Here is a 126,882-nt window from a genome sequence, read left to right as displayed (position 1 = left end):
GCCCAGAGACAATCAGAGACCCCCCAGAGACCCTGCAGAGACCCCCAGAGACCCTGCAGAGACTCCCAGAGACCCTGCGCAGAGACAGTCAGAGACCCCCCAGAGACCCTGCAGAGACCCCCAGAGACCCTGCAGAGACTCCCAGAGACCCCCGCCCAGAGACAATCAGAGACCCCCCAGACACCCTGCAGAGACTCCCAGAGACCCTGCGCAGAGACAGTCAGAGACCCCCAGAGACCCTGCAGAGACCTCCAGAGACCCTGCGCAGAGACAGTCAGAGACCCCCAGAGACCCTGCAGAGACAGTCAGAGACCCCCAGAGACCCTGCAGAGACTCCCAGAGACCCCCGCCCAGAGACAATCAGAGACCCCCCAGAGACCCTGCAGAGACCCCCGCCCAGAGACAATCAGAGACCCCCCAGAGACCCTGCAGAGACCCCCAGACACCCTGCAGAGACTCCCAGAGACCCCCGCCCAGAGACAATCAGAGACCCCCCAGACACCCTGCAGAGACTCCCAGAGACCCTGCGCAGAGACAGTCAGAGACCCCCAGAGACCCTGCAGAGACCCCCAGAGACCCTGCGCAGAGACAGTCAGAGACCCCCAGAGACCCTGCAGAGACAGTCAGAGACCCCCAGAGACCCTGCAGAGACTCCCAGAGACCCCCGCCCAGAGACAATCAGACACCCCCCAGACACCCTGCAGAGACTCCCAGAGACCCTGCGCAGAGACAGTCAGAGACCCCCAGAGACCCTGCAGAGACCTCCAGAGACCCTGCGCAGAGACAGTCAGAGACCCCCAGAGACCCTGCAGAGACAGTCAGAGACCCCCAGAGACCCTGCAGAGACTCCCAGAGACCCCCGCCCAGAGACAATCAGAGACCCCCCAGAGACCCTGCAGAGACCCCCGCCCAGAGACAATCAGAGACCCCCCAGAGACCCTGCAGAGACCCCCAGACACCCTGCAGAGACTCCCAGAGACCCCCGCCCAGAGACAATCAGAGACCCCCCAGACACCCTGCAGAGACTCCCAGAGACCCTGCGCAGAGACAGTCAGAGACCCCCAGAGACCCTGCAGAGACCCCCAGAGACCCTGCGCAGAGACAGTCAGAGACCCCCAGAGACCCTGCAGAGACAGTCAGAGACCCCCAGAGACCCTGCAGAGACTCCCAGAGACCCCCGCCCAGAGACAATCAGACACCCCCCAGACACCCTGCAGAGACTCCCAGAGACCCTGCGCAGAGACAGTCAGAGACCCCCAGAGACCCTGCAGAGACCCCCAGAGACCCTGCGCAGAGACAGTCAGAGACCCCCAGAGACCCTGCAGAGACTCCCAGAGACCCTGCGCAGAGACAGTCAGAGACCCCCAGAGACCCTGCGCAGAGACAGTCAGAGACCCCCAGAGACCCTGCAGAGACAGTCAGAGACCCCCAGAGACCCTGCAGAGACTCCCAGAGACCCCCGCCCAGAGACAATCAGAGACCCCCCAGACACCCTGCAGAGACTCCCAGAGACCCTGCGCAGAGACCCTGCAGAGACCCCCAGACACCCTGCAGAGACTCCCAGAGACCGTGCAGAGACCCCCAGAGACCCTGCAGAGACCCCCAGAGACCCTGCAGAGACTCCCAGAGACCCTGCGCAGAGACAGTCAAAGACCCCCAGAGACCCTGCAGAGACTCCCAGAGACACTGCGCAGAGACAGTCAGAGACCCCCAGAGACCCTGCAGAGACTCCCAGAGACCCTGCGCAGAGACAGTCAGAGACCCCCAGAGACCCTGCGCAGAGACAGTCAGAGACCCCCAGAGACCCTGCAGAGACAGTCAGAGACCCCCAGAGACCCTGCAGAGACTCCCAGAGACCCCCGCCCAGAGACAATCAGAGACCCCCCAGACACCCTGCAGAGACTCCCAGAGACCCTGCGCAGAGACCCTGCAGAGACCCCCAGACACCCTGCAGAGACTCCCAGAGACCGTGCAGAGACCCCCAGAGACCCTGCAGAGACCCCCAGAGACCCTGCAGAGACTCCCAGAGACCCTGCGCAGAGACAGTCAAAGACCCCCAGAGACCCTGCAGAGACTCCCAGAGACACTGCGCAGAGACAGTCAGAGACCCCCAGAGACCCTGCAGAGACTCCCAGAGACCCTGCGCAGAGACAGTCAGAGACCCCCAGAGACCCTGCAGAGACCCCCAGAGACCCTGCGCAGAGACAGTCAGAGACCCCCAGAGACCCTGCAGAGACTCCCAGAGACCCCCGCCCAGAGACAATCAGAGACCCCCCAGACACCCTGCAGAGACTCCCAGAGACCCTGCGCAGAGACAGTCAGAGACCCCCAGAGACCCTGCAGAGACCCCCAGAGACCCTGCGCAGAGACAGTCAGAGACCCCCAGAGACCCTGCAGAGACTCCCAGAGACCCTGCGCAGAGACAGTCAGAGACCCCCAGAGACCCTGCAGAGACAGTCAGAGACCCCCAGAGACCCTGCAGAGACTCCCAGAGACCCCCGCCCAGAGACAATCAGAGACCCCCCAGACACCCTGCAGAGACTCCCAGAGACCCTGCGCAGAGACCCTGCAGAGACCCCCAGACACCCTGCAGAGACTCCCAGAGACCGTGCAGAGACCCCCAGAGACCCTGCAGAGACCCCCAGAGACCCTGCAGAGACTCCCAGAGACCCTGCGCAGAGACAGTCAAAGACCCCCAGAGACCCTGCAGAGACTCCCAGAGACACTGCGCAGAGACAGTCAGAGACCCCCAGAGACCCTGCAGAGACTCCCAGAGACCCTGCGCAGAGACAGTCAGAGACCCCCAGAGACCCTGCAGAGACCCCCAGAGACCCTGCGCAGAGACAGTCAGAGACCCCCAGAGACCCTGCAGAGACTCCCAGAGACCCCCGCCCAGAGACAATCAGAGACCCCCCAGACACCCTGCAGAGACTCCCAGAGACCCTGCGCAGAGACAGTCAGAGACCCCCAGAGACCCTGCAGAGACCCCCAGAGACCCTGCGCAGAGACAGTCAGAGACCCCCAGAGACCCTGCAGAGACTCCCAGAGACCCCCGCCCAGAGACAATCAGAGACCCCCCAGACACCCTGCAGAGACTCCCAGAGACCCTGCGCAGAGACCCTGCAGAGACCCCCAGACACCCTGCAGAGACTCCCAGAGACAGTGCAGAGACCCCCAGAGACCCTGCAGAGACCCCCAGAGACCCTGCAGAGACTCCCAGAGACCCTGCGCAGAGACAGTCAAAGACCCCCAGAGACCCTGCAGAGACTCCCAGAGACACTGCGCAGAGACAGTCAGAGACCCCCAGAGACCCTGCAGAGACTCCCAGAGACCCTGCGCAGAGACAGTCAGAGACCCCCCAGAGACCCTGCAGAGACTCGCAGAGACCCCCGCCCAGAGACAATCAGAGACCCCCAGACACCCTGCAGAGACTCCCAGAGACCCTGCGCAGAGACAGTCAGAGACCCCCCAGAGACCCTGCAGAGACTCCCAGAGACCCTGCGCAGAGACAGTCAGAGACCCCCAGAGACCCTGCAGAGACCCCTGCCCAGAGACAATCAGAGACCCCCCAGACACCCTGCAGAGACTCCCAGAGACCCTGCGCAGAGACAGTCAGAGACCCCCAGACACCCTGCAGAGACTCGCAGAGACCCCTGCCCAGAGACAATCAGAGACCCCCCAGACACCCTGCAGAGACTTGCAGAGACCCCTGCCCAGAGACAATCAGAGACCCCCCAGACACCCTGCAGAGACTCCCAGAGACCCTGCGCAGAGACAGAGACCCCCAGAGACCCTGCAGACCACTATCCAGAGTACCCAGAGATAGCCAAAGACCCTGCCCAGAGGCCCTCCAGGGCTATTTCCCCAACTCCCACCTGAAGAGGCAAATTGGGACCAGAGGTGGTAGAGGTGTTACCCTAGAAGGGGTGACTCTTCCTCTCCTGGAGATTCTGTGGGGAGGCCTCAGAGACCCTCACCAGCCTTCTGCTCCTCTGCTCCTCTCCTCTCTAGGTTTTCAGGACCCTTCCTCCTCCTGGCTCTCCTACTCCCTCTCCGTGGGCTCCTCTTCTGTGTCCTAAGCTGGAGCCTCCTCCAGGCCACACCCTCTAACCACAGGGTCCCTCATGGCTCTGTCCTGGGCCCTCTTCTCCCTCCATTATACTTCCCTTGGTGACTTCACTGACTCACATGGATTTAACGACCATCTCTATGCTGAGGATTTTCAAGTCTACCTTTCTTGCCCCAGTCTCTGCGGACCTCTCATCTGACCTCTCTAACGGTCCTTCAGACATCTCTGTTCAGTTGTTGTTCAGTCCTGTCTGATTCTCCATGACCCCATCTGGGGTTTCCTTTTCAGAGGGGTTGGAGTGGTTTGTCATTTCCTTCTCCAACTCATTTGACAGATGAGGAAACTGAGGCAAAGAGGGTCATATTTCTAGTAAGTATCTAAGGCTGGATTGGAATTCAGGGGCATGAATCTTCCTGACTCCAGTGCTCCATCAACTGCCTCATCCAGGGGCCCCATGTCCTTTAGACATCTTAAATAGGTACAAAAGAGAACTCCTTACCTTGCCCCCTGAGCCCCACCCATCACAGCAGAGGGCAGCTCCATCCTCCCAGGCCCTCCAGCTCCCAGCCAACATGGCAGCAAAGCTTGTCAATTTCACCTGTGCGCCATCTCTCTGATACGCCCCCTTCTCTCCTCTGATACTGCCACCTCTCTGGTACAGACCCTGGATCCCTCACACCTGGATTACTACAATCGCCCATGGGGAAGGGTGGTTTGGGGAGGGTCTGCCTGCTTCAAGTCTCTCCCCCTCCACTCCTTCCTCCATTCAGTCACCAAAGGGAGTTTTCTAAGGCCAGATCGAACCACATTACACCCCTCCCTCACACCCCTACTCATAACCTCCATTGACTCCCTTTCACCTCCAAGATCAAATACCAAATGCTCCCTCATTCAAAGCCCTTCAGACCTGGCTGCTCCTCCCATCCCACTCTGTACCACGTACCCTTCCCTCCAGTGACCATGGCCTCTTGGCTACTCCACCCACAAGACCCTCCACCATTGGGCTCCTCCTCTCCACCTCCCAGCCTTCCTGCTTCCTTCGAGGCCCATCTAACATCCCACCTTCTACAGAACCTCTTTTCCTGCCTCATTTCTCTGACTTATCCCCTCTAAAGCTAGTCTGTACAAAGATGTTTGCACGCTGCCTTCCCCATTCGACAGGGAGCTCCTGAATGGGCAGGAATTGTCTTTTGTTTTTCTTTGTCCTCCCAGTGCTTAGCACAGCGAGCTGGACACATAGTTGGTGCTTACTGACTGGGCACTGTCTGGGCATACCCAATGGCCATGCAGAAACTCTCATATGTGAAGCTTCCATATGGACATGCACAGTTCTGCTGGCTGACGCAGCCATGCTCAGTGGGTTGGCCACGCAGTCAGCCCTCTGCACACATCCTGGGCTGTGCTTAGAAATGTCACAAGACCAATGAGAGGGCTCTGCCTGGGCATCTACCTCCTGTCCTCAATCCATAGGCCAGGACAGTTCACTCAGCGTACCTGCCACAATGTCCCAATCTGGACGTTCTATAGGAAAACTTGAGCTCTACCAACGAACACTGTCGTAGTGAAGGGCAAAGTCTAGGGGCCTGGAGAAATTCTTCAGTATGGCACACCAGTTATACAATGGCATGTTTGCCCAGGTTCTGGATAGTGGACAATGTTTTCATGCCTTCCCAGTCACCAGTGGAGTGAAACAGGGCTGTGTGCTTGCTCCCAGGCTTTTTAGCATGTTTTTAGCCATGTTGACAAATGCTTTCAATAAGGATGAACATGCATCAAGGTCACCTACCGTACTGATGGTAAGTTCTTCAACTTGAAAAGGCTACAAGCCAAGACCAAAGTGGAGGGAGTGTTAGTGCATGATTTTCTGTTTGCAGATGATTGTGCACTCAATGCAACCTCTGAAGCTGAGATGCAGCAAAGTATGGATCAATTCTCTGCTTCCTGTGCTAATTTTGGCCTAATAATTAACAGGTGCTCCATCAGGCACCACCACACCATCCGTACATGGAGCCATCGGTTACAACAAATGGAGAAGTTTTGAATGCTGTGGATAAGTTCACTTATCTTAGCAGCGTACTTTCCAGGGATGTACACATTGACAATGAGGTTGAGGGATGCATTGCCAGAGCTAGGTCAGTGTTTGAGAGGCTCTGAAGAAAAGTTTGGGAGAGAAGAGGTATTAGACTGACTACCAGACTGAAAGTCTGCAGAGCCATTGTGCTTCATTGTTGCATGCCTCTGGAAACCTGGACAGCCTACCTGTGCCATGCCAGGAAATGGAATCATTTCCATTTGAATGGTCTTGGGAAGATTCTGAAGATCACCTGGCAGGATAAGATAGCAGATACTTTAGCAAACTAAACTGCCAAGCATTCAAACTCTACTACAGAGGGAACAGCTCTGATGGACTGGTCACGTTGTTCAAATGCCAAATAAATGCTTGCCAAAAAGACTATTTTATGGAGAACTTGCATGGGGCAGGGGAGCACATGGGGGTCAGAAGAGGCGATACAAGGACACTCTCAAGGTCTCTTTTAAGAACTTTGGAATTGGTTCTGTGACATGAGAGACACTGGAACAGGACTGCTCAGCATGGCATGCCCTCATCAGAGAAAGTGCTGTGCTCTATGAGCAAAGCAGAATGGAAATAGCTCAAAAAGAAACATGAGATGCACAAATTTAGAAACATCTCCATTCCAAATGTTCACACAGACTATTTGTGCCTGACCTGTGGTAGAGCATTCCGAGCTCCCATTGGTCTGATCAGCCACAGTTAGACGCACTGAAACTTGACTCCAACATAGCAATGTCATTCTGGTCCAACAATCAACCAGGCAGTGCAGGGCATGGCACCTGACCATAACCAATTAACGTTTATATTGAGCTTACTGTGTGCCAGGTACTGTACCGAGCATCTCATTAATTGTGATCTCACTTGGTTCTCACAACAACCCTGAGAGGTAGGTCCTGTTATTATTTCCACTTCACAGATGAGGAAATTGAAGGAAACAGAGGTTAAGTGACTTGCCCAGGGTCACATATCTAGGACATGGAGGAGGTTGAATTTGAATTCAGGTCTTCCTGAATTGATCCACTGTGTCACCTATCTGCAACAGTCAATAAACCTTTATTAAGAGCCTATTGTGTGCCAAGCATTGAGCTAAGGGTTTTATACTTCCAGTGTTGGAAAACTAGCCAAGACTGAGTGACTTCAGTTTTTCACTGGTACACATGGCATTTGTCTGTTGTGATGACTCCAATACCAGGTCACTAAGAAGTGTGACAATTCACAGAAGCTTTTTACATCCTGTTTTCTCAATCACCTGTGGTATGTGCCACCCCTACATGTATACATGTGGCAGTGGGACTCTTCTGGTTGTATTTGTATATCATGCCACTCACACGTAAGGGCTGTGACGATTTTGTGGAATTAAAGGGTATGAGGTCATTCTCTAAAAGTTGAAACTCATGACTATTGAGAGGAGCAGGTGCAGCAGGGGAATGTCCTGATGCTCATGGCCAGGATGAGATTCCTGGCCTCAGGAGACTGGGCATAAATGCATCATGGACTTGGACCGGCTGACCTCACTTTATGGTGCTTTCTGTTTCTTACAGATTAAAGGTTTGCTGCAACCCCACATGGAGAAAGACTGTTGGTGCCATTTTTCCAACAGTGTAGGCTCACGATATTTCCAGCTTTTTCATTACTGTTACATCTGCTTTGTAGATCTTTGATGATACTTTGGTCATTACTTTGGGCCCATATAAGGCAGTAAACATAATCAAGAAATGTGGGTGTGTTCTGCCTCTTCTGGGGCCCACTCTGATCCCTGGGACCCAACAATATTGGAATTGGGTCAGTTAACAACCTACAATGGCCCCTGAGTGTTGAAATGAAAGGAAGAGTCGATTGATGTAGCAAGCATCAAAGTCATCTTATTTTAGGAAGTGGCCCTAGTCCCCCCACGCTGGTCATTCAGCAGCCGTCCACCTGGAGGCAAGGCCTTCCTCCAGCAACAAGATGAAGACTTTCTGAAGGCTCACAGGAGGGGTAGCCTTCTTTTTTTTTTTTATCAATAAAGCATTTTAAACTAAGGTGTGTACATTCTTTTATAGATATAATAATAGTATTGTACACCAAATAAACTGTGGTGTCGTGTAGACATGAATTCATGTGACTCTCTTGATTGCAATATTTGCTTTATTGAAGGGGTCTGGAACAGAATCCTCATTATCACTGAGGCAGGCCCACACAGGAAACAGGCAGAGGGAGCTTGAGACATCCTGTCCCCCAAAATTTGGTGGGAGGTGCTGATGAAGGCATGTGGTACACTGCCTGGGCCCTGAGGAAAGAAGGGGGTGAACCAAAGGGATTCCCCTGGAGCCAAGGCCAAAGACCTTCTGGGTAATCCACTATGAAAGGCCTGGTGAAAGACTAGGGGGCCAGGGCATAGACAGAATGAGGTTCTACCTGGCCTGGAGGTGCTGAAGTAGACTACCATCATCGACAGAGCTGGGATGCTTTGGAGAGTAGGGACAGCTGTGCAGAGTATCAATGAGGGGAAGGCCTATCGGCAGACCTCATCCAGAACAGTGCTGTGAGTCACTGGTGCTGTATAGGTCCCTGAAGGAAGGAGGGAGGGACGGAAGTAGGGAAGGAAAGAAGGAGGGAGGGAGGAATGGAAGGAAGGAGGAAGGAAGGAGGGAATGGGAAAGAATGGAAGGAGGGAAGGAAGAAGGAGAGGAGGGAAGAAGTGAAGGAGGAAAACCTCAGTTTTCTTCTACATTCAAGTCAGACTCCCCCTTCTTCATGATACCTCTCCAATCATCCCTCACAAATTACATTTATTTTGTACATGCCTATGTGGCGAGACTTGAACCTTGGTCTCCCAAGCCGAGTGTGCTGTAGAAGACAGACCCTGAGGGTGACTGGCTGGATCTCCCCAATATCAATTTGACCCTGTGCTTTCTTCTCAGTGTCTTTAACAAAGGATATAGACCAGAGTACAAGGCTGCCCCCACTCAAGGCTCCACAGACCCTGGACAGCAACTCACACGCCCAGGTCACCATCCCCCGCTCACTTGGGGTATGGCTTTGCCAATGAACAGCTAGCTCCTTCTCTGGCCTCAGGACTGAGGGTCTCTGGGGGTTGATCCCCTGCTGGTCCTAATTTCCCCAGGCTCCACAGCCAACAAACTGATGAGAGAGTGACCTCGGGAGCTGCCAGGGTCAGCTCAGTCTATTCTGTCTCCAACCTAAGCACAGAAAAAACAAACCCAGAGCAGACTCAAGTTAACAGGCATCTCCTCAAGGCCAGAAAAGAGCCAAGGCCTTTTCTCCAGAAATATTTCCTGTGCACTAGCTTCCCTGGACTGCCACCAGGGAAAGAGGGTCCTGTGTCTGGAACGCGCACCAGCTTGGTAGCAATTACAATTTTTTTTTTCTTCACCAGGAAGCAAGAAGAGAGGAAAAAATCAAAGTGAATGCAGGTGTGTGCCGTGAAGTGGCAGGCAGAGTGTCCTCCACGTGTGCCTGGAAACAGGTCCCCAAGTACCCAGTGGCTTGGCACTGGACAGAGCAGAGTGGGCATCCTTGAAGGAATAGGCCCTCCTCTGCCTAGCCTCCCTCCCTACTGTGTGCACGTTGCCTCCCCGGCAGAAAAGAAGCCTGGGGAAAGCGGCAGTTTACTTTCCTCTGTTTTTGTCTCTGGCACCTGACGCATGGTAGGTGCTTAATAAATGCACACTGACCTATGCAGTGACTATATGCAGGTCTCTTTTATTGTGTAAGTAAATTATCTAGATTTTGAAGCTTTGGACCAAGTAAAATATGGTAGAAGTTAATAGATACAGATTTCAAACTTTTTCGTCAGCATCGAAGAAATCAGCTTCCTAAGTCCAAGAAGGGGGAAGGCTGGTTGTACAGCAGCTCCCCTGGAAGGTTAGGGAGCAGGAGCTTCCTATGTCAACAGCGTGTGAAATAGGGGCTGAATGGGGAGGCAGGGGTCTAGAAAGATCTGGGACCTAAGGCCCAATATTCACATTTAGGCCAGGGTGTCTAAAGGAAGGCAATTGTTAAACTTTCAGCAGGGAGCTACTACACCTTGGAAATCTGCAAATCAGGACATCCTTTATTGCTCTGTTGATGGTCCAGACTTAAGAACATGCTGATAATGGGAATTAAACTTTAAAATGTGTCCTGCACACAACTGGGAAGTGGATGGTGGATATTTATTTAACATTTGCCAGCACTCAGCTGGATTTATGAAATCTGGTACTACAGAGACAAGAGATAGCCATAAAGTGGACCGCTCTGGCCAAATGAGAGCATGTATAGTGTGCTAATAACAGATTGGACAGAGGTCTCCAGGGACACAGAAGTCACAGCCTGGTAGGAGAACTAGATAGTTGGAGCTATAGAAAGAGAAGGAAAAAGCAACAGAGACAGAGAGAAGTAGGATTTTTAAAACATATCCGGAGGACTTTCCCTGGATGTGTCTCATTCCTCCTAGAGCTAGAGGACAGCTTCCTCTTAGTTCTGCTGGTACTAAAAATTTCAGCTATTGAGAGACCTTAAGTCTTCATCTTGTCCGGGATGAGAAAGAGGGATGCACTGGGAGAAAGGGGAAGGGAGAGGTAGCATGAGGTAAATTATCTCACATGAAAAAAGCATGAAAGAACTATTATAGTAGAGGAGAAATGGGTGGTGGTGGCAGACAATGCTTATTCCTTATTCTCATCAGAGTTGGCTCAAAGAGGAAATAACATACATACTCATAGATAGGTACAGAAATCTATCATATCCTACAGGGAAGGAGGATGGGAAAGGGATAATGGAAAAGAGGGTGGATTGGGGGAGGCAGTGGACAGAACTAAAACACTTTTGAAGAGGAACAGGGTAAAAGGAGAAAGAGAAGAAGAAAGAGGAAAAACAAGATAGATAAATACAGTTAGTAATCATAACTGCAAAAAAAACCCTTTTACAGCAAGTTTCTCCGATAAACACCTCATTTCTCAAATATAAGGAGAACTGAGTTAAATTTATAAGAGTACAAGTCATTCCTCGACTAATAAATGGTCAAAGGATATGAACAGGCAATTTTCAGAAGAAATTAAAGCTATCTATAGTCATATAAAATGCTCTAAATCACTATTGATTAGAGAAATGAGAATTAAAACAGCACTGAGGTATCACTTTACACCTATCAGACTGGTTAATATGGCAGAAAGGAAAATGACAAATGTTGGGGGGAATGTGGGGAAATTGAGACACCAGTGCATTATTGATGTAGTTGTAAACTGATTCAACCATTCTAGAGGGCAGTTTGTAACTATGCTCAAAGGGCAATCAAACCGCACATACCTTTTAACCCAACAATACCACTTCGAGTTCGGTATCCCAAAGAGATCTCTATTTATTTATTTATTTAGTTTTGCCTTAAAAATTTTTTGATGTATTTTATTTTTACATCACCCACATTTCCCATTGGATCCTTTTCCTTCCCCTTCCAGGAGGTTGCCATATAATGTAGAGTAACAAAAGGGAGTGGGAAATAGTTAACTAAAGTGAACCAGTGTATCAAAAAAGTCTGACATAGGTACTGCTTTATTTCTTTCTTATCTCCTACTGATGGTATTATCAAATCTAAGGGCACTTGCAGTTAATGGTTTTTAAAAATAGAATTTCAAATGGTTTTTCCAAAATGGCTGGACCAATTCATAGCCCTGCTAATCATGTGTTAATGTACTTATCTTCCTAAAGCCTTTCAGACATCTACTATTTTTTTCTTTTGTCACCTTTGTTAGTTTTAAAGGTAAGAGATGAAATCATAATTATTTTCTTGCGTTTCTCTTATTATTAGTGATCTGAAACATTCCTTCACATGACTGTTGCAGATTGCAAATCTTTTACAAATTCTTTGTTCACATTCTTTAATCATTGTAAAAAGGAAATAGAATTTACTTTTATGTATCAATTTCCTATAAATCTTTTATATCAGATCTTTACCAGAGACATTCATTTATAAGATTTCCTACAATCTTCACATCCAAAAAGTTTCTATGCCTTATGAATTCTCTTATGTCTAGAAAAGGATACAGTCTTTCTAAAGGTTTTCCCACATTCATTGTATTCAAAAAGTTTGTCTCCGCTGTGTATTCTCTAATGTCCATCAAGGTCTTCACAATGGTGAAAATATTTCTCACATTTGCTACATTTAAATGATTTCTCTTCAGTACGAAATCTCTTATGTTTAGTAAGGTCTCCACACTGACGAAAAGATTTTCCACATTCACTACGTTCAAAGGGCTTCTCTCCACCAGTAATTCTTTTACGGCTGCTAAGGTTTCCATGTTGTTTAAAGCATTTTCCACATTGATTACATTTAAGAGATTTCTATCCAGTATGAATTCTCTTATGTGTAGTAAGAAAGTCACTCCTAAAATATTTCCCATGGTCATCACATTTAAAAGGTTTCTCTCGAGTGTGAATTCTCTTGTATTTAGTAAGCAATTCACTTCTTCTGAAGTATCTTCCACATTCTTTACATTTAAAGGGTTTCTCTCCAGTATGAATTCTATTATGTTTTGTAAGGTATTCATTCCTTCTCAAAAAATTCTCCACATTCATTATATTTAAAGGGTTTTTCTCCAGTCTGAATTCCCAAAGAGATTTTTTTAAAAAGGGAAAGGACCACATGTTCAAAAAGATTTACAGCAGCTTTTTTCATGGTGGCAAAGAATTAGAAATCGAGGGGATGCCCATCAATTAGGGAATGGCTGAACAAGTTGTGGTATATGATTGTAATGGAATATTATTGTGTCATAAGAAATGATAAGCAGAATGATTTCAGAAAAACCTGGAAAGACTCACACGAACTGATGTAAAGTGAAATCAGCTGAACCAGTAGAACACCATACACAGACAACAATATTGTATGATGATCAATTGTGAATGACTTAGCTATTTCAGCAACACAATAATCCAAGACAATTCCAAAGGACTTATGAGGACTCTCTACCTCCAGAGAAAAGAATGATGGAGTTTGAATTCAGATTGAAGCATACTTTTTCTTTATTTTTCTTAGGAGTTTTTTGGTCTGTGCTTTCTTTCACAACATGACTAACATGGAGATATATTCTGTATGACTGTGCGTGCATAACCTACATTAAATTGCTTGCCTTCTCAATGAGGAGGGAGGAGAGGGAAGGAGGGAGAGCATTTGGAATGTAATTTTTTAAAAATGAATGTTAAAAATGTTTTAAATATAATTGGGAAAATAGTTTTAAAAATCCAATCCCTATGAAGTGGAGGCACAGAGGGACCTTTTTCAACATTATAAAAAGTATTTCTCTTAAACCAATATCCAGCATTATATGCAATGAGGATACACTAGAATCTTTTCCAATAAATACAAGAGTAAAAAAGGATGCCCAGTCTTTCCATTATTATTTGATATAGTTCTAGAAATGTTAAAAATAACAAGACAAGAGAAAGAAATTAAAGGCATAAAGATAAGGAAAGATGAGATAAAATTCTTCTCATTTGCTGATGATAGATTTCTTTGAAAAATCCTAGAGAATCAACGAAGATACCAATTGAGACAATTTTTAGCTTCAGCAAAGTTGCATACCTCAAAATAAACTCTCAAAAATCAGCTCTACTTCTACAAAGTAATAACAAATTCAAAATAATAGAAAAATCCTATTCTCAATAACCATGAAATATATAGAGTTATTGGGGGATCAGTTCACCAAATCACACAAAAGACCGGCATAGACTCAATTTTAAAGGACTCCTTAAAGAAATAAAGAACAATTTAAAAAGCTAGTTGAATCTCCAGTGCTCATGGCTAGGTCATGCCAATGAAAAAAAAAAGACAATACTACAAAATTTAATTTACACTTTGATGCTACAAAAATATTTTCTAGAACTTAATGAAATAATAAAATCTATTTGGAAAAACAAAAGACCCAGACTATCAAGGCAAATTATGAAAAGAAGTAGGGGTAAAGGGAGAAGACCACTTCTAGACCTCAAATTATATTATAAAATAGGAGTTATAAAGCCATCCGGTATGAGTTTAAAAAAAAACAGAAAGAGAAATCAATAGAACAGACTAATTGAGGGAAAATGTAAAACAACGAAACTTAATAAGCCACCATTCTATAAGACAGAAAGCACAAAGAAAGAATTCTTTATTTAGGGAAACTGAAAAGGGTTCTGGCAAGAATTAGATTTACCTTAGACTACTTTTCACAGTACATTCTAAATGGATACATGACCTTAATATTAAAGACCATACTACAAAAAAATTAGAAAAGAAAGACCACGTACCTGTCACAGTTATGAGTAAGAGACGTTTTCTTAACAAGCAAGAGAAAAAGGAAATTACAAAAGATAAAGTATTCAGCTTTCATTACCTGAAACTGCATAGACAACATTAATGCACCTAAGATAAGAAGAGATATGGTTGAATGGGAAAAAATCATATTAAATTTCTCTAATAAGGATTTCGTAACAAAGATATAAAAACAATTAATATATACACACACATATATGTACGTAATATGTGTGACAAATAGTCATTCCCCAATAAGTAAATAATCAAAAGATATGGAAAAATAATTCTTTAAAAAGAATTGCAAAAGTAGTGTCTGTGATAAAAGCCTCATTTCTAAAATATATAGAGAACTGAGTCAAATTTACAGGAATACAAATTATTTCCCAATTGATAAATGGTCAAAGGATATCAACAGCCAGTTTTCAGAGGAAGAAATTAAATCTATCTATAGTCATAGGAAAAAAAGCTCTAAATCACTGTTGATTAGGAAGATGCAAATCAAAACAACTCTGAGGTACCACATCACACCTATCAGATTGGCAAACATGACAGAACAAGAAAATGATAAATGTTGGAGAGGATGTGGGAGAGTTGGAACGCTAATTTACTGTTGGTGGAGGTGTGAGCTGATCCCACCATTCTGGAGAGGAACTATGCCCAAAGGGTTACAAAAATGTGCATATACTTTGACCCAGCAATATCTCTTCTAGGATTATATCCTAAAGAGATCATAAAAATTCAAAAAGATCCCACGTTCAAAAATATTTATAGCAGGTCTCTTTGTGGAGGCCAAGAACTGGCAATCGAGGGGATGCTCATCAACTGGGGAATGGCTGAACAAGTTGTGGTATATGAATATAATGGAATGCTATTGTGCTGTAAGAAATGATGAACAGGAGGACTTCAGAGAGGCCTGGAAGAACTTATAAGAACTGATGCTGGGTGAAATGAGCAGAACCAGGAGAACATTGTACACAGTAACAGTGTGCAAGGATTGTTTTCGATAGAATTAGCCCTTTGCAGCAATGCTAGGACCTAAAATATTCCCAAAGGACTGTTGAGGCAAAATGTCATCCACATTCAGAGAGAGAACTATGGAATTAGAACACAGAATGAAGCAGACTATTTTCTCTTGTATTATGTTTCATTTTGGTTTGGTTTTTCTCATGGTTTCTCCTACTCATTTTAATTCTTCTATGAAACATGACTAATGTGAAAATGTGGTTAATAAGAATGTATGCGTAGAATCCATTTAAGACTGCATGCTGTCTCAGGGAGGGAGGAGAGAGGGAAGGGGAGAAAATTTAAGACTTATGGAAGTGATTGTAGAAAACTTAAAACAAATAAATTAATTTTAGAAAAATAAAAAATAATAATGTCAATCTTGAATTGTTCTCAAATATATTAAAATAATAAATTATATTATTTACCAATGCCAAAAGAAAAAGAATTGCAAAGTATTAACAATCACATGAGAAGAAATGCTCTAAATCACTAATTATAAGAGACACACAAACCAAAATAATCCTGAGGCTTTACTTCGCACTTTGAAGACTGGCAAAAATAACCTAAAAAAAATGACAACAATGTTGAAAGGTTGTGGGGAGTTAGGCAGATTAGTCTATTGTTAGGAGCTGTGAATCACTACATCCAATTTGGAAACAAGTTGGAATTATGCAAATAAAATGACCGTAACCTTTGACAGAGATTTCATTATTCCAAGAAAGCCATAAAAAACAAAGGACAAAAACAAAGAAAGTCCTCCCCTAGACAAAGGTATTTATAGCAGCAGTTTTTGTGATAGCAAAGAATTGTAAACAAAGTAGATGAAAATAGATTGGGGAATAGTAACACACATTGTGATACCTGTGAATAAATAGAATATTGCCATGCTGTAACTGATAAAAACAGAGAAGCATGGAAAGATCATATGAACTGATACAGAGTGAAGTAAGCAGAACCAAGTAAACAATAAACAACAGTGATAACAACAACGTAAATGGAAAGAACATGGACACATCGAAACATCAACAGTAAAGGTAACAAAATTATCAAGATCAAACAGCCCTCAAACAGAGAAATATGGGATGTGAGAGATACTCCCAACCCACCTCTTCAGGGAGCTGGGAGATCCATAGGGCTTGCACACTGGAATATGGTTTCAGACTTTTTTCAATATATTCATGAGTTGAGTTATGCTGGGGGGGTTTTCTCTTCCTTTTTATTGTCTTTTTAAAAAATACTATTTGTTACATGAGATGATTCTCTGCAGGGAGTGTGGGAGAAATACTGAGGAAAACTATGATGATATAAAAAACAAAAGACACCAATTAAAAGAAAAAGAAGAAACTGCACCTGCTGTTAGACCTCAGTGTCTCCCCTCTTGCAGTATCTAGATTGGTAGGCACCAAAAAGAGATGGAAATTCAGAGATGAAATAGCTGGGGTGAGAAGGTTCTGATAAGTCAATGCCCAATATAAGCAAAGTCAACAATTTTTGCTAGAGAGGGCAGCTTGGGGGAGAGAATCAAGTCTACAATAAAGCCCTTCAGGTAAGCCTTGAAGGAAACGGGAATCTCTAAGAAAGAGGCGATGGCTCTCGTTGTCAACAAGAATTTTGAGAGCATCTGTTCCCCTTGAAAGAAGGGAACAGAATGCAGAAGGAAGGGTGGAGGACTCTACCAGAGCTGCTCACAATAACGGTAATAATAACAACAGCTAACATTTCTCCAGCTCTGGAAGGTTTGCAAAGCCCATCTCATGGGATCTGCATGACAGCATTAGGAAGTGCTGGCTATGATTATGGACCATTTTACAGATGAAAGAACTGAAACGACTTGACCAGGGTCACACAGCTAATGTCTAATACTCAAGTTGACTCAGGTCTTCCTGACCGCAGGCACAGCATTCTACCCACTGGACTACTCAGCTGCCTTAGTCTGTTTAAGCCAATTTGGATTTTTAATACTGTTAACACTTTACTTTCAAGTTCCTTTTGGTGAGCTCCATTTACTCCAAATACTAGTGAACAAATCTTTTGCAGCTCTTATGAGAAGGGAAATAAAGGTCAGGAACTCAAGTGAGAATGGGAGCTGAAGTGTTTGACAGGTTATAATTCAGAGAGCAATCATTCCTCCTCCTTCACCCCCACCCTACTTTGGGGACTATAAGTCCTCCTCTTTGGGAGTGAACACCAGCTGAGCCGCTAAGTGCTGTTTGTTGAGCTGGTGGAACTCTACCTTCCACTGCCACCTGGTGGCTTGTAGAGTTATAATACAATACTCCAAGACACTTCTCTAGGAATATGCTTCCGTGGGCATCAAACAAACCAAGTGTTTCACTTATGAAGATCATTTTGGAAGCCATATGCAGGATGGAATGGAGAGGGGGAGACGTAGGAAGCCAAGAGTCCAATTGCAAATAGTCCAGATGAGAGGACACAAGAACTTGAACTATGGCAATGATCATGTTAGGGAAGGGTAGTGTGGCAGGTGCAAGAGATATTATGAAGATAGATTCAATGAGACTTAGCAACAGATTGGAACGAGGAAGAGGGAAGGCTCAGAGATGAGATTGGGAACCTGGATAATTGGAAGGATGATTGTGCCTTCAATAGAAATAGAGAAGTATGGAGAGGAATGTTTTCAAAGGATTTGTTGATTTTGAAATATCCAGGGGGAGATGTCTAGCAGTCAGTTAAATTTAGGAGAGAGGTTGAGGCTATGTGTATAGAGTCATTTGAATAAAGATTGAATCCATAGGGGCTGAGGAAGTCACCAAGTCTAGTGAGGGCAGAGAAAGGAACAGCCTCGGGACAGAGCCATACTCAGTGGCTCATAGGATCATAGATGTAGAAAGGACCTCAAACACTAACCCCCTCATTTGATCTTATTTTTCCAATTAACAAATGTTTATTTTCTCTCTCTCCTCCCCTCCCCTACCCCAACACCAACTGAACAAAAGAGAAAGAAACCACATAAATATGTCAAGTGAAAAAAATTCCTTCTTTGGTCACATCCAAAAATATCTCTTGGATTCTGCGTCAAGTCCATCACCTCCCTGGTTGGAGGTGCGTGTACCTGCTTCATCTCCTTTGGTTTTTCAGATGAGAAAATTGAGGTGTAGGGAGGGGAGGTGATTTGCCCAAGGTTGTGAGAGAATGATCTGTCAAAGGAGGCTGAGATGGAGGAGTCAGAAGGGGAGAAAAAGTGTGAGCAGAGGGCTGCGGGAGGGCGAGGGGAGAAGGAAGCTGTACTGCCACCGAGAGGTTGACGAGCTGCAATTGTTTCATTTTGTCTTTCTATCCCCAGAATCTAGTATGGCACCTGGCGCATGGTAGGCCCTTAATCAATGGTTGTTCATTGATTGGATGAATCAAAGGGCATCTACCGGGCACCTGTTATGTGCGAAGCGCTGCACTGACGAACTCAAAAGCAGAACAGCTGTTTCACTTTCACACGGGAGATCCAAGCCATGAGCAAGATGCAAAGGGCTTGAGGAAGAAGAAAGTGGGCAAGCATCTTCTTTAGAGCTGCTTTTGAGGCTAAGATTCTGTCTGTTTCTGAGGCTGAATCATTTGACAATGCCAGGGATCTCCTGAGAGAGAACTTGCCAGACCTTCAGTAGCTAGGACTACATTGAGCAGGTACAGAGGAATCTGTTTTGCTTGACTTTCATATTTGTTCCAAGGATTCTCTGTCTCTGCTTCTCTCCCTCTCCTCCCCTCCCCTCTCCTCCCTCTCCTGTCCTCTCCCCCCCTCCCTCTCCTCCCCTCCCCTCTCCTCCCTCTCCTGTCCTCTCCCCCCCTCCCTCTCCTGTCCTCTCCTCTCCTCTCCTCTCCTTTTCTCTCTTTCTCTCTGTCTTCCTCCCTCCCTCTCTCTCTTTCCTCAATGGAAGCTGATTGAAAGAGAAAGAAAATTAATGTTTGTTAGTTGAAAAAAACTAAATAAAAAAGCAGAGTCAATGAGGATAGGCCATGGCATTTAGCGATGAGGAGTCTGCTGGTGACTTTAGAGAGTGGGTTTCACATGGTAGTGAGTAAGGTCAGCTCCAGGAGGAGGTGAGGAAAAGGAGGCAAGAGGCTACCAGGATGGGCAGCTGAGGAGTTGGCTATGAAGGGAAGAGAGTCAGAAGTTGAAAGTCTAAACTAATCACAGGATGAGGAGAGCTAAGTCTATGTGTAGACAACAACAAGGTACTTGGAGCCAGGGAGAGAGATGAGGAAGAAAAGAGCCCATGGCCTCCGAAGTTCAAGAGCCCACTAGAGGGGTGGCCTGAGCCAAGGGAACAGAGCCTGGGGCCAAGGACGAAAGAGGAGTGGAAAGCGGGGAGAGAAGGGATGTGGAGGACTTGTCAGGTGTGCCAGGAACAATAGTCTGGCTCAGGTACGGCCTGGGCTAGCTGGTCCCTCAGGTTCTTCTGCTTGAGAGACTGGAATTCCTATGACTCTGGGACTCCAATATGGTCCCCACCTTCCTCCAGCCTGGCCAGTAGCCCTGGCCAGACCCTTTCCAACATTGGGGCCCCTTCTAGGGTGCTTCTGTTCTCTTAGAAGGAACACGAGGTTAATTATTCACTGGGACATAGAGTAGGAACAGGACTGGGATGGGGAGGAGGAAAAGGGAGAGAAGGCTAGGGCTCTGGAAATTCCACAGGGTCTGGGGCTTAGAAACCGCTGAGGTCAACCCTTGTTTTATATTTGAAGAAACTGAGGCATAGAGAGGGAAAGAGACTTGTCCAATATTATATCCAGTATCCTAGAATAAAGGACTTAAGAGGTCCGTGGCTCATCCCAGTTCTTTGCACAAGAGTAAACTGAGGCAGGACCATAAAACAATGTCCCCAGCACGCTCCAATGCCAGCTCTTTCTAGCAGAATACAATAAATGTAGACTTGGGAGGGAGAGTGGAGGCACCAGGTTTTTTGGGAGGGGAGGAAACAAGCAGTCACTAAGACCCTTCAGAGCAAGGAGAGGGGGGAGGAACAGGAACAGGAAAGTGGTATTCCTCTGTGACCAAGTGCTCTCCTGACAAAGAGGAGTTTGTTCTAGAGGACTTTGAAGGGCCCTTTCTGTCCTGAGCATGGCCACTCAGCCCTTCTGGCTTCCTGGAGGGTGTGGCAGGGTGGGGTCGGGACTCCAAGGAAAGATCTCCACAATCTCTCCTGGGTGCCCCTCATACCTGCTCCAGGATGTACCTGTGTCAGGAGCTGCTTTTGCTGGTGCTTCGGAGCTCCATGGTGGCTTCCCTCATCAGGTAGTGAGGGCCCCCTCACCCCCAGAATCCTCCCTCCTCTCCTTTCCTCCCCCACCCCCAGCACCTTTCTCTCTGACCTGGACACAAATTTCCTTCCAACCTTTTCCCCAGTTTTCCCCAACATGTCTTTCAATTGCCACAGGACATCCTCCTCATCCCTTTCAGGGGGGAAGGCTCCCCCTCCCCACCATTATTCATGCTCTCCAGGGATGGGGGCTAGGGAACAGAGGACGGTCTTGGGAGGATATGGAGAAGGGAGGGGAGAGAATGAGTAATCCTCTGGTGCCCACCACCTGCCAGCCACGACGTTAAGTGCTTTACAATTATGATCTTCTTTTATTTAATCTCCACAATCCTAGGAGCTTGGGGCTAGTATTTTTCCATTTTCCAGGTGAGGAATTGAGGCAGAGTCATACCACGAGTAAAGTGTCAGAGGCTAGATTTGAACTCAGGGACTCTATCAGCTGAGACACCTCGATGCCTCTATGACTGCCGCTTATGGGTCTTAAATGTTTGAATCCGATGTAATGCCTACCTACTGAGTGCAGGGTATTATGCTGGGGATACAAATCAATTAGTCAATCCGTCAGCAATCATTATTAATCCCCTTTGCTGTACCTGATAAAGTATAGGACAAATGCCCAAAGGGCCCCAAACAAAGCCTGCCCTGGGGAGCTTATATTCCAGTTGGAGGGGTGTCCCACCTGCATAGAGAAGTCACTACCAGGAGTTCTGAGGAGAAAACCAAAAGAAACAACGGAGAAATCCAGGAGGGCTTCCTGGAGGCCAAGGCTGAGAAAACTTCACCCCTGGGGTCTTCAAGTGTTTGCCAGGGCAGGGGCTGGGAGTGGGTCCCCACGAGGTCCCCAGCAGCAGCCTCTCCTTCTCCACAGGGTCCCCCTGCACAGGGTTCCAGACTCCCCTGGTGCCCTCCATGCACTGAGGGGCTGGAGGACCCCCCAGGACCCTATGCTGGAGGACAGGCCCATTGTTGAGCTGCTTTCCAACTACTTGGACGTAAGTATTCTGACCCCCTACCCTCAAGGCCCATCCCTCAATGCCCCCATGAAGGCCTCTTCTCAGCTTCTTCTCTGTCTCCCTCTCCAAGCAGGCTCAGTATTACGGGGAGATAGGGCTGGGGACTCCGCCCCAAAACTTCTCCGTCATCTTTGACACTGGCTCCTCCAACTTCTGGGTCCCGTCTCGACGCTGCAACTTTTTCAGCCTGGGCTGCTGTGAGAAGTCGGGCAATGGGAGGGTGTGGGGGAGAGGGGTGGTCAGGAGGCCAGCCCTGCCTCCCTCTGTGCTGCCAGGCATAGCCCTTCCCTTTTCTGAGTCTGTTTCCTCCTTCATCAGATAAGAGGCTCAGCCTGGACACTAGATGATCTCTGCACGTGCTGGCTGACCTTGGAAAAGTCCCCTTCCTGGGCCTGGGCCTGAATCTCCTCCCCTGTCAGACCAGGGAGGTGGTAGATCCCAAGGCAGTTGATTGACCTCTCTTCTCTGGATCTCAGTTTCACTAAACCATAGCTTCTCCAGCCAAGAGAACCTGAGCCCAAATGGAATGGGGGTATTTCCTTCCATTTACTCTGTGCAAGGCCATTTCATGGAGGGCAGCTCTGACTGTTGGGCAGTTCTTCCCAGTGTCTTATCTCTGGGGCCTAGCAGAACAGGTCTGTTGCCTCTTCCTGAGACAGCTGGTTTTTCAGAGAAGCCATCATGCCTCTGGGATCTTCTTCTGACCATTGACCAATGTCCCTGGCCAAGCCTCTTGTGTCAGATGGGAGGTCTAGATGGGCCCTTCTGGCTCTGGTGGCCTAATGCCAGGACCAGGGTCAAGGGGATGGGATGAGGGACATCACAGTGACTCCCCGTAATGCCTCCACATCCCTTCATGGTCTAGGGTTCCACCATCGATATGACCCCAAGGCTTCCAGTTCTTTCCGACCTAATGGGACCCAATTCTCTATCCGCTATGGGACAGGGCGGCTGGATGGCATTCTGAGTGAGGATGTGCTGACTGTGAGTCAACCCAGCCATCACTTGTTGGCTTTGGGGCTGGGTTCAAACCACGAATGTCCTTCATGGCTAAAAGGCCCTGGCCTCTGCCTCAGTCTCCTCATTTGTAAAATGGGGTAATAACTACAGATGCTCCCTCTTAGAGCTGAGGTGTGGCTTGAAGGATGACAGACAAAACCCTGGGAACAGGGCCCTGTGAAATGAACGATCAGGGAGGCCAGCAGGCTGCCTGGAGGGGGATGACTTCCTAGGGAAAGGGCTGTGATTGTTTTCAAGGGGAGGGACTTTCTATGTGAACCTTGGGGTTTGCAGCTTGCCCCCTCCTGTCCCCCCAGATTGGAGGTGTTGGGGGGGCCCCTCTAGTTTTTGGGGAGGCCTTATGGGAGCCAAGCCTGGCCTTTGCGCTTGCCCACTTCGATGGGATCCTCGGCTTGGGCTTTCCAGCTCTGGCCGTGGCCGGAGTGCAGCCTCCGCTGGACACGCTGATGGAGCTGGGGCTGCTGGACCAGCCTGTCTTCTCCTTCTACCTCAACAGGTGCTGACCTGGGATAGGAAGCCCCTCCCCTCCCCTCTAGGCTGGGAAGCCCCGCCCCTCCCCTCTAGGCTGGGAAGCCCCACCCCTTCCTTCTAGGCAGAGCGCACCTTCTGAGTCAAACAGCCCTCTCCCCCTTTCCGAGTCCCAGTTTGCTTTTCTGTAAAGTGGGGCTGGATGAGATGTTTCCCAAGGTCCTTTCTGGCAATTTATCACAGGTTGTCAGAGTCCTCATAGACATAGGCAGTTTAACACCCTTACTGAGAAATCCTACCCATCCCTTCTCGAGTCTCCACCCCTGCGCCTGCCCCTGGGGACCTGATCATTCTCTCAACTGTGCACAGAGCCATGGTTGAGAGGCAGGAGATCTGGATTCAAATCCTGGTTTCCAGATTTATTAGCTGGGTTACCAAAGGCAGGTCACTTTCCCTTTCAGTTCCCCATCTGTGAGTGAGGGGGTGAGACTAATCTGTCAGGTCCCTCGGGCTCTAGAGATTCCGTTCTTGCCATGCAGGGACCCTGAAGCAGCCCTGGGTGGAGAAGTGATTCTAGGAGGCTCAGATCCAGCTCTCTACATCCCCCCCCTTACCTTCCTACCCGTCACCCGGCCAGTCTACTGGCAGATCCAAATGGACAGGTGAGGGATTTAAATGCTTTGCTCCCTAAGGGAGACGAGACTGGGGGTGGGAACAGGGCCAAAGGCCTGGAAAGGGCTGGGATTCGATTGCCTGCATGTCTGACTCCCCTGGAGTCTCTAAAGAAGGCTGCCTGGGTCAGTGCTGAATGGGAGGCAGGGGCTGGAGGGGCAGGTGCCTGGGTAAGGAGTTCATGCCCTCTCTTCCTCCTCAGGGTGACTGTGGGCCACTCCCTGACTCTGTGCCCTAACGGCTGTGCCGCTATTCTGGACACGGGCACTTCGCTCATCACGGGGCCCTCCAAGGAGATCGGGGCGCTGCACAAACTCATTGGCGGCTTCCCGTTGCTAGCTGGGGAGGTGAGAGAAGGTGGGGTGGGGAGAAGCTAGGGAACCAGACCTCTGGGGCTCAGGGTGAAGGGTGAGGTGTTAGGGCCAGGATCGTTTGTCCAACGGACATTTGCTCCTCTTGATCTCTATAAGAAGGGAGCTAATCACATGCGGTCAGGGATGATCCTCACATCCGCAGGGGTTGGAGCGCTGCACTGAGCCCTGAGAAGGCACAGAGAAGAAAGTCAGGCTCTCTGCTGGAAGCTGAGATAGGGTTGGGAGGAAGGAGAGATCCACTCTGTGTAGCATTGAGGAGGAAGACAGGCAGAAGCCTGTGCTGTGCCGGCCGCTGAGCGGAGACCGAAGGAAGGGCAGGGTGGGCACCCGGCCCAGGGCCGTCCAAAGTGATGACAGGAGTCCTGGAGATGAGCCTAAACAGGTGTATGGGGGTGGGAGGAGGGGAAATGCCCTCAGGCATTTGCTGTGAGCTCCAGTGGAAACTTGTATCTAAAGGACTTTGCAAAGGAGAGCCATAGATGGATGTCAGCTTTAAGTAGCAGGCTCTGCAGAGCTGGGGGAGGGGGGGGGGTGCCTTGGGATGCCAGGAACTAGCTGCTAGGAGCGGGTGGCAGAGCAGCCTTTCCCGCAGAGGCCCCGTAGGGCCTGCTGTAAACCGTCGTTATAGAGAGCCTAGGGCAGACTCAGAGACGGGAGGGCGAGAGGAGGCTGGAGAAGGACCAGCTGGGGGCGGGAGGTGGGGGGGAAGGGTGTGCTCAGCCTGGAACCCAGGATGGGGGGCCGGAGAAGGGGAGCGGAGGATTCTGGTGGGATCAATGGAGCAGTGAATGAGAAAGGACAAAAATGAGTGTGACACAGCAAAATAGACTTTCACCTTCCCCTTCTCCCCCTAACCCCCAGTATCTGATCCCCTGTGAACGACTCCCTGACCTCCCATCCATCTCCTTCCTGCTCGGTGGTGTCTGGTTCAACCTGACCGCCCAAGATTATGTCCTTCAGGTAGGGGGCTCACGTGACTCCATCAAGTCACAGAAAAAAGGGGGAATGTGTGGGTAGGCCCTCTAAGCTTCTTTCACTAGGGGCCTGATCTTGGGAGACTGCATACAGAAGGTGAGGCTGAGCTCCCATCACCCTCCCGCCCCTACTGACCAAAGCAGAAAAATACTCCTCCTCCCCCAGCCCTGTGACGTCATAGAAAATTCAAGGAATAGGAGCTGCGTTCCCTGGGAAAAGAAATCTAGAATTTGCTGGGGGAATTTTTTGGAAGGCTGGGGTAGACACATAGACCTGGGGAAGGGGCTCTATCCTAAGGATGCGGCAGGGGTCCTCTGGGTGAGGAATAGGGTAGTACTCTTTGGAGAAGGGGGGAGGGAAAGGAGATAGGACCAGTGGACTGGGAGCTTCTGTTGACGTCACAGCCCTTCCAACAAGTCCGCCACCCCCCACCCCGCAGTGACGTCACCAATCAACTGGGTCCGAGGAGTAGTCCAGTTATGAGGGAGGAGGTGGAGAAAATGGGTGAGGACACTCCAGGGGCCCCAGGGCACGGGGCCAGGGACCTTAGGGGGCGGGGCGCGATGACCTGCCGCAGTCCCACCAGCTCCGCAGCCGCCTCCGGGGATGCTCGTGGGATGCGGCCGGGGTGACCGCTGGGGGGGGCGGGCCTGCCCAGACGCTCCTGCCCTCGCCCCGCAGCTGGCCAGCGGCCGCACCCGCTTCTGTCTGTCTGGCTTCTTGGCGCTGGACGTGCCACCGCCCGCGGGCCCGTTCTGGATCCTCGGCGACGTCTTCTTAGGGCCGCATGTGGCTGTGTTCGACCGGGGGGCAGCCCGCGTGGGGCTTGCGCGGGCACGAGGGGCCCCCCGAGACCCTTGAGCTGGGAGTTCCCCTTCCCCCCACAAGTCCCCCAAATCCCCCAGTCCCCGCCGGGACCCTTGAGCCGGGCACCGCATCGCTCCTACCGGGACCTCGCACCCCTCCTCCTAGAGATCCCACGGGGGCCGTCTTGGGGCTCCTCTTTGGATCGGCGCTCGGGGATCCTCTTCGGCTCAGCGCTTGGAGATCTCCGGAGTAGAGGCGGGGGTGGGGGACGGGGCAGGGGGGAGTTTGCAGGCCGGGGCCAGGCCGCGCCTCGTCTCGGCATCAACTTGCCCCCTCTTCTGCCTCCCCTCAACTGCCGAATAAAAAGCTGCGATGTGCCTTTTCCTCTGCGTCCTTCCCTTGGTCCCTCGCGCGCGCCCGCCCCGCGTGGGCGCCTGGCGCCTGCCCGCAACCCGACAGGGGTGGGGAAAGGGAGTGGCCGCTGAGAGCCAGAGAACTACACTTCCCGGCGTGCCCCGCGGCCGAGCCGCGGCCAGACTGCAGGCCAGCTCTGCCCGAAGCATGCCGGGAACTGTAGTCCCTCAGCCCAGAGCTCCTGAGCCTCCCTCTCCCGCCCTGGTTGATGTAGGGCGGGCTCCCAGCTGACAGGTGGCTGGGCCGCCTCGCCCCTCCCCTGCTCTTCTAGCCAGGGATGCCAGGGTCCGCCGCAGGGGTGGGGCCAGCAGTCTCCGGAGGTCCAGGGGTGGGATGGGGGTGGGTGGGCTAGGGTGGTTCCCCCCCCCACGGGTAGTGATGTCAGACCCTCCCCCTAACTCCGACCCCCTCCCCCCTCCCCCCTGAGCAGCAGCCACCGCCCGGATCCCGGAGCCGCCGGGCCGGGTCCGAGCCCCGCAGCCTGAGCCCCCACCTCTCCCCCTGCTCTCTCCTCCTGTTCCAGGGGCCAAGGCCTGGAGCCACCCCGCCTCCCCTGGAAACCACAACCCCGCCCGCACCGTGAGTACGGGAGGAGGTTGGTGCGGGAGAGGGGGGACGGAAGTAGAATCTGGCCAGGTAGCGGTGGAGAGAAAAAGACACCCCAGACTAAGGAAGGGGACATGGAGTTGGGGGAGGGGGACCATGGGGTTAGGGACAAGGCCCAGGGAGACTGGGCAGGAAATTGGAGCAAGCCCGTACTAAGGGGGTAAGAGGAACGGCGTGATGGAGATACAGGGCGAGCAGAACGGTGGGGAGTGGGGGGGACGGAGACTGGGGCTTGAGGAAAGGCTGGAGACGAGACAGAAACTGCGTGGGCTGGACAGGGAGAGCGGCCTGGGAGAGATGGGGGACAAAAGGAAGTTGGGGAGGGAGTCGATGACTGGGGTGAGGTGGTTCAATGAATGGGGACGAGGAGGGGGAAGGGTCTGACGGAGAGGGGGAGAGAGAGAGCTAGGGAAGGGGATTGTGAAGGCAGCAGACCCCAGGGAGGGGCCAGGGGAAAGGAGCACTTGATGAGAGGAGAGAGAGGACTGAGCGAGCTCTGGATTCGTTGCCAGAGGAGCTGGGTTCCAATCTCGATTCTGCTATCAAAGCCTGGATGACCCAGGGCAAGTCACTTGTCAGGTTTCGGATTTCCCGTTTGTAAAATGAAGGGGTTGACTTCAGGAGATGATCCTTTCTGGGTCTCAAATTTGGTGAAGTTAGGAAGGTGGGAGGGGAAGGAATTAATGAGACATTGCGGATTGATGTCAGAAGGGAGAGATAGGGCTACTGTGGCAAGAGAGAATGGCCAGATGGAAGAGGGGATGAGGGAGGGGGAGGGGGGAAGGGAGAGATAGATGGAGCTGGGGGTGGGGTGGGAAGGAAGGACAAAGGGAGATGGAGAGAAACCACACTGAGAGGGGAGGAAAAAGAGGCAGACCAAGGAGAATGAATTGGAATCGAGGCAGAGAGAGAGAAAGGGAGAGCGGAGTGAGGAGCCATGAGGTAGTGCCAGGACTAGGGGAGAATGAAGGAGAAGGTGGAAGAGAACAGCCTGAGGGCTCAGAGCCACAGGTGGAGAGATGGGAGCAGGAAAGAAGGAATCAAGGATGGAGAGGAACCTTCAGATTAGGGCTGGGAACAGAGGGGGCTGACTGGGGAGTGAGGAAGTCTGAAGGACCCAGGAGGGGAAGGGGGACTAGAGGAACAGGGGAGGAGAAAGGAGCAGAGGTGGGCTGAAGGACCTTGGAACCTGGGAGGGAGAGTGGGGGGAGGGAATAGGTGTCCAGGCTATCAGAGACCAAGAATAAATGAGGGACTGGGTAGGGGACTCCAAGGAAGACATGGGACTAAAAGAGGAGAGAGAGACAGGAGGAGGGAGTGCAGATGATGGTGGAATGAGGCTGGGGGGTCCAAGAATGAGGGACAGAGATGGAAGAAGGAGGAAGAAGGGATTGAGATCAGGGAATTAACTGGAAGGAAAGAGAGGAGAAGGGGAACAAAAGAGGAAGATGAGAGGAGACTGGGGGTTGTCTCATTAGGAGAGAGACTAGTTTAAGAAGAGACTGAAAGAAGATCTCCAGATATTTGGGGGAGGGGGGAGTAGATGTAGGGTGGAGATGCTTATTTCCCCTTCACCATCTGGATTCCAAATAGTTCAAATCTCCAACAATCTCCGAGATTTCATCTCTTTCATCTATTCCATCTATCTTGGAAGGGCTGAGGAGGGGGACCCCAGAGTCAAGAATCAATCCATTGATATCCCCGTGCCCATATCCCATGACCCATTCTCCAGAATCCAGCCTTCCAGGAGCCCCTAGTCTAAAGCATCCATTTCATTTCCTCTCAGCCCAGTCGCCTGGCCCTTCAGACCCTGCTCCCCTTCTCTCAGCTCTGTCCACCATTAGCCATGCCATATCCACTTCAGCACCACAGTAGGTCCACTCACTTCTCCATCCCAGACGCCAGACCTTTATCTCTCTCCCTATCCTCTTCTCCTAATTCTCATCCCCTTTCCCCAACACCTTCTTCCTCTTCCCCTCCTGTTCTTCACCCCTCACTTTCCATTCCCATCCTCTTTCTCTCTTCTCCTTCCCCAACCCACCTCTCCTCTTTTTCATTCTGCCTTCTCCCCATTTGCCCCCATTTCCTCCCCCTCCCCCTCCCCCTCTCACCGGAGGACATGACTTTGTTCAGTCCTGTAGTGTCGGCGTTGGCTGTGTTCCTTCGTTCTGGGGAGAGGGGAGCCAAGGACGCCTGGGTCCTGGGGGTGGTGGTGGTGTCAGCTCTTTCCAGTCCCCCAAGCAGACAGTGGGGAGAATGAGAGTCAGACCCCAGAGGCACTAGGGGCCAATAAGGATGGCGAGGGGAATCAGTGACAGGACAAGGTCCAGCTAGAAGGGGGAGGTCTGGATGCACGGGAAGAGGATGGCGGGGCGGGGGGGGGGGGGGGGGGAGTCCGGCAGGGCAGGGTTGGCTGGGGCCCTGCAGGGAGGCCACCCCCCCAGCTCTGCGGTCTGGTAATGAGCCAGAGTCCTCAGTGCGGACGAGAGGGGGGGAGGGGGGAAAGAGGAGTAAAAGACGCAGAGACAGAGAGAGAGAGAAAGAGAGCCCCAGAAGGAGATATAGGGAGACTCAGAGATGGAGATGGAGGGAAAGAGGGTAGAAACAGAGCCAGAGAGGAAACATACATGAGTAAAGAGAGACGTGGAGACACGAAGATTCCGAAGGAGGCAGGGAGAGAGAGGTACAGAAAGACAGACTACGAGACATCTACAGCGAGACTGACAGAGAGATAAGCATAGAGATTCTCAGAAATCAACACCTCAAAAGAGACAAATGTCAGGAGTGAGGAATCTGGTAGGAAAATAAGGCCGGCCGAAAGGGAGTGTGTGTGGGGGCAGTCCTGACGCCCCCCCTTTCTCTATTTCTCCCCCCGCCCTTCCCCAGGTCCGCCTTCCACGGGTGCCTCCGCCCCCTTTCCCTCCTCCCACCCTCTCAGCTCCGCCTTCGGGGATGCGCAGCCTGCGGGCCGTCCCACCGACCCCCTAGAGCGACCTCATCAGCTCCCCCCTCGATCTGATAAAGGGCGGAGCCAAAAGCATGAGCCCCGCCCTCTAGTGAAAGCCCCGCCCCTCATCGCACCTGGCTCTACCGCCCCTCTCTCTCGCCCCTATCCTCCCAGATCCACCCCGCCCCCGGGGGGCCCTGGCCCCGCCCCCCGTCTGGGCCCCGCCCCCCGGCCCTGGGTGCCCCCGCCCCCTCCAATGCTGAGCTCAGTCTGTGTCTCCTCCTTCCGCGGGCGCACGGCGGCCAAACCGCCGCAGCAGCCGCCGGCGCAGCCTCCTCCTGCTCCTCCTCCTCCTCCGCCTCCGCCTCCTCCTCCCGGCCCCTGTCCCTGTCCCTGTCCCGGTTCCGGCCCCCGTCCCTGTTCCTGTCCGGGCTCCGGCCCCGGGCCCGTTCCCTCCTCCCCCGACGCCGGCCCCGGGCCCGGGTCCGCCTCGGCCCCGGGCCCCGGCCCGGCTCCTCCTGGGTCGCCCGCCGGGGGCGCGCCATGCCCCGGGGGCCCGGCCATGGGGCGACACGGCGGCGGCGACAGCGACAAGATCGTGATCAACGTGGGCGGCGTGCGCCATGAGACGTACCGCTCGACGCTGCGCACCCTACCCGGGACGCGGCTGGCCACCCTCACGGAGCCGGGGGCGGCAGCCAACTTCGACTACGACCCTCGCAGCGACGAGTTCTTCTTCGACCGGCACCCGGGCGTCTTCGCCTACGTGCTCAACTACTACCGTACCGGCAAGCTGCACTGCCCGGCCGACGTGTGCGGACCCCTGTTCGAGGAGGAGCTCGCCTTCTGGGGCATCGACGAGACCGACGTGGAGGCTTGCTGCTGGATGACCTATCGGCAACATCGCGACGCCGAGGAGGCGCTGGACTCCTTCGAGACTCCCGAGCCAGCTGCCGCCGCCGGAGGGCCCGGGGGCCCTGGGGCCGGTCCCGGAGGGCTGGGAGATGACGAGGCGGGTGGCTTGGACGCTGCCGGGGCCGGAGGGGAGCTCAAGAGACTCTGCTTCCAGGATGCGGCCGGCGGGGCCGCCGCTGGGCCCGGGGGGGCCGCGGGGGCGACGTGGTGGCGCCGCTGGCAGCCCAAAGTGTGGGCGCTCTTCGAAGATCCCTACTCGTCCCGGGCGGCCAGGGTAAGGAGGCTCCCTCCCCCTCAACCCTGGGAGATTCCGTGGGGGTTGCCTCTCACCACACCTCATGGAGCTGAGCTTCTCTGATCCTGGGGATGCACCCCCTCCAAAGTTCGCAGACCCGACCCCCAGCCTCCTAGCGAGGGTCCCGCGAACAGAACGTTCCTCCCTCTCCCCCTCAGCCCTAGAGATCCTTCCCTGCCCTAAAGTCCCTGGACAGAGGCAACTCCTAGCCTTGGGAAAGTCCAGCTATAGCCCGCGGCCGCGATCGGCTGCAGCCCAGCCAATCTCCAGCCGCTGGAAACCTCTGTCGGTTCCCAAGCCCCAGAGACTTCAGCTGCGGGACTCCCTTTCTCCACCAAGACCCGCCCCCTCCTGCATCCTGAATCCCTTGCCCCTTTGAAAAACTTTAGATGACTTTTCGCCCCCCTCCCCTCCCCGTCGTCCGGAGAACCCCGGACTGTTCCCTTCCCCGTACTACTGAGATCCCATCCCAAGTCGCATTGGAGGGAGGGAAGGATATGGTAGTCTCTTTGAGAAGGGGATGAGGAAAAGGGAAAAGGGGAGGATAGTCAGGGATTCTCTTGGGGAGATGTCACCCCCTCCAGGACCAGGAGATTCGGAGGGTCAGGAGCCCGGTGACTGCTGTCCGTTCCCCTCCCCCCAAGGGCTGGCTGCGTCCCGGTCCAGGAAAGGACAGGAAGCCACCGCAGTGCCGCATCCCTCTTCCCCCTCCCTCTTTCTCCTCCTCCCCCGGGGGGCTGCGTGGAGGAGGCGGCTTGTATTCCCGGGGAAGTTAGGTCCCAGAGAAACGCTGAGTATGCAGGATTGGGGGAGGGGGGAGGAAGATAAGGGGCACGTGGCTCTTAGATATTCCCCCCCTCCAGTGGCCTCTTTTCGGGAGAACTGTTGGGGGTGGGGCCTCCCCCCGCCTCGACCCTCACCCTCGTTGGGGGTGCGGAACCACTCCTGAGGCTGCCAACTGCGCGGAGTGCCCCTTCCTCTCCTTCTACCCCCGCGGGGTTGGGAAGGAGTTAAGATGGGAGGGGGGAGCGTTCGGAGGCTCCGCAGCTGCGCAGTGCGGCTCCGGGGGGGATGGAGTTAAGGCCAAACTAACGTTGCGGCTGCGCAGTGCGGCGGGAGCTGTCCGCTGTGCTGGCCGCTCCCCGCCCCCACTGCAGTGCCGCAGCCTCCGCCGTGGGGGGGGTGGGGGAGAGGGAGCCCTGAGCATGCGCACTGCGGCGCCCCATCACCCAGCTCACTGCAGAGAAGGCTGGGGGGAAGGGAAAGGGGGGCGGGGTGGGAAAGGAAGCACTACGAGGTAGTGGAGATATGCCCTAGCCCTTTACCCAGATAGAGGAAGGGACTGGCCCAAGGTCACACAACAAGTCAGAGCCTAGGCTCAGACTGATTTTTCCACGCTGCCTACAGAAAGCCAGACAGCACACAGAGCTTGGTCCACAGAACTGAGCCCCCGCAATCCCCAGACCCCTTCTGGTTCAGATGCTAGGAGCCGCTATCCCACCAATTCCATGAACAAGGCATGTGAGGAGGTGGGGGTAAGACAGCAAGGCTGTTCACAGCCTGTAGACCAAGGATCCCTGACCCTCTCCTTGTCCTAAAGCAAACTCTGGGATCTCGCAGCAGCTGGAGGGAGCCACAAATGTGAACTTCTGAGGAGATCCAGGGAACCTGGACCCTTAGATCTCCAGGGGGGCAGAAGGTTGTAGGAGTCTGGAAACTGAGACCCATGAGAGACTGCAGGCTGCACATTTGAGTCTGAGGGGAGGCTGGGCCTGAATGTCCAGGTTCTTGAGGGGAGTTAGAGGGGGGTGTCTTGATATCTAAAGAGCTTGAGGGAGGTCTGGATGGTTGGTTCCCTGAGTGGGAGTTGGCATGAGAGTGGGTGGAGGGGACAGCTCAGGATCCTGGGTCACTCTCTTCTTTTTCCTTCCCCCTCCTGCAGTATGTTGCCTTTGCCTCCCTCTTCTTCATTCTCATCTCCATCACCACCTTCTGCCTGGAGACCCATGAGGGCTTCATTCACATCCACAACAAGACGGTGACCCAGGCATCCTCAGTGCCAGGTGAGCCTCCAGAGAATGTGACCAATGTGGAAGTGGAGACGGAACCCTTCCTGACCTATGTGGAGGGAGTATGCGTGGTGTGGTTCACCTTTGAATTCCTCATGAGAGTCACCTTCTGCCCTGACAAGGTTGAATTCCTTAAGAGTAGCCTGAACATTATTGACTGTGTGGCCATCCTCCCCTTCTACCTGGAGGTAGGCTTGTCAGGGCTGAGCTCCAAGGCCGCCAAGGATGTACTGGGCTTCCTGCGGGTGGTGCGCTTTGTGCGGATTCTCCGAATCTTCAAGCTGACTCGACACTTTGTGGGGCTTCGAGTGCTGGGACATACACTTCGAGCCAGCACCAATGAATTCCTCCTGCTCATCATCTTCTTGGCTTTGGGAGTACTCATCTTTGCCACCATGATCTACTACGCAGAGCGAATTGGGGCCGACCCGGATGACATCCTGGGTTCCAATCACACATACTTCAAAAACATCCCCATTGGCTTCTGGTGGGCCGTGGTTACCATGACAACCCTGGGGTACGGAGACATGTACCCCAAGACTTGGTCAGGGATGCTGGTGGGGGCACTGTGTGCCCTGGCGGGGGTGCTTACCATCGCCATGCCTGTTCCTGTCATTGTCAACAATTTCGGCATGTATTACTCACTGGCTATGGCCAAGCAGAAGCTGCCGAAGAAAAAAAATAAGCATATTCCCCGCCCCCCCCAGCCAGGCTCACCCAATTATTGCAAGCCTGAGCCCCCTCCCCCTCCACCCCCAGCCCCCGGGCTCCCCCACCATCACAGCGGCCTCAGTCCTCCCCCACCGGGATCCTACCCAACGGGCCTGCCTGGGCCCCATGGCCATGTGCATCCAGGGCTCTTGAGGGGTGGGGCAGGGGGGCTCGCAGGAATGGGCCTGCCCCCTCTGCCTGCCCCTGGAGAGCCTTGTCCGCTGGCTCAGGAGGAGGTGATCGACATCAACAGGGCAGGTGAGGAAGGGGGTGACTAGAGGCTGAGGGGAGGAGGGAGAGGGGAGGAAATAGACAGAAAAGAGTGAGGGAGGGGAGAGGGCCATGGCAAGAAAAAGAAAAAAGGAGTCATGGAAGGGTGGGCACTGAGATTGATAGAGGGCACCAGAGATGGAGGGAGACAGAAGGATGGTCACAGAGATGGAGGGAGATGGAGGGGTGGTCATTGAGAGAAAAGGCACAAAGGGGTCATCCCAGAGACAGAGACACAGAGATGGAGGGAGATACAGGCTTGGTCACAGAGACTCAGAGAGGGAGGGAGACAAAGGGGTGGTTACTATATGATAGACCCCCACAAAGATAGAAGCAGAGGGATGAGTACTATGACCATCACAGAGGAGAGACACAGGAGGATGGTCAGAGACAGGGACTGTCACAGAGACAGACATAGAAATGATTAGCGACAGAGTAGCACAAAGAGACAGGGAAATAGTTTGTTCAAAAAGAGGCAGAGGCTGTCACAGAGATAGAGATGCAGAGGGATGGTCGGAGACAAGGACTGATGGAAAGAAAGAAGGGTGGTCAGAGGAGAGAGACACTGAGAGGTAATCAGAGACAAATTACCATCACAGAGAAGAGAGATGCTGAGAAGCAGAATATTACAGAGATGGAGAAACAGAAATGCAACAGGTTGTATCCACCCCAGCAAGCACTTATGAAGCATCTTTGGTTGCAAAGCATTCTTCAAGTTGCTGGGGACACATGGACAAAAGTGAACTAATTCCTGCCTTCAGAGAGTTTACATCTGGGGAAGGTGGGTAGGAAACAGCTCATCCCCAGATAGGGATATACATGATCATTTGAAGAGAAAGGAAAGAGAGCAGGTTGAGGAGGTTTCGTTTCCCAGTTGGTAAACTGAGTCTTGAGGGAATCTAGGGATTCTGAGAGGTGGGAGAAAAGGGGATGTGCACAGAAACAGAACTACCCCTGGCATGGCTACGGAGACAGTCAGAGACAGGAGTCATAGGGACAGCAGGGAAAGCTACTGAGATACAGAGAAATTGTCCCTAGTAATAGAGACACACAGAGATGGTCAGGGAAGAGAGACACCCACACACATTCTGAGAGACATATTGTCACTGAGAGATAGGAAAAGGCATACAGATTGTCAGTGAGCCAAGACAGTGAGACATTGAAAGATGGTCGTGGAGACAAAGAGGTGATCTACCACCAAGGCAGAGAAACAGGCCAGAAAAAGAAATGGTCATGGTGACTTCAGCGATGGTTATGAGGACAGACACCAAGAAAGAGAAGCAGGCATTAAGACAGAGGCACAGGTTCTGGAGAAGGTGGCAAGGAAGGAGACACAGGGATGGTGACTGACAAAAGGCAGGGGTAGTCATGAGAATGATCATGGATAAAGGGACAAACTGTCAGCTTCAGAGAAAGAAGAGATGAGGGCAGCAAGAAAGAGAGGGAGAGGCACCGTGGCAGGGGTCTCTGGGAGGTCTTGGCTTCTGTGGAGACCAGAAAGGAGAAGGAAGGAGGCTAGGTAGTCTAATCAGAGCAATGAAAATGAGGGGGCCTCCATCCTTTCCCCTCCTCTGCTTAAAGTAGGGCAGTCGTGGTGGTTGGGGGTGGGGGGAGAGAAAAGACTGAACAGCCCAGTCCCTGCTCCCTTAGCAGCTGACCCACATTCACACCAATTAAAAATAACTCGAGTCCCCCTCCCTGTTCCCCTCCCCCAAACCCTTACCTCTTTCTTCAGGTCTGTACACCTTCATTGCCCTTCCTGTCTTCATGATTCTCCCCCTCCCAATCCCTATTATGCCTGATCATCTTATTAGCTGTGTCCTTCCCCATCACCTCCGCTGCCCCCATCTGCACTCCCTCCCCCATCACCTCCCCTGCCCCCATCTGCACTCCCTCCCCCATCACCTCCCCTGCCCCCATCTGCACTCCCTCCCCCATAACACCCCCCCACCTCCATCTGCACTCCCTCATACCTAGAGGATTGCCAAATGTTCCTGTTGGGAGGCACATTCGAGGCCATCTGGCCCAATGCATACCTGGGCCCAAATCCTTGCAATACCATGGTCAGGAGGGGCTTGCCTGCCCTTGGCAAGAGGAGCTCCAGTGAATGTGAAGCTAGTGCTCTGGTCAGCCCAGGCTACTTTGTGGCGGGTCCAAGTGGCCACTCAGGACATTTTCCTTCTATCAAGACTTAATAGGCTTCTTTGCCCCCACTTACTCCTGTCTATCCTTTGGGACCAAACAGCCCAAGTCAACTCTGTTTTCCACAAGACAGCCCTTCAAATATATGAAGGCAGCTGACATGTCTGTCTCCCCTCTCCATCAGCCCTTCCCCCAGCCTTCTCTTTTTCAAGCTAAACGGTCCTGGTTCTTTCCATTGATTCTCCTAGGGATAGCATAGACTTACCGACCTCCTTCTCCATTCCTGGGGCTCTCTGCGCACCTTTCAACTTATCTAAGTCCTTCTCCAAAGGTGGCAACCCAAACTGATCATAAAGGTGGAGAATAGCCAGACTGGCATCTGGTGCCCAGCTCCTATCCCCAAGAACCATTCACACTCTGGACAGTCATACTGCCTCATTGACTCATATTTTCCTTTTAGCCCACCGGAAGCAAATTTATCCCTGGGAGGGAAGTGTTACTATGGTCCCCATTTTACAGGTGATAAAACTGAGGCAGAGGTGAAGGGACTTGCCCAAGGTCACAAAGCTAGGAAGTGTCTGAGGTTGAATTTGAACTCAGGTCTTTTCTGACTCCAGGGCCAGTACTGTGTGCACTCTGGTGCCCCTAGCTGAACTAGGATCCCCCTTTTTTATTCATATGAGCTTCCCTGCAGCCATAACTCCCCACTTTTAGCTTGGAGACTTGACCTTTTGAAATGTTAACAGTTTCTAATTCTCCCTATTGAATTTCCTTCTCAGCCCAATGCTTCAGCCTAGTTATTTTCAAATTCTGGTCTCAAAACCCCTTTACATTCTTAGAAATTATTGAAGACACCCCCCTACTCCATCCTTGATCATTTTGTTTACGTGGGTTATATCTATCTATGTTTACCACAGTTTGGTAGAAATGTAAAAGTCTTGGTGCAATTGTGAAAATAGCTTGGACCTCTCAGACTCAAGAACTTAGCCTTAGCCTTCTAGTGGAGTCTTGGATCCTGTCTCTTTCATCTGCAAATTCAGTGAGCTTGCCTTCATCTCAGTCACTGATGGAAGATACCTTGGGCACTCCACTGGACACTGCCTGCCTCAGTGACAGTGAACCATTCATGGCTGACTGCTACCCAGGTCTGGCCAGCTAACCAGTCCCACGTCTATGTTTAACTCGAAATTCTATCTTTTCCACAGCAGTATTAAGACTTTGTCAAGTGTTTTGCTCAAATCTAGGTAAACGGCACCTCCTGCATTCACCTGATCTGCTAGTCTTGTAACTTGTCAAAACAGGAAATAACGTTCTTCTAGCCTGACCTGTGATTCTGACAGCAGCCAGGCTGGCTCCTCCCTTACTCCATCCCTCCTCTTAGCAGCCTCACACCCGATCCCTACTCACACCCTCACAAAATTGCCACACCTCTTAAAGTAGCCCAGGCTACTTTTGGACAGTTCCGGATCCCTCCAGCCTAAACGGACCTCTTTGGTGCTGCCTTCTCTGGTCCTGGTCCTGCCAAATGGAACCCCCCTTCCACAGGGCGGCCTTTGTGTTGCCAAGAGAGAAGCTCTCATGGCACCGAATCTCAGACTTTGAGAGTTAGAAGGGATCTCAGTGACTTTGAGCCCACCACCCATCTGACAGTTCCAGAGAGCCACACAGGAAGTGTGTCACCTCTGGTGAAATTTGAACTTGGGTCATTCGGCTCCAGAGCTGGTGCTCTTCCCCCTTTCAGCTGCTACTCCTGCCGTTGCCTGTCAAAGGAGAAGTCTAACCAATTCCACCTGGGCTGATGACTCATAGTGAGACCTGGACAAAGCCCTTCACTGCAGGCCTGGTTCCAGGTCCCTTTGAGGTCCCTACCCCCTCCAGATCTACGGTACCGAGGTCCTACACCCTCTTTTCTGGGTCCATCCCTTAGATTCTTGAAGATAAGAATCTAAATTTCCTCAGCCCTCTCTTCACCAGGCTAGACTTGCCCAGTTCCTACAACAGAATCTCTTCATGTTGTAAGCTAGAGGCCCTTCACCATCCTGGTGATGACACTGGGGATGCCTTTGCCACCTGGCTGTGCCTTGTACATATCCAGTCCTGCCACCCTACCTCCATCCCTCTCCACTCACTATGCCCTATGCCCCTTCATGCCTCATTCCCACCATCACAACCTCCCTCCCTTAGACTTCCTTCTACCTTCCCACCCTCTCATACCCTATCGCCTCACACATCACACCCCCTCTTAATACTCACACCCAACCCCCTTCAGACCTTTCCCTGCCCTTCTTCCCCTTCTCCTGGCTTCCAGAGCCATCTCTTCCCTTAAAGTCCTGCTGTTTTGATCTCTGTCTTTATCTTTCCCTCTAGCATGATCTGTGATTCTGACAGCAGCCTCCCTTCTCTCTCTCTCTGTCTCTCTCCTCCCCTTTCCCCTTCTCCGCCCCCCCCCCCCCACTCACTGAATGACTTTGGCCAAGTCACTTTACATCTCTGGGCCTCCGTTTTATCATTTGAAGGAAGGTTGTATTATTCTGTGATTCCTACCTACTCTTGCTCGTAGACATAGAGCCTGCAGATCCATTGAGTACACTCACGCCATTTTACAGATGAGGAAACTGAGGCCTGGGGAGTTACAGTCACTGGTCCCAGGTCACCCAGGTCCTCTGACCCCATCTGCCTCTTCCTCTCAAGTTTCTTCTTCCACAAAACCCAGGACTCAGACCAGGTAACCTCTGAAGTTCCTTGCTGCTCGATGCTCAAGGATTCTATTAATTCTGTCTCTTTCTTCCTTTCATCTCTCTGTCTGCTCTGTCCACCCTCCCCACCTTTCCTCTGGGGAACCAGACCCCCGCCCCAATGGGGACCCGGCAGCTGCTGCCCTAGCTCATGAGGACTGCCCTGCAATTGACCAGGCAGCCCTGTCCCCAGAAGACAAGAGTCCCATCACCCCCGGGAGCAGGGGCCGCTATGGACGAGACCGGGCGTGCTTTTTGCTGGCTGACTACACAGCTTCCCCAGATGGCTCCATCCGAAAAGGTGAGACCCCTCCCCCTGCCTAGGACCCCTTTCCCCATCCCAAGGTGTCCCTAGCCCCCAACAGGTCCCCAGGGGAGGGGGTAGAGATTGGGGACAAGGAAGAAACTTTGCTGCAGGGGTGTTCAAGCCGCCATCCTTCCCCCCCGCCCACCCCAGTGGGGCCCCGCTCCTGCTGCCACCTTCTGGTATCCCTGCCCCCTCTTCCCCTCCCAGGCCGCCTCACCACTCCCCCCTCATCAATTGTTTTGTTCCATCTCCATCCCCTCCCCCCTTGACTCCCTGGCCCCTTTCCGCTACTTCCCCCCAAAAACTCAGCCACCAGTGCCCCCCCGCCGCCCCCCCCGGACTGGCGGAAGCCTGGCCCACCCGGCTTTCTAGCCGACCTCAACGCCAACGCTGCGGCCTGGATCCCCCCCTAGCTGGACGCTCCCCCAGCCCCCCGGTAAGTGATCCCTGGCTGGCTGTCAGGGCTCCTCTCTCACCCCTGGGACCAGCTTCTCCCTAACTAACACCCAACGTCTCCTGACTGACCAGCTGCCAGGCCTTTGGCCATCACCTGCTTCTGTCACCTAATTCATGCCCTGGGCCTTCACCACAGGCCCAGTCACACAACTCATCCCCTAGACTCACAGAGCCCAGAACTAACGAGTCCCACCTCCACTAGCTGCACCCCAAGGACCTACCAACTGACTGCACTGTCCTCCAGCCTTTCCTGCTAACCACTCCCCCAGAGTCCTTCTCTTTCCCTCCCTCCATGGAGTGATCCCCCCATTGAGTCCTCAGCCTCCTGATGCCATCTTCCTGACTTCCTCTTCATGTCCATCTCCATCCCTGCCCTTCACACCCCTCCCTGCCTCCCTTTACCTTCTTCCCGAAAATCCTGACCCTGCTCTCTTTCCTTTGTGTGGCCTCTGGCTCACCCTCCAGGGAGGGGGGTGGGATGCAGAAAGTTGGGGTGGGGTCTGGGTGGGGCTTGGGTAGGGGGAGGTCTTCAGGGGCTCACCTTCCCTTCCTTCTGATGCCAAGATCCATTCACTGAGCACAAATATTGGCCGGAGCAGATGGGGCCCACTGGATCCTCTGCCTAGTTCCTCCCTGTCCCTTCCTCCCCATGTTTGACCAGCCCTGTGCCTCCCAACCTCAGTCCTTGTCTATCTCCCTTCCCCCTCTCCCCACTACCTCCCCCAGTTGCCCCAGATGCTCCCCCTATATTTGGTGTCTCTGGCCACCCCCATTTTGCTGCTGTTCCTCTACTCCCCGGAAACCACCACAGAGGAGGAGGATGGAGCCCCAGGGGTTTCTCCCCCACCCCCAACAGCAAGGCAGTGTTGGGGGGCCCCCCTCCACCCCCCTGTGACTCTGTGTTTCTGTCCCCAGCTCTTGTCACCGCCTGAGACCTCTCGAGATTCGTGGGCCCCCCCCTGCCCCTCTCCCCCAGGTCAGCAGCTGGGATTGGCTGGGAGGGGGCCCCCACTGTAACACAGCCTTAGAGCCTTCTAGACAACCCTCCTACTGCTAAGAAAATTCCAGGTACCCCTTGAGCACTCTCAGGTTACACCCTTTAGAGGCCATAACAGTCTTAGAACCTTCAAAATATCCTCCGCAAATGCCCTTAGAAACTCCCAAAACTCCAGGCCCCCAAGATGCTCTCAGACTCTCCAAGTGCCATCCTTAGAAGTGCCCTCCACCTAGGTTCTTGGTCACAGCTCTAGAGCCAAAAGGACCTCAGGCAGTAAATGAGGGACAGGTCCCGCAAATAGCCGATCCTAGTGGGAAGTCGGTCCCCTGCTGCCCTGACTTAGGGTTCGAGGAGTTCTCAGAGCCTTCAAACATTCTGCTGAGATGCCTCATGTTACTGTGGGCTCCTGGGAGCCTGCCACCTTTGGCCCCCTTTCCATCCATTTCCTGGCCATCACCTTCTGCTGCGCCCAGGACCTTGCCGGCCCTTCCTTGATCTTCAGGCCCCAACTCCTTTGACAGCTTAGCTGGCCTTCCCTAGGGGATGTTTCCCCTATCCCTCGCCATGACTTCCTGCCTCCATGCCCTCTCCACCCCTCAGTCCTCCAGCATGTGTCCTGACCCAAGGGGAGGGAGAGACTGCCCCACTTGCCCACACCTGCAGCTTCATTCCCATGTCACCTCATCATTCACCTTCTGCCCCCTCCCCCCATCTTAGGCAATGGAACCTGGGATAGGGAATAGGCAGGGAGAGGGTTGGAGGGGGGAGTGGGGGGGCCACGAGCTCCAGTTTGCCTCCTAACCCTGCATCTCTTCCCCCACCCCAATGTCTCTGTCCCCCCTTTCTGGCATTGACCGTTTCTCTCTCTTTCTCTCTCCTCCCCTCCTTGTCTCTCTCTCTCTCTCTCTCTCTCTCTCTCTCTCTCTCTCTCTCTCTCTCTCTCAATCTCTGTCTCTCTCTCTGTCTCTCCTCCCCTCCTTCTCTCTCTGTCTCTTTTCTCCTTTATTTTGTCCTGCTTCTCATCTCTTGGGACTCTCTGTCTATCTCTCTGTCTCTGTCTCTTGGCCTCCATCTCTCTTTATTCATGTCTGAATGTCCATATATCTCCATTTCTGCGTCTGTCTCTTCGTCTCTCCATCTGTTCTCATCCATCTCTTGAACCCCATCTCTCTCTCTCTCTGTGTGTGTCTATTTTGTCTCTTTCTTTGGCTTTGTCTCTTGGTCCTGATATATCTGGGCCCCTGGTCATTTCTTGGTCCGTGCCCCTCCCCCATTTCCCTCTTCCTTTGTCTGATTCCTCCGTTCTCCCCCCCAGGTTATGAGAAGTCCCGCAGTTTGAGCAGCATCGCGGGGCTCAGTGGGGTGTCCCTGCGTCTTGCCCCCCTTGCCACTCCCCCTGGCTCCCCAAGGGCTGCCCGCCGTGCCCCTCCTGCCCTGCCCTCCATTCTTTAACCCCCCCCTTTCCCCTCTTTGGGGGGACTCAGGGGTGGTGGGGGATGGTTCCAGGTGTAGGGGTGGGGGTGGTATTTTTTAAGGGGTCACAAACAATATGCAATTGATATGACCGCCAGCAAACCCCCAGACCCTCTCCCCACTTCCTCTAGGCCCCCAAGAAGGAGGGGGCAGAGCCTCAGTACCCCCCAAAGCCTTCTCAGGTCTCCATGAGCCATATCGCCCCCTCCCAAATCCACACGCTCATTGACATGTGTAAATAAGTGAGAACTGCACTGGTTAACTTTGGGACTTTTGGCTGCCCCACATTTTCAGAGGCAGCCTCTGCCCTCTTCCATCTTTGTGCATGTCTCCCCTAGAAACCCAGTTCTCTGCAAGTGCAATAAGCTGCCTCTGGCCGCATGCTATGTCCCACCTGAGACCACCTGGGCAACAGGGAGTGGGGGGGCTTCATCCATCCCTGGGCCTTCCTTGGCCACCTTATCCCCAGCCTGGAGTAGAAGGAGCTGTGGCTTTTATTGCAAATCAAAGACAGAAGGTCTCTGGGGGAGGGGGCGGGGTGCCAAGACCCTGAGAGGGATTGGAAATGGGTCTGGGGAAACGCGGGGGTTTTACCTTTTAAAGGTAGTCTTAGTGGCTGTTGGGGTGAAATGTGGCATGTGTCCATGCTGCTAGCCCATGGTGATGAGCCATGCACAGGGTGTGGTGGAATAGTGCTGGATAGATGTGTGTGTGAGTGTGTGTGTGAGTGCATGCCTGTGTATGTGGATCATGATAGTAGGCATGAGACTTTCCAGGACTGGATCACTCCATCTCCCTGACCCACCTCCCTCTGGAAGGGGATTGGCTGCCCCTCCCCTCCCCGCCAGCGTCTTGCTGTTCTCAATCGCTGCCCCACCCCCCACATTCTAACTCTGGAGTTGCTAAACTGAATTCGTGGACTGGGGCAACTCCCCCCCATATGTACTCCCATGCCCAAGCTTGGGGAGTGTCTCCCTGGGCCCTCTAGTCTTTCTCATCTAGTCTCCTCACCTGGAGCAGATTGTGAGGATTGGGTCTGCATGTGCATGAGCTCCCATGAAATCCTCTGTTCTGTGTCTTCTCCACCCTCTGAAACCCCACATCGCAGTGGGGGCAGGGGAATGGAACTTGTGGGATACAAGGCCCTGCCTGAGACCAGACTCCTCAGCTGCTTCATCAGAGACCCCCAGGTACTCCAGGCCATCATCATCACATTCCATGCTCACTACTAAATTTCACAGTGTGCATCATACTCTCCTCCTAGCCCGTGGTCTCACACACGCACACAGACACGCACACAGACACACACACACACATGCGCACACACACACACATGTTGGGTGCCTGATGGTCTTTTCCTAGAGCCCTTCCTCCACTTCCATCCTCCAGGAGTTTGGGCTATCACTGGTGGCAGAGTTTCTCCCTTCATAATCTCATGACCCCCAATCCTTCATGTGCCCGCCCACCTCCCCAGCCAGCCTGGCCACAGTATCTCAGAGATAGCTGCGCTCAAACACTATTTTGCACATTGGGATTTCCAGGTCTTGCCAGAAATCTTCTGGGTTCTCTGATCTCCTCTTGGACAATTTATCTCCCTCAAGTTCTCCCAGGACACCCTCGCCTCACCCCCAGCCCAGCATTGCATTGTCTGGCCATGGTCTTAGTGCTAACTGTGCTCACAAATGGTCCCAGACCTCCCATCACTAGCCTTCCAACTCATCACCACCACCACCACGCAGACATCATATATCACCCTCCACCCTCAAAGGGTTGTGGAATGCATAGTACCACCTCCCTGGCGACCCAGGACAAAGTGCAGTTCCCTAAGTCACTAAGTTGATGAGCCAATTGCTCTCCCTGCCCCCCAATCCCTGCACGGACATAAGCATCTTCCCCAAGCCCAGGACTGGCCTATACCCCTCTTCTATTGCTCCTAGACCCGCAGAATTTGCCCCGTACTCCTCTTTCCTCTGGAGGAGGGGCAGGGAGTTCCTCCTTATGCAATGTTTCCTATGCAAGGGGCTCCTGGGACATCCCCACTCTCCTCTGCTCCTCTGTCCTTGCTACCAAGCCTGGAGGATCAGGGTTGGGGGCAACAAGCCAGGATTCTCTGATGATTAATGTTGCCATGGATGCCAAATCCCTGGCTGGGCACCAAGATGGATCTGGAAGTGGCTGGGAGGAGGGGTTGCCTGGGTCCCGGGTGGGGAAGGAAGAGAAGTAGGGACAATCGTGCCAAAGGGTTAAACATTCTCCAGCACCACCCCCACACACATACACATACACACCCTCCCTCTCCCAGGTTTTGAGACACGGAGAGTTTGGAGGTCCCATCCCCACCCCCAACAAAGCTTTCAGTTAGCTTTTTACAAAAATAAACTTCGATACAACTTTATTTGGGGAGTGTGGGATTTGGGGAAGGAGGACTTCCCCTCCCCCTAAATGCTCCCAGGTCTCCCTCTGGCCGCCACGCACACGCAACTACACGCATGATCTGCATGTCTGCGGATGCCTCCCCCTCCCCACGCATGACAAGGGGCAGGGGGTACGGTTAGGAGGGGAATCCCTTTCGTGCCCCCCTTTTTTGCTAGGGGAGAGAAGAGTAGGGGTGGGTCCATGTGCCACTGACCCCCATCTGAGAGCTCCTGGGGATTGGAGGGGTGGGGGCAGGTCACGGGGAGGGGGTCCTGTGCCCCCACTCCACCCCACACATATAGCAATAAAGATTCCCCCCAACCCGGTCCCAGGGAGTCCCACAGAAAGAGGGGGAGGGTGTGCGGGGGTGGGTTGGAGGCTCTCAGGGATGGAGGCGGATCTGAATCGGCTGGGGGGGAAGGTCTGCAAACTTCCAACTCTGGTGCTAATGGGGGTGTCTCCCCCCCACCCCCAGGACAGGGGAAGGGGGGAGCCCTGCCCTCCCCCACGTCTCCCCCACTCCCCGCCCAGGGGTGCATGACCCGCGAACCAGCAGAGCCGCCCGCTGCAGACGCCGCATGTCACTCCCTCCCCCAAACAAATAAAACAATCCCTTTTCATTTACGTGGCCCCTACTCCCCTTACTGGGAGGGAAGGACGTTCTTTATGTGGCAGGGGCAGAGGGTGGCGTGCGAGGGGAGTAACAGTAGTGAGATATCTGGGTTCCTGATGAATGGGGGCACTGGCCCCCACATTGCAAGGGCAGGCCGTGGCCCTGTCTCACACAGCTGATGGTGGTCTGTTATGAGTTGTTGCCGACAAGACACATTGGACTCCCCAGCTCTTCCTCTCACCCCTCTTGACATCTGGATTCTGTTGGGTACAAGGGACTGGTCTACCAGGGTGTGCGTTTTTACGAGGGAAGCAGGACCCTGTGCTAGAGTGAGAGACTGACTGACTCGTCAGCTGGGGTTTGGGGGTGAGGCAGACACTCTCTCGATCTCAATCACACACATCCTAAGACTTCAGCCCCCTCCCCACCTCTTCATTTTCCAGAAGAAATGAGCCCTGAGTGGTGGGGCATGGCTTTCATCATTGCGGTGACTTCAAAGCCAGCTTTAGTTCTACAGTTTCTCCAGGTTTGGAAAACATTCTTTGGGGCCACTGGTTGGCTGGATCCTTAATGAGCAGGGCCTTCCCCCTTCACCCAATCCCTAACCTCTGATGCCAGGCTTACAGATACTGGGGCACCTGGAAAGTGTGACCCTCCCACTCCATTCTCGGTGGTTCCACACTAACAACAACATGACTGGATCTGATGGCAGAGGACCTCAGCTCGAATCTCACCAGACTCAGAGATTTTCCTTGATCCTCAGCAGGGTCCTGTCCTCCTACATTAGGGCACATGGTGCCCAGGGCTGCAAAATCAGGTGGCAGCTCCCCATTCAATGGGGCCGCAGGGGTTAGCCCCTAATTATGAACCTTGATGGCCTCATCACCACTTTCCAGACCTAGTGGATTCCCCATGGCCCATCCCTAACTCTCAGAGGCTGCTTAGTGGGTAGGAGGCAGTAGAATCTGAGGCTGATTGCACTACCCCCGGCACCCCAAGAAGGCAGTACTCAGGGGCCAGGTGAGGCTTTGAAATTTATTTCCATTGGAGTGGGAAGGGCAGGGGGTGGGGAGAACAGAACACGTGCTACTGTTATCCCTGACCCTGAGAGGTCAACCTAAATCACACAGAAGCCATCAGAGCATTGGGTGGGGAAGTGGGAAGGAGAGGCTGATGAAGGGAAAAGGAGATGAGAGAGACAAATGGAGTAAGAAAGAGGTGAGAGGAAGAGAATGGAGAGTGGGGAAAGGAGGCAAAAGAGAATGAGACTGGATGGGTAGAGGGGAGATGACTGGAAAGAGGGGGATGACATGAAGAGGGGAGAGGGGAATGGGCAAGGAGGAGAGGAGAGGAGAAAAAGGAGGTGGGAGATGATAGATGAGTATGGAAAAGAGGGAGAGGAGGGAAAGGGAGATGGAAGAGAGGGAAATGAGAGGAGAGGGGAGGGGAATAGGCAAGGACAAGAGGAGCGTAAGGGTGATGAGATGATGAGCTGAGATGAGAAAGATCAATCCATAAACATTTATTAAGCATCCATGTACCAGGCACTGTGCTAAGGGCTGATGATACAAAGGGAGGCAAAATGAGGAGGGAGGCAAGATGAAGAGGAGAGATGAAATGACAGTGGAGGTGAGAATATGGAGGTGAGGTGAGGATGGAAGAGAGGCAGATGAAAATGATGAAAGGAGAAGGGGAAAGAGAGGACAGGAGGGAGACCCAAATGAGGAGAGAAGGCAAGGAGAAAGGGAGAGGGGGCTGAAAGAGAGGAGGAGAGGAAGGTGAGGAAAAGAGAGGGTTGGGGTGGGAAGAAAGAAGACAGAAATGCGGGGATGGAGAGCCAAAATGGGAGGGGGAAAGCTGGGGCCTCTTCCCCTTTGCTGTTGTACAAAGACCTGGGAGCTGGGAGGAAGGCAGGCCTGAGCCTATCCCCAAGCCTGACCCCAGCTAGGTACCAGATCCACTACTTGATTTGGGGCTCAGGGGGCTTTGATGGCTTAAAGTGCCTGGTTAGGCACTGGGGTCTCCAAAGTGCAAGAAGGCAGGAGGGGAAGGGAACAGGGAGCAGAGGTTCAACAAGGGGGTCACTGTGGCTGGGACTGGGGAGGGACATCAGGTTCAGGAGGTGGGGGCCCAGCCTCTCCTGCTTCTTCTCCTTCCTCCTCGTCGGAGCCCACCCCCTCCTCCAGGCGGAAGACCTGACGAACTGTCCTGGTAGTGAAGGTGAGGGGCCCTCGCCTGGACGGAGAGAGGGAGACAAAAGGTGGAGTTTGGCCCCCTCCCCTCTCCCAGCTCCAACCCCGTCTGCCCAGGGGGCCCTCCAGGCCTCACCGGAGACGGTTCCTAAGCGTGGTGACCTCCCGGTTCATGGATTCCGCCGACTCAGTGACGTCATCCAGCTCTCGCTGCAGCCGCCGGCGTCCAGCTTGGGCCCTGGAGGCCTCTTCCTCAGCCTCCTCCAGCTGCCGCTTCAGCTGCTTCAGTCTCAGGTTTCCCTTCTCCAGCTGCCGGGGAGGAAGGAAGGCCAAGCAGGTCGGTTCGGTCCTTCCCACTTCTTTCTCCACTGCCACCATGTCCCCCTTCTCTCTCAGGGGTCCCATCTCTGTCTCCTCTGTCGGCTCTACCTGTGTCCACCCTGGCCTCTCTTCCCCATCTCTGGGTTGCCTCGTTTGCCTGCGAAGCCCTTCCACGCCCAGCTTCCCACTGCCGCCGCCGGTCCTCTGCTTTCCCCTTGGGCCTCAGCTTCAGAGAATACCAGCCCAAGCACCTGACTTCCCAGGAAGGGCAGCTGAGGTCCCTGTGCGGGCTGGCTCCTCACCTGGTCTCGGAGATGGTCAGACGCTCTCCTCTCCTCATCAACCTGGAGGACAACCTCTTTTAGGCGCTTCTCTGCTCTTCGGACAAGCTTCCCGGAGAGAATGCGCTCCCTGGAGTAGGGAGATGGGGTTTCCCCTTCAGAGGCGATGGTAGCCCCCCACTTTTTTACACCATCCCCCCAAGTTACTACCCATCCGCTCCCTCACCAGCGCAGTTTCTCATTCATTTCTCTCTCCCCCACCCACCCGCCTTCCCCCTTAACTGGGACAACGCTGTCCAGGCTAGACTGTACCCAGAGATGCTCCCCACAGTGCCAGCTCCTCGCTGGGGCCCCACCTGCTCTCCTGCTCCAGCTGCTCCTCAGCTTGGGCCAGCCTGGACTCCAGGGCAGCGATAAGCATCTTGTGGCGGGCCCTGACCCCGGCATCCTCCTCTCCCAGGCGGCCCCGCAGTTCCTGCAGTTGACGCTCCAGCTGCTGCCTCCCGCTCTCTGCCTTGGCTGAGAAACTCCGCTCAGCCGATAGTTCCGTGGTCAAAGTCTCCACCTGGCCACAGGAAGGGGGAGGGTGGCTGTTAAAGGCTAGGGGGAAGGGCCTCCAGAGGGAGGAGGCTGGAGCAGGGGGGGAGGCAGAGCCCTGGGGGAGGTGGGGACCCCAGGGAAGAGAGGCGCAGGAGCATGGGGGAGAGGCAGGTACTGTGAGCACATGGGGGTGGGGGCGGGGAGAAAGGCGACAGAAGTATGGGGGGAGGTAGGGATCATGGAGCTGGGGGGCTGAAGGTCAGGCAGACCCAGGCCCAGAATGCCAGAACTTGAGAACTGGAAGGAAGCTCCTGCCCCTTCCCCAAGGCTCTGAAGTGACTGTCACCCCCTGGTCAGTCTCTTCTTGACGCCTGAGGATTGGGGAGGCCCAGCAGCCTCAGCACATCTTGGGGTTCTGAGAAAGGGAGAGGACCAGTGTCCCTGCCCTGTGCCCTGGCCAGGCCATATCACTGTGACTGCATCTGGACTTGGCACAGAATTTTGCCAGGACTTCCATTAGGAAGGTCACGGAGGAGTCAGTCAGAGGAGGGTCTCTAGGATGGGGGTGGGAGGTGACCTGCTTCTTAAGATGCTTCCAGCTCTCAGAGTCTGGGAGCTGTTCCATGTGTTGGGTTTGGGTCTGGCCTATGGTTCTATCAGGATAAGAAACTCCCTTGGCATTTGACCTAGCACCAGCTGGAGCCACCAGGAAATCAAGTCACTTCACCTGTCAGTACCCCACCCGACTCTCTCTACCAGTACCTGGCAGAGAAGGTGTCAACCTGTCCTGTCTTTGGTAGAGGGAGTCTCCTCCCCTGGCGTTTCCATAGTGAAACACCAGGCCTGCTCCCCCATTCCCCACCCCCCAGGAGGCAGCAAGGCCTAATGTCAGGTCCTGGGCGGGGAGGGGGCTCTGGCTTCCAAACCTACCCCAGATGTAGACTAGCTATCCTAGATAACTCTGGGCCTCAGTTTCTCCCTTTACAAAAATGAGGAGGTGGGACACAATGACTTCCAAATTCCCTTCAAGTTCTCCATCAATGATCCTGATGAAGAGGAAGACCCTCTCTCCACCTAAGTGGGCGGGGTTCGTTCCTCCCCCTAGGGGCCCCTCTTCTCCCCATAGGTGGGAGAGGCTGATCCTTCCCTCCCCAGGTGCGCGTGCCCCTTCCTCCCTCCTCCCCCGCGGGGGGGGAGGGGATTGGGGGGGCTCATTCCTGAGGTGGGGCGGGGCTGCGGGGGCGAGGGCCCAGAGGAGCGGGTCAGGTCGCCTGGGAGGCCCAGCATGGCCCACCTGCAGCAGCAGCTTGCGGTAGCGGTCATTCAGCATCTCCAGGTTGCTATGCTCCTCCTCCAGCTCCTCTTCCAGTTGGTTCAGGCGCCCCTCGAGGTTACGCTTCTCCTCCACTAGGGCCACCCTGGAGAGCAGAGAGGGACGTTAGTGCCCGGGCGGCCCCGCTAAGCCCTACCTCGGGATAGAGGGAGGCACGACACCAGCAGAAGACTGAGGGGTGGGAGAGGGGCGGGGCAGATGCACCTGGCCAGGTTCCCGTTGGCTGCCTCGTCAGCCATGTCGTCCCGATCCTGCTGCGCCTGGCGCCGGGCCCGGTCCGAGGCTGCGAGCTCCTGAGGGCAAGGGGAGAAGGACCGCGGCCACGTCAGCCAGCACGGGAGGACGCGGCCGGCCATCTTCACGGGTCTTCTCTCGCCTGCGGGTCTGCGGTCCCCCAGGGGCCAGACTCACGCTGAGCCCTGCTCTGGTGCCTCGGCTCACCAAACAGCATGCACTTCGAGGGTCTCAGTGACTCCCAGCTGGTGATGGGGAGTCTCGCCCCACTGGCTTCATCTTCCTCCACCCAGGTCATATGCGCCCCCGCCCCCCATCCCTTCAGTGCTAAACCAGAGCCCATTTTCTTAGCACCATCCCCCCTCCCCCCGACCCTCCGCCTTCTGACGCTCTGCGTCACCTCGATCCTGTCGGACCAGTTTTGGGGACAGCTCTCTCCTCGTTCACCTTCCATTCCCGGGGCCGGCCGCTCCCCGGGCACCGACCCCTTTCCCTTCCCCTCACACCCGGACTGCTCCCCCTCCCCAGGAGGCAGCCTGAAGTCCCCTCAGGCCCTCGGAGCTCCGCGAGCTTCTCCTCGGCCTCTGTGCACTCTTCAGCCCCCCAGGAATGCACTGCAAGTCAGCTTATCTCAGCTGCTCCCTCTCGGGTCCGACTCCTCCCTAGCGCCCCACGCCAGCGTCCGGCCTCAATGATGCCCCTCTCCCCGGGGACAGGGGGCCTCCCCCACGTTCGAGGCTCCCGGGCAGCCCCCTGACCTCCTGCAGTCTCAGCAGCTCAGCCTCTAGGCTCTTGAGTCTTTTCTCACTCTCCCGGTTCTGGGCAAAGATTTCCTCCCTCGAAGTCCGAGACTCCTCCACTTCTCGCCACAGCTCCTTCATCTGGGCCTGGAAGAACGGCCTTCAACTCACCGGGAGCGCCCCCCCCCCCTCGCCTCTCCTTCACTTTTTGGGTCTAGAGCAGTCCAACCTCCTCATTTTGCAGATGAGGAAACTGAGGCCGAGAGAGGGGGGCAATTGTTGATGTCAGGTGGCATTTGAACTCAAGTCCTATTGACTATATAACAGCCCTCTTAGCATGAGGTACAGTAACGGTCACACACTGACATGGGGGTTTTGGATAAAAAAAGAAAAGAGAAAAGCAGACCTTTGCATTCAGAAGGAACTAATTGAATGCAGGGAGCCCTCAAAGGGTCCAAGTCCTCTTCTCTCCAGCCATGACCAGCATCATCAACCTACCCAGCGTGCTCAGCCTCAGTTTCCTCATCTGTACAATGAGGATCCTGAAAAGCCCCCCCACCCAAGTCCGTCTGAGGATCCAATGAGGTCCTCTCTGTGAGAGCTTGGCCAGTGGGAAAGCTGTCTAGACAGGGGAGGTGGGACTGCTGTCCTAGACAAGCAGTAGGGGAGTGGGGTTCAGAGCTGTCCTTCCCCTCCTCCTGGCAGTGAGGTACCTTTCAAATGAAGAGGGGCCTGGACCCCCTAGGGGAACCCTAGGGCAGGGAAAGGACTTGTCTGAGGTCACACAGCCCCTTACAGAGCCAAGACTGACATGTGGGCTGCATACAAGGTAGGGAGTTTTCAGGGCAGATGTGTTTCTGAGGCAGCTGATGGCTCCGTGGAGAAAGCATCCGATCTGGGGTGGGGAAGACCCCAGTTCAAATTTGACCATTAGCATTTACTAGCTGGATGACCCTGTATAAGTCGTTGCAGTTGCCTGCCTCAGTTTCCCCATCTGTAAATGGGCATCATACTAGCACTTGCCTCCCAGGGCTGGTGGGAAGAACAAATGAGATTGTATTGGTAAAGGGCTTTGCCTCTCTTTATCATGATCATTATTAAAGAGGAAATGGGCAGCCTCGGGGTAGGGTGATACAGCACCATCACCTCAGTACCACCTCTGTACAAATACAGGCAAACTCTTCCCCGGGTACATTCAGTGCCTCAGGAGAGCGTAAGTTACTGAAGGGCCTGGAAAACATTGCTGTTGTATCTGTGTCTCCAGAGTCTAGCATGGCACCTAGCACATAGCAGAGTCTGCTAACCTGGAGGTCCCTTTGAGTCAGTCAGTGAATTCGTCAACAATCATTTGTTAAACACTGACGGGTCCCCCTGCTATGTCCTGGGGACATCCCTGCACCGCCAATGGGCCTGGTCAGGCTGTCTACCAGCCCCAGTCTGGCTAAGTGGGACAGCAACCAGAGGATGGGACATCAGGTGGAGCTTGTGGAGGGGTCTCTGTGCAGCCCCAAAGGGCTCATTTGGGCTTAGAGTCAGGGACTGTTCCTAGGAGTGAGGGCAGCCCCTGGAGCAGAGGTCTGATGACTGATCTTTGGGGATCACTTAGAGGGGCTCCCCTTCAGCCAGGCCCCCAGACGCAAAGTGGGGTGGGGGGCGGCCTGACACAGATGTCAAGGACTCCTCCAGGCCCAGCCAGGGGAAGCCGGGTAGGTACCTGGGGGGAGGCTGAGCTCAAGAGTCCCACAATCTCCCACCAGCCCCAGGCAAGATCTCTTAGGAGGCTAATGATGCAAGGGTCAGCACACCCATCCTAGAAGAGGCCCAGAAGCTCCACCCCTCCATGCACCTGGTTAAGCCCATTAGCTGGCAGCTCCTGGGTTGGGGCTGCCCCACCTGGGGCATCGCCCTCCCTGGCATGTAACAGATGCATAATAAACACATCTGCTGGAATGACTGATTCAGGGCCACACAGCAGGCCAGTGGCAAAGAGGGATCCAGGAGTTTGGTCCTGGCCTCCCAGTCTGGGACTCTTTCCAGATGGTTCCAGAAAGAGATGGCTTCTATCCACAAATCTGAAACCCTAGGCCCAGAACAGAGACACAGGCCAACAACTCTAGGGACACAAGCCCCCTTGGTCTAACCTTAGTTACAGAATCTGAGCATCTCAGAACTGGAAGGAACTTCAGAGGCATTTAGGGCCACCCTTGGCCCCCAAAGAAAGCATTCTATGCTATGCCAAGGAGGGAAAGGAAGGATGGGAGCATGGGAGCAGAAGAAAGTTTTAAAGGGGGAGGACAGAAATTTCTTTTTTTGAGTCAATGGTGACTCTTCCTCTCCCATTATAATGTAAGCTGGGATGGCATCCCTCTCATTTAGTGGCGCCTGGTAAACAGCAGGTGCTTAATAAATGCCTATGAGCTACATGCAGTATTCCCATTTGCTCTCTTTCTGTTTTACTTTGAGTATGCAATGAGGAAGGGGGGTGTCATTAAATTCAGGAAAGAGAAAGTAAAATAAATCAATACTTGTCTACCAATTAGATGCCCCCTCCTCCACAGCCCACCACAGCCCTGTGCCCACCTGTGTTTTCCGTAGCTGCTTCATGGCCTCCTCCTTCCCCTGGCCTGCAGAGCCCACCTGGGCCTTCAGCTCCTCCAGCTCCAGCTCGGCCTTCTTCCGGGCGGCCAAAGCCAGGGCCCTCTGTTTCCGCTCCTCATCCCGCTCCACCTCTGCATCTCGTAACTAAGGGAAAGGGGAGCGGCAAGGGGCAGGTTAGCCCCCTGGGGCCAGTCAGCCTGGATCCCTCCTCCCACCCGTGGCCTCCCCTCCCAGGCCTGGACCCACCTGTTTGGCCAGCAGCCTCCTCTTCTCCTCGCCAGCCTCATCTCGGCCCTGCAGCTCCCGCTCATGCTGAGCCTTCAGCGCCTGGGCCGTCACCTCCAGGCGCAGCTTGGCGTCCTCGGCGGCCATCAGCTCATCCTCCAGCTCCGTCACCTGAGTTCGAAGGTCGGCAGCCGCCTGCTCTGCTGCGCGACGGGCTCTTTCCATTTCGTGCACCTGGGGAGATGGGCGAGTGGGCGCCAGGCCAGGGGAGACAGAGAGGGAGCTCAGGGCCCTGGGGCAGAGGGAAGAATCTACGAGGGGGGGCAGGGCCTTACACTCTTGCCCACGTCGTCCTTCCTGCTCAGCAGCTCCTCCAGCTCTGCCCGCAGGGCCCGGTTCTGCCGCTCTAGCTCCTCTCGAGCCTCCCGCTCCTCTTCCAGGGCCCGGGTCAGTGCCAGGGCCCGGGCCTCGCGCTCCCTGCCCTCAGCCTCTGCCCGCTCCCGCTCTTCCACTGCCCGCTGAGACACTGCCTTCTCCTCTGCCAGGAGCTGATCAGAAAGAGAGGCAAGCCCCCACAGGGATGAAGAGGAGGAAAGCCCTATGGTGCAGTAGGACAAGGGGCAGCCGCAGGAGCCCAGGGAGCCCGGAGCTTGGGCCTGGTTGGGTGACCACTCTGGGCCACATGGTGCCCAAGGCCAATGAACAGAATGTCTATGCTCATGAAAACCCTGGTCAGGACCGAAAACCACACCTAGGGCCTGGCCCCTACTGGACGCTCACCGAGAGTCTGTGCCCTATGACTAAGGGGCCTTCTGGCTCCGATCCCCCCTGTCTCCTTCTCTCGACAGGACCCCCAGTATCTCCTGCCCGCAGCTCCTTTGTTCATCATTACTGGCAGTGCTGGGACTGAGCTTTTGCCTTTCCTTCTATCCCCAGCACATAGTAGGTGCTGCAAGAATGTTTGTTCACCTGACTTGAGGCACAAGTGCTCTGGCGCCAGTGGATGGCCCAGAAGGCAGAGAAACCAGGCTGGGCAGGACCTGGCAGGGATTCCTGCGAGGCAGTGGGGCTGGTAAGGAGGACACCCCATGGTGTCAGGGGCCTCCTGAGGTGATAAGCCTCCTGGCACTGAAGGTCTCCAAGCCGGGGTACCTGTCACTTCGAGGTCTGAGGTGCCTCACCCCGCTCCCCAAGTACCTGATCGAATTTCTTCTGTTTCTTCTCGAGGCTGCAGACGAGGTGCCGCTGCTGTTCCAGGTCCATGGAGACATCATCCAGTTCCTGCTGCAGCTGCCGCCGGCCCCTCTCCAGCCGCTCAGCCACTTCCGTCTTCTCGGCCAGCCTCTGGGCCAAGGCCTCGGCCTCTCGGGCTGCCCGGCGGCGGGCCTCTTCTCCAGCCTCAAGGGCCCCTGCCTCCTCCTCCTGCCGCCTTCGCCACTCTGCCAGCTTGGGGAGGGGGTCACCTTGAGCCCTCAGCACTCAGTCCCAGAAGCCTGACACCTACACTCCATGGTGCATAACCAGTCCTCCCAGCCTCAGCCTCTGTCCCAGCCCCTCTCATTTCTCCTGCTCCTCATTTTGGGGGGCTCTCCAGGTCTCCTTCCTTCTCTCTGCACTCATGGCCATGGGGCTATCAGCTGGGGATCCCCTCCTCCCCCGCTCCAGACCCTCTGACCATCTCATCAATCTGCCCCTGAGCTCCAAGACTCTCTCCTCCCCTCCTCCCATTCCAGCTCTGGTCCTCCCTTACCCAGGGCTGGCTCTAGTCTGGCCCTGGCCTCCAGGCTAGATGACCACTTCATACGTGGGTGGGATGAGGTTTCTCCTACCATACCTTCCCTGTCTCCTCCCATCCCAACCTGCTCAGGGGGCCCATCAGCCAAGACTGGCTCCTTCACTCTTCCTCCCTTCAGTTTAGAGGATGGCTGCCCTCTGCCTCTTCACCCTCCTCCCACTGGGCCAACATGGATGGTCTTGGTCTTCTATCAGCCTTCTCTGGACCTTCCCATCCACTCCTGGGGCTGTGACCTGAGCTGCCTGTTTCTCAGCTCTCCCATTCAGCCCTGACCTCTTCCTTAGGCCTAGAGTCACAATCCAGGTGGCTGTCTGCTCCCTCCAGGTCCACACCAACCCTAGTATCTTTCCTCAAACGAGGCCCTCCTTCTTTGGACCCCATTGTCCCTCTCTAGAACCCCCAAGGTGACCACTGACAGGTGCAACCTCCAGATGGCCCTGCCCAGGGCATTTCCCAGTCTGCCCTGCCTTCCCAGCTCACCTGGGCCTGGGCTGTCTGTAGCTCCCGCCCCACTCGCTCCCTGGCCACAGCTTCCTCCTCCAGCTGCTCTCGCAGCCCAGCAGCTTCACTCTCCAGCCCCCGGACCCGGGACCCCAGGGCCAGCTTGGCCCGTGTCTCCTCCTGTAGGACCTCCTGCAGACGGGACAGATGCATGGCAAGTGAGGGAGAAGGAAGAAGGAGCGATGAGGATGCACACTGGGGGAGGACTGGATGGCCAAATGGGTAGAGGGAGGGAATGAGATAAGGGGTCACAGGAGTTCTAAGCTGGCCTAGCCCAAGTCCCTCCTTATTTTAGAGAGGAAGGGTCCCAGGCTGATGCAGAACCAGGGGGAGGGGACCCAGAAACAAAGCCCAGATAAGGAAGGGGTCTTGACAGAGGTGACCTGGCTCCAACATGGCAGGGCCAGGTTCCCGGGCTGTGACCCAGAGGGCAGGTGGCTGGTGGTGAGCAGGTGCCCGTGGCCATCCCCCTTCCTTTACCTGGGCATCATGGAGCTGGACCTCAGCGCTGCTCAGCTCCTTGCTTAGGCGGATCACTTTGGACTCAGCCTCACTCAGGGCCCCGGAGACACTGTCCAGCTCCGCCTGAGAGGGGGCACAGAGACTCCCCATCAGCGCCCTCTGGCTGCCCTCCCTACTCATCCAGAAGGGTGGGGGGAGGAGGGCTTGGAACAGTCTGATTCCACAGTTGGGGAAACTGAGGCCCAGAGAGGCCAAAAGAGGAGGTACCGAAGTCGGGGGGGGGGGTGCCTGCACAATGTGTCTAGTGCTTTCTAAAGACAGAGGAAAGGGAACCAGGATGGTGCATAGGAGTGGCCTAAACACCTGAGCACCTTGAACTTCCCAGACCCTGCCCCTGTCAGGCCCCCTGGGTCCCCTGTGCACTGACCGTTCCCACGGAAGGCACTCAGCTTGGCACTGGAGGCCTGAAGGCCAGGCTCACCTGGGCTCTCTGCAGCTTGTCGGCCACTTCGGCCCGGGAGCGCTCGCCATCCCCAGCCCGGGCCTGCAGCTCCTGCAACTGGCCCTCCAGACGCCTGCGCCGCTGGTCACCCTCCTGCCGAGAGGCCTGCAGGCTGCTCAGCTCGGCCCGAAGCTCAGACACCTCAGCTTCCAGGGCCAGGCGAGTCTTCTCCCAGGCGCCTTTGCCCTGGAGGGAGGTGTCAGAGCGTCAGATCCTGGGCCCCATCCTCAAAGGGCTGCAGGATGCCTCCAGCACAGCCCATTGTACAGATAAAATGCCTGAGACAGGTGGCAGGATTTACCGGACCACACAGATAGGGAGTACCCAAAGCAGGACTCAAACCCGGCTCACTCTCACTTTGTCTCTGAATTGCAGCACCTGGTTCAAGTCCTGCTTCTGCCATTTACCAGCTGTTTGGTCTGGAGCAAAGCTAGAATCTCAAGGGGAGAGATCAGAGCTGTCCAGTGAGGGTGGCCCCAACCACAGTTAAATGTCACTCCTCTGATTTTAATGTGCTGATGTGTTAATAAAAAAGACATTCCTAGACCCTTGTGGTTTCTAAGCTGCAGGTGGCCTGCAGGAATCCTGAGGTATGGTTTAGTGACCCCTGTTTTGACTGAGTTTGACTCCATGACCTAGAGGACCACTGAGCTCTCCCATTCATACACATCACTCCATCTCCCATCCCCAGGCCTTTGCCCAGGCTGTGCCTCACGTCTGGAAGACTCTCTCCTCATCTTTGCCTCTTAGAATCAATTCCAGATTTCTTTCCAAGCTTTCCAGGATGAATCTCCCCCCCCCATTTCCACTGTATGTGTTTTGCATCTGTTTTGATGTGCATGACCAATGTAAGGTGCATGAGGACAGGGCTCTGTTCTGTATGCTAGTGCCCAGTGTACAGCTGGGCACGCTGCAGACATGGAATAAATGGACGAGTTGGCGGATTGTTTAAGTGCCTTGGAGTCCAGTGACTTGGGTTCATATCCCAGCTGTGTGACAAGCTGCTTTCTCCTCTAAGCCTCTTTCCTTGCCTGAAACGTGGCACTAATAATGCCTGCCCTCTCTGCTTCTCAGGGTCAGTGGGGAAAAGCACTTTGCAACCCCTGGAGTCAGCTCACTGCAGAGGAAATTGATGTGTCTCAGTAGAGGGGTTTCCTCCACAGGGAAGGCCCTGCCCTGATGGAATCAGAGATCTGGGCACAGAAAGTAGTTCCTACATTCAGGGCCCAGCCCTGGCCAGGAGTCCCTGCCTGGGGGGCTCAGGTTTAAGTGAGCAGGCTGGAGGCAGAAGGGACTTTCAGGCATGCTCCTGCATCCAGCTGGCCTGGCAGGTCTCACACATTTGTCAGAGCAGTGAGGAGAGAGCCAATGCTTATCTGTGGCCTGGGATGACCTTGAGAACATCCCCCACCTCCTACAAGGCCAGGTTCTGACCCTTCACATTCAGAAAGGCCCAAACATGGCTTGGTTCAGAGCCAGAGGGAGGAGGGGAGGGGGAAGAGAAAAAAGGAGGGAAAGAGGGATGGGGAAAGAGAGAGGAAGGGAAAGAGAGAGAAATCACAGGGTCATAGATTTAGAGCTGGAAGTGATCTCAGAGACCACTGGGTCCAACCCCCTTATTTTACAGGAGAGGAAACTGAGGCAGAGAGGTGAAGTGACTTGCCAAGGATCACACAATCACCAGGCTGCGGCAGGGTTTGAACTCAGGTCTTCCTGAGCCCAAATGCAGCGCTGTGCCCTAAGAAAGGCTGTGTCCCAGACAATGGTCATTTGAACCTCAGACCTATCGCTCAGGACCAGTATTCCTCCATTAAGGCCCAGGTCTTTTCCAGAGATGTGGCTGGAGGAGTCTCAGAAGCCTGTCCCTCTGAGGCAGGAGAGGAAGGTCACCCCATCTCTTGGGGCTGGCTCCTTAGGCCAGCCAGCCTTTCAGACCCTCATCTTACCCAGAGGAGGATTGGAGGCCTCTGGGGGTCTGAGGCCAGGAACTTCACCTCTTTCCACATTTCCCTCTGCCCTGGAGTCTTCTTGCAGCCTTGGGCCAGACCAGGAGAACTGCCCACTACCCACCAGGGAGGACAGACTCAGACAAAAGAGACAGAGAATCTAATGGCTCAAAATGACCATGAGGTCCTCAGACCACTTCTCACACCCTCTTTTCCAGACCAGGAGAACCAAAGGCCATTCCTAGGGACCTCGATGGGGAATCAACTCTCCAGAGGCAGGGGAGAGGGGGGCCCAGCCAAGTGACAAATGTCCAACCCAGCAGAGGCTTGAAGGAACTCCAGAAGGGCGGCCATCACTGGTGAGTCAGAACAGAACTGGAATGGAGCACTGAGGCTGGGGGGGAGAGGCGGAGGTCGGGCATGCACCAGCGCCAGCCTAGCTCTTACCCGCCTCGCCTGTTCCAGCTGTTCACCCAGTTCACCCAGGGCCTGGCCGTGGCGCTGCCGCAGCTCCTGGACAACAGCTTCGTGACTTCGAGTCTCCTCCTCCAGGGCCTGCTTCAGCTCTGACACCTCTTGCTCCCGCTTGGTCCTGGCCAAGAAAAGAAGGACCTATTTGTGCAGGGCTGAATCAGCCTGCCTGGGGCCAAGGGATCAAAGGCTTGTTTTATGCTGGGGTTCAAGAAATCAATTTCAAACACGGGATCAATGTCAGGTTTTCTATTTGGGCTCATCTCCTGGAGTAGGGAGGAAGGCCTCATAGCAGCTGCTCTGAGAGGGAGCCACAGAGCTCCCCTCATCACCCTGCCCCCTCCCCCAGGCCCTGGGGGCACCAGCCTCCTGCACAGGCTGCTCATGTGATTCCCTGTCACCCACAGAGTAGCACCAGGTTCCCTTGGCTTGGTGTTCAGATCTTCGCTCTCCTTTCCAGCCTTCATACAATGTCCCCCAAACCCTCTCAGCTCTGAGCGCTTGCCTCTGCCCTAACCCATGCCAAGATCATTCTTGCTCTGTTACTGCCCATAGCAGCTCAGCTCAAATACAGCCTCCTCCAGAAAACCTCTCTAGAGGCTCCTGATCCATAAGGACCCCCCAGTCCCCATCAATGGGTAGCAGCATCAGCCTGTCCTCTACACGAGCTCCCCAGGGCAGGCACAACAAGAACGACCTTGTTCTTATCAATGTCTGTTGGCTGGACAAGCGGGGGTGCGTCACGACTGGAGGCTCAGAGAGGGGAAGGAACTCGCCCAAGGTCCCACAGCCAGGATATATTGGTCAGGACTCAAACCCAGGCCTCTCCATTTATGCCCCTTGAACCTATTTTACAAAGGATGGAGGGGCTGCCCAAGGTCCCAGAAAGGGCCCAAATGCGTGCTCTCACCGGAGCTCCTGCTGGGCATTGGTGGAGTCCAGAGTATCTTCCAGTTCTCCCCGAAGGGCCTCCAGCTCTTCTCCAAGGTCACGACGCTGCTTCTCGGCCTTGGTCCTCGCCGCCCGCTCAGCCTCCAGGTCCTCCTGGGCTTCGGCCAACCCGGCCTGGGCCTCTCTGAGGGACTTGAGCAACGTGGCTCTGGCGCCGCCCTCCTCCTCAGCCCTGGGAGGAGACGGGAGGGCATTGAATGGCTAGAGGGGAAGGGCTCCTCAACTTAGACTGTGGAATCCCTGTGCCAGGGGTTCTGGGAGTGGAATCTTCAGTGGTGGGGGATTCCTGCCTCAGGCAGGGGTACCACTGAAGGCCCTCTAGACAGGTTATGAAAGGACCTGCAGAGACTGGGGTAGGGGAGATGGTTGGTGAAGGTGAGGGGAGAGGGAACCAAGGTACACCAAGGATGGCTGGAGAGGGTCTAGGGTCCTGGTGGGGTCTGGCTGCCCACCTGGCCAGGGCAGCCTGCAGTTCCTCCTCCTTACGGCCCAACTGGGCCCGGAGCTCTTCAGCCCGGTGCTGCTGTTCCAGCATCTGCTCCTGCAACTCAGAGCTCTCCCCGTCCAGGCGCCGCTTGGTCTTCTCCAACTCCTGTCGGCTTTTCTCCTCCAATTTGAGCCTCTCTGAGGTTGGGGGGGGGGGGGACAGGGGGTGGCAGTGAGGGTATGGAAGAGCTTCTCCACACCAGAATGGTGGGGATCCACAAGAACACGGACTGGCCGTGTGAACTGAAGTGGAGCCCACAAAGTAGGGTCCCAGCAGGAGCTGCCCAAACACAGGCGCGACCAGGACCAGGCTGACCACTGCCATGACACAGGGGATAGAGGAGGGGGGCATGGCCCCATTAGGTCCTCGGAGTGAGGAGAGGGCATTCCAGGGTGGGGGTGGGGGGGAAGATTAGGTGGAAAATGATGGGAGTGTCAGAGCTGGGGGAGGGTGTAACAGCAGCAAAATAGGATCATTTGCTATTTGAGTTTTAGCCAATCAAGGGCTTTTGACTGAGTCTTGCCTTTGATTGAATCCGTCAAGAGTCTTTGATTAGAAACAGTATATGTTATATATATAGATATAGATATAGATATAGATATAGATATAGATATAGATATAGATATAGATTTTAGAGAGAGCAGTCAGAAGCAGAGCTGAGAGAGAGAACTGTAAGCGGGCTAGGGGAACTGGCTTGTGGGGAGGCCTAACAGAAAGAATGTGACGTCAGTGCTGTCTGTAGCTCTGTGTGAATATTTCTCAGACAGAAGCCCTGTCTGTTTGTCTTTACGAGTGAATTGAGATGATGGTGCTGGTAATGTGCCCCTGTTAAGTTTTGCTTTCCTAAGCAGAAACAGAAGCTGCGGGCAGGAGCCTGGGGAGCCTGCTGTCAGGCAGAAGCAGGAAGAGTCTGGGGTGGAAACAGTTCCCAAGAGCTGAGACAAGGAGCAGGAGCAGAAAGCTGCCTGCAAGCGAACCCAGGCAAGAGCTGGGAATGGCCGACCCATGGAGGAGAAGCCACAGGGTTCGGAAGTCAGCCTCGAGTCAAGATGAGAAGGGATTTTGTTTGTACCCTGTGCACTGATTCAGAGGATTGCTCTTACTGTGACCTAGGGCGGGATGGTGTGGTATTTTGAAAAAGGACTTTACTTGGACACTTGGTTATTGATTAAGGATGCTGCTATTAATATACATACACACACACACACACATAGTGGTATGTTTTACGTAAGGAGGCTGCTATGAATCTTACGCCTTACTTTACTGAGCACTGCTTAGTTTGTTGCTGAATAGAGAGTTCATTATACTATGCGATTAGACCCTTGAAATCGTTCACAGCAGCAGTTCTCAGGTGTGCTGCCACGATTAGCTTTACAGGACACAGAACACGGAATGTCAGAGCTGGTGGGGGGAACCTCAGGGCATGGAAGGTGGAATGTCAGAGCTGGTGGGGGGAACCTCAGGGCATGGAAGGTGGAATGTCAGAGCTGGTGGGGGGAACCTCAGGGCATGGAAGGTGGAATGTCAGAGCTGGTGGGGGGGAACCTCAGGGCATGGAAGGTGGAATGTCAGAGCTGGTGGGGGGAACCTCAGGGCATGGAAGGTGGAATGTCAGAGCTGGTGGGGGGAACCTCAGGGCATGGAAGGTGGAATGTCAGAGCTGGTGGGGGGAACCTCAGGGCATGGAAGGTGGAACGTTAGAGCTGGGGGAGATCTCAGGACACAGAACATGGCATGTCAGGGGGAGGCATATTTGTGTATGACGGGCAGGCCTCACCTTCCATATCTGCCATCATGGCCTCATATTTGTGCCTGAGTTTGTTAAGACTTTTCACCTTTTCTTCCTCTTCAGCAGCCTGGGAGGAGAACTCTGCCAGACGCTCCTCCAGCAGCCGCCGCTCCTGAGGATGCAGGGAGAAGTGTGTGTCAGAGGGGCTCCCCTGCCTGGGCTGGGCCTCCAGTGACAGGGAGCTCACTACCTTTCAAGGGCATTATTCCCTGGTCGGTGCCCAGGAGCATGTGCTGCTTCCTGAGCTCCTCAGTGACAACCTCTTCTAACCCTTCATCTTATAAAAGAGTAAGTGGAGGCCCAGCGAAGGAAAGGGCACGTGGCCTACCTCCTCCTCTCCCTCCCTCACTCAGGGCCCACCTTGCCCAGCTTGGCATTCTGGTCCTCCAGGAGGAGCAGGTCCTCCTCCATCTTCTTCATCCGGGCCTCAGTTGTCACCTTCTCCAGCTGCAGCTTCTGCCGGGCCCCTTCCTCTGCCTCGAGGTGCTGCTCCAGCTCCTGCAGTACAGGGAGTGAGAGGAGTCACCTCAGGTACACGGGCTGCCTGCCACCTGCCTCTCCAATGCCCCCCACTTTATGCATGGATTGACTGTGACTGCGGATCTCCATACACAACAGGGGCCTAATGTAGGCTTTCTAAATGGAATTACACTCTCAATTCTCCTGGGCTAAGGTTAGCCCAATCACACACAAGCCATATACATCATGTACAGGTTGTATTGGCCATACCCCTCCCATATGGACCATACCCATCAAATGTGGGTTGTACCAATCATGCCCATCAAACAACAGGGAAGACAAGGAGAGGGACTGAAGGGAGCTCCCAGGTGAGGAAACTCCCTTCACCAATGCAGGTAGAGACCTTCTTCCAAAGCAGTGAGTGGCCAAGTGACCAAGCAAGGATTACACAGCACGTTGAGCTGGTCACCTGCACATGCTGCTGCAGTCGCTTCTTTTCTGTCTCCAGCTGTACACTACGCTCTTCTTCCTCACCCACACGGGCCTCTAGCATGCCCACCACAGTCTCCAACTCCTGTTTCCGGGCTGCCAGGCGGCCCCGGGTCTCCTCAGCCTCAGCACACAGCTCAGCCTCTGCCCGCAGCTGCTCCGAGAGCCGGGCTCTCTCTTCCTCCAGCTGAAAGAGGGGGCAGGGAAGCAAAGATCAAGGAACTGGTGAGGCCACTAGCCCTGGAGGCACAACCCTCTGATCCTGGCATTTGAGGCTCTCAACAAGGGAGTCCCAGCTTCTCTGGTCTCATTGACCATCCTTTTCTATACATGCACTGAGTCCAGCCTCTCCCCTGGCCTTTAGTCTGGCTTTGGAAACCCTCTGAAGCCTTCCCTGGAGACCCTTCCTTCCCACCCCTTCAATCTCCCCCTTCATTGCTGAATCCTCCCCATGCCTATGTACATGCAGGGTCACACCCACCCATGGACATGCCACCACATGTGCATGGTCACACCCTGACAAACTCAGGGTACAACAATATCTCCTTCCTATTCAAGAGCCTCCCATGGCTCCCTATGGCCTGCAAGGTCTCCAGCCTTCCCCAGCCTTCCTCTGTCTCTGTCCAGCGATTCCCACCCAATAACCTCTCTGCTATTCTCTCTCCATCTGTTAGATGGGGCTGCAAGCCCCACCCTTCCCCTGCCTTCTTTGCCTGCTGTGGTCCTTCTATTCTAGACCAAGATGAGGGGCCCAGGCTCATCCCTCCATAGACAAGGAGGTCACTACCTCTCTTGGTCACTCTGATGATAAGAGGGAGAGGGCCCAGGCTGACACCTGTAGCTCACCTGGACCAGTCGGCCTTGGAGTTGGTCCAGCTCACGGGCACTCTGCTGCTGCAGCTCTTGCACCTTCTGGAGCTCCTGGGCCCGTGCCTGGAGTACCTCGTCTTGGCGGGTCACCTGAAGGAGAGGCTTCACCTGGGGAGAAAAGAGAGAGGAAGGTCAGAGGAGCCAGGTGGGATAGCAGAGAGGAGGGACCCTGGTGTGGGAGAAAGACCAGGCAGGATAGGGTGTGAGAGCCCACACTCCCCATGGAGCGATACTTTGGAAAAGGAAAAAACAAGTACTAGGGAGGCTAAAGGCTCTGAGAGCCTTCCTGTCTCTGGGCCTAAACTTTCTCATCTGTAAAATGATGGTGAGAAGGGAAGGGATTCTAAGGGCCCCCAAACTCTCATCAGCGAACCAACACTCATTAATGAAGCACTAGGTGCTGGGCTAACCTAGTCTGGCCCTGCAGGGGTTATACTACACATGGGTAGAACTGGGTACATGCAAGATACATACAGGGGAGATGCCAGGCCACCTCAGGAGGAGTCAGGGGGCAGAGGGCAGGAGGGACAGTGGTGAGCACCCTCTCCTAGCTAAGAACAGAAATGCAAAGGCGGGGGGCAGTGGACACACACAAATTCTCAGCTTCTTCCTCTGTGCAATGAGGGTGATCCCTAGGCCCCCACTTCCCCATAGGGTGGTAGGATAGAGTGGCCCCTCACCTTGGTAAAAAGGCGCCACCACTGCCAATGACGCAGCTTGAGGTAGGCCGCACAGTTCCGCTGCATCACGCGTAGGGCACTCTGCTGCTGCTGCCGCCTGTGGAAAGCCCTGTGGGCCCAGGAGAGTTGGCTCAGCCCAGCTGCCCACAGAGGCCCTGGAAGGGCACCAGTGGCAGGGGAGGGTACCTGGTGACACAGAAGTGCACCTGGTGCTAAGGGCAACTAGTGGCATAGAAGGCCATCTCATCTAATGCACAACTTTGAAAACAGATGAAGGTTGTTCAAGGCCAGAGGAGGTGGTGAGCTGCTGGTTCATTACCTGTGGTCATTTGGAGACCCCAGCTCAAGTGTCCTAGGCTCCTCATCATACAGCGCTGGCCTCCCTCCTTCCCCTCCCCCCTGGGACCCTGGCTTAGAACTTGGGAGGCCCCTGGGGGGGTCAGCTGCCTTGGAGGAGCCCTTCATGGTCAGAAAAGGGCCCAGGTCAGGGCATCCCCAACAAAGCTGGCCTTCCTTGCCCACCTTCGGGCCAAGTATCCTCGGGCAGCAGCCTGGAAGGACACGATGATGTCTGTGATCTTGAGATCCCTCTCTTCTTCCAACTGGGCCAGGACACCAGCCCGGAAAAAGATCTTGCTTTGGCCAACGCGGTACAGGTTGGGATCGAGCTCCAGGGCCTGGATCTGGGGTGGGGAGCATAGGGAGAGTCAGTGGGGAAAGCAGGGGAGGTAGGGAGACCCCAGTACTGCTCTGCAGGCCCCACTCCAGCCCCGCCCCCCCATGCTCAGGCCCCACCCCAGCCCCTTACCATTTTCTCACAGGCTTGTTTCCCATCCATGAAGCCTTTGGGGATGGCATTGGGAGTCAGGATCTCATATCTGCCCGGTGAGTGAGAGAGTGTGGGAAGGACAGACAGTAAGATGGTGTGGAGGAGGGAGGATGGGGCACCTGTGTCCCCTCCCCTCCCCCATGGCTCCCCTGGTCTTCAGCCCCATCTAATACACCCACCCTGCATGGGCCTTCCCTCAAGGACAGTCCGTTCTGCCCTGTGGAGCCATATTTAGAAAGCTTTGAATCTAGAGTAAGGACTTGGGGTCTCAGGCAGAGGGGAATAGGGAGGAAGATGGGCAGCCAGCCCAGCCCAGCTGGCAGTTTCCTCTCTGGACCAACTCTGTCTTTTGAGGCTAGGGGGAGAGTCCTTTTTCCCCACCTGCTTATGTCTCCCAAGGATGACAAACAGCCACAAGGCTGCTTGAGGAAGGCTGGCTGTCAAGGGCCAAGGGCATTACAACAAGCTTGGGGGGTGGGGAGGGGCAGACCTGGATCTGCCCATTAACCCCCCATGCTGGCACCCCAAGCTGGCTAGATCAGCTCCCCCTCTCTCCCTAGCCATCCTCGGGAGAGCCACAAGTAGCTTGCTGATCCTCCCATCCAGACTCTAGTCAGCCTCCCACCAGCCCCCCTTCCCTCTGCTCACCTCTGCCGAAATTCCTGAAACAGGATGCGGTTGGGGAAACCCTGGCGACAGATGCGGATTCCCTCCAGGACCCCATTACAGCGCAGCTGGTCCAACACCAGCCGGGGCTCCAGCTTCCCAGCCTGGGAGAGGAGAACAAGTCAGGCTGGAGAGGAGGGAGGGGCAGACAGCCCCTGGCAAAACTCTGCTTTTTGGGGGTCAGCCTGGCCAGGTGCAACCTTGGACAGCTCCCTCCTCTTTCTCCCTCGTCCTTTCCCTCTTCCTCCTTCCCTCCCTGTCTTCCTCCTCCTGGCCCCAATGCCTTGGTCACCCTTTCCTCCCGTGGTGGTCAGGATCCTCAGTCCCTCCTCATACAGATGGTCTAGTCCACAATGTATTTGTGGCTCATAGGTTGCAGCCAGGAACAAAAAGCCCACGTCTGGGTGGGAGGGCTCAGGTGCTCACCCTCTTCTCATGATTAGGGATGATGCAGCGCACGAAGCTGGGGTTGGTGTTGCTCAGCGTGGCCATGAGTCGGCTCAGGGACTCTTTGTACAGCTGACCCACTGTCCGGAACATGCCTCGGCGTGGGCGTCCTCCGGGTGTGCCCCCATCCCCAAGGCTGCTCACCTGCTCCAGGCCCACAATGCCCTCCACTGCAAGGTTGGGCCAGAGAGAGATGAGGCTCAGGGAGGCCCGGGGGCACAGGGGTCACCCCCGAGGGCAGGGCAGGGCAGGGGCCAGGGAGGCACCCAGGGGAAAATGACTTCAGTCACAGGATAACCCTGAGGCAGGCTACTGGAGATGGGGGAGTAAGAGGGAGGTAGCTGTCAAGGGGGAGGGGAGGGGGAGGTAGCTGTCAAGAGGAGTGGTGTTGGGGGGGGGGTCAGTCCCAGAGATGGAGGAAGGAGGGAGGGAGAAATGGACAGGCAGAAAAACAGAGACAGGGAGACACAAAGAGAGACAGAGAAGGGCAGGGAGGGAGAGACAGGTAAAATAGACAGACTCAGAGAGACAGAGATACACCAAAGAGACAGGGAGAGAAAGACAGAAAGAGACAGATAGGGAGGGAGACAGACAAAGAAGGAGAGAGACAGAGACAGACAGACAGAAAGTTGGGGAGAGAACAGGAATATTGGGGGCAGAGATAGTCAGTCGGCCCCCAGTAGCAGAGGGCAGACTGTCACACACAGGGCTGCAGATGGCTGGAGCCTGCTTCAGAGGGTTCTTACTAGAGGCTCAGCCTCTCTTGAGGCCAGCAGGTCAGTGTGTTCAGGATCTACAGGTTGGTATGGGGCACCCTTCCCCCCCACCCCCACCCACCATCCTTCCAGATCTCCGCTGTGAGCTTGTCAGTGCTCTGGTGCAGGAGGGCGGCCACGCTGTCATTCAGCGGGTCCATGTTTTTCATCAGCCACTCGTTGGCTTTGTAGTCCACCTGTGCGGAGGGGGCAGGTAGGAGAAGGGGCAGGGATCGCCCTCCCTCTCTCCAAGAAGCCAGCAGGCTCCTGCCTCTCAGGCCCAGTCTGCTTGGGATGGAACCCCTCTCCCCAATAGCCAGGCAGTATAAGGTCTCGCTTTCATCCACCATCACTGCTCTCTCCTTCCTTTGCAAATGCTCCCCCACACACATACGCCCCTTCCAACTTGCTGGGCCTCGGCCTGGCTCCCCATTGCCCATACACACACGCACACACACACGCACGCACCTTCCCGGCATAGTGCAGCACGCTGAAGTCCGCCTGGTCTCGCAGCTGCCGCGGACGCTGGAACTTAGGGTGGCTGCCCTGCTCCTGGGCCACCTTCTCCACAAAGGACTTGTCGGTGGCCTTGGGGAACCAGCACTCCTCGTCCAGCAGCGCCAGGAGCCCCGGGGGGTTGGCCTGCGGGGAGCCCGGCGCGGGGGTCAGCGAGTGGGGAGCGCTCCCTTACGCTCCGCCCGCCCCCCCAGCAGCGGTGCGGCGCTCACCGGCCTCTCGATGAGGTCGATGCAGGGCTGCAGGTCGAGGCCGAAGTCCAGGAAGGTCCAAGGGATGCCCTCCCGCTGGTACTCCTCCTGCTCCAGCACGAACATGGTGTGGTTGAAGAGCTGCTGCAGCTTCTCGTTGGTGTAGTTGATACACAGCTGCTCGAACGAGTTCAGCTGCACAGAGAAGCGGCCAGGTGAGTGGGCGGGGCTACAGAGTGGGTGTGGCTGGCCTGGTGGGCGGGGCTACATAGCAGGTCAGGCCAGGCCCCGCCTCCCTTCAGTTTCCCAGCCCCAGGACTGCTACAGGTTAAACGTTACAGGAGTGCCAGAGGGAGGAGCCGAAGCCAGGCCGGCCACCTGGCCCAGCGGGTGTCCCGTGGGGCTGCTGGGGAAGCCAGTGAGTGGGGAAAGAGACCCGGGTGGAGAGGATGGTGATGATAATGAGGAGAACCAGCTTCATGGCACTTTCAGCTTTGCAAAACATGTTGCAAATATTGTCTCATTCGATGCGGTAACTCTGGGAGGTAAGGGCTACTGTCATGCCCGTTTCATAGATGAGGAAACTGAGGCTTTCAGAGAAGCCAAGTCCTTTGCCCAGGACCACACAGCTGGTAAGTGGCAAGACTGGAATTTAGGCCACCCTGATTCCACACTTGGTGCCCTAACCTACCGCACCATCTAGCAGCCTTCCTTTTAAGAGGAGAGGTGAGAGGGGTAGGATGAGGGGCAATGGAAGGTCAAAGTCTCACTTGGAAGATCTCGAAGCCAGCGATGTCCAAGATGCCCAGGAAAGAGGCCCCCTGGCGAGGACTTCGGTCCAGAGCACGGTTGAGTCGGAGCACAAGCCAGCGAAACAGGCGCTCGTAGGTGGCTTTGGCCAGGGCTTCCAAGGCAAAGTCAGCCTGTGTGCAACAGAGGGCCCAGAAGGGTTGGAGGCAGGATGGAATCAGGGGCCATAACCGGGCTGTGACCACAGGCAAGGAGCTATCAGAGGGACCCTGAGCCACACGGGTCCTGAGAGACCTTTTGGGCCACCCCCAACCCCAACCTGGAGAGGACCCCTCAGTCACAGGCAGTGAGGGGGACCAAGACAGATTGCTGAGAGAGGGACAGAGAGGGGGAGAGATGGGACAGAGACCGAGTGGAGGACAATGAGGGGTTAGAGAGAAGAAAGACATTCTCAGAGGGCATTTGTTAGACCCCTAGCTGAACAGGAATCTCCTCCCACAACACCCCTCACAAGGGCTCAGTCTCTGGGCAGCCCATTCCATGATGGGACGGCTCTTACTAGGGAGGAAATTCTTCCTCACCCTGAACAGAAATCAGCTCTTGTCCCCTACACACTGCCTCCCTCCAGTTCCCCCAGACAGCCCTTCTCCAGCCTTCCCCCTCTGCACACCCAGGTCAGTACCTGCTCCTTGGTCTGAGCCTTCTGCACATAGTCACGACCAACCTTGATGCGGGGGGAGAGCAGAGCTCGGGAAAAATCGGTCACCCCCAAACCCAGCAGACGGCAGAGTTTCTGGGCCGCTATTAGGGAGGAAGAAAGGAGTGGGTTAAGGTCTTGATGCTTCTTGGAAGAAAATGGATGGAGAGAAACCTTTCATGACTATGCCTAAGAGTAGAATTTCCTCTTTTTTTTTTGCCTAGAATTTTTTTTAATGTATCTTTTTAAAAAATAGAGCCCCTTGGTTTATCCGTAACCTCCCCCACCGCCACAAGGATTTTGAAAAGAGAGAGTGAGCCGTTCAGCCAAGCAAGCAGCTACCACACCAAAGGACGGGGACGTTATCTCCTTTACTACGACCTTCTCTGTGCTCATCATGCAGCATTTCAGCAAATACGTTCTTTCCACTGACACTATCACCGCCATCACTTTCTAGTTTCTCACACTTCCCTCTTCACTGGTTCTCAGATGCCTTCCTATGCTTTTCCAATTTTCTCCTACCTGTAATTTCTTGTGGTGCTATTATTATTGAACCACACTCATGTGCCCCAATGAGGTTAGCCAGTTTAGGGGAAGAATCATTAACCAAAGGACAGAGGAGATTGCAAGGGATGAGGGATCATCTCAATCACAGGAAATTAAAAAAGCTTTTGGACAAACAAAATCAATGCAACCAGGATACGGGCCACTCTAGTGTGGAAAAAAATTGCATAAAATCTCTCTGATAAAGGCCTCAGACAGAGAATTTATAAACCATAGAAGACCAAGAGTCATTCCCCAACAGGTCCAAGAATATGAACAGTTTCTCAAAAGAAGAATTGCTATTATCAACCACAGGAAAGAGATTGCCCCCAAATCACTGGTAATGACAGAAGTCCATCTCAAAATAATTGTGAGGTTTCATTTCACACTCAGCGAACTGGCAAAGGGGACAAAAGATGGGAAATAGGCAAAGTTGGAAGGGTTGAAGAAAGACAGGGATGCAAGTACATAGTTGGTGGACCTGTAGATTGGTCCAATCATTCTGCCCAAAGCGCCCTACCTTCTGCTCTTCCCTGGGTACTCCCCAGGTCAGCCATACTGAGGCTCCGTGAACATGACTGGCACTCTGTCCCCAGCTGGAGGCCTCTGCACTAGCTTTTCCTCTGGCCTGGAGCTCTCACCTCCCAGCCTCCAACTTTGAGTATCCCTGGCTTCCCTCAAGTCTAGAAGGCTTTCATGGTCTTTGAAATTGCTTGTGATGTCTCCTTTATGCAACCTTCCACCTACTCTATATTATAATTTTTGTCTCTCTTGATAAAAGGAAAGCTTCCCAAAACTGGGCACAGAGACGGGGCACTTGTTGGTTGGCTAAAGCATCTCTACTCTTTGACACTCAAACTCTCAAGGCAGCCAACGACAAAATGAAAAGTGCCATAAATACCAAAAGATTCCCAGCAGCACTTCTGGTAGTAGCCAAGGAATCAAAGAGAAGTCTAATTCTGACTCTGACCCTAATGGGGAAAGGCTAAACAAAAGGGCACATGATTGAGTGTTACCTAGTTGTACCCAAAGGATGACAAACATGAGGAATTCAGGGAAACATGGGAAAATGCTTAGGAGCTGATATAGTCTGTACAAGTATGCAGGACTAGATAAACACTCTAGATGAGGAAAGTAGTGCAAAGAAAACAGAAAGCACACCAAACGCCAGCACCCAAGCTTTGCCCCGAGGAGCTGAGCAAATTCAGGAAATGCAGCTCCCTCTTCCACTGGAGAAGTGGGGCCAGCGGATGTTGTGCCCATCTCTGGGGTCAAGGCATCTCTTGGCTTTGCCCCAACCATTTTTGGGGTTCAAAGGAAGTGGGAGGGGTCTGTTCAAACACTGATGCACTGTGTGAGTCAAAGGACTGAAAAACCTGTCCAAAGGGACTGAGCATCTTGGTTTTTTGAAATGCATAGGGTTGTCATGGGGAAAGCCTTTTGGGCATTTTGTAAACGCTGAGACGAGGGAAGCTGTCATGCTGCTCGCTACTCTTATTATCCCACATTTTTATCAAGGACTTGGATAAAGTTGTAGTTGGCCAGATTGCCAGATGTGTGGATCTCTCTCTCACACACACACACACACACACACACACACGCACAAACACACCTGTGCAAGCATTCGAACTGGCAGCTGGGAGGTGGCCCAGGGGCTACCTAGGTATAGCTAAATGTACCAAATTAGAGATTATCTCTTAAAAATTTCAAGTGACAGGATGCTCACCACCCCCAAAGGCATCTACTTTGGGACGTCAGAGTCCAAGTGATCTCATAAACCAGCCCCTAGACCCTCATCCCAGTCACTGTTCCCTGGCAGCTTCCTGGGTTAGGCACAGCAGAGGGAGGCCTGGAAACTCTTGCTCTGGGGCTACCTGTGTTGTCCGGCATTGTGGCCTGGTCTGAATGTCGCTCTTTCTTCAGGGAGATGTTTCCAAACTGGAGAACAGCAGACACCACTCGTAACATGGCTGTGGGAGTTGGGAGAGAGAGGAGCTGAGCAGCGTGTCTCCTGGTCAGGTCCTCTCCAGTTCTGCCCTGCCTGAAAGGACATCTCTCTGCCCAGTAAGTTGACTCCTCACACCTTCCTGAAGGAGTCTTTGGTGGGGACTCCTCACCATCCCCTTACCCCAAGTGCAGGTGCCCTCCTAGACCCTGTCCTGAGTCCTTGCCTTTGGTGAGCAGGGGCTAACTCTTCCTTGTGCACATCAAATGTATGAGGATAAATCAGGCTCTGGAGTCCTGTGGGCTGTCACTGGCCTCTGCCTCTCTCTCTAGCTTCATGCCAGGCCCAGCAGCCCTTAGGCACCACTGCCTCCCAGGTCTGACCCCAGGCCCCCTCATTCCTTCTGACTACCACAGGGTGGCCCAAGCCCTGGCCCAAGCTGTTGGTCCCCATCCTCCCCCGCTCCCCATAGGCTGAGTCAGGTCTTGAGGAGCTCAGACTGGAATGCCAAGTGTCTTTCCTCAGGTAGTGAAGAGCCCTCTGGACCGGAGGGGGGGGGAGCATTCCAAAGCCTTGTTCTTTGGCTGGCCACACCCTGACCTCCTGGGGTGGGGGACAGGCAGGCACCAGCCCCATTGGCCTGTCGCCACCAGCATTCAGCCCCCACCACCATCCTCCGGGTTCTGCCTGAAGCCTGCCTCCCAAGGCAGCCCAAGTACTTGGGCTCAGCAGCCATCTAGGTTTATTCTGAGCCTCTGCAGGGGGGTATCGTTTCACCTAGCTAACATCCAGTTAGCCAAGCTTCAGCCTGTGCAGCCTCCTCACCCCCAGACATTAGGACCCACCCCTTGCCCTCCTCACCCTGTGGCAGCCTCCTCTTTGCTGATTCCCCCAGGAGTTAGTGTGTCCCCCAGCCCCCTGCCGTCTGGGTCTTGGGCACATCTATGTGGGATGTGGGCTCCTGGAGGGCAAGGCTGCCTCACTTTTAGATGTGTCCCCTCTGCCTGGCATGCAGTAGGGACTTACTAAATGTTCCTTGGCTGCTGCTGGTGCTGCCCCCCCTACCCCTAGTCTAACAAAAGAAGCCTACTTCTCCCACACAGTCCAGATCATCCCCTCTCCCTGCCCTGAGCCATTCAAATGAAATGGCCCTGCTCCCCTGAGTCCCCCTGAAGTTGTAGTGCTAAGGACTGAGCCACCCTGGGGCTGCAGATGTGGTCCAGCCCTGGCACAGGGAGCTCACCCTCCAGTTTCTGTCTGACCCTCCTCCATTAAGGCAGCTTTACAATCAGGGTGGCTATTTTGGAGCCACTGACACATAATTGAGTTTATGGTCCACTAAGACCTCCAGAGTTCTCCACATGACTAGCAGTCTAGCTGAGCCTCCTCCATTTCCAGGCTCCTTAGCAGCCTTTTTGTAAAAGCCACTTTTGATCCCATCTGTCAGCTTGCTTGGTTAATAGTCATAATTGTTTTTATAGGAACATCACCCCAGGCTCTGCATGTGGAAACCAGTCTGTCTGTAGGTGGACTTCTGAGACTTTGGAGGCCCATGAGGCTGAAGGGCAGGAGACCTGGGCCAGCTTCTAAAGCCAGAGGAAGAGCTAGAGGCATGGGCCAAGGGCCCGCTCTGGACTCCCAAGGAAAGAGTGCTGCATCTGGGAGGTGACAGAGGAAGACGTCCTCATCAAGGTCCTAGGGCAGGGCCCAGCTAGCGACACTGTGACCAGAAATGAGCCAGTAACATCTGGGCCTCTGCTCACTTACGAAAACAGCCCTATCGGCCTCACAGAAAGACCAAGAAAGTCAATTTTAGAAATGGATGGAAGAGCTCAGGCCTGGGAGAGCCAAAGAAGCCTGAGCTGCTGTGATGGAGTCTCTCTTTGCCTCAGTTTACCCATTGGTAAGATGAGGGCCCAGACAAGTTCCTCTAAGAGCTGGCCTTTCCAGTTCTAACAGCTGCTCTACACCCCCCAAGATCTGCCATGGAGTCGACTGAATTTGTGTTTGTTGATTAACTAATGGCTCCAAGCCCAGCTTGGTTCAGGGGAGCCCTGCAGGTCACTGGCCAGTGTGGGCCTTGAACTGGGTCCCTGGCTGGGGTCCTCTCCCTGCGTGTTTCACCCTTCTTTCCAAGGGCAGGTCAGGGCACTGTGGGAAATGTGACTAATTTGAAGCTACCAGACAGGTGGGAAACCCTGGGTCAGACCTCACTCCCTTCCTGCTTCCAGTCGCCCCACCTGGGGACATGCCCGGGAGATGGTCTGGAAGCCAGCACCCAGCTCAGGCCCCAGGCCTACTCACAGACAATCTCATCATGGGTGAAACCCAGGACACGCAGGGATTCCAGGGTCTCATGGAAGAGTTCACGCTCCTGGCCTGGGGACGATGCTGGGCCATTGGTGAGGAAGCGGTACTCGGAGCATGGCTGGAGGAGGAGGTCCTCTATGGTAGAAGGGAGAGGAACTTGGGAGGGGGCCCCAGGAAAGAGCTTTTGGCCTCTCCCATCCCACCCGCTCTGGGGTCCTGGAAGACTGGAGAGGGGGAAGAAAGAGAATCATGGGATCAGAGGACAGAGAAGGTGGGAGGCATGGAGGGAGGGAGGGAGGGGCCTTAGGGTGGAGAATGATCCTATGGCCACTAGCCCTTTGATTTTATGGGGGCCACCTGATGCCTCCAGAGTGGTGGGGAGGGGGAGCCCACAGACCTTTCAGCTGCTCTCCAGCTCCCCCAAGGAGCTGGTAGAAGATGTGAAAGCTACACTCATCCTTGGCCTGCCGAATGGCCCGGGATTTCTCCAGCAAATCTGTGGTGAGGGCAGTCAAGGAGCCAGGCCACAATGCCCTTGCCCAAGCAATGCCCTGGAGCAGCCCTTCTCCAGTCCCCTCCAGATGCCCTCCCACCATTGCCTCTACCGCTGCCTCCCCAGCCAACCCCTACTGCCCCCCAGTCCCTTCCAAATGCCCCCCCACCATTTCCCCCAGCCCCACTCTCTGCTGCTCCTTCCCTGTTCTCTCCCACAGTCCCCAGCCCCAAGGATACAGGTCTCAATGTTGGCCCCCACAATGTAACCGGCCACATCAAAGTTGATCCTGATGAATTTGCCCTAGGGCAGGAGAGAAGAGGAGACCATCCAGGCTTCTCTGACTGCCTCCCTTCTCTGGCTTCAGGAGACTCTTAGTGAGCCCCTAGGGCCTGCTGCCTCCTTTCCCAGGGACCCCCCCATGACTCCCAGGGACATCAGCTCCCAATTTGCCTGGTCTTGCATCCCCAGGGGCCCAGAAATCTGGAGCCTCCCACCCCCCAGGACCCCAGGGACAGTAGCCTCTGGCCTTCCTGGCCCTGGATCCCCAGGGGTCTCGGAGCCTCCCATCCCCCAGGTCCCCAGGCTTACGAAGCGAGATGAGTTGTCATTCTTGACTGTCTTGGCATTCCCAAAGGCCTCCAAGATGGGGTTGGCCTGAAGCAGCTGCCGTTCCAGCTCCCCCTGAAGAGCCAGGGACAGGGCTCAGCTGGCAGCATGAGCTGGGAGGGGGGAGGCTGCTGGGCCAGGGCCCAGTGCACTGTGGGAAGGGGCATGGGCAGAGGGAGGCCACTACTCACATAGGCCACCATGCTGGTAGGGATCTGGGGAATTCACAGGAAGGCAGGACACAGACCCAGCACACAGGAACACAGGACACGGCACATGGAACACGGGACAGACACATGGAGGGCCCCCAGAGTTAGTCACTGGTGCCTTAGGTCTCAGGAGCAGATCCCCCTCCTCATCCTGGCATTCAAGGCCTCCACTGGCTGTGGGGGTGCCTTTGGTTCATGTTCCCTCACTCAGGCCACTGGCCTGTCCACAGGCATCTTTGTTAGCCCCACTCACTGTGCCTCTTCCCAGAAGCCCCCAGGCTCCCGCTGCCTGGGGCTCTTCCTCTCCCCCAGTTCCAGACCCACTCAGCTTCAGGGCAGGGGGCAGAGATGTTGCCTTCCGGGGCCCCCTGAGTCCCAGCTCTCACTCAACCCCCAGAGGTGCTGCCTTCATGGCCTCCCTAGGGTCCCAGCCCTCAGTCATCTCCCAGAGGTGCTGCCTTTAGGGCACCCAGGGTCCCAGACTCTCACTTCCTACTCTTGGGGACCACAGGCCTATTCTTACAGCTCTCTGTGTGCTGAAAAGCTCCCTCTCCCCCGCCCATTTAAACAAATGAGGAAATCCAGGGAGGTCCAGAACTTTTTAGGGGCCCCACAGCTCCCTTCCCAGGGGCCCGGGAATGACAGACTGAGCAAGTGAAGAGGAAGAGTCCCTAGCTGAGGAGGCAGATCCCAGCAGCTCTGGGCCTCAGACACCCCTTCGGTTCTCACTGTTTTGGGGGCCTCTCCAAGGGGAAAACCCAGGGGGGCACTAACAAGTGGCTTTAAGGCCAAGCCCAGGGCTCCCTGTGGAGGCCCTCACTTACCCCATGTGAACCTCAGGGGATGGCAGGCAGAGGGCAGTGCAGGAACAGGCCCCAGGGAAGGCCCAAGCAGGACCTTGAGGTGGGGCGGAGCCAGCCGGAGGAGAGGAAAGGCTAAGGACCCTGGGCCTGAATGCACAGGCCGTGGGGAGGGGGTGGGGCTGGAGAAGAAGTAGCCTGGGCCAGGAGGGTGAGCCCAGAGAGACTTACCGGGGCGCCCTGCTCCCGCCGGCCCTTTGGGGATGAGGCCACGTGGGCCAGGTACTGAATGACTTTCTTCGTGTTTTCTGTCTTGCCAGCTCCAGACTCGCCCCTTGGGGAGAGGCAGCAAAGAAGGTCAGCTGGCCCCATGCCCCCTTCCCAAGCCATCCTGCCTCCCTTAGAGTCCAGAGGTGGGAGGGGAGTCACTCACGTGCAGAGGATGGATTGATCCTCCCGATCTGTAGGGGACAGAGACAGATGTCACTGAGATGCTGCTGCCCACAGGCCAGGCAGCTGAACCCCCTCCCCCAACACCTGGAGGCCAATCTCTGCCCTGCCTCAGTTATCCCTCTGTGAAACAGGGGCGCAGTAGAGAGCCTCTGGAGTCTTCTGTCCACATGGGGCACTATGGCTTCTAATGGGCCATAGTGTGGAAGACTCCCCTGTGTGGCCTGGTCAAGCTGCCCCTGAGGAAGGAGCCCCTGTACTGGAAAGGTTCCTGGTCGGGCAGTCTCCTCTGCTCTGCACTCACACATGCACGCATGCCACACTTAATACAGTACTCACACAAGCGTGTGTGCACACATGCATGCATATACACATACATGCATGCTCACACAGGAACACATCAGCTCAGGGACTCCTTGAAGCCAAGGGGCAGAGCTGGGATCTGAAGCCCTGAGCGAGTTTTTTCCTATGGCCCATTGTGGCCTCATGTAGTCCAGGTGGCCTGAGCCCAGCAGGGCAGAGTGGGCCAGGGCCTGTTCAAGCTCATACGGACTTTTCTGACATCATTTTTCTCCCATCTGGGAAGTGGCCTATCTTGGGGTCAGGATGACCCCAAGAGTGCTCACCATGACCCGAAGGTCAAAAGCTCAGCATGGGAAGGGACCATGGCCATGATGGTCTCCCCAAGGCCAGCTCTTCCTGTCTGACGGCCAGGCTCCCTGGGCAGTTTCTAGGCCCCCTCTCCCACCCCATCCTGGGGCAGACACCCAAGGAAGGCGAGGCCTCGCCCCAGATGATTCCCTGGGCCTGGGGACATGCAGTCTGGGAGCCGGCTGAGGCTCCCTTTGGGGGTGCCCCTCCAGCCACCTGACCTTGCAGCATGCTGCGGTAGGCTGCCTCGGTGACCGCGTACACATGAGGTGGGACCTCGTGGCGCTTCTTGCCCCGGTACATCTCCACAATGGCTTCTGTGTAGATGGGCAGTTGCTTGTAAGGGTTGATGACCACACAGAAGAGGCCTGAATATGTCTGCAGGGAGGGGACGAGTCACAGGGGGTCCTGCTCCCCAGGCTCCAGCCCCATGCCCCCCCCAGGCAGAACTGGGCTGTGGGTGGGAGGGAAGGGGCTGGGGGCACACAGCAGGAGGTTGATAATGCTTATGGAATGTACAAATGGGGACACATCCGGGCCTCGATCGTGGCTGGTGTTCATTAATGACAAACTGAGATTGGCCTGATCACACCCCCCAGACCCTGGAGACCAGTGTGGAGGGGGGAGGGGGAGGGGAGGAGCAGAGGAGAGGGGAGGAGGAGAAAGGGAGGGAGAAGGGGGTGATGGAGAGGGAGAAGTGGAGGAGAAGGGGGCAGGGGGAGGGGGCTGAGGGGCAGTGGTCATGGCAGCAGTGGCAGGCCTGGAGGGGAGAGCTGGAGGGAGGCTGATGCTCCTGCCAGAGCCAGAGCAACCGGTCGGGTGGGTGAGAGGGCCCCACCCTAAGCCTGGCACCCAGACCAATCTCACCATCCTCTCTTTTTGCTGCTCCCCCCCACCTCTCAATGCTTCTGGAGGGCGGGCCCGCCCACCCACATTCCCAGGCCAGGTAGCTCATGCTTAGTGGCGCCTCGGTGAGAGTGCCCCCCAAGCGCCAAGCCTGGTTAGCACTGGGCAGGGGGATTGGGAGGCCTGGAGCCACTGTGTCCCCATAAAGTCATTGCCAGATGGGCCCCAGGATGAGGAGCTGGGCAGCGAAGGTGGTTCTGTCTGCTGCCTCCTACACCATCCCCCCACTTGACAGAGCGAGAAACTGAGGCTGGTGTTGGGTGGGCTCCTTGGCCAAGGTCTCTCAGTGAGGCCCCACCTGCTCCTGGGCCAACACCCAAGGAAGCAGCCGGAATGTGAGCCTGGCAGGGACCAAAGGGCAAGCAGAGATGGCCACACCCAGGATCAAGGGATGGGAAGGGGGAGGGAAGCATGCCAGCCGGGGCCTCTGCCCCTCCTTCCCCAGAGGCTGTCCACAGACTCCTGGTAAAGGGATCCGTGGAGGGGAAGCTAAACATTTGAGGAGCTGGTCACTCAAGGCGTCATCTTGGCCACCTCTCTCTGGCCTCAGTTTTCCCATCTCCAAACCGAAGGGGCTGACTGGCAGAGATGTTGCTACTCTTTTTCCTGCCTGCTTTGAATCTCTCTTGGGCAAGGGCAGGTGAGGGAAGGGCCAGTGTTCTGACAGCTCCAAAGTGGCCCACTGAGGCAGGCCCTGAGAGGAAGATCACTCCCCCACTTTATGCAGGCACCAAATGAGGCCTTGAGATATGGGAGGCATCTTGGGAAGGGGCAGGGCTCAGGCACCCACCCTGGGAGCACAGAGGAGAGAGGGAGACTGAAGCCAGAAAGGATGTGCCTAGGGCACAAGAGGGAGCTGAGGATCAGGGAGGGACAGATTCTCCTGCTGGTCCTACAGAAAGCCAGCAGCAGAGTCCAGGATGGGTCAGCGCCTAGGTCAGAAGGGATGCCCATTTCTCTCAGAGGTCACTCTGCTCAACCCCCTCATTTGATGGGTGGGGAAACTGAGACCCAGAGCAGGGAATTCTGGGAGTTGACCCTGAATCCAGAGTCCCCAGTGAGAGGGATGGGGAGGAGACAGGAGGTCTACCACCCAAGGTCCCAATCCAGCAATCCCCTACGGGCTTGGCCTGGGGATGGCAGGCTGCCGAGGAGGCCACTTGGGGGGATAGCGTCCAGGGAAAGCTGAGAAGGCAGGAGTCTCACTCACATAGATGAGGCTGGAGTAGTATCTCTCCCGGAGGTTGTGCAGGACGGATGCTTCATTGAGGCAGGTGAGGTCAGCCATGTCTTCGGCCTTGCTGAACTTGGGGGGGTTCATGCGCTGCACCTGGTCCCTGGGTAGTCGTAGTCGGCGCCCACTCTCTGCCAGTTCCACCTCCACCTCCTCGGGGCCCTCATCTCGTAGGGCGGCCGCCTCAAAACCATGTAGCTCAGACGGCACCCACACCAGGCGCCGGGCAGCCCACTCCACCTGGGGGGCACCCATGCTGCTCACCAGCCCGGGGCCTGAGCGAGGGGTGAAGAGGAAAGGCTGGGCCGCCTCAGGCACTGTGCCTGCTGCCTTCCTCACCATACTGGCCGCAGCCATGGCCTGTGGGGGAGAGGGAGTAGTAAGGAGCCGAGCTTTGCTACCCCCTGACAATTTAGGAGCCTCCTGACCCTACCAAGGGGATGCCAAGGCCCAGAGCAGGCACTGGGGTCAGGGGGCAGGCGTCTGAACCAAAAGGACCCTCAGACAGAATGAGACTGCCAAGTGCCCTCTGTCACCTTCCCAAAGGGGGTACCAGGTCCAGAGAGACAGCTAGGACAGCACCAAGGGAAGCACCGGCCAGCCATGCCCATGGCACCAGTGCCGCCAGCCTCAGGACCTCCTGGGACCAGGACATCCTCCTTTTGGAGATGATGGCCCCCCATCAGCAACCTCCATCTCTGCACACATGTTCACTGATCTCCCACTGCCATCCTCCTCCCTGGCAGACACTGCCCACATTCCCAGCTCCAGTACCCAAACAGCCTCTATCCCCTTCCTGTGACTGGGATGCCCACCCTCCAGGAGCCATGGCCCCCCACCAGCAACCTCCATCTCTGCACACCTGCTCACTGGCCCCCCACTGCCACCCTCCTCCCCAGCAGATGCGGCTCACACGTTCCCAGCCCTAGGATCCTCTCGCCCCCCCAAGTTTGGGTGCCACTTCCAGTCCCAGCCCCATTAGGATCTCACGCCCCTAACTCTGCCGCTCCAAAGTTCCAGCCTGTGGCCCTCACACACAGGAGTCCCTGCCCCCCAGGCCTCAGTTTCCTTCTCTGTAAAAAGGGGATAATGCTCCTGGCCAACCCTCCCAGAGGTGAATCCCAAGTATTGAAGTCAAGGTGGCAATTATCACCATTATATCATCATTAGTTCGGCTCTCCCTTCTTACCTCTGGCCCCACCCCACCTCTGCACAGGTCGCCTGCCTCCCTCTTCCCCCCAGATCCCCCCTCTGGCTGCCCCCACGTCTCTCCAGGGCTCCCAGCAGCCCCGTCTGCTGCCCCGAGCTGCCCAGGGTTCACCTCAGTGTCCCTCACGGCCCCACTCAGTCTGCTCCTCCTCGCCTCCATCCTGCAAACTGTGATTCCTGGAACCCCAGGCAAGCAGGACACACCTCAGGGCCCAGGGCCTTTGACCAGGAAGACTTTGATTTTCCTCAGGATGCACCCTCCTCCCTTGGCCCCCCACCTCACCTAGTGACCCCTGCTTAGGATACAGGAGGGTGGAAGGGACGGCCCGCCCAGCCCCACCTGCTTTCACAGATGCCCAGGGCCTGGGCCACACCCCTGTCAGACCTTATTACTTGTTAGGTCACTGGGCAAAAGGTGGGAGCATATTTTGAGTCAGGACAGGTACAGGAGTCATCCCTTCCCATAAACCACCAGTCCCCAAGACTCAGCTACCCCCAATTCAAACATTCAGCCCCCTTCCTGAGCCCCTACCTCATACAACTGAGGCATCCAGCCCCCTCTCCCCAACACAGACCCATAAACCTCTGCCCACATTGTCTCAGGGAGCCCCTCTCAAGACTCCCAAGGCCTTGCAGAGCCAGATAGACAGCCAGGATTCACACTGTCATGGTGCCCTTTAATGCCCCCTCCTACCCTTGCCCATTCAGCCCAGCCCCCGTGCAGGGCCCCACTGGCCCAGGGAGAGGGAGGGGAGGAAGACCGGTGACCCAGGAAACACTCAAGATACAGAGGCAGCACAGGCAGCCCCGCCTGCCTGGCACTCCCAGCCCTGCCTGCATTAGCAGGTGCCCAGGCGGAAGCCAGCCTCAGCCCAAGCCTTGCCCCTGTCACAGTTTAGGGTCTGAGTCAGGCCTGGGAAGACTCCAGCCCCTGTCCAGCCAATGGAGGCTGCCCTCCTCTGGGCCCAGCCCTCCAGCCCCTTTGGGAAAGGCTCCCTGCCATGCTCAGAGACTGGCATCTCTGCCACCCTCCTCCCTCTCTCTGCTACCCGCCCTCTGCCACCACTGGCATCCTGGCCCCCCAGCGCCTCCAAGACTCAGCCACCAAGCTCAGCAGCCCTGGGGTCCGGGTCTCCCCATAATCACACATACACAATCACACATACACACATACAATCACACACACATACACACCACATATAATCACATACACACATCGTACATGTAATCACACACAATCACACACATACAGAATCCACATACAATCACACACACACATACACACTACATACATAGCACACCCAAACCCACACACCTTCGCCACACAAATATACATATGCCACACATGCCACACACACACACATACAAACACGTCTGCTCAAAGATCTGGGCACTCGGGCTTCTCTCAGGGCACAATGGGCCCCCTCTCCCCCCATCCAGGACAGGAAGGGAGCTGACCTAGAGACACCAGTGGAAGGAAGATGGGTCCTGGCTCCACCCAAGGGAGAAGGGACGTGGGCCCAGCAGAACTTGTGTGTGGTAAGCACAGATGTGGATCCTGGGATGAGCGCAGGTCCAGGCCCAGTCACTGCTCTCCTGCATCCCCTCACCTCCCTCCCACCCAGACCAAGGTCCAGACCCCCTCAGAGGACTGGACACTCTCCCCCAAATCCCTTGAAGACCTCAGAGTGTGCCCTCTGCCAGGCCTCTGCCAAGTGTCCCACTCCCCTTGGCATGTCCCTCTCCCCTGGGGATGCTGGTGCTCATGTCCCCATCTCCAAAGTCCCAAATAACCAGGTTGTCCCATTGACCACTGCCCTAAGGAGGCAGGGAAGAAAGGAAGGAAGGAAGGGAGGGAGGAAGGAGAGAGGGAGATGAGGCTCAATGTCTTAGCTCGAGGGTGCTGGACCAGAAGGTCAGGGTCCAGGAATCAGTCCTGAGGGGTAGAAGATGGGCTGTCATGCCCTGGCCCTGGCTAGCAGGACTTGCCACCACCTTGCCCCTCAGTCCTTCCTGAGTGATGGGCATTCTGGGCTCTGACTCCCACTATTCCCCTGGGTGAACTAGCAGGGCAGGGACTCTGCTTCTGCCCCAGGCCTCAGCCTGAGGCCCCTTGGCTCCTCACAAACTGCTGCCACTTCAACCCTTTGGCACAAGGCCCCTCAGACACCCAGCAACCTACTGCCCCAGCCCACCTGCTTTCAGAGTGTGTGTGGGGTCACAGGGTGCTTATCCTAGGAGTGTCTGGTTGGGGGTCTGTCAAAAAAGAGGGGAGACAGAGAGTCACCTGGTATAGGAGGAGAGGAGGGGCTCCCTAGCAGAAGAGAGAGGGGAAGGGGCATCACCTGGCACACGGCAGGAGGCGGGGGGAGGAAGAGGGTCCTTGGTGCTGTGGATAGAGTTTCTGGTGTTTGTGTGTGGCAAGGCATCATCTGGCACAAGGAAGGGTGAGGGGAAAGGGCTTTGGGTGTCAGCTTGGGGGGATTCCTGCCCTGTGATAGTGAGGGTGGTAAGGGCAGGGGGTTACTCGGGGTGTTAGAGGCTTCCCTGTTGGTCACCTGGCACACTGGGAGGGTTACCTGGGGGAACAGGTGACAACCTGACTCACTGTAGGGGCTGCCAGGCTAGAGGAGGACACTACCTGGAGGCGGGGGTGACCAGGTTCAGTGGGGGATGGAGTGTTACCTGGTGCACCTGAGGGTTAATCTCTCTTACTTAGAGAGGGCAGTTGCCTGGGAGAACAGATCACTTGACACACTGGAGGGTTAACTGAAGTAACAAGGGGATTGCCTGGCACACCTAGAGGTTACCTGGGGAGGAGCAGGGGGTTACCCGGAGTGCCTGAAGGATTGCCTAGCAATGTGGGTGGGTACCTGCAGTAGTAAGAAATTATCTGGTGTACCTGGGGGTTACATGGGGGTGCAGTGTTATTTGGAGTAGGGTTACCTGGGGAACAGGGTCTAACCTGTCTCACCTGGGGGGAGCTGACTAGAGGGAGAGGGGTCCCTGGGGAAGCAAGCCTAGAGAGGACTGGGGGGGGAGCAGGGGATCATCTAGACCACCTGGGGATCACCTGGAGGAAGTATTCGCTGGGAGAGAGAGGAATAGGGGATCACCTGGGGGGCTCTCAGGGTAGCAAGGGACCACTTGAAGGGAGGATTCACTAAGGGGGGACAGGGGATAACCTGGAGGTTTCCGGGGGAGCAGGGGATCACCTGGAGAGGGGCTCCCACGGGAACAGGAGATCACACTGGGTACATCTGGGGATATTACCTGGGGAGAGCTATGGGAAGAGGAGCAGATTACCTGAAGCTCCCAGGGGAGAAGGAGATTACCTGGTGTACGTGGGGGGATCGCCTGGGGACTGGGGGAGAAAGCAGGAGAGATAACCTGGCACACCTGGGGACTCCCAAGGGTGCGGATCACCTGACGCACCTGCGGGATCACCTGGGAGCTGGGGGGGGCAGTAGGAGATGATCTGGAGCGGGGACTCCCAGGGGAGCAGGAGATCACTGGGCACACCTGGGGGTGTTACCTGGGAAGAGCTATGAGAGGGGATGAGATCCCCTGGGGGCTCCCGGGGAGCAGATTCCCTGGCGCACCTGCGGGATCACCTGGGGGGTCCCGGGGGGAGGCGGAGGCAGCGCACCCCTTGGCCTGCACCTGGCAGAACGGCCCTGCTGGGGGCCTTCCTTACCTGCAGGGGGTGGGGGGCCGGTTACCTGGAGCCCAGGAGGAGGGAAGCGCAGGGATCGCCCAGGTGCGGCGGCCTCCAGCCGGGCTAGGCAGACGTGACGTCAAGGCGGGCGGGGCCACACCTGCCGGGGGCGGGGCCGGGCGCTCGCGGCCTTATAAGGGGATGAGGCAGGTGAGGCAGGTGAGGCAGGTGTGCGGGGGCGGGGCCGAGGTCCGGGGGCCAGGCCCTGCCGCGGGGCGCCGGCTGCGGGCTCGGGGGCCTGCCTCGGCCGCCTGTCCCCTCCCGTCCGCTCCTGTCCCCTGCAGTCCGGCTCGGGCTCGGGCTCCGGCCTGGGAGCAGGGAGGGGCGGGGACGCCGGGGGCAGGTCTCGTCCAATCGACGGCCTCCGGCGCGGAGGCCCGACCAATCATAGGTGGGAGGCGGGGGTCGGGCCGGCCCGCGGCCAATGGGAAGTTCTCGAAGGGATAGGGCCGTGGGAAAGCCGGGGGGGCGGGGTGGAGGGGGCAGGGGCGGGGCCAGACTGCGGACGGGCAGCGCCGCCCGCCAATGGGTGCGCTCGGGGGCGGCTCCCCCTCCCCCTCGGGGTCCGGCTCAATAGACCGCTTTGTGCCGGGAATGAATGGAGGGTATTGTGGCTGTCCGAGGCGGGGACGCCGGGCTCCCCGCGGAACTGGAGACTGGAGGATCAGGACTCCTGGGGTCCCTGGGGGGCTGGGGGCTGGAGGAATCAGAACCCCTAGAGTCCCTGGAGTATCTTGAGACTAGGGATTAGGGATTCCAACCCTTGCGTCGATTGGATGGAGAGGCATTGGGGTGCTGGGATCCAAGTGGGAAGTTTGGGGAGCAGTTTGCCCAAGTCACTGCAGAGGAAGGATGACCATATGGAGCCCAAGCCCCTGAGAGAGGAGGGGTCTGCCACAATCAAAATCTCCTTCAAGACACTGGGCCAGGCCTACATTCTTGGGTCCCTCAAAGATAACTTGGTCCTCAAGGAACCAGGGAGGACTTGCAGCTCTGCTGTCTGCCCCAGTAATCTCTGGCATTTTTGCCCCAAGGCCCCGGGTGACTGGCCTTCCCCAAAGTCTCTCTCTGGCCTCTTCCCTTTCCCTTATTTAAACAGCCCCCCCCCCCCCATCTGACTACCACCTACCTGAGGATCACAGATGCATAACTAGAGGAGATCTTGGAGGCCATCCAGATAAGGGATTGAGGCCAGGAGAGATTCAGGGACTTGAGTATCCCTGGCTCAAGTGTGCCCAGGTAGTAAGATAGGCAGGATTTGAACCTAGGTTCCCAGTTCTCTCCCTCCATCACGTACATCATTTTCCTTCATACATCCTTCATCCAATCAAAATGGTCTTCTTTCTGGGTCTTGGACTTCCTCCCATCTCCAAGCCACCCTCTGCTCTCCCCTCCCCAGTGTCCTCCCTCCTGACCTCTGCTGTCCCTAGGGGGAGACCCTCTGAATCAGATAGTGTGGTTTCCTCAATGTCTAGCTTAAACACCCTCTGTAACTCCCCAGGCCTGGGTCCTTCCTCTGTCTCTTGTAGACTGAAGAAGGAAGGGAAGAAAAGGAAAAGGGAAAGGGAAAGGGAAGGGGAAAGGAGAGTGAACGGAAGGGAAAGGGAAGGAGAGGGGAGGGAAAGGGGAAGCGAAGCAGGGCAGGACCCACAATGGGAGTGGGGGGAGAGCAGGCTGAGGAGCCACTAACATCAGAGAAGTCAGGGAGGAGCTTGAGAGCAGAGTGGAGACCAGAACCTAAGACGGTAGGAGGATCAACAGAAGGAATTTTTCTCTATTTATTCATTGAGGGAAAGGAGCCATCCTTGGATCCACAAAGAGGCACCGGACAAGCCAGCTATCCTGTGGGGTAGACAACAAACAGAAATAGGCAAACAAGTTTATCCAGGGTAAATAGGAACTCACAAACTAGAGAAGGCACTGGAAGTAAGAGGCTGGGCGGGAAGGCTTTCTGGGAGAACTGAGGAGGGAGAGCACTCCAGATATGGCAATACCCAAAGAGAATGCCCAGAGTGAGACATGGAGGGTCTTGTTTGGGAACCCCCAGGACACTGGTCACTGGATGGAGGAGTTCCTGGTGGGGAGGCAGGTGGGAACAGGGCTGGGTCAAGTAGGGCTCTGAGAATCCAGAAAGAATTAGAAGGGAAGGGCTGAGGAGACCAGGAGCTATGGGATGAGATCTGTGTCCCGGACAGGTAAGGCAGGTAGGAAAGCTGGCAGGAGAGTTTCTAAGCCTTGGAGGAGGGAAGCTTACCCTGGAGAGTCCCCTGCAGCTCTCCCCACTGTAGGGGGGGTGGTAGTTGGGGCACAAGGTGGGACTTCAGTCCCATAAAGTCCACATGCACACACACAATAAAGGCAGAATTTGGAAAAACTGCTCTACCTAAACAGGGTTTGGTTCCTGTACCTTTCCCTTGCCCTTCATTTGCGTGAGACTAATAGAATCTTGAGGTTTCAAAAACTGAGGGGGAGGGGATTGTCCAGCCTCAACAACTCTTGGTGGTTTGTTGGAAGGATAACCCCTAAAATTATACTGAATAGGAATAGGCCCTATACCCAAATAGGTTTCCCAATCAGACAGTTCTGTAAGGAGTTACAAGAACCTTCTAACCCTGAGTTAGATAGAGGCTCATGATAGAGGCCCTCTTCAGATCAGAAAGGTAAGGAAATACACTGGAAGCTTTCAGGTGATACTTAGATCACTAGTCATGCTGTATTCCAAGAGCTCAGTACCTATCACAGTCAAGGCTCTCAGAACTGACAATCTTCTTGTAGGGGGAGAAAAAGTAATCCAGGGTCTTTCTGTCATCTGATAACTAGATATGAGAGGGCCCTGTCTATCCAAAAGAGCTGTTGAGGCAAGGAATTTATCTAGGTGGTGCAGGGTGTGGAGAACTAGACTTGCAAAGACCTGAGTTCAAATCTTCTCTCGCAAGTCATTCAACCTCTTTCAGTCTCAGTTTTGTTACCTGTTAAAGGGGAATAGTAAAGAGTCCACCTCCCAAGTTTTCTGTGACTCAAATGAAGCCACATATATAAAGCACTCTGTCAAGCTTAAATCACAATACAAAGGCTGGCTCTTATTAGTTAAACTAAAAGTGAGCTGGGAGAATCTAATCTTCCTTCTATGAGGAAGATCTAGCACCTCAGCTACAGCCTTCAGAAACATGTTCATGATCTGAGGAGCAAGTCTGTTTGTGGCCATGAGCCTACAAGAGCATCGTCAATCATGCCAAGAGGAGGTTATATGCCACCTTCAAAGAAGCAGCAGAGACCATGCACCAGTCCAGGCCAGCAAAAAAGTAGAATGATAACATTTTCAAGAGGTCCCCTCTGCACATGCACCCAGGCCTCCTGTATAGTCCACTCTTTCCACAAATGATAGGTGTATTAGTGGGAGAGAACCCTCTAGATGTTGGCGAAATATTCTTATTGAATCAGTCAATCCACATTAAGCACCTACTATGTGCGAGCCACAGGAAACACAGAAAGTGACAAAAGACAGGTTGTACTCTCAAGGCACTTGCAATAGAATGAAAGAGACAACACGCAAACAGATACAAAGCAAGTTCTGTATAGGAAAATAGGAAATAATTCATAGAGGGAAAGTCCTGGGATTAAGAGGAATGGAGAAGGAGTCCTGTAGGAGGTGAGATTTTAGTTGGGACTTAAAGGAAGCCAGGGAAGTCAGTAGTCAAAGTTCAGGAGAGACATCTTTGCAGGCAGAGGAGACAACCCGAAAAAATGCTTGGAGCTGAGAGGAGGAGTTTCTTGTTTGAGGAACAGCCTGGAGGCCTGCATTACTGAATTGAATAGGAAGCGGTATGAGGTGTACCAAACAGGCTATTACAATAATCCAAGTGTGGAGATGAGGAGGACCTGTACCAGAGTGGGGGCAGTGTCAGAAGAGAGAAGGAGGCAGAATTGAGAGATGCTTCGGAGATGAAATCAACAGGTCTTGGCAACAGCTTGGACATGGGGCATGAGAAGTAGTGAGGAGTCTCAAACGACTCCTAGGTGGTGTATCTGAGAGACTGGAAGCATGGTACTGTCCTCCACAGTAATAGGGAATGATTGCTACTTTCTTGTCATAATGCCTTTCCTTTGAACTAATTGTGTCACCTGGTTGACTATGAAAAATAAACTCCTTGATTGGGGTTCATGAGCTACAGTTTTGAGTTGGTAGTAGGGTCATAGATTTAGAACAGGAAGAGACCTTGAGGTTATCTCATTTTTCCTATGAGAAACTAAGGCCAAGAAAGGTTAAGTAATTCACACAAGGTTACAGAACTGGTACCTAAGATCTTCAGGATTCCAAGTCCAGCCATCTCTCCACTCTATCTGTCTGCCTCTTGAATATGGACCCACAGAGTACCTTGAATCTGGGGCAGCTTGCTGAGAGAACATACTCTTTGGTTTTGGGGGACCCTCAGGGTCATTTTCTCACAACTCTGTGGCAGGAAATGTGACACCATGAAAAGGATGCTGAATCTTGGGTCAGATAACCTGAACTGAATCCTGGCTTTTCTACTTCCTGCCTTATCTTGGTTAAGTGATTAACCTCCCTTAGCCTGAGAAGGTTGGACTGGACTGAATGAATATAAAACACAAACAATTTTACTATGTACCACATGCTCAGGATCCAAATAGAAAAGGCACGGACATTCCCTGGCCTCTAGGAGCTCACCTTCTAATACAAGAAGATGCTCTAACTCATTATGGATCTAGTAAAAGGAGCAGATATGCACCCTCTGCATGCCTTGAATCTGGGGCCACTAGTCTGTCTCTGTTGGGGTGCTCCCAGGTGCTACATGGTTCTTTCCTCACAACTCCCAGGAGGCTTGGGGAGATAATAGATTCCCCCCTCACTAGAGGCCTTCCAGCAAAGCCTGAATGACCACTTGACCTGGAAGTTTCAGAGAGGATGCTTATTCAGGTCCAGCTTGAGATGCCTTGGAGCTCCCTGCCTGTTCTAAAATCTTGGGATCCTGAGAAAGGCTAGTTACCAGAGCCAGAAGCAGCCACAAAATGTCTCAAAGAAGAGGACAAGAAATAGCCACCTGTTGTGACCAGAAGGTGTCTGTGGCCTCAGGGCTGGCAGTTGAGGAGCTAGGTTCTAGAAGCCTCTTGTGTGAAGTCACAGAAATCTGGCTCAAGCTGCCCATGGCCCTCCTGCTTCTTCAGCTCCTCCTGGGTCTGAGTTTGGGGATGGGACTGGCACCTGGTGCTTATGCCTGCCTGCAGTGTGAGGCCTCATTTCGCCAGGCCCTGGCCAGGGCTCGAGTGCACCTCCTGACCCAGAACTTCCGCAATGAGCGGCTGAAGGCCCGAGCTCAGGCCCTGCTGCTGGGCATGGAAGGAGAATTCTTTGCTAACTACGCCACCCGAGCTTATATGGGGAGAGTGGGTATGGGGGAAGAGAAAGAAGGGGGCACTGTCAGCTGAAGGCTGGACATCAGGTGAGGGCACTGCCCGCCTTCGCCTGGCTCATGGTCCCCACTTTCGCCCTTAGGACTTGGCCAGCTCTCTCCAGTGGTAGCTCTAGCCCAGAAGAAGATTCAGGAAATCCAGACCACCTACCTAACAGGTGAGAGTGTGGTCAAAGGGGAGAGGAACCCTGGGGCCACTCTAGTGGGAAGACCCTGTTACAGGGGGGCAGGAGAGCTGGACTACAGCCCTGGTCTGTTCCCTATGATCCACGTACCTCTCTGGATCTTACTGCCCAGACATGGATATCCCTGGCACCTTCCTCGGCTGACAGCTCCTGGTCTGACCCCCTGAGGCACATCTCTTCCAAGTCAGGTCTTCTCTCCCATCTGCTGGGAGGATCTGGACCACATTCCCCCACAAATCTCGATTTATAGATGGGCCACTGCTGGACAAGCTGGCGATGATACGGGGGGAGATAATGAAGTCGTTGAAGAGGGCCCTGAAAGAACACCAGCAGAAAGGTCCCACCTCAGCCTCCCCTCCCCACCAGACCTCCCTCCCTGACTCCTCCAGAACCCTGGGCCTCCCCTCTATCCCTCGCCCCTCCTGAATCACTCTAGAATCTTGGCCATGGCAGAGGACATCCTCAGTCCTGATTAAGCATCCCTCCTGGAAGGCTTCCCACCAGTTTTCATTTCTGGGAGATCTGCACCGTGAGACAGGACGTTTCCTCCCACGGCAGGCCATAAGCCACTATATTGAATATTCTTCTGGTCCTAATTCTCACCTCTAGGACTACAAGGAACCAACCAAATCCCTCCTCCACACAAGAGCCCATCAGATAATTGGGGGCAGCTCCCCTGGTGCTCCTGGATTTCCCCTCCAGGCCCCGCCGCCCATCCCCAGCTACCCTTCCTACCTTGGGGGTGCTCTCCATCTGTCCAATGCCCTTCTGAAATGCAGTGCCCACAGCTCCCAGCCCCTGGTGTCCTTCTCCAGCAACTCAGGAGTGACTCCATCTGTGTTCTCTTGTAGCCTGTGACCCCAACACCTGCCGTGAGTCCTTCCTTTGACTTCTCATGCTTTCTGGGGGCTCTCTCCCCTCCCTGGGAGCCCACCTTCTTCCCCAACCTTGTCCCTGCCCCACTGACCGTGAGTTCCCCACTGTCCCCATCCTCCCCCACACCAGAAGCTGAGGCAGGTGGTGCTGAAGCCTGTGAGCGGGGACGGTGAGTCTGGGGGCAGGGGCAGTCTGCCCTCACTCTGTCCTGGTGGGGCTCCCCTCTGTGGCACCCTGTATGCCTCCCATCTTTGCTGCCTTCCTCTCTCTTTCTGTCGGCCTGTTCTTCCTTCCATCTCCATCTATTATTCTCTGCATAGCCATTGGTTCCCCCTCAGCCCTCTCCATCAGCAAACCCTGCTCATTTTCTCCAGTCATGCCCTTGCTCCTTCGTTCTCTGCCTCCCCCCACCCTCTGCCCCATGTTGCCCATGCCTGGTTTCCTTGTCCTTCCTCTCCCAAGGAAACAGAAATACAACTTGTGCCACTCTGCTTTTCCATTCCCTCCTGTGTCTCCAATGTCCTTTCATTACTGTCAAGCCTCCCTTTCTGTCTCTGCTTCCTTTGTCCTCCTCTTTCTCTGTCTCTCTGTCTCTGTCTCTGTCTCTGTCTCACTCTCCCTGTCTCTCTGTCTCTCTCTCTGTCTCTTTGTGTCTCTGTCTCTCTCCCTTTCTCTCTCTATCTCTCCCTCTCACCCCTCCCTCTTTCCTCTCTTGGCATCTTTTGTCGGTCTCCTCCTTTTGTCAACAGTTGTTTCCACTCTTGTCTTTCTTTCTTCCACTTTGCTCAATCTCCCTCCACCATTTCTGCGTTGACCTATTTGCCTTCCCTATCTTCGCAAATCTCTCCAGATCTTCCTCATGGTCCACCTTCCTTCAGAGCCTTCTATCTCTGGCTTCCTGTCTTTCCCCTTTCTGAATCCCTAACTATGTGGATTTCTCTCAACCTCTCCCACTCTGCCCCCATCTTTCTTTGTCTCCTTCCTGCATCCTAGTGTCAGCCTCTCTTTGGCCTCCCTCCTTCTATCAAACCTGGTCTGGCTGGCCATGCCCCACCCTGAGCCTCCCCTTCTGTCCTTTCACTATCTGTGTTCCTGCCGATCTCTGCCTCTTTTCATCTTCTCCAGACCACATGGGCTCCCAGGTCCTTGACTGTCTTCACTGTAACCGTGTCTATGCAAGATGTCTGAACCCAACAATATGTTTTGGTGAGGAGGCAGTCCCCTTGGGGGTAGGGTGACCTCTGGGTTCAGGGGTAGAATTGATGAGTGAGCGGTAAATCCAACTGGGAGGCAGGGCAGGGAGACCCAAAGAGAGACACATGGACATCAGATGCCTGCAATGAGATGCCGAGGCAGTGAGAGTGCGCACTGAGAGGCAGAGCTGCACAGGTGTGGACGACATGTGCTTGGAGGTCTATCTGCCCACTGCTTCTCCTTTTTCTCCTACTTGGCATTCCTCTACCAACAGCGGACCGCCAGCCTCGACTTGACCTTCGCTACGAACACCAGGGAATCCCGGTAAGGGATCGGATCAGGAAAGCCAAGATTATGGTGGCCTGTCTGGCAGTCATCACTTTCGCGGTCCTCGCAATCTCGTGAGTTTTCCAACTTCGCACTAACGCTACCTGACCTACCCCAGCGGGCCCTGGTCAGTCCTCAGACTAGCAGGGGAAAGAATCTCCTTGTACGTTTCTGGGTAAGTCTAGGTTTTACCCACCTAGAAACATGATGGGGTCCCACTAAGGATCTCTAAGGTCCCTTCTAGCACTAACATCATGAGGAGCTCTGCGTGTGCATCACTCGCATCCATTCATCTTTCTCTCTCCTCCCTTCTTTTTCCCTTCCTCCCTCTCCATATGTCTTCCTCTCTCTTTTTTATCTTTCTTTTCTTTCTCTACTCTTTTCTTCTCTCTCTCTCTCTCTCTCTCTCTCTCTCTCTCTCTCTCTCTCTCTCTCTCTCTCCCTCTCCCTCTCCCTCTCCCTCTCTCTCCCTCTCTCTCCGTCTCTCTCCGTCTCTCTCTGTCTCTCTCTGTCTCTCTCTCTCCCCCCCCCTCCACCTTCATGCATCTCCCTCTTTTTTTTTGTTTCTCTCACTCTGGTTCTTTCTCCTCTCTCTCTCTCTGTTGTCCCTCTCTCCCCCTCTCCTGGTCTCTATCTCTCCCACTCTGTCTCCGTCTCTGCCACTATTTCCCATTCATCTCTAAAGTAAGGGGGTTTGGACTTGATAATTTGAATTCTCTTCCAGTTTCAGTATTCTGTCTATGATTCTAAATTGCTGCATGATCTGAGGTAAGTCCCTTCCCCTCCCTGGGCTTCTGTTTTCTCCACAAAGCTGTTGGACTAGATTATCTCTAAGGTGGAACAGCTAGATGGGACAGTGGATAAAGCACCCTTTTGAGTCAGGACCTGAGTTCAAATCTGTTCTCAGACACTTATTGGCTGTGTGACCCTGGGCAAGTCACTTCACCCTGTTTGTCTCAGTTTCCTCATCTGTAAAATGAACCAGAGAAGGAAATGGCAAACTGCTCCAGTATCTTTGCCAAGAGAAACCCAAATGGGGTTAGGAAAGTCAGCCATGGCTGAAGTGACTAAAGAATAGCATCTCTAAGGGACCTCCCAGTGCTCACATGCTGTGTCCTGTGCTCTCAGGTCCCTCCTGGAAGTTTTCTCTGCCTCCTCATGTCTTCCTAGACCACTGTGTGGCGGACTTTGCTTTTGTAATCCTCTCTTCCTAGCTAGCTTATACTCGTCTGTCCCTGTGTTGTGTCTTGCTAGGAGAATGCAAGCACTTCAAGGCAAGGATTTTCCTTTTGAATCTTTGTACCCCTAGCACCTAACTCAGGACCTTGTGCAAGAAATGTTCTAAGTCCCAGCTCTTAGGACATCCCATGTCCTAAGATTCACTCCAACCCCCCCCCCCATCCCAGACTTGACATTCTGGGTTCTAGGGTCCCTCCCAGTTTTGACCTTCTATAGTCTAAGGTCCCTTTCAATCCTGGCATTCTGTGCTCAAAGTCCCCACCTAGCACTGAGAGCTGATATCCTCCTTTCTGAGGTTCCTCCCATCTCTGACATTCTGTGTTTTAAAGTTTCTTCTGACCTCAACCTTCCATGTGATCATGCATTTACTTGGAGTCTTGTAAAATCCAGTCAAAAGGCCTTTCAACTGAAAAGGATGGGGGAGGAAGAAAACTGCCTTTGTATATGCCCACCAAGCTGGACTCTCCAGACAGCAGTAGCTACGATGTAGGAAGAACAGTGGTAGAGACATGGAGCCACAAGTCCAACTGATGACCTTAGATGTCTAAATACAAATGCATGAAGTATGAGCAGGGAGACAGGTAGACCTTGATGCCAGAAGGCAAATCTGGCCTCCTAGTATCACTGTGATACCAGGGATATGATGGCCTGGGATGGGCGTATGGCTCCAAAAGAACATATCTTGTTCCAAAGCATTGGGATACGTTAAAGAGGGTAAGGTGTTTTTAGAAGAGATGTACATGGTGAGGATACCCAGGACTCATAGTGGAGATTTGGACTGATAAAGACCATGGATGAAGGCAGACACAAAAGTGATATCATCCTTGGCGCTTACTAGGGATCACCTCGACAGGATGAAAACCATATGAGTTTGTTCAATAAATTCCAAGCCAAGCACTGAGTGGGGCCTTTACAGGCCAAAAAGCTGCAGAAGTGAGCCCCTGAGAGTTTGTAGCCTCGCCTTGATCATCATTTCATCCTCCAAAAGGTGGGAGAATCAAGGAGAGGAGAATGTTGTGGACCTGGTTCTTAGCCACAACGCAAACTAATAAAAGTATGATGCAGATGTGCAGAAGGATCAGTAATAAAGCGTCCCCATAGTTTGTGACTTAGTAGGTTAGTTCCAGGGAATTGTCCGGAGCACATGGAGGTCATGTTTGATTCAGAGACTCTTCACCATGGCGGCTCTTGTCTCCAAGACCGGACTCTATCTACTCCCTGAGCTTGCCTGTTTATTATCACAAAAGCAATAGCTAATATTGATTTAACTGTGATCCCGGTCCTGTACGAGGCCCTTTGATTCCACAGCCCAAGCAATGCCTCTCGACCCTATGGAAAGACAGTCTACATCTATCAGTATGCTAATGATCCATCAAGGCAGTCTATTTGGAGTGTGATATCTGAATTGTCTGCCAGGTAACGGGTCTCCTTTGAGCCTCCAGTGCTGGGCTTCATTGACCAGTTATCTGTTTTCTGATATATGTGCCTAGGATCACCCTTTCCTAATAAGCTGTGGTGTCCTCACTGGCCACAAGAGGGTGATCAGTCTTCAAAGCCTCGCCAGTGGATTGCCAGTTGTGTTTGGTAACAATCTCCCTACAATGGCTTTGGTTAAATGTTCCCTCTGACCAGGTCCCAGTTGCATATAGAAGGTGGAATGAAATAGGACTCACAATATTAAAGTAAAAAATCTGTCATCTATATGTGGCTCACTCCACCCTGCCATGGATTCCACAAGTCACTTCTCAGGGCATTGACAGAACGTGGGCTCTTATACATAGAATAAGGTGAAAAGGTACCTGTAGCACATGTTCCTGTACGGAGACCTTTAACTTGAGCCATCCACAAGTCCTCCTGGTTTTTTTCTCAGATCCCCAAAGGTAGATGGAATGTGATCTTGATGCCATCCCATAGTTTGGGGAAAGGGAGGGTCAGAAAGGGGTGCATCCTCCATCCCAGATTCCTGGACAAAAAGAGAAGTCTTGGAAAGAAGGGGGGCCTTTGCCTCCCTGTCTTGGGATCATGGATTAAGAAGAAAAAGCAGCTTCTCTCAGCTCGGTAGCCAAATGGGATCCGGAAAGTTTAGGGTAGAGCTGCTGGTGGTGTCCTTACTTCTCCATGTAGTTGCTGGTTGGCCTGCCTTGGCCATTTTTTTTCTCTTCCGAAAGTCCAAATGGCAAGGACAGGGGCAGGAGGACTGGAAAGGAAAGGGGGAAGTGGAGCATCCACATCATTTCCCCGTATCCTATCCTCTGACTTCTGATTTCAACCCTAGAGGAGAGGAAGGTGGGGAAAGAGGAATCACCCACTTGTGCCAGGAGCATCAAAAATTGCTTTACCAATTTCTTTGTGATCATCTCTTGGAGCTCAGGGGAAAACAAAGCACAGGGCAAGCTGGGCATTGACCCCCAGATACTTCTCCAGGGTTTTCAAGACACTTTACATGGACCATTTCTTTTGACCCTCACAATGATCTAAGCTAAGACCCCATTATACAAATGGGGAAATTGGATCTCAGAGAGGTTAAATGATTTGCTCATGGCCACACAGCTAACAGTATTAGAAGCAGAACTCAAACCTCCAACCCCAGTCTTTCTGACTCAAAGGCCAAAATTCTATCAGGTCACATGGTCTTTACTATTGGGTTGCTGTGGTAGAAATGACAGGGACCTTAGCAAGAAGTGATGGTTCCATTTTAGAATTATGTTGTGGAGAAAAAAGAGGCATAATCTGTAGTACACCCTAGATCTTGGGAGAGTAGGTTTCCCAGGTCTCTGACAATGGATGGGTGGACTCCTCCACCCTGTGAGGACCAAAGGGGATGGGAAATCCTCAAGACACACAAAGAGTCTGTTTCAGTTAGGAAGAAAAGGGAAGGGTGCACTTAGTACAGGTCTGGTAGACAGTAGGTGCTTAATAAATGTTTATTGAGTGACTGGTTGATTGGTTTAAAGAAGCCAATGTGGAGGAACAAGGAACATCTCTTTCTCTACAGTTTAGAAACTCTCATCATTTCAAAAATTAGGTATAAAAGATGGAAGCCTGCAAGGGCCACTTACAGAATGAACACAGAAATATGGCAGGGTCTCAATGAAATGCAGAATGAGTTGAAATTAATAAAGAAGGCCAAAGATAACAAAAACTTGGAGTACCTCTACAATCAAGAAAGGGATCAGAGAAGTGGCAGACCTATTGCTGAGCCCAGAGAAACAACAGGGGAGAGAGGGCTGCCCCGTTCTTCTAGTTTCCTCCACCAAAGAGAGAGGGGGTCAGACTGGTGGGGACCCAATGAAAATGACTAAAAGCAGCTGCAAATCAAGAGAAAGGAAGATATCCTAAGAGAATGCCCAGCTGCTCTGGAGTAGGTGTCAGTGGGCCCGGGAAACAACATCGCAGGGGATTGCTAGAACTGGAGAGTGGAATATTTGAGCTGTTAGAAAGGTCATGGAGAAGGGGAGAAGTACCACAGGACCGTGGAAGGGCAAATGGCCCCATTAAAAAACTGAAGCCTGCAAATTCTAGGGCAGGGAATTGGATCTCTTTTGTCAGAATTCTAGAGCATATTATTAAAAGGATAAGGTTAGTTGAACCGCAAAGAAAGAAAGCAGTGATCACCATTTTCCAACATGGCTTTAAATGGAGAATAATTCATGCTAAGGAAAGACTGACCAAGTTGTGGTATATGATTGGGATGGAATACTATTGTGTTACAAGAAAAAATGAAGGTGAAGGTTTCAACAAAACCTGGGAAGACCTATATAAACTGATGCCAAGTGAAGGGAGCAGAACTAGGAGAACATTGTATATATTAACACTGATATTACACAGCTGTGTATTGGATTTGATATTGGGTGAAAGGCTTAGCTAGTCTGGTCAAGACAATTGCAAAGGACTCATGCTGAAAAATGCTATTCACCTCCAGAGAGAGGACTTGTGTGTATGCCTGTGTGTTTTCTTTTGCAACATGGCTAATAAGGAAATACCACATGTATAATTAATATTATATTGCTTATCTTTTCAAGGGGTAGAAGGGAGAGAGAGAATTTGGAACTCATAATTAAAAAAAGAATGTTAAATTTTTTACATGTAATTGGGAAATGTTTAAATAAATATATACTTTTTAAAAATTAAAGGCTATTCGGCTTTTAAAACCCTTTAAAAAGGTGAGATTAGTTCGTGTCAAGCATAGCTCATTTCCTCTGTTGATAATTTAAACAAATTGTTTGATCAAAGGAATGTTGCAAAGTCACTCCATGCTGTTCCTGTGGAAAAGAGAGGTAGGCTACATTATGACAGAGCGCTTTGGCATGGTCTGAAAAGTTGTAGCCAAAGAGTTGAAGAAATGGTTTGATGTCGATTTGAGAGGTTTCTAATGGAGTGCCCCAGGGATCTGTGTTTGGCCCTGGGCTACTTCGCATTTTTATTAAAGGCTTGGATGAAGTCCCAGATGGTATTACATGTCAAATTTGCAGAATTTGCAAAGCTGAAAGGAACAGCTGGAAGATGGGGTTCAGGAAACTCTTCCCTGGCTAGAACCCCGGACTGAATTTGATAACAAGAGATGGGTAGGGATACACCTGCCATACTTTGAACTAAAGTTGGAAAGATCAGTTTCCCAAGCGCGAGATAAGAGAGGCATTGCTGGAAAGAAAGCAGCTCGTCTGACTCGGAGTCTGGGGTTTTCGCTCTTTGTCCGTAGTGGGCTGAGCCAGCCAGGAAAGCAAATACGGACGCCGCAGGCCGGCTAGAGAGGCCGAGCAGGGTTCGGCGCCCGTGCTCCTGCCTGGCCACTCTGCTCAGACCCTTCTGGAGGATCCCGTTTAGTGCCAACGGATCAGCGCAAGGAGCAGCGCTCCAGGATCCTTCCACGCGCCAGAGGCTGGAGGCGCTGAGGGTATTGTACCCAGGGAAATGATTTAGTCCGCGGGGCATGTGGCTTGTCTTGATGGCGGCCCCTCTGAACAAGGAAGGCTCTGACCTGTTCTGCGGGGCGGAAGGGTAGCTATGGAGGCAAGCTGCAAACTTCCCTGGAAATCTAGTCTCGGTGGCGGAGAAAACTTTCCAGCAGTCACGGTGGGGCTACCTCCTAAGCGCATTGGACTTGAGTATTAAACTTTACGCCCACAAGCATTTACTACACCAGTCCCCGCCTGACACGATGAGAACACGAGCAAAGAAAGGTAGAACTAGTCCCTGCTCTCAAGGGCTTCTATTCTAACCAAGAAAATATGGAAATTATTAGGTACCTACTAGATATATACAGAGGGCAATGGATGGTAACCTTGGAGGGGAAGGTGTTGGCAACAGGGGTAGGTTGGGAAGGGGGCCCGGAAAGGCACAAGGGGGCATTTGAATCCAGTCTCGAAGGGAGTCAAGGATTCCAAGAGGCATAGGTGAGGAGGGAGGATATTCCAGGAATGCAAAAATATGGAGACGGGAACTGGAGGGCTACGGGCAAGAAAGAGCAGGTCAATATAGCTGGAGGGGAATAACATGTTTAAAAAAAAAAATGCCTTAAAAGGGACCAGTTAGGGACCAGGTTCGGATGAACGAACACTAACGACTCAAGGACTTTCTATTTGAGCCTAGAGGTAACAGGAGCCTAGGGAGGTTTCTGAGGAGGCAGTGAATGGCATGGCCAGACCTGCGCTATAATAACAACATTCCTCAGGCGGAGACTAAACCCAGGGAGAACAAAGAAAGGCTACTGCAGTAGTGACAAGCCGAGTGGGGACGAGGGCACCTCTTTGGTGGTGGCAGAGAATCAACCCAGTTTCATGACTTCCTCTAACTCCCTTCTACCTGCATAGGAGTAGGAGCAAAGGAGAAGGATGTAATCCCTGGTTAGTGTTTAACCAGTCGTGATGGATAACAGGAAAGTGGGTCAAGATTCTAGAGCAGAGGGTAGTATAGCATTGGGCTGGCTTGCCAAGGGGTAGGGCCTGGGAAGGGAGGAGAGAGGGGCCGGTGCAGGAAAAGTATTAAGGGGCAGGAGGAGGAGAAGTCCCATTGAGTATGAATAGGGCTAGGGGTTGTAAGGCAGAGAGGGAACGAATGATAGAAGACCCTGATCTGGTGAAAGAATTTCCGAGTTAATGCTCTTAAAAGAGGAGCTTTGTTGCTGCTGAGTTGTTTCGGTCACATCCAGGTCTTCGTGACACCACGGGGGTTTTCTTGGCAAAGATACTGGAGTGGTTTGCCATTTGGCACATAAGGGCAGCCTATTAGGATCAAAGACATGACTGATCATGCCCCAGAGGAGCTGAGGTGGGGCGGAGGAGGTCAAAGGAGCTGAATTGAGCAGGAAACGGGAGTTGAGGTGTTTGAGGGAATAGTCTGTACGTGGCAGTCCCTAGTATGAGAGCAGGAGCTGGGATAGGGAGAGACATGAGCTAAGCATGGGCTGATCTCATCACAGGAGGATGATCTCCCCACAAAGAAATACAGGGTGTGTAACCATTTAAATAATGATGGCTTTGCCTGCTATTCCAATGAATGGGTGTGAAATGTGAGCTCTCCCCACAAGTGACAGCTCCAAGCATCTCGTGCTGAGTGAATTCCAGCTTCATCACACCCACATATAATCGACTCATTCTGCTTGGGCAGGTAGAGCTCCTGTGATGAATAGCTTTTGATGGCCTTCTGGAAATCCTGTTCTGCCAGAATGCCTCTGCCATCACTTGTTCCCTTCCACCATCTTGGGCCCTGTCTGGCCTCCGTGTGAACCAGGAAGAACAACTAATTATGTAGGGTGGGATCCCCCTGATGTGATCACACTTAGGAGTGAGGGTCTTTCCATGGTACCCCCTCCCCCCACCCATCCTCAGGTTTCCTGCCAGCTGTCTTTCCCCCATTTTGTCTTCTGTTCAATGACGCATCTTGGTTCATGTCTTTCCTGATTAACAGCTTAGTTGGATGGTGACTAGACTTTTGATTTCATTGACATAGTAAATTTCCCAGATGAGGAGACTCCCTCTGCCAGTGAAGGTTGGCTCCTTCTTTACAATCTTGAGTCAGAGAGAATTGCCTAGAGTGTGCAGAGGCTGCATGAATTGCAAAGATCACACAGTTGGCATGTCTTGGAGTGGGCTCTCTCCCACTATGTCATTTGACCTCTCCACTTAATCAGGAGAAGTAAAACAAACACATATGTGTATATATACATATGTGTGGATGTGTGTGTGTGGATGTGTGTGCAATCATTTCCATAGTGCCCATCATCTCAGATCTATATGATCTCTGATACAGCCTTCTGTCTTTTAAAGACAGCCTAGTCCCCTGTCCAACTATCATACTGTATTTTAGGAGACTGGGACATATTAGCTGTCTACAAGCATGAACACTGTCCTGTGGAAAATAATAATAACTACATAGCGTCGTGCTCCATGATTGGCAAAGAACTTACAAATATTTTTTCCATTTTATCCTTACAACAACCCTGGGAAGTAGGTGCTGTTATCCCATTTTATAGATGAGAAAACTGAGGCAGGTAGAGGTCAAACGACTTGCCCAGGGTCCCACAGGTTACATGAGTGACTGAGGCTGGATCTAAACTTGTCTTCCAGACTTCAGGTCCAGTCATCTGTCCATCGTTTTATCTAGCAATGGGGATGAGGCTTGTTCGAATCCCTAAGAGCCCCTAATCCCAGCAATAAATGCAGGGAGTAGAAATTATGGAGGCTTACTGTCAAGAAAAGCATCCCAGATACAGTCTGACCATGGGAAGGGCTGCTCCAAGAGGTCACCACTTCCCTGTCATGGGAGGTCTTCAAACAGCAACTAGGTGAAGAGCATTTTTATTTAGATATAGGTTGGACTGAATGGCCTTGGAGATTTCCTCCAACTTTGAGACTGCCCTGTTGTCACATCCCTCTCAGATGGAGTCCTAAATGGCTTATACATCAGACCTTACCGGGAAGGAAATCCAGGGGTGCCCTGCAACCACGTCATGACCCATTGTCCTGAGGAACCAAGGACAGAGATGCCTTTCTAGACTCGGGCTGGGAGCGGAAACGCTGGAGTCTTTGACTCCATCTGTTTTTCTCCAACGTTCTCTCTGTATGCCTTTGTTTCTCTATCTCCTTACCACCGTTTGTCTCTGTGATTCCCTTTACATCTCTGAGCCTCCCCTTCCAGGTGTCTCCTTCATCAGACTCGGCTTGTTGGAATCTTTCCCATGGTCTTCTCTCCCCATCTCTCTCGGACTCTCGGTGTCGCTCACTTGCCCCCATCTCTCTCTCTCTCTGTCTCTGTCTCTGTCTCTCTCTGTCTCTCTCTCTGTCTCTTTCTCTCCTCTCTCTCTCTCCTCTCTTCCGCCCCTCTCCTCCCCTTCTCCCGCCTCCTCTTTCTCTCCTCTCTCTCTCCCCCCCTCCTCTCTCTCTCTCCCCCCTCTCTCTCTCCCCTCCCTCTCTCTCTCCTCTTTCTCTCCTCCTCCCTCTCTTTCTCCTCATTCCAACACTGTCTCTCCTCTGCACCTGTCTCTACTCATCTCTTGCCATCTGTGGCTCTTATTTTGTGGTAACAGGTATCCTAAACCATCATTCCCCTCTCTCTCTCAACTCAGTTTTGGATTCCAGCTCCCTTCATATCCAGCAAGAATGCTTTGTGCCCTTACTCCCGAAAAGACCAAGAACTTTTACTTCCAAGATGATAGATGTACAATGGAGAAATCGGGAACAATTGGCTCCCACTAATCCCCACACCAAGCAGCAGACAGCATACACCCTGCCATCACTTCCTCATCCAGCCTCCATCCCCTGGGAAGGGAGTCCAGCATCTCTCCAGTCCCTGAGCCTTGCCCACAGAGCAGTGTGGTCACATCCCCAGTAGCCCCTCTGGTACTACTTCCACAAAGGGTAATGACCATCACTGACAGAGTGTGGGAAGGGCCATGGCTCTGGTCCTCGGGGCTGTACTGGCCCTTGCATGTCTCTGCTGAGTTCGGACAGTCATGGAAAGTGTCCTGGCTGCTTCTGTTCACAGCATGGAACTGCCCCACGTTGCTGCCTCCACACAGACTATCAGGGAGGCAGGTCTGGATGGAGCTGGCTGTTACAGGCAAATGCCTCATTGGCTTTCAAGTGTTGGGGAGGCAAAACCTCAAGCAGCCATTTCTCCTGTGCTGGGCATTCTCTGTACCTTCTCTCTTCTGTTCAGCTGTCTTACCTTCTCAGCTTTAGCATTTCTCTGCCCTAGTTAGAAGCATGCTGGCAAATGTTTGCCAACCGCTTCTCCAAAGCCCTGTACCCACGAGACATTCTTACATTTCTTCTGCATTATCAACCTTTTCTCCATCACTTCAGTCTAGACTAGTGAACAAACAAATTAAACCTTGATCTGTTGACACTGTAGGAACTCACTTGGGTTTCCTTGGCAAAGCAACTGGAGTGGTTTTCCATTTCCTTCTCCAGATCATTTAACAGATGAGGAAATAGAGGCAAACAGCATTAAGTGACTTGCCCAGGGTCATACAGCTAGGAAGTGTCTGAGGCCAGGTTTATCCTCAGGAAGGTTCCTGACTCCAGGCTCTGTGCTCTGTGTACCATGGCGCCGCCTAGCTGTGTTTGCCAGTTTCTAAGATGTAAAGGCTTACATTGAAAATTTAACAATTTTGAGCTGGTTCCTGCACACCCTTGTGATCCCAAAGCATCATGGACCAGGGAGTTCAAGCCATTCTCCTGGGAAAGACATTGCCTTGACCCATACTGGCATTATGGGAATATGGCAATTCTGCAGTGAAGTTCCTTGCTATCTTCATTGCCAGAAAAAAGTAGTGTGCAATCCTTCAAAATGACATGTAGCACACTGTAATATCTGTAACCACTATAATGATTCTTTAGCAAGCACAAATAGGCACAGGTAAACGTCATCCAGATGAGAATTTCATGCTGCAGTGTGCAAGAATGCTTTAGGTGTCCCTAAAGTAATCAGTCACTGCATGGTGCAGAGCAGCTAGGTAGGTCCTGTGCACAACACAGCATGGCCTAGCAGGTGCAGACAGGAATGGGACACCCTGACACATGCCACACACAATATGGATCCATATGGCAACAGGACACATAGCCAACACGCATCATTCTGTGGGTCGACTCTAATAGGGATGATCCTGTGGGCCACTGTAAAACTACAAATTGTCATCTAGGATGTCTTGTACTTTTATTTGTTTTGCTAAACATTTTCCAGTTAGATTTTAATCCACCACCTGGAGCCAGTCTGACTCCTTTGCTGCAGTATGTATCACATGAATATCTTCAGTGGGCATCATCTGGCCCTGTCTGAGTGTAGTAACCGCTTCTGCCATTACTGGGAAAGCATCACAAGTCAATTGAGTCACTTCCAAATGGTCCTAGGGCTTCTGTAGTGACCCGCTGTCAGCTCTGCACTTTTGAAATCCTCAGTCTTGCCAGCCTGCCAGCCGAATCCTGAATGTGTGGATGATCCAGGCCAGGCTATTGCTTTCTTCGGCTTTTATGAATGTTCTTCACTCCCTAGGAGTTTCTGGAGCTGACTATCAGGCAGGAAAGGGGCAAAACCTAGACTCAGTCCTTCTCCTCCCAGTGTGACAGTGATCTCATTCGGGCACTGATAGACTATGCTGAATTCCCAGTCCCTGGGGCACCAACATGGAGTGTCATCATCATCCGAAACATCTCCTCCTGAGCTACTGTGACCCTAAAAGTCGATCTGCAGCTACAGTCTCAAATCTCCTTGTCCAGACCATTCACCTTTAGCTCCTCATCTCCAATCACTCAGGTGCCTTCTGCCCCTCTCCTCCTTCACTCCTGTCTCTCATGATGAGGTGGCCTGACTTCTGATCAAGGCTGACCCTTCTTTCCATCTTATCTCCTCCCCCAGATTAGTCCCTTTTTCTGACATCCCAACTCTCATTTACTTTTAATCTCTCCCTCTACTGACTCCTTCTCTTCTGCCTTCAAACATGCCTATGTCTCCCTCCTTCTGAAAAACCCTCACATGATCCCTCCATCCCCATTAACTGTGGTCCTACATCTCTTCTGCCCTTTGCAGTTAAACTCCTGGAAATGGCTGTCTGCAATAGACGCCTCCACTTTCTCTCCTCTCCCTGTGTTCTTAATTCCTTACAATCCCACTGCTAACCTTATCATTCCACCCACGCTGCCCCCTCCAAAGTTACCAGTGATCTCTCAGTTGCCAGATCCACTGATCTTTTCTAATTCTTCATCTCCTTGCCCTCTCTGTAGTGTCGGGTGCTGTTGAATCCCTCTCCTCCTCTCCTCTCTCTTCTCTCGAGGTTTTGGGGACACTCTTTCTCCTGCTCTCCTCCTCCCTCTCTGACCACTCCTCCTCTGTCTCCTTGGCTGGATTTCCTCCAGACTATACCCTCTAACTTTAGGTGTCCCTTAGGGCTCTGTCCTGGGTCCTCTTCTCTTCTTCTATATGACTTGGTGATCTCATTAGTTCCCTTGGATATAGTGACCATCCTTATGCTGGTAATTCTCAGAGTCTACTCATCCTGCCTCTCTGCTGACCTCCAGTCTCACATCTCCCACTGCCTTTCAGTCATCTTGAACTGGTAGACCAGTAGGCATCTTAAACTCAATATGCCCAAAACAGAATTCATCTTTCCCTCTAACCCTTCCCCTCTCCTACCTTCCCAGTCACTGAAGAGGGCAACATCCTCCTCTCAGTCCCTTAGTCATCCTTGACTTTTCACTATCTCTCACCTCCCATCTCCAATATGGCACCAAGGACTGTGGATTTCACCTTTGCAGCATCTTTCCACTATGCCCCCTTCTCTCCTCTTTCATTGACAACAGCCTGGGGCAAGTTCTCGTCACCTTAGCCCTGTATTATTTCAAGAGCCTTGGGGCAAGGGGGGAGGAGGAGGGAGGTGTCTGCCTGCCTCAGGTCTCTTCCCACTGCGGTCCATTCTCCATTCAGCCACTACTGATTTTCCTAAAGTGTAGGTCCAATCATGTCAAAGCCCCACCCACCCCAAAAAACTTCAGTGGCTTCTTATTGCTTCTAGGATCATATACAAAATGTTCTTTTTGGCCTTCAAGGCCCTGCATAGCCCCACCCCCACCTTTCCAGGCTTCTTACACTTCACTCCTCTCCACATACTCTTTAGTCCAGTAACACTGGCCTCCTGGCTGGTACAGGAACAAGCCCCTCCATCTCTCGGCTCCAGGCAATTTTTCTGACTGTCCTTCATGCCTGGAATGCTCTCCCCCTCACCTCTGTTTCCTGGCTTCCTCTAAGTCCCCACTAAAATCCCATCTCCCACAAGAAGCCTTCTCCAGCCCTTCTTGGTTACGGTGTCCTCGATGTTAATGATCGCTACTTATCCTGTGTCTGGCTTGTTTGTGCATTGTGAGCTTCTTGAGGACAGGAACTGTCTTTTGTCTCTTTCTGTATCCCCAACACAGTACCTGGCACATTGGAGGTGCCTAATAAATGTTTGTTGACTGATGGATAGATCTAACCTCTCTGCTGACCTCCAGTCTAGCATGTCAAACTGTCTCTTGGACATCTGGAACTCAGTATGTCCAGCATACTAAAATGGAACTCATTATCTTTTCCTCAAATCCTCTCCTCTTCCCATCATTCTCCTGGTCACCCAGGCTGGCAACCTAGGGGTGATTACTGACTCCTTACCTTCTCCAACACCTCTCCAACAGCCCCTGCCCCAGCCTGGTGCAGACCCTCCTCACTCCCCACCTGACTATTCCAGTAGCTGCTGGGCGGTCTGTCTGCTCTGAGTCTCTCTCCAGTCCATCCTTCCTGCGCAGGGCTGACCACATCACACCTTCCTCACCCCGCAGGTGAAGACTCCTAATACATTCCTGCGACTCGCCATCACCTCCAGGATCAAACAGAATATTATCTGTCCCTCAGAGCCTTTCCTGACCTGCGGCTTCCCCCCCACCCCACCACACCCACCGATCTTCTGTCCAGCTTTGGTACCCCTGGCACCACCCTCCCCCAGTGGCCCTGTTGTAGTTCAGGCGCTCTCCCTGGCTATTCCCCAGGCTGGAATGCTCGTCCTTTGTCTCCTTCGCCTCTACAGGAGCCTGTCCTAATTCCTCTGAAGGCTGATGCCCATTGTTGGACTGTGAGGTCCCTGAGAACAGAGACTGTCTTCTGCTCTCCTTTGTGCCCCCTGTCCTCAGCACACAGCAGGCGCTTAATCGATGTTTGATCCTCTTAGCTCCAGCATGCCGTCTGTCTGGCTCCTTTAGGGTGACAAGCGACCATTCGGCTGTCTTTCAGGACCGCGGACATTCCCTGGTTACTTTGGGTGGGTGGTCTGCGGACGCTGAGCCCGCTGGCGGGAGCCCCCGCTGGCACGGGCACGCGGCGGGCTGCCCCTCCTCGGGGCGCTCAGCACACAGCCCGGCACAGTGGGGGGAGTGGGAATGCTCGCCCCCTTCCTCCTCCCCCTTCTCCTGGGAAGCTGATCCCCTGGCGGAGTCCGCACGTGGTAGACAGTGCTGGCCGATCACCGAGCCTGTGGCACCGCTGGGCAGCGTCGTGCCTTCTTGGCCCTGCCCCCTGGCACGTCTCGGACTCACTCGTGCGTTCGTGATGGAGGCTCCCGGGCTCCAGGCTCCGGGCCGGCCAACCCTCCGGGACCCCCTGCGGTTCTGTTGGCAAAGACGCAGCAGGGGGGCTCTGCGCCCTTCTCCAGTCGTTTCACAGACGGGGAAACTGAGGCAATCGGTGACGTCACCAGCCAGCGCGTCCACAGTCAGCGGCGCCCCCTAGCGGATCTAGGCTGCCCCCAGCGTCCCCGGCAGGTTCCCCGCGGGAGAAACCTGTATTTCTCTGGAAGGGAAAGCGCACCGCCGGGTTTCGGAAGTTTTTCCTCAGATGACCTCCTCAGGGCCGGGAGGGTCCCTGGAGACGAAGAGGGTCGCCCCCTGGCGGGACGGAGGGGCCGCAGCAAGAGAGCGCCCCCGCTCCCGTATGCTCCCGCGAGATCCTCTGGCCAATGGCAGTGGCTCTCCGCTCCCGGGGCATCACGGAACATGTAGTTCGGGCTGGCGCTCCCCAGGAGACTCTGGACCCAGTGGCGGTCTGTTCTTGCTGTGTCTCACGCTTCCCGGGTTTTCCCTCACAACGAAGGCTAGATTGTGTGGGGTTAGGTGTGTTGGGGAGGTCTCCGCACTCGGGGGACTCTGGTATCTGCCCAGGGCTAGAGAGTCGGGAGAAGGGGTTCCCTGCGGGGCAGGGCGGACCTGGCGGCCCTACTCACAAATGGGCTTTTTCCCCTCGGATCAGGGCCTACACCTACAGGAACAACAGGCGGTTGCTGCGGGGATACAGACATCTGGATCAGGGTGCATACGAGTGACGTCGCCGCGTTCTGGCCGCATGATTGGGAGAGGGGCGATAGGGAGATTTTTAATAAAGAGTTTGAGATTGTCTTCAGTGTCTCTTTGATGGCACAAGGCACCCACCTCTTCCTCTCCAATCTCTGAAGTATCCTGTTCTGGATAGCTTTGCGGGAGAGGCCCAGACTACGTTTCCCAGGAGCCCTTGGGACAAGACTGTGCGCCTTCTGACACCGGAGAAGCAAAGGGCGCACTCTCTGATTGGACGTTCGCAGAGGCCCCCTGTGGAGCATGCGCACTAGCAGTAGTGGTCGTCCGTAGTGGCCTCTCCCCCTCACCTCTTCCCACCTTCCATCCCCCAACCTCCACCTCTACTGCCACCCCCACCCCTACTTAGGAAGGGCGTCCCCGTAAAACCGTAGAGTTATTCCTTAAGTATATCTCCAGGAATATTAGCGGTTAACGCACGGTCAACATCTCCGAATCACTTGTCCTCACACCTCCAGTTTCCCCCCCCACTGGGAGCGTGATCCCGTCCGCACGCAGCCCTTTAGCGTCGCGCTCAGCCTAGGCCAACGCGAGTTCTGGGCACGAGTCTAGTCACCAATCAGGACAAACGTTAGCCGCAAAGGCCGCTGGGGAGTGTAGTTCTCTCCTGCTGCATATGCGCAGCGACGCTGCTGCGGATCCCAAGTTCGTTTGACGAGAAGTAGGGGCTCCAGCCGGGCTCGGAGCCCGCGTGAGCGAGATGAGTGTAGGGAGGGAACCCCGGAGTCCTCCTCGCCTCCGCCCCGCACCCCTGCCCCTCCCTCCTACCTCCCTGGGGCAAGTCGGCCTCCGATTTCCCCCCTGTAAAGCGGGACAAGACGAGCCTCTGCGGCCCGGACTGTTGTGGGGGCAGTGAGGCCGCGGGTGGGGGGGGGCCCGGGGCCAGAGGGACTGGGCAGCCCCTGGAAGATGAGGGGCCAGCCTGCACCGAGGCCGCGGGCCCGACCTGACCTGGCCAGGGCCCACCCAGAGCCTCCCACGGGGGCCCCAGGCTAAGGCCGGCCTCAGACACGTCCTGCTCGTGATGTCCGCTGCGGGACCCGGGCCAGAGGGACTGGGCAGCCCCTGGAAGATGAGGGGCCAGCCTGCACCGAGGCCGCGGGCCCGACCTGACCTGGCCAGGGCCCACCCAGAGCCTCCCACGGGGGCCCCAGGCTAAGGCCAGCTTGGACACGTCCTGCTCGTGGTGTCCGCTGCGGGGCCAGGGCCAGAGGGACTGGGCAGCCCCTGGAAGATGCGGGGCCCAGCCTGACCTGGCCAGGGCCCACCCAGAGCCTCCCACGGGGGCCCAGGCTAAAGCCAGCTTGGACACGTCCTGCTCGTGGTGTCCGCTGCGGGGCCAGGGCCAGAGGGACTGGGCAGCCCCTGGAAGATGAGGGGCCAGCCTGCACCGAGGCCGCGGGCCCGACCTGACCTGGCCAGGGCCCACCCAGAGCCTCCCACGGGGGCCCCAGGCTAAGGCCGGCCTCCGACACGTCCTGCTCGTGGTGTCCGCTGCGGGACCCGGGCCAGAGGGACTGGGCAGCCCCTGGAAGATGCGGGGCCCAGCCTGACCTGGCCAGGGCCCACCCAGAGCCTCCCACGGGGGCCCCAGGCTAAAGCCAGCTTGGACACGTCCTGCTCGTGGTGTCCGCTGCGCTCTGCAGGGCGGTCGCGAGGGTCCAGTGAGACGGGGCTGGAAGGCCCCGGAGACGGCGGCGAGGGAGTACCCCAGCCGGGCTGGCCCTTTGGACGCCCTGACCCGCGTGCTGCAGGAGCAGAGGGACAGAGAAGGGATCTGTCCTTGACTGCCCCGCTCCGCGAGGTGCCCTGGGACCCCGGAGGACCCCTGCGAGGTCCCGTCCGGGAGTGGGCTGCCCACGGTTTTAAGACCAGTCCACACTTTCCACGGCCGGGGTGTGTGTCCCGGAGATGTGCCAAGATGGTGATCGGAGCCCCTCAGGGGACAGAGGGACCAGGGGAGGTGGACCAGAGAACCAGCCCGTGGTCAGTGCTGGACACCCCTCTGAGCCCCCCTCTTCTTCCCCAGGGAGGCCAGGCACTGGTGCTGACTCCCCAGACAGCCAGGTCCCAGGACAGCCGTGCCATCCCACCTCAACCATAGGGGGACCCTTTGGACTGAGTCCTGACTCTGCCCCGCAGAACTTGTCTGACCTCCTGCAAGTTCTCAACTGCCTGGGCCTCGATCTCACCTGTACAATGAAAGCTTCAGGCTGGATGGCTTCTGAAGCCCCTCGCAGTTTTAACCCTACATGCGTGACCTCATCATCCCTGGCTGCCTGGTTTCCTCAACTGTAGACTCTCAGATCAGTTGCCACCCTTATAGGAAGAGGGGACTCTTCTACACTCTATGGCCAGGGGTTGTACCATAGGGTACCAATATACAGTGCCAACAATCACATGAACAAGGGCTCCAGATCATTGATAGAGCAGTGCAAATGAAAGCAACTCTGCTTTTTCATGTCATATGTCATATGCTGTCAAAGATGAGATTGAAAAAGTCAATGGGGTGGGGGGCATGCTGTGGGAAGACAGGCCCACTGGGTGTGGAGCCGCAAATGAGCCCTACCATTCTGAAAGACACCGTGGAATCATGAATCGGAGAGGCCAGACATGCCCTTTGCCCCATTCCCCAAAGAGGTAAAAAAAAAAAAAATGCCCTCCACAGGGCCAGAAGCAAAGGTCCCGCCTCTAATGCAGCAACTCTGGCTGTTCCTGTGGCTACAAAGTCCTGGAGCCCAAATGAGGGCCCAGCTGTTTGGGGGATGGCTGGACGGACCATGGTGGAGGAATGCTCTGGAATATTATTACTCTGCCCCCAGAGGATGAATAGAGGGAATTCAGAGGAACAGAGGAAGGGGAAATAAAAGGAGAAAGTACGCAGTGCCCACAGTAACAGAAGAGAAAGTCACTTAAAGGCATCTGAACTTGAGTCAATTTGTGAACTAGTTTTGACTCCAAAAGACTGGAGTTATATGGTAGTGATTGTAGAACACTGAAAATAAATAAAATTAAATTAACTTTAAAAAAAATGGATGAGGTAAGCGGGACTTGGAGGAATCACCCAGAGGTTCCCCCAGGCAGGAAGTAGAATAGCTGGGAGGCCCCATGTTCCCAGCTGCTGCCCCATCCCCCAGGACTGTGCTTGTTCCATTCACCTGGAACTCCTCTGGACAGGCCCCTTTGGGCAGCCCCCTCCCTCAGGCCTGGACCCGCAGGACGTGCCATGTCTACCTTGGCAGTGATGGCTCCGGAGCTTGGGACAAAGCAGAATCTGCCCATGCATGGAGAGGGGCTGAATGAAGTGGGATGGGAATGTCATGGGCACATGCAGAGGAAGAATGAAGGAAGCCAGAGAAGAGCCACAGGGAGGCTGGGCATGGCCAGGGGTGAAGGAGCTAAGCAAGGGCACCGGAAGCTGTTCTTAAATAATCTGAAGCCATACTCTCCTTTGGTGGCTGTGAATTTCTCCATTTTTGCTCACAATGACTATAAAATGAGAAATACATGTCACTTGAACCCATCGTGAGTTAGGAGACCCTGTTGGCCAGCATTCACTTAGCAGGCATCTCTGATGGGCTTGAGCCATTTCCCTCTCTAATACCTACCTCCCCTTTGCAGCAGGGTGGGAGACTACCAGAGCAGAGTGTTATATACATTTCTAGGCACGGTCACCCTACCTGATGCTTCTGCTTTCTTGAGTTAATTGGTTGTCTGGGAGGGTTCAATTCCAGGAAAGGTTGGAGGGGAATGAAGGGAGGGAAAGGAAGAGGAGGGTATTGTCAGAACTGCCTGTTATAAAACACCAAAAGCATCAATAGATCCTATTACAATCTACAACACAAGGTGGCCTCCATGGCAGGATGACAGGTTGGATCATCTCACAGCTCCACCAACAATGAATTAGTGTTCCAACTCTCCCACATCCTCTACAACATTTATCATCTCCCTGTTCTGTCATGTTTGCCAGTCTGATAGGTGTAATGTGGTACCTCAGAGTTGTTTTGGTTTACATTTCTGTAATCAATAGTGATTTAGAGCATTTTTTTATATGACTATAGATATCTTTAATTTCTTCCTCTGAAAACTGCATGTTCATGTCCTTTGACCATTTATCAATTGGGGAATGACTTGTATTTTTATACATTTGACTTACTTCTCTATATATTCTAGAAATGAAGCCTTTATCACAGACACTAGCTGCAAAAGTTCTTTCCCAGTTTTCTGCATCCCTCTGAATCTTGGTTGCATTGGGTTTGGTTGTTCAAAAACTTTTCAGTTTAATCAAAATTATCCGTCTTGCACTTCATAATGCTTTCTATCTCTTCTTTAGTCAAAAATTCTTCCCTTCTCCATAAATCTGAAAAGTACACTATTCCTTGCTCCACCAATTTCTCCATAGTATCTGTCTTTATACCTTGATTGCATACCCATTTGGACTTTATTCTTGTGTATGGTGAAAGACCTTGCTCTATGCCTAGTTTCTGCCACACTGTTATCCAGTTTTCCTCACAATTTTTATCAAACAGTGAGTTCTTATCCCAGAAGCTGGGATCCTTGCATTTATCAAACAGTAGATTGCTATATTCATTGCCTACTGTGTCTTGAATACCTAGCCTATTCCACTTGTCTACCCTTCTGTTTCTTAGCCAGTACCAAGTGGTTTTGATAATTGCTGCTTTATAATACAATTTGAGATCTGGTTGTGCTAGGGTACCTTCCTTATCATTTCTTTTCATTAGTCCCCTTGATATTCTGGACCTTTTGTTCTTCCAGATGAATTTTGATATTATTTTTTCTAGCTCTAGAAAATAATTATCTGATAGTTTATTTGGTATGGTGCTAAATAAGTAAATTAATTTAGGTAGAATTGTCATTTTTATTGTATTGGTTCAGGCTACCCTCAAGCAACAGATGTTTCTCCACTTACTTAGATCTGACTTTATTTGTGTGAAAAGTGTTTTGTAATTGTGTTCACATAGTCCCTGACTTTGTTTTGACAGGTAAACTTCCAAATATTTTATAGTGTCTACCCTAACTTTAAATGGGATATCTCTTTCTATCTCTTGCTGTTGGGCTTTGTTACTAATATATAGAAATGCAGAAGGTTTGTGTGGGTTTATTTTGTAACCTGCAACTTTGCCAAAGTTGTTTATTATTTCAAGCAGTTTTTTTACTAGAATCTCTGTGACTCTTTAAATAAATCATCATATCATCTGCAAAGAGTGATAACTTAGTTTCTTCTTTGCCTGTTCTAATTCCTTCAATTTCTTTATCTTCTTTAATTGCTACAGCTAACATTTCTAGTACCATATTGAATAACAGTGGTTATAATGGACATCCTTGTTTCACACCTGATCTTATTGGAAATGCATCTAGCTTATCTCCATTGCATATAATGCTTGCTGAAGGTTTTATGTAGATACTGTTTATTATTTTATGGAAAGTTCCCTTTATTCCTATGCTCTCCAATGTTTTTAATAGGAATGAGTGTTGTATTTTGTCAAAAAGCTTTTTCTGCATCTGTTGAGATAATCATGTGTTTTCTGTGAGTTTTGTTGTTGATATGATCAATAATGTTGATAGTTTTCCTGATATTGAGCCAGCCTGCATTCCTGGTACTAATCCTACCTAATCATAATGTAGTATTCTCGTAATAAGTTGCTTTATTCTTTTTGCTAAACTCTTATTTAAAATTTTTGCATCTATATTAATTAGGGAAATTGGTCTATAATTTTCTTTCTCTGTTTTGTCTCTTCCTGTTAGGTATCAAAACCATATTTGTATCATAAAGAGAATTTGGGAGGACTCCTTCCCCAATTTTCCCAAATAGTCTATATAGTATTGGAATTAACTGTTCCTTAAATGTGTGAAAGAATTCACTTGTAAATCCATCTGGCCCTGGAGATTTTTTCCTAGGGACTTCATTGATGACTTGTTCAATTTCTTTTTCTGAAATGGGATTGTTTGAGTATTCAACTTCTTCTTCTGTTAATCTAGGCAATTTATATTTTTTAAAATACTCATCCTTCTCATTTAGGTTGTCAAATTTATGGACATAAAATTAGGCAAAATAATTTTTAATTATTGTTTTAATTTCCTCATCATTGGAGGTGAGTTCACCCCTTTCATTTTTAATATTGGTAATTTGATTTTCTTCTTTCTTTTTTTTTAAATCAAATTGACCAAAGATTTATCAATTTTATTAGTTTTTTCATAAAACCATCTATTAGTTTTATTTATTAGTTCAATAGTTTTCTTAATCTCAATTTTATTGATCTCTCCTTTGGTTTTCAGTATTTCTAATTTGGTATTTCCTGGGAGATTTTCAGTTTGTTCTTTTTCTAGCTTTTTCAGCTGCATGCCCAAGTCCTCGGTCTCCTCTTTCTCTATTTTACTCATGTAGGCATTCAAAGACATAAAACTTCCCCTAAGAACTGCTTTTGCAGTATCTCATAAGATTTGGTAGGTTGTCTCATTATTGTCATTCTCTTGAATGAAGTTGCTGATTATTTCTATGATTTGTTGTTTAACCCCCTCCTTCTCTAGGACTAGGTTATTTAGTTTCCAATTAATTTTTGGTTTATCTTTCCATGTTCTTTTATTACATATAATTTTTATTGCATTATGACCTGAGAAAGGATGCATTGACTATCTCTGCCTTTCTGCACTGGATTGTGAGATTTTTATGCCCTAGAACATGGTGAATTTTTGTATATATGCCATGTACTGCTGAGAAAAATGTATATTCTTTTCTATCTCCACTCAGTTTTCTTCAGAGATCTATCATATCTATCTTATCCAGAGTTTTATTCACCTCCTTAACTTCTTTCTTGTTTATTTTAAGGTTAGATTTATCAAGTTCAGAGAGGAGGAGGTTGAGGTCCCCCACTAGTATAGTTTTGCTGTCTATTTCTTCCTGCAACTCCCCCAACTTCTCCTCTAAGAATCTGGATGCTATTCCACTTGGAGCACACATGTTTAGTAATGAAATTGCTTCATTGTCTATGGTGCCTTTTAGCAGGATATAGTTTCCTTATCTCTTTTGATTAGGTCTATTTCTGCTTTTGCTTTGTCTGAGATTAGGATTGCTACTCCTGCTTTTCTTACATCAGCTGAAGCACAATATACTCTGCTCCAATCTTTTACCATTACCCTGTATGTATCCCGCCATTTCAAATGTGTTTCTTGTAAACAACATATTGTTGGATTATGGCTTTTAACGCTTTCTGCTATCCATCTCCGTTTTATGGGAGAGTTCATTCCATTTACATTTACAGTTATGATTACTCTCTGTGTCTTTCCCTCCATCCTCTTTCCCACAGTTTGTGCTTTTAGTTCTCCCATCTCCCTTCCCCTCCTCAATAGAGTTTTCACTTTTGATCACCACCTCCAGCAGTCTTCCCTTCCTTCTTTCAGCCTCCCTCCCTTTTATTCCCCTTTACCCTTACTACTTTTTCCCTCCCTTTTAGCTTTCCCTCCCCTTTTCCCCCCTTCCCCCATACTTCTTATAGAGCTAGTTAGATTTATATACTTAATTAAGTTTATTGTTCCCTCCTTGAACCAAATAAGATGAGAGTATCTCTCAAACAATGCTCATCTCCCTCCCCCTCTTTCCCTCTACTATAATATAATTTTGTCTTCTTCCCGTGATGTAATTTATCATTTTCTGCTTCCTCCTTTTCACATCTCCTGTTACAATCCTTTCGCAATCTTGAATCACATTTTTTATCATCACATCATTTACTTTATACCAATTCCCTCTCTCTATGTATATCCCTTTTATATTTCATAATAGGTGTACAATTCTCAAGATTAACAAGTATCATTTTCCCTTATAGGGAGGTAAACAATTTGCCCAAATTGAGTAACAAGTTTTTCTTTTCCCCTCTTTACTTTTTTATGCCTCTTTCCAGACCTGTGTTTGAAGATCAAACTTTCTATTGAGTTCTGGTCTTTTTGTCAGAAGGGTCTGAAAATCCCTTATTTCGTTGAATGTCCATTCCCTTGCCTGAAATGTTATGCTGAGCTTTGCTGGGTAATTGATCCTTGGTTGTAGTCCCAGCTCCTTTGCCTAACAGAATATCATATTCCAATTCCTTCAATCTTTTAATGTAGAAGCTGCAAGGTCCTGTGTGATCTTGACTGTAGCTCCTCGATAGTTGAATGGTTTCTTTCTGGCTGCCTGGAGTATTTTCTCCTTCACTTGATAGTTCTGGAATTTGGCAACAATATTTCTTGGGGTATTGAATTTGGGATCCCTTTTGGGAGGTGAACAGTGGATTCTTTCAATGAGTATTTTGTCCTCTGCATCTAGCACATCTGGGCAGTTTTGCTTGATGATTTCTTGGAAGATATTGTCTAGACTCTTTTTTTCATCATGGCTTTCTGGCAGGCCAATAATTCTTAAATTTTCTCTCCTGAATCTATTTTTCAGGTCAGTTGTTTTTTCAGTTAGATATTTTACATTTTCTTCTATCTTTTCATTCTTTAGATTTTGTTTGACTGATTCTTGATGTCTCATAGAGTCATTAGCTTCTACTTTCCCAATTCTAATTTTTATCAAATTGCTTTCTTCAGTTAAGTTTTGCATCTCCTTTTCCATTTGTCCAATTATTCCTCTTAAAGTATTATTTTCTCCAGTTAATTTTTGTACTTCCTTTTCCATTTGTTCAATTTTCCTTTTTAAAAAGCTGTTCCCTTCATAGAATTCTTTTTCATACTTTTAAAATCATTGGCCAGTTTTTCTTCTATTTCCTTCTTCAGTTATTCCAGGAGAGCTGTTTGCGCTTGTGAGCAGTTCATAGTCCCTTCTGAAGTTTCAGATGGGAGTACAGTCTCAATACTGACCTCTTTGGTAATTGTGTTTTGGTCCTTGTCCCCATAGAAAGATTCTATGGTCTTTTCCTGCTTGCTTTGCTTCTCCTTGCTCATGATGGTGAGGCTTTGTGTATTGTGGCCTCCAGTTCTTTCAGTTAGAAGCTGGAGAACCTGGTGTTGAGCTTCTAGTGTGAGAAAGCTAAAGGAATGTGCCTTTTTTTCTTTTTGTTTTGTGTTTCCCTGGATTAGCCCTGCAGCTAGCTTGTTAAGTGTTGGGGAGGGGTGGTCTGGTCACAGGAAAGCTCTAGCTGAGTTAGAGCAAAGGCAAGCTCAGCATTTGATGATCCCAGCAGCTGTATTGTCTCCCCGTTTCCCTTGGAGTGCTGAGGCATGCCTGGGTCCTAGTGCAAGTTTCCATCCCCCCCCCTGGAGCTCCTCTCCTTCTGGTTCACCTCTGCCACAGTAAGAGGAATATTCTTTAGTGATTTTCCTAGCCTCAGGTGCTATAAAACTGTTTGACCCTTCTGTTGATCCCATTGATCCAAGATTTTTCTGGGGAAATATTTTATGGTTCTTTTGAGGTCAGTCAGGGGAGGGGGAGAGAGCATTTACTGATCACTCCACCATTTTGGCTCCTGGAAATTCAAGTAGGTGACTTACAGATGTTTAATCTGTGGGCTGAAAGTCTCAGGAGTGGCTGCAGCTGATACCTGGGGCTCAGCAGCTGTCACTCACTTGGCTCCTGTTGGTCTCCCACCCTGGGCTGCCACATTGGTGTTCTTGCATGCTGCCGCTGCCTCAGGCCACCTCAGGGTTTTCCTGCTCAGCCATGCCACTGCTGGACTTGCTGCGCTATGTGATGTGGGCTCAGCCTTGTGGAACAGATCCTTCCTGTCAACCTTCCAGTCTGTCCAATCTGCCACAGTCTGTTTCCTATTGGATTCTGCACCTCCAAAATTTGGTCATATTCTCTTTTTAGAGGTATCTGAAGGAGTTCGTCTAGGAGTTTAAGTAAGTAGTTGCTCTCACTCCACCGTCTTGGCTCCACCCCCCCATTTTTTTTCAGAGAGGACCATGACATCAGGGAGAAGAGGACATGACTGGCAGTTGACTTGGATTTGAGTGAGGGAAGGCTGTGCAAGGTTACCAACTTCACTTTCTCCTCCAGAGCCATCTGGGTCCAGTGGCCAGATATTCATCAGGGTGATTGCAGATGGCCCAGATGCAGATGACAGAGTTGCAAGGATTGATAATGGGAAGATTCCCCAGTGTCCCAGATTTGGAGTGGCAGCAGGGATCCCTCACAGTGGTGAGATGGAAAACATTGTGGAAAAATACTCAGTTGAAGGGGTGGAACCACACTGGAGAAAAGCCATGGGAGTGTGGTGAGGGTGGGAAGGCCTTCAGTTACTGCTCCAGCCTTACTCAGCACCAGAGAATTCACACTGAAGAAAGACCCTACAGTTGTACTAAATGTGGAAGTCTTTTACTCACAGCTCAACCCATACTCAACACCAGAGGAGACATGCTGGAGAGAGGCCCGGGGATGTGGTGAGGATGGGAAGGCCTTCTCTCACCACTCAGCTCTCCTTGAAGACCAGAGAACTCAGATCAGTGATGAACCTCCTGAATGAAGGGCAGCATCTTTGCTAACAATGCATACCTCATGTGGCTTAGGACACCACAGAAGCCAATGCCTGACAACAAATAGGATAGGGAAAGCCTTCCTCTGTATCTACGTGAGACACTGCACCAGAGAGTTGATTCCTAGAAATGTCATTAAGGGGAGACTTGTCATTTTTTTTAGTGTTTAGGAGATGCAGCAGAGTGTGAGAAACTCAATTAAAATAGCTCGAGTTTCTGGGGATCAGATTCTCTGTATCTTCCTTGTACAGCCTCTAGTGTCTGATGGGTAACACATGTTTTTAAATTAAAAATAAGTCTAATGAATGTGCAAAGATTTCCCTGTAAGAAGAGCTTCCTCCTTTCTTGCTCAAGGAAATACAACCGGTAAGTATTGGAGTCTATCTCCCATATATATGGCTGGGATGGGGGGGGATTCTCAAAGTGGGAAGAAAGACTAGGAGGCTTTAAAGAGAGGGTTGAAGGGCCCCTCTGAGAAGATATCACATCTCAAATGTTCTTCTCAGCCGCAGCAGAGCTTTTGACCCTAGGGAATGATTTGAACTGAGAAAGGAGAGTCTTGACTCCTAACAGTAAGCCAGTGTTTTCCTGGATGGGGTTATAGCAGTATCCTACAGTAGGGTGAGTGCTGACTTTGGGGTCAGGATCTGAGTTCAGATTCAGCTCTGTTACTTACTATCTGTGTGACTTGAGTCAGATCCTTCCTCGCTGCAGGCTGGGAGCCCTGCACTTCCTGATTCCCCAGGGCCTGCCAGGTTTTGAAGGAGCCTGTCTTTCCACAGCTGTGCCCTTGTATGGAGAGGACAAAGTCTTGCGACTGAAAATAGCAGGGTGACACATGGTCAGCTGCCTCCCTGACAGACTCTTCCCTTGGCCCGGTTCTGGGGCTGCCCTTGGTTCCTGCCTGCTCTTGCTGTCTTCGCATAAACCACAGGACTGAAAGAGACCTGCTCCAGATGCCCCCAACACACGTGCACACACACATGTACATGCATATGCACACATATACACACACAGTCTGCTCCCCAACCCCAAACCAGGGTTTATAGAAAACTATTTCTCACTTTAAAAAAATAGGGAAAGCAGAACTTGACCGTTTTTCTTAGGTAGAAGATGTAGATACACATGTGTATGTACATACTTATACATACACACATACATATTTACTTCCGTAAGGCACCCTGGCACAGCAGGGGGAGGCCTGTCCTTGGAGGCTCCTGTCCCTGCATGATACTTGGCAAATCACTCAACCCCTTCAGACAACCTTTAAACACAGTTATTGGGAGCTCGTGTCTTTGCATCTTTTTTCTGTCCTAATACACAGAGAACCATCCCTCACCACAAAGAATAAAGCAGAGCGGAAGTTCAGCCAAACAAGTGAAGACTCCGCCAAGCCCAGTGCTGGACACTGGGCTTGGTGCCCGGGCCCTCCTGGGCACAGGACAGGGAGGCCTTCACGTGGCTGGCATCATGGAGATCACGCCCCTGGCTTCAGTGATGGCTCCTCCCGTGTCCCCAGAAAACGTTCCAGTACCTTTAGAAGGCTGCAAGCTGCAGAGGAGCTGCTGGTCTCCGCTGCTGAAGGGAACTTCCACACCAGAATCTCTGTTCGAATGAAATCTCGGGTTCCTTCTGAAGGACAAGCCAGCACGGAAGCAATGCTGAGGAGGCACCTCAGAACATTGAAAGATTCATATCCCAGGAAGAGCAGAAAGATTCAGAAGGGGTGTTTTCTAGAGAGACATATTTGTGAAGGGCTCTGTCCAGGGGATGAAGTTATGGAAGTAAGTGGGAAACATCACAGAAGCAACACCAAAGAAATTCATTTCTCAGGAAAGAAATCTCAGGCCATTGAGCATCCTCTACACAAAAACTTCCCCAGGGCAGGGGGACCATGAAAGTAATGACCTTGAGAGTTGCAAACATTCAGGATCATGGAATTATAATGAGTGCCAGGTTCTCTCCCAATACCATGCCTCCAAATACAACAAATACATCGGGAAAAGGAACCCAGTAATTGTGAAGACTGTGAAATGGTTTTTAGCAAGAACTTGATATTATTAGACTTCAGAGAAGTCATCCAGGAGAGATATTCTATGTGGCTAAAGAATATTGGAAGGCTCTCAATTGTAGCTCAGCCTATACTGAACATCAGAAAACTGATAGTAGAGAGAAACTTCACAAATGTAGAGAATGTTGGAAGGCTTTCAGATGAAACTCAGAATTCACTAAACATCATAGAATTGACACTGGAGAGACACCTTATGAATGGAAAGAATGTGGGAAAGTCTTTAGCAGAAACTTATCCCTTATTGAAATCAGAGAATTCATTCAGGAGAAAAACCCTGTGCACGTAAGGAAGGTGGAAAGGCTTTAGGCAAAACTTGCATCTGACTCAACCTGAGAGAAGACATACAAGGGAGAAACCCAATGAATGTAAGCAACATGAAGGTGCCTTGAGCTGGAGCTCAGTCCTTGTTACTCACCAAAGAATTCACTTCATGCTGGAGAGAAGACTTATGGAATATAGAAAGAACTTTAGGCAAAACTCACATCTCATTCAACACCAGGGAATTCACACTCTTAGGAATCTAAGGCATGGGAAAAGCCTTTCAATCACAACCATGAAATAATTTATAATGGAAAGTTACCTTATGAATGTAAGGAATGTGGGAAGGCCTTCAGGCATAACTCATATATTACTGAGCATCAGAGAATTCACACTGGAGAAAAATCTTTGGAATGTAAGGAACGTGGGAAGACTTTCACCTGGAGTTTAGACCTTACGAAACACAAGAGAATTCATACTGGAGAGAAAGCTTAGGAATGCAAGATTGTGGGAAAGCCTTTAGGAATAGATCAAACCTTATTTAACATGAAATAATTTGTAATGAGGATCAGCCTTATAAGTGTTAGGAATGTGAAAGTGCTATTAGACAAGTAATTTCTGATTCAATATCAAAGAATTCATACCTAAGCACAACTCCATGAAAATAAGGAACATAGGAATATCTTCTACTAGAGAGCAGCCTTTACTGAACACAAGAAAATTCAAATTAGAGACAAACCTTAAGATTATAAGGCCTTTAGTGTAAACTTGGCCCTCATCAACGGAAAATTCATAATGCTGATAAAACCTATGAATGCAAGGAATTCATAACACCCTTCAATTGGACTTCAATCCATAATAAACATGAAGGAATTCTTACTGGAGAAATACTAGTGTAAGGAAAGTGGGTAGGCCTTCACAGTGATGTCTCAGCCCTGGCTCAACATAGAAGAATTCACACTAGAGAGAATCCTTACAGATCTGGCCAGCTCTAATACACCTATGCAAAAATCATACCTTTTGTTAAATTTCACTACAACATACAGGAGTTGTGGGCTTGTGTTTTCTTGGCTCCTTTAGGGGTGCATAGTGTATGTTGCCACAACTATTCATTTAGAAAGCATCAGCTGCTAATTGTGGATGGGCAAGAGAGCCAGATCACCTCCCCAGCCATGGGAATTAGCCCTTGGAATTTTGAATAATAGGTCAGATGGATCCTTGTTCAAGGCAATTGATTGTTTTCCCACTTATCGGAAATAGGGAGGTACTCACCAGAGAGTTTACATGGGAAATAGAAGATTGAAGCAGATTCCACAAAAGACAGTGGGATCAGAAAAAGAAGGGGGCGTGTAGACATCATAATAAAGACCTGAGTGGGGGTGTGGGGATGGTCATTGTTGATAAGGGTCAGCTCTGTCAAAAGCTGATGTCACTTATTAAAGATGCCACCCCCCATCCATCTTTTCCACATGTAGCACCCAGTGCCAGTGCCTCAGGCAAACTCACACCTCATTATGGGCAGATCACTGCAAAGACAGTGAGAGTATCACAGCTCAGGACTTGTGGGTACCAAGTTGTGGGGAATGTGGCACCACGTGCAAACATCTCTTTGAAATACTGATAGGAAATGTCTTTGGTGGCCATAGGAGCAACTGGCAAAGCTCCACTGGTTACTTATCAAGGGCGTGAAGACACTTAGTCCTATACAGTCTCTGGATCCTGGCTATGTCTGAGGATTTCAAATTTTAGGCTTATTGTGGAATTCTTCCAAATCCTATTGCGTTTTCAATCCTCTTGCATTTGTTGGACAAAGTCCAACATTCTGACCTGGAAATCTGGTTCCTTTATGCAATTGTTAAAATTTTTTAATCTTTTTTTTTTTTTCAATCTGATAACCCAGAACTGCTAAAATTTGGTGGGGCACTGTTATTTGAAGTCCTACTGCTTGCCGCTAGGTGGCAGAACATTTCTGGCCTGGGACTTCAGTCATTCTCAGTCCTGATCGCCAGGGAGAGACTGTATTAAAGATAGAATAATACATTGCATTTTCCTATAAAGTAAACTATGAAGCCCCCAGACCTTATAAACGTCAATGTTTGTTAGTAACTACATTTTCTAAAATATGCAAATGAAGTGATACAGAGAGTTGGGGGACTCTCAGTATAACCCCCCCAAAAAGTCTAATAATCAAAACATTTATTTAGAACAGACATCCGCCTGGAGATGGAAAAAAGCCATCACAGTCAAAACCAAGAAGCATGACTTTCAACAATAACTGATCAAAGTCAACAAGTAAAAACTGTCACAGGGATAAAGTTTGGGGATTTTTTTGTTTTTTTTGTTTTTTTTTTAAGAGAAACAGATAAACACCTCAGGAAAAAAATGACAATCTTTCCTACTCACCACCCCCAACATAACAGGAAAATGTGGAAGGCGTGTCACATTAGGTAATGACATAGGTCATAAGTCTGCTGCGTGGTTGACCCTAAGTACTAACACAAAAGGGTCACTTTGCTATCTGCTAATTAATAAGGTGTAATCCTTTATTTTCATGGAAGAATCATCTGAACTGATAAATATAAGGAGATTAGCAATTTTAATCCATTAATGGGAAAGTAGGTAATTATAATTAGAATATATTTACATAGATTTATTTTATCTAACTAACCTCAAACTAACATATATTGTTATAGGCTGATATAGTCTTATCTAAGAAATATTTCTTTAGAATGATTAATTCTCAAAATTATGCACATAAACCAAATGAGTTACATAAAGGACTATTTTAACTCTGTTTAAAAAATAATTCAGCATAACATTGTCTTCACTGATAATCAGTTGATAATCATCAACACAATTTCTCTGGGTGGCCCAATTCATAAAATTTCCAAGGACAAAGGAATGATAAGCCCGATTTTGTTTTCATTAGATTAGAACATGCATTTGAATTATTTACTAGTGTAGATAGTGATGAGTGATGAAATTCAGAAAATTAAGTTTTCAGCAATTTTTATTTAGAATTTTTATTGTCAATGTGATTACACAAAAAATTCTAAAAATGTCATTTAAGGATACACCAAAAATGTAGATGTCTGAGTCAGGCAGACCTGAGCTCAAATTTGATCCCAGGAATTTGTTAGCTCTGTGACCCTGGATCACTCACTTAACTTTTCTCAGGCTCAATTTTCTCATCAAATGGGGATAATAATAATAACCTCCTAGGGTTGTTGGGAGGATCAAACGAATTTGTATTTGTAAAGCAGAAAGCTAGATTAAAAACAGAAAGCTAGATGGTGCAGTGAATAGAGCCCTGGAAGATAGAGTCAGGAAGATCTGAATTCAAATCCAGCCTCAGACCCTTACTAAGTGTGTGACCCTGGGCAAGTCACTTCACCCTGGTTGTCCCAGTTTTCTTATCTGGAGAAGGAGCTGGCCAAGTGCACCCTGTCTATGCCAAGAAGACCCTAGATGGGGTCCCAAAGGGTCAGACATGACTGAACAACAAAGCAAACCTTCAAGATCTATTGCCTCATGGCTGTCACTATCATTACTACTGGCTTCTCTGTTCAGCGGTGCTTCAGTTGCCTCCATGAAGAATATTGGAGGAGTATCCAAATCATGAGATGTCTAGACAACAACAAATCCAAACCAAGAGATCGTCATGGATCTTACTGAATCCTTTTACTTCCTGAAGGGACTGTCCAGTGCTAAAGTCCGCCTCCCCCATCCCACACTGCTCCACCACAACAAGGCCAAGCAGTGGCTGTGCCAGGACCCCCACTTCCCCTGCTCCCTGAGATGGAGGGGTGGATGGGTGAATGAATGAATAGGCATTTATTAAAAATAGTATGAAGTGCTTGTGATAAGCCAAGCAGTTGGGACATAAACATGCAACGGAGACAGTGAAAAACCCAAGTTGCGGATAGTCTCTTATGGGGACATGGTACACATGGGGGCATAGTGGTTGAGGAAGGCATTTTGTGGCTGGGATGGTGGTGGCACCCTATGGTGACCCAGTGGACACCGTTCCAAGAGGCCTGTTGATGAGGCAGATTTGATCTGATCTCAGTTTCTAGAGCTCAAGACGATTGGAAGCTGGAGGGAAGAGGAGGTAGACAGGTCCCTGTGGGCTCTTTCTGGTGTTGACCTGAAAACTTGGTTAAGAAAGGCAACAGGCTAATTGCATACATTTTATGATTTAATTAATTAATTGGTCAATTCCCTATTAAAGAAAACAGTAACATAATGCATTATGGAGCCAGAAATGTTCTGGCTACCCAGTGCAGAAATCTTCTGGCTTATATACATTTTGCTGTGAGAAAGGAACTCTCCTAGTTGAACAAATCATAAATTTAGTAAGACAAGACAATTAACAAAGTAATGTTGGTCAGGCCTTGGGATTCCAAGCTGGGTAAACATATGTCTCGGAAATCCCACCACTAGTAAGTGGTAGGCTTCCTGCCCTAAACAGATAACTGACATAGGAAAGGGTAAACAAAGTTCAACAGAAATTACGACCTAAGATGTCTGTGTTTTCTTTACCATTAACATGCCATAACATAGTGTAGGTCTACAAATATTAAGATATGGAAAACGTCCCATTATTCAAGATAGTGTCTTAGGTTAAAGGTCTCCTTAAGGAATGTAGAGTTAGCCTTGGCTGGCTTTTGCTGACATAGGAAGAGGCACTCTCTGAGTTTGCTTCAGAGAGAACAAAGAGATTATTCCAAAATTTTATATTAAACATTATCATTCCCTCCTTTTGGTCAAATGCAAGCCGAAGGCTTCGCCTGTAGACCAACAAAGATATGGCAAAAAAAACCCTCTAAATAACGAGTAGTGTGAGAGTTTACTCTTCATGCAAGTCTGGTCCAGGCTCTTGGGAAAGCTGTCTATGTCTGATGGCATCTTCTTCAGGCCTCTTCAAAATCGGAGGGCATGATCCACTCAGGAGCAGGAGCAATGGAGGTGACAGATGGATCCAAGAGTCTATACAGAAAACTTGACAGGGTCTCCCAGAAAACATATGATTTGATAGTTGAGATGAAACAATACAACATAGTTAACATGGCTAAAGGCACTTAGCAATAGTTCAGTTTCCCAGCCATGCAGGGCTAGGTTCAAACAACACAGTGAAGTTTTTTTTTTTACAGTTCACAAATTATATTTTTACATTAGGTCAGGTACAGATTAAAACTTAGATGGCTCACAATAGACTAGTTTTGGAAGGGAGATTTACATGTCACCAATATAAACAAGAAAATTAAACATGAACCACACAAATCAATACAATTATTT

General features: G+C 52.4%; 4 protein-coding genes and 1 long non-coding RNA gene across 17 annotated transcripts; 3 read left to right on the top strand and 2 right to left on the bottom strand.

Annotated features, from left to right (window-relative positions):
• The first annotated feature begins 20,559 nt into the window (after positions 1–20,559).
• On the top strand, positions 20,560–26,402 carry NAPSA (napsin A aspartic peptidase). 2 transcript variants are annotated; one of them, XM_072607008.1, is made up of 9 exons: positions 20,560–20,665; positions 21,559–21,682; positions 21,777–21,900; positions 22,569–22,687; positions 23,020–23,219; positions 23,731–23,853; positions 24,066–24,210; positions 25,099–25,197; positions 25,894–26,402. In XM_072607008.1, exons 1-9 carry the CDS (start codon positions 20,601–20,603, stop codon positions 26,071–26,073), a joined length of 1,179 nt encoding a protein of 392 aa, XP_072463109.1. In that variant the 5' UTR covers positions 20,560–20,600; the 3' UTR covers positions 26,074–26,402. The 2 variants fall into 2 exon arrangements, with proteins under 2 accessions (XP_072463109.1, XP_072463108.1); XM_072607007.1 differs by having other exon boundaries at positions 21,774–21,900.
• Positions 26,403–30,232: 3,830 nt separating this feature from the next.
• KCNC3 (potassium voltage-gated channel subfamily C member 3) lies at positions 30,233–43,670 on the top strand. 2 transcript variants are annotated; one of them, XM_072615963.1, is made up of 4 exons: positions 30,233–31,175; positions 33,139–34,234; positions 39,233–39,424; positions 42,199–43,670. In XM_072615963.1, exons 1-4 carry the CDS (start codon positions 30,243–30,245, stop codon positions 42,333–42,335), a joined length of 2,358 nt encoding a protein of 785 aa, XP_072472064.1. In that variant the 5' UTR covers positions 30,233–30,242; the 3' UTR covers positions 42,336–43,670. The 2 variants fall into 2 exon arrangements, with proteins under 2 accessions (XP_072472064.1, XP_072472065.1); XM_072615964.1 differs by lacking the exon at positions 42,199–43,670 and adding an exon at positions 39,740–39,843.
• Positions 43,671–46,405: 2,735 nt separating this feature from the next.
• On the bottom strand, positions 46,406–85,458 carry MYH14 (myosin heavy chain 14). Of its 8 annotated transcripts, none has more exons than XM_072615895.1 (42): positions 85,183–85,458; positions 80,228–80,611; positions 78,333–78,489; positions 77,444–77,471; positions 77,242–77,344; positions 76,193–76,216; positions 75,984–76,076; positions 75,632–75,695; positions 75,297–75,395; positions 74,894–75,034; positions 72,519–72,614; positions 70,087–70,205; positions 69,425–69,577; positions 68,676–68,849; positions 68,416–68,589; positions 68,030–68,144; positions 67,172–67,362; positions 66,728–66,849; positions 66,059–66,128; positions 65,773–65,933; positions 65,251–65,359; positions 64,547–64,678; positions 63,681–63,887; positions 63,113–63,250; positions 62,741–62,864; positions 60,929–61,100; positions 60,436–60,648; positions 59,502–59,646; positions 57,088–57,294; positions 56,625–56,729; positions 56,124–56,276; positions 55,046–55,294; positions 54,184–54,396; positions 53,870–54,082; positions 53,606–53,767; positions 51,044–51,172; positions 50,256–50,344; positions 50,013–50,136; positions 48,535–48,743; positions 48,200–48,308; positions 47,713–47,885; positions 46,406–47,619 (listed from the first exon to the last, which is right to left on the bottom strand). In XM_072615895.1, exons 2-42 carry the CDS (start codon positions 80,606–80,608, stop codon positions 47,466–47,468), a joined length of 5,994 nt encoding a protein of 1,997 aa, XP_072471996.1. In that variant the 5' UTR covers positions 80,609–80,611; positions 85,183–85,458; the 3' UTR covers positions 46,406–47,465. The 8 variants fall into 8 exon arrangements, with proteins under 8 accessions (XP_072471996.1, XP_072471993.1, XP_072471995.1 ...); XM_072615892.1 differs by having other exon boundaries at positions 85,158–85,457; XM_072615894.1 differs by lacking the exon at positions 85,183–85,458 and adding an exon at positions 84,676–84,698.
• A 1,103-nt stretch (positions 85,459–86,561) lies between these two features.
• Positions 86,562–90,269, bottom strand: LOC140508199 (uncharacterized). The gene is made up of 3 exons (XR_011968331.1): positions 90,185–90,269; positions 89,476–89,629; positions 86,562–87,020 (listed from the first exon to the last, which is right to left on the bottom strand). It is a non-coding gene; the product is annotated as an uncharacterized lncRNA (long non-coding RNA).
• Positions 90,270–90,315: 46 nt separating this feature from the next.
• Positions 90,316–108,836, top strand: IZUMO2 (IZUMO family member 2). 4 transcript variants are annotated; one of them, XM_072615954.1, is made up of 7 exons: positions 90,316–90,585; positions 90,691–90,765; positions 91,043–91,129; positions 91,644–91,664; positions 92,794–92,874; positions 93,137–93,263; positions 108,691–108,836. In XM_072615954.1, the coding sequence occupies exons 1-7, from the start codon at positions 90,342–90,344 to the stop codon at positions 108,761–108,763; spliced, it is 708 nt and encodes a 235-aa protein (XP_072472055.1). In that variant the 5' UTR covers positions 90,316–90,341; the 3' UTR covers positions 108,764–108,836. The 4 variants fall into 4 exon arrangements, with proteins under 4 accessions (XP_072472055.1, XP_072472056.1, XP_072472057.1 ...); XM_072615955.1 differs by lacking the exon at positions 91,644–91,664; XM_072615956.1 differs by lacking the exon at positions 92,794–92,874.
• Positions 108,837–126,882: the final 18,046 nt, after the last annotated feature.

The sequence above is a fragment of the Notamacropus eugenii genome, chromosome 5 (genome assembly GCF_028372415.1).
Source record: "Notamacropus eugenii isolate mMacEug1 chromosome 5, mMacEug1.pri_v2, whole genome shotgun sequence".
NCBI classification, from domain to species: Eukaryota; Metazoa; Chordata; class Mammalia; order Diprotodontia; family Macropodidae; genus Notamacropus; species Notamacropus eugenii.
The sequence above is the reverse complement of the archived record's forward strand: the minus strand, read 5'-3'. Positions and strand labels throughout refer to the sequence as shown.

What these genes read in the sequence shown, in the direction of transcription:
- NAPSA (XM_072607007.1), top strand. Translation starts at nt 20,601, where the DNA reads ATGTACCTGTGTCAGGAGCTGCTTTTGCTGGTGCTTCGGAGCTCCATG. An exon ending in TGAGTGAGGATGTGCTGACT is followed by an intron (nt 22,688 to 23,019) that starts GTGAGTCAACCC and finishes CTGTCCCCCCAG; the next exon opens with ATTGGAGGTGTTGGGGGGGC. An exon ending in TTCTCCTTCTACCTCAACAG is followed by an intron (nt 23,220 to 23,730) that starts GTGCTGACCTGG and finishes CTTGCCATGCAG; the next exon opens with GGACCCTGAAGCAGCCCTGG.
- MYH14 (XM_072615889.1), bottom strand. Translation starts at nt 82,055, where the DNA reads ATGTGGGCAGAGGTTTATGGGTCTGTGTTGGGGAGAGGGGGCTGGATG. An exon ending in CTACCAGCATGGTGGCCTAT is followed by an intron (nt 76,077 to 76,192) that starts GTGAGTAGTGGC and finishes CTGGCTCTTCAG; the next exon opens with GGGGAGCTGGAACGGCAGCT. An exon ending in CTGGCTTCGAGATCTTCCAA is followed by an intron (nt 68,850 to 69,424) that starts GTGAGACTTTGA and finishes TTCTCTGTGCAG; the next exon opens with CTGAACTCGTTCGAGCAGCT.
- KCNC3 (XM_072615963.1), top strand. Translation starts at nt 30,243, where the DNA reads ATGCTGAGCTCAGTCTGTGTCTCCTCCTTCCGCGGGCGCACGGCGGCC. An exon ending in ACTCGTCCCGGGCGGCCAGG is followed by an intron (nt 31,176 to 33,138) that starts GTAAGGAGGCTC and finishes CCCCTCCTGCAG; the next exon opens with TATGTTGCCTTTGCCTCCCT. An exon ending in GATCGACATCAACAGGGCAG is followed by an intron (nt 34,235 to 39,232) that starts GTGAGGAAGGGG and finishes CTGGGGAACCAG; the next exon opens with ACCCCCGCCCCAATGGGGAC.
- IZUMO2 (XM_072615954.1), top strand. Translation starts at nt 90,342, where the DNA reads ATGGCCCTCCTGCTTCTTCAGCTCCTCCTGGGTCTGAGTTTGGGGATG. An exon ending in AGCTTATATGGGGAGAGTGG is followed by an intron (nt 90,586 to 90,690) that starts GTATGGGGGAAG and finishes TTTCGCCCTTAG; the next exon opens with GACTTGGCCAGCTCTCTCCA. An exon ending in CCAGACCACCTACCTAACAG is followed by an intron (nt 90,766 to 91,042) that starts GTGAGAGTGTGG and finishes CTCGATTTATAG; the next exon opens with ATGGGCCACTGCTGGACAAG.